The sequence below is a fragment of the Homarus americanus genome, unplaced genomic scaffold (genome assembly GCF_018991925.1).
Source record: "Homarus americanus isolate GMGI-L3 unplaced genomic scaffold, GMGI_Hamer_2.0 scaffold47967, whole genome shotgun sequence".
NCBI classification, from domain to species: domain Eukaryota; kingdom Metazoa; phylum Arthropoda; class Malacostraca; order Decapoda; family Nephropidae; genus Homarus; species Homarus americanus.
In genome coordinates, this window is record NW_024731965.1 from 1,779,338 (window position 1) to 1,905,712 (window position 126,375).

Here is a 126,375-nt window from a genome sequence, read left to right on the forward strand (position 1 = left end):
TTCATTCCTGAGCAGTTGCTTCAGGAATGTAAGGGATTCATTCGTACTAACTTGGAGTACCGGTACTTCTCTCATATCTGGGGTGGCTCTTCTTCTGTCCAACTGTTGGAGGGTGGAATCAATGGCATTTCGTCTTATTAACTTTCCTCCTCCAGTTGATAATCTTTCTTCCCTTTCTCTTTGCTGTAATGTTGCTTCACTCTCTCTCTCTCTCTTGCAGGTACTGTAACGGGCAATGTTCAGTGGATTTGGCATCCTGTGTTCTGCCGACAAGACCGTGGGCTCATAACACTCGTCTTGCCTGCAGTGCCCACCATTTCTCAGTGGATGTTGGTCACACTAGAATAACCCGTTATAGTATAGTACATATTTCTTTCCTCACACAGCCATCTGTAGGATGCTCTGCCTTCTTCCGTGTTTCCATACTCATAAAATCTGTCTCACTTCAAAAAGTTGATTTTCTGGCATCTTTGTGGTGTAGATTAATATAATCTTTTTCTGTTCTCTTTTTTGTTTTGTAATATCTTTTTACTCTTATTTTTTCGACCCCTAGGCCCCGTTGTGGGTCAGTGACCTGTGCCCGCGTGGGCTATTCCCTTTTAAAAAAAAGTTAGAGGATGATAGTGGAACACAAACGTACTGTACAGTATATGTGCACACTCAAGGAAACAGCATCATTTATCTTATTAAGAATATGTACAAAAGATTCATTATTGTTTATTACTGAATTATGTAATAGATTGAATTAATGTTTATATATGTGAAATGAACATTTTTTTTTTTATTGGGCACCCCCATACATCCTGTGTAAGGTGAAGCGCAGAAGCATTTACAGTGCCCAACAGGGAAGCATGCTAAGTTCAGGCTTGCCTTTATGTCTCATGAGTTAAGGGCGTAGAAGCCTGAAGAGTCAATCGTTTTTGTCATCAAGTTATTGGAAGCTCCAACAACTTTCCCTGAATACGAATTCACAACTTTGGATTTACTTCAGGTACCTACTTTACTGCTAGGTGAACAGGGACCAATTGGGGCTAGGAAGTATGTCCAAACAACTTTTCCACCGGCCCGGGAATCGAACCCGTGACATCTCGCTTGCGAGGCAAGAATGGTACCGCTTCTACCACCGGCGCCTCTGAAATGAACAATATAATTCATTAATAATATGTAGAATGTTAAAACACACAAGAGGAGACGAGAGGGGCATTGCTTTCATTAGTGTTTACATCCGTAATGATGGTTTTACATAAGGTACCCCGTATAGTATGGGTTATTCGCGTCAAAATTTGAAAGCCGAGAAAACCGCGTTTACAAGTTTTCCAACTTTAAACATGCATAACTTTGCTGTAATGTGTCATGAAGTAATGTACAGGTGCTCCTCTATTTAAAAACTTTCAACTTACAAACTTTCAGAGATACAAACATCATCACTGAGGGGGGTTTACCTGCCAGAACAGGTGTTTAAGGCTGTATTAAAGGGTATAGCTGTACTAAATAATCTTTTCATTTTTTACAATATGTTTGATATCTACTGGAGTAAAGTTGGACTTTCAAACAAGCCTCAGGAACGTAACTCATTCGTAAGTAGAGGAGCACCTGTACAGAGTTGTTGCAATGTTCACTTGAAGCAACAAAACTCCCATCCGCTTATGGCCTTTTTTTACTTTAATCGATATCAGGGTGTAGATCCCGCCACAACAAAAGAGAACTGGGGGAGAGAGGGATTCCATGCTCATTGGCTGCAGGGGCCATGACTTAGATAGCAGACACTCACTGTCATTGGCCAAGACGGGGGAGGAGGCTGCTGGCCGTCCGTTCACATCACTCACTGTCATGACAGGACGAGAGCATCTCACGAGGCGAAAACCAAACCCATAATTTCCTGTCTGCCACAAATCAATGTTCTACCCTATTTTCAAAGAGCTTTAAACTTTTTTTTTTCTTTTTGGGGGAGGGGGAAATTAACCCACACGGGCACAGGTCACTGACCCACATCAGGGCCTAGGGGCTTAACATGCAATAATATTAATAATAATAATAATAACAATAATAATAATAATAATAATAATAATAATAATAATAATAGTATTAATAATTCAAATACAGTATTACCTTCGTTTTTTTACGCGTTTCCATGTTTACGCGGTACCCCGCCAGACCCGGGATGCTCACTTTACGTGGTGCGTGTACTCTTTTACGCGGAGAGCGGCTGGTGGTCATCCGCCCATCTCTCTTCGTTTTGAAGAGAGATGGTCTGACGGAGTGTTGTAGAGATTGTACTGTAGATTGTTGTTCAAGATCTTGCAGAGTTTGCATAGCTGTTTCAATGTGGAAAGCTATTGACCTCAAATGTATTGGCATGCGCATTAAGTCATGGAGCTCGTACTTGACAGTTGTAACATCTTGTACTACCAGTGCAGTACTTTGCCCAGTGGGGCAACTAAAGCTTCGGGTTTGACGTCTGCTGGGGATGCGGCTATTGTCACCGCGCTCTAGACCAATAGTAGTAGTAATATCCAAGCCATGTCTGAAAGAGGCGAGGATAATTAACGATTTTTGTTTAACGATATGTACTGTATTGTCAATCGTTATATTTTGTTGAGCAACTGTTGTAGTTGAAGTAGGATGTTCTTGACTGACATTTGGGATCCATACTAAGTCTCTGCTGACTTTTTTCATTCTATCTACAAGTACTACATATGTGACACTTGACGTTGGCTCAACTATTTGGAATTTGTTTCTATGCTATTTTGCTCTAGTCACATACGGACCTGTGAATTTCAGAGAGTTTTGATGTGCGTTCCGGCGCTTTTATTATTACTTTGTCTCCTATTTCTAGAGTTGTAGATTTAATTTTTTTGTTTCTTGCAGATCAAAATCAGCACGTGAGGCTGCTAAGTGTTTTTGTACTTTTCCATGGATGCTTGTGAAAACATTGATTTGCTTCTTGACATAGTCATCCATGTTGTACACAGGTTCTGGGGTTCCTGCTAGTAGATCATATGGCAAGCGTTTATCGGTACCGTAACTTATGTAGTATGACGATTTGCCTGTAAAGCTATTTATAGATCCATTGATGGATGCTGCAACCTGTGGAAGCCAGTCCTCCCATGAACTATGCATCGGATTCACCACATGCAGAATCTCAAGAATTTTTCTATTTGTATGCTCAACCAACCCATTTGAAGATGGATGGTAGGCGGTTGTGAAGGTTTGTGTAATGACATATTGTTGACATATTGCAATTAGGAGCCGAATCTTAAATTCTGCCTCGTTATCTGAGAGTATTGTAGTGGAGTCCTCCCCTACAAACGCCATGTGTCGCTGACTGGCCGACCCTCCGCGAATCTACCGGCGTATCCCTCGTGGTCAAGGTCAGGTAACCAGCGACGCCGAACAAAGCGGGGCCCTACCGCGGTTATATAAGACCTCGCCTGGCCTTCATCGCTCTTTCTACTTACCGCCACCAGCAAGCAACATCTCTCAACAGCTCCATACACTCTCCCTCAGAAAGCTCCTCGCCCTACAGGAACTCTGAGCAAGCTTCGCCCGACTTAGTATCTCTTTAACACTGTGCTGTGCAACAATATATATACGAGAAACATTGTGATTTTCTATTTCTACCTCAATCCTGAGTGTTGGATATATTTCGTGTACATACGTTGTGAGGCCAAATAAGAGACCCTGACAACCTGCCACAACAGTACGCTACAGTATCAGTCCAGGTGAGTGACTAATGCATGAGCCACTGATCCGGCCGACTTGTTCTGCAATGGTGCTAGTACCACAAATTTTGAGAAGTGGTCAAAGCAGACAAGCACGTAACTAGAGTCTTGGTGGCTTTTTGGAAGTTGCAATAAATTGATCGCAACTGTATCCCATGGAAGTTCGGCGCCGGGTATTCTAAGATTGGAGCGGGATCCATCGTTGCTCCCTTGTGTTTTACACAAGATAATCATTTGCTTTTTTTTGCTTTATCCTCTTCACCACTGATCGGCTCGTTAGACGCTGGGGCGATCCTTCACATCTCTGTTACGCACTGTTGGCAAGTACTGGGCATGCACCGGCTCCTGAATGTACCTGAACCTGCTCCAGTGTTCGTCAAGTCTTGTCTTGAAAGAGCTCACACTCGGTGCCGTCACAACACTTTCTGGTAGATTTTTCAAGAGTTTACAACCCTCACTCCAAAAAAGTTTGCCCTCACAGATTTCTGGACTTGCAGCTTCTTCAACCTTGAGCTGTGACCCGTTGTGGGGCGAGCGTCCGCCAGCTCCAAGTAAGGACACTCAACTGAGTAGTGCCCCTTGAGATTCTTATACACCTCAATTAGGTCACCCCTTGCCCGTCTGTAGTATAAGCTAGGCAAGTTGAGGCGCTCCAATCTCTCAGGGTAGTTGAGGTGCCGAAGTGCAGGTACCACTCTGGTGGCCCTCCTTCAAACATTTTCAACCAACTGACAGTCCCTCGCATATCTCGGGGACCAGACGGGGTAACAGTACTCCAGATGGGGAAGCACTTCACTCTTGAAGATCGTTACAAGGGACGGACCGTTTAGATATCTGAACGACCTTCTTATAAGATCCAATAATTTATTTGCCTGATTTATCTACTTCTCGCAATGGCACGAGAACTTCAGCTCATTGTCAACATACACACCTAGGTCCTTCTTACATTCACTCTCAAATAGTGCAGTTTCTTCATCCTGTTGGGACATATGATACGCCTCCTTACCGTTGGTGCATCCTCTTACACTTCGTGAAATTGAATCTCAGCTGCCATTTCTTTTACCATTCTTGGAGCCCACAGAGGCCCTTCTGCAGCTCTTCACAGTCCACTTGGTTCTTGATTTTCCGAAATAACTTGGCATCATCAGCAAACATTTGTATGGAGGAGTGTACAACATCAGGCATGTCATTTATGAAACAAACAAACAACAGTGGGCCCAATACACTGCCCTGTGGTACCCCTATCATGGTCACGTTGACTGATGATCTATTTAACTAATGATTCTTATTAAACTCCACGCCCGCAAAACATGAGTGAGTTAACGACCCCTGAGAAGACGTGTTTTTTCCCCATAGACGCTACCCTTGTGTCCCTCCCAGAGTCCCGCCTTTGTGAAGACAGTTATCAATGCGTTGTTATTCCACTTTCTCCTGGGAAGCTCAATCTTGAATTAGTCTGTGTAAATCCACTCAAGTAATTCGCCAGACCTTTGTCAACTGAGGGTCATCTTTGAATGAGTAACAGTTAGTTTGTTTGTAATTATTGTCATTGCGTGAGTAGCGATCACTGGCAACTCAGGGGTATATATACTAAAGACAAGCCAGGGAGACCGTTCTCTGACGCTGCTCCCATGTTTCTCCAGGTATGTTTTTGTGTAGCCATTCAGTTAATTCAGTCAATTGTAGTGAATATCAGTGTTCACCAGTGTTCATGATTTAACAGTTGAATTGTCATTTACCCAGTGTAGAAGTAATATAACGTAAATACGTCTGTCGGCTAGACAAGAGAGTTTGTTTGTGTTGTCATGTTCTCTGACGCTGCTCCCATTGTGATTCTTGAATCGCTCTACCATTCAACAACGGCCCCGGATGTAGTAAATAACCAGCAGGGATCATTTACGAAACGATGGCACCGATGCTGCCTGATTAATGTGCCCCACGGCTTCGTTGGGCCAGACCCCAGACCCGCCATGTGTCTGGCTACCCCACAATAACAACAGTCGTGTGAGCCCCAGTGCTCTACCCTGGGTTACTCCTTGGAAGTGTATGTCCACAGAGAGGGTTGTGACATGTGTGTTAGGGATAATTAGATGGAAAAAGTATCCCATGTTGGGTAGTGGACCCCTGCATATACTAGTGTCATTATTAACGTATATGTGGAGTAAAATAATCTACCATGAGTGCCATGTAATGTAACACCAGTAATGTTGTGAGTAAGAGTAAAGAAGAAGGGACTGAGTTTGCACTAAGCCCAGGAGTTGAGCCTGGTAATTATATGATTAATATAATATCTTTCCCCATTGATTGCACATTAATAAACTTGTTTTTAGAGTACTTTAGGTGTATTCCTTTCTCCCACAGTATTTTACCTTTATTTCCATCCAAGTGACTTGATACCAGAATTACCCTACCCATGCACCTAGACCCTCGACCATGCTACCAAAAGAATGTCCATGCTACCAAAAGAATAGGTGACGGAACTGAGTAAGAGTAAGAACTAAGAGAAGTAAGTAAGATGAGGGTGGTGTAGAGATAAAGAGGAGACCCGCACTCTTACATTGGTGATAGCGGTGCCAAACCCGCCCCCTCACACCCCGCTTGTGACAGATAAAGATGATGATTACGTGCCATTAATCACCACACACCACAGTTTGATTTTCAGCCTTTCGTGGGGGTACACTGTCGAAAGCCTTGGCAAAATCTAGGTAAATATTGTCGATATTACCACCTCGTTCCAGAATATGGGTCCAAATATTCAATACCTTGAGCAATTGTGTTAAGCAGGAGCGCCCCGGCATAAAACCGTGTTGGCAATCCTTTACAAGGTTGTTTCGTAGTACAGTAGATGTTCCATTGCGGCATCTCTGATAATACTCTCAAGTACTTTACATATTATGCTGGTCAGGCTCACCGGTCTATAGTTGGTCGTGGAGTGACGATCGCACTTCTTGAAGATAGGACTCACATAAGCCACTTTCCATTCACTGGGGACCTTTTGTTCATTTACGCATTTACATAACAAGATCTTCAGGAGCTCAGCAAGTTCGTTGCACAACTCTCTTAGCACTCTAGGATGCACCATGTCAGGGCCGGGACTCTTATGGACCATTAACTTTGACAGTTTATTTCTAATACCCTCTTCTGAGAACACATTGTGGGTCAGTGCTCTTTGAACCGTCTGTCCTTAAACGCAGGAAGGTTACTCGCATCCTCTCTAATGAACACCGAGGAAAAGAAGCTTTTCAATGCCTCAGCTTTATCCTGGGCAGAATCTGCGTAACTCCCATCTTCAAGACTCAGGTCTGATACTCCTACTCACGTTTTTAATTTTGATTTTGCATTGCGGTAAAACGCCTTAGGGTTTAACTTGACCTTGCTTGCAATCAGCCTCTGGAACTCCTTTTCAGCCCTTCTACACTCTATCTTTACTTGGTTTCTGGTTCTTGCATACATCCCCCTGTCCTGCTCATCGTTTGACCCAACTCACATCTTGAATTTTTGGGTTTTCTACTTAACTTTGTCTACCGCCACATGGTTCATGTGTAGGGATCCCCTCGTATTCCTAGAGGCACTGGGTTTGGTCTTGGGTATATATTTATCAATCAAATGAGTCACTTTACTAGTTATGATATTTAGCGTAGTGTCTGCGTTCTTGTGCCTTAATGAGTCAGGTCAGTAGATACCCCTCATCTCTTCCCTCGTCCTGTTGTAATTTCCCCAGTAATAATTGCACCTTGGCCTGGCCTTATCTTGAATTAGGTAACAGTTAAATCTGATTGACAACACTGGATGGTGACTGTTGCCAACTGGGGCAAGGTGTTCCAGTTTGGCCACCATACTCTCCTCGTTGGTTATGATGAGGTCTAGTGGCTTGGGTGTTTGCTCCCCTCTGTAATGTGTCGGGTCTCTAACATGTTGGAACAGAAAATTATCTCTCAGGGTTTCTACAAAAAGAGTAGCAGGGTTATTCAAGTCATTTGCGGTGGACTCGTTTCTCCGGTCACTGTCGCCATAGTTAAAGTCCTCCCATGATATGGAGGTGGCTAGGGTTCAGCATCGCAGCGTTGTCTACTAAGGCTCTTAAGTTCCTTTGATTTAGTGGGCCACAGTTTGGGGATCTGTATATACACCAGACAATAAGTAAGTCCCTTCCCTTTAGATTAATTTTACACCACTTGGACTCTTCAAAAACATCCTCTCCCTCTCGCCTGGCTGGCTTCAAGGTCTTGCCTAGTGTAGTGGCTCCTCTCCCCTACAACTTCCACTGAGCTCCGGCCGCACGCCGACCAGCCAATCAGCGTACAGCGAATCGAATCGAAAAATGCTAGTGACGGGGGAAGGAGGTTCAGGGGAAGAATAAAGGGAGGATTGAAGTGAATTTTAGGAGGAGAGAACAGATGCAGTGGCTAAACACCGCTTGCGTGAGGGATTATAAGATGGAGGCAGCAGCAGCAACTCGCCTGGACGCGGCCGGGAGGTGACAAGACACAGCCAGGCTAGCGTCAGGTCAAGCGTCAGGTGCGTGTTGGGTTCGGCAATGGATGTTCAGTGCTTGGGCGGCTTGATTGAGTGTGTTGGTTTCTTGTGTGGAGGAGATGTCTTGGTCTTCTTAGCTTGATGTCGATTTTCTTCTCACTCTCCTCCTCTTCTTGCTCTCTTGAAGTGTCCATTCGTTTGTGTTTGGGTCTTGTTGTTCGTCTTCCTCGTGTATTAAGTCCTCATAGGTGTGGAAGAATTCAGAGACGGTGAGGTTGACCACGTGGGCTTCAGCTCCACGGGCCACGTGGTGTTCTTGGTTCTGTGTGGTGGGCGTCTTCTCTTGAGTTTTCTTTTCTTGGTTTTTCTTTTCTGCTGGTTTTTTCTTTTCTTGGGAGCGTACAGCAAGGAGGGCCTCTTTGTAGCTCAGTTTCTTCTCAATACGAGCCTTGGCTACCCTGCATTCCTCCTTCCATTTGGGGCAGGTCCGGTCGGCGGAGGAGTGTGGGCCACCACAAGCAGCGCATTTTTTTACTTTGTTGGGGCAGACCGTGTAGCGGTGTCCAGGGCTGCCACACATGGAGCAGGTGTCCTCCTGCGCCTCACACTTGTTTACAGTGTGTCCATAGTGCTGGCATTTGTAACACCGTTTCGGTCTGCAGTAGGGCTTGACTGGCACAGTTACCCATGCCAGTTGAGCCTCCTTGGGTAAGGTGGAGTGGTGTCCGATGAGGGCAGTGGTGTCGGACAGCTTCTTCACAACTTGAAGTTGCCCCTTGAGGAGCTCACTCAGCTCTGCTTGGTCCATGTGGGCAATTTCGGCGTGGGAGATTACTCCCAGCTTCAAGTTGTCCCACATGTAGGCAATCATTTTAAATGGAATGCCGTTGATGTCTGGGATCTCCGCGAGTTGTACGGGCATGCCCTTCTCGACGAAGGTGATCTTGATGTCACCATGGAGCTTTAGACGTTCCACCTTGGTGACCCCCATGTCCCCTTTAGTTTCAAAGAACTTCTGGAGAACTAGGAGGTTTAGTTTCTTAGGGCAGGTCGGCGTATCCGGACGTATCCGCGCCGCGTTATCAAACTCGTAACTGTTCATGGTGAGAGAGGGTTAGAGAGTGTGTGTGATGATGATGGCGTACAGCCAGCTACGCCGAGAGACTAGGTCTATGCAGAGGACGTAGGGGTACGATCGCCGACCTAGTCTCGACCATCAACCTCCAGTTCAGGATCAGAGCGTTTCACACCTTAAGCTTGAGCCGCTGTGATTGGTCCTCTCGCTACGCGCACCCCAAATCCTGATCCTGGTAAATTGTATAAATACGGCCACGCCTGCCCAGTTTCCTGGCCTCACTACGGCCACACCTCAGCCACCCAAGCAGCAGACAACGACAACCACGAGAAAGACAAAAGAAGCACACACCAAGGCACCAGAAGGAATGATACACGTATCAGACCTAGCCAAGGTACTGACAACCTTCGCGGAGGGCCTAGCCGGACTACTGGGCCACAAGATCCAACCCACACAGCTCCAAATACTCATGGGGAGCGTCCTCGGGCAAGTCGCCACAGCTCCAGCCACCTCAGTGGAGGAAGCCACGCCGGTCCTCACACGAGTGACAGCCGAGGTACACTCTACACCGAAGAAGGCCACCAGAGAACCCAAGATACCGACAGCTCCCAGAAAGAAACTGGACGTTTCAACTCCCCTGAACCGAACCACGGCCCAGAAGGCAAAAACCACAGAACACGAAGATATGAACCTGATCCAGTTGGAATCGAACTTGGACATCTCCATCGAGGACCACCAGAAGTCCCCGATGAAACAGTGGTGGAAAACATCAGCACCCTGAACATCCTAACATGGAATGCTCAGGGCATCAAAAACAAGAAACACCTCCTACAAGAAGCAGCAGCCAAGGACAAGCTTGACATCATACTGCTACAAGAAACACTTCTACAAGAACACCACTGTTTCAAATTCAGTGGTTACAAGACATACAGGAGGCATTTCACGCAGGCGTCAACAAGAGGATGTATGATCTTGGTCAAGTCAAGCATACCCTCCGGCGATGTCACGCAGCAATTTCCATGTGGGGAAAACATCGAGACACAGGCTGTCAAAGTAACCCTCCAAGAACGGGAATTAACTGTTCACAACATCTACAAGAACCCAAGGGGCTCACTGGAGGTTACTCAATTATTTGCTTCGGCCGCTGACCACGCCACACTCATAGGAGGGGATTTCAACGCACATCATCCCTTCCTAAGCTCGGCAAGCCCCACAAATGAAGACGGCCTACACCTATACACCACCTTTCAAGATACACCCGAGATCTGCCTCCTGAACACCGGAGAGCCCACCCACACTAGGGGAGGAAGGCTAGATCTAACCTTCGTCTCCAGTGCACTACAGCCTTCGGCCTCCTGGCAGATACACCCCACGCTGACCAGCGACCACTTCGCCACCCTAACAACGCTGAAGGTGAACAAACTCCCCACTCCACCCCCCCCGAGATGGAGATACAATACCCAAAAGGCAGACTGGGGACTCTTTAAGAAACACCTGGCTAAGTGGCGCGAAAAATCACAGCCGGCCGGCGCAGCACCCGTGGATGAGAAAACCCTCCACCACCAATTGGTCGAGGCGTTTCACCAAGCGGCAGAAGAGGCTATCCCAAAAACAAAACCCACATCAAGACAGTACAATGATTACTGGTACTACTGTCCCAGGGTGAAAGAACTCAACCACAGAGTGAACATGGCCCGAAGAAACTACAGGAGACATCCCACGGAAACAAACAGACATCTCCTGCAAGTCATAGTTAAGGATACCAGGGAAGAGAAGGAAGAAATAAAAAACGTAAGCTGGCTCAAGTGGTGCTCCGAACTGAACGAGCACACCTCCCTTGGCAAGATGTGGGCCCAGATCCGAAGGGCATCTGGGAAGGCAACACCACCACCACCAACCCATCCCAACCCAGAAGAGGAAGCCGAGAGACTTGCAAAACTGTTCTCTGACCGAGCAGCAACGAAAAACCTCCCGAGACAGGCGGAGGAGACACAACGGCGTCTGCGACAGGTCAGACTCCAGATGATCGAAGAGGCCTGCAACAGTGAAGATGACACTGACAGACCTTTCAACCAGCAAGAACTCCAGAAGTCCCTAAAACGAAGCAAGGACACAGCTCCAGGGGCCGACAGGATAACCTACTCCATGCTTTCCCATGCCGGTACAGCCGGACACGAGGCTCTGCTACAAGCCATCAATGCTTCGTGGACAGCACAAAGACTCCCACCGGAATGGAAGAAGGCAGATATACAGCCCATTCCGAAGCCCAGAGAACCAGACAAACCGAGGCCCATCTCCCTTCTCAGCTGCATAGCGAAGACGGGAGAAAGAATGGCTCTCAACCGACTCAAGTGGAAAGTAGGCAGCCCACACCCTCACATCTTTGCTTACACCGAGAACACCGGCACAGGCAACAACATCGCCGAGATACTCAGCACAGTGGACTACAAACCAGCTCTGGTGGTCTTCCTCGACCTGGAGAAGGCCTTCGAACTAGCAAATCCACTGGCCATTACAACGACGCTCGCTGAAAAAGGCGTCAAAGGAAGGTTGCTGGGGTGGATCCAGAACTACCTCACACAGAGAGAAGCAAGAGTACGCTTCCAGGGAGCAACCTCAAGCTACAGGGTCCATGAAAACGGAACCCCACAAGGAGGCATCCTCAGTCCAATGCTGTTCAATAGGGGGCAGGGAAAAAACACTTTTATTTGAGTTGCAGGCTGCACTTTTCAGGCATCGTTTGTATGGCTGAAACAAACACCTGTGCAAAATTTCATGCCATTTCATGCATACTTACCCTGCCGCATCGCGAACGACTTTTTGTCAACTTTTAGTGTATACCAAAAATTATGTATGTTCATACGTTGCGGTACACACTCAGAACATCGAACGAAGACGGAGTACACAGAACATCAACCAACTGTGGAGCTCACACGGGTAGGTCAGGTTAGCTAACACTAGGTTTGGTTAGGTTAGGTAAAGTTCAAAACTGTTTTCCAGTAGGTTTTGATGTGTTTTGATAATTTTTAGCTTGGTTATTGTAGCGAATCTTTAGATTCTGAGATGGGGGCTTATCGCAGAATCTATTGATTTGTGTTAGAAATGAAGGTCAAATTCGTCAATAACGTCCCAAAAAATCACCTGAAAAACATAGTTTCAACTTCGATTTCGTATAGAACCAACAAGTGAAAATTTACCAAATCAGTTTGGTTATTGTTCGCGAGGGTTACATCCTACTGGATAGGAGAGATAGGGCTGTAAATAACATCAGAGTGAAGATTCTTCATCTAGCATGTATGTTAACGTTAACAGAGACTGGCTAAAAAATAAGCCGGACAGAACAACGATTCACTAGTGGAGTATTAAGTGCCACTCAGGAGAGACGTGTAGGTTGTATACACTTTATAACACAACCTCAATAATCTCCTTTCACACTGAATTTGTTTCGAAAACATTATGTTTTATCTGGATAAAATCAAATAATTATTAATTCAACAAAACAATTAGATAAAGTTATAAAATGAACTTTAAGTTTGTAGTAGTGTCCCTGGCCCTTATGTGTGTGGTAGTGGCGGTGTTGGGGCAGAAGCCCTCTGACAGGTGCACACTCACAACGCCCGGCATGGAGGGGGAGATCAGGATGGCGGAGGTCGTCATAGAGCAGATGATCTCCGGGAAGATGATGAAGAGGGTTGAGGACAAGCTGCCCGGATCCACGAAGGTCACCTGCCCCGACGAGACCTTCTGGGTGGTGACGACCAACCCCAAGTGAGCCCCACCACCGTCCTTCTGAGTTATTTCCTCAATATTTTATTTTACTTCACTACTGTATCTAACTTTATTTTGCGTGTTTACAGTGCTTCTGGTATATTTTTTTGCTTAGTGTCTGGCTTCACTATTAACACCTTTCTGTAAATTATGACACATTGTCCTATTACGATGCCGATGACTGACATCGTTTTTTCTTACTGTAGGTTTAATTGCCGAATAGTTCGACAATCAGATGATGTCATATCTTAAGGGTGAGAGAAACCCACAACGTTGACGCAGTCAATCCTTATTGGTTGATATGGTCAAACCTGTAAAGAACGAGACACTCGTTAACTACTGATTACAGTCCATTATATGTATACATTATACGTCAGTTAATTGATACATTATTCTGTATACTATGTCTTAGTTCAAACATTTCACCACAACACAAACACTCACTGTTTTTTCACTCATGTGTGCGGGCTTATCGCTACACTTAACTCCTAGTATCGTTCCAAATAACTGATTTGATGTTGATTTTGCCGCTTACAGCGGTTACTTTATTGTGCACCCTACACTCATCTTGTTAGCGGTAGCACAAAAGGATTACAGAGTAGAGTTTACAACGGGTCATAATAATTAACCCCCGTTGTCAGGATATTATGGCACTAAATGTTACACAGTATTTCAATTACATTATTTGTTTAGTTCTATACATAAAGGGTAACTTAGTCACAAATGCTTGAGTACAGGCGTGTGAGGCAGTATGTCTGGCCTCACACTTTGTTATTCACAGTTACGTGAGAAGTATTCAAGCACATTGCGTATTTGGTTCTGTACATGAGAACTGATATAGTTACTAAGTGCAAAAAAGTGGATACAATCTTAATATGTCGGCTATCTTGCCATTAGAGATGAAGTGTTGTGCCATTTCACACACAGTGTGCTTGGACCTGTCCCTAAAAGGTTCTATCTTCACACAGTCGAGGACGTAGTGTTCAAGTGTGTGCCCAGTGTTCAATGTCCTGATGGAAAATCTAGTCAAACTTCCTTTCAGACAAACAGCCAAGCTCCTATGCTATGCAGACGACTTACAGCTTATAGTAAGAGGATCAAACAGACTAGCCAACACCCAACACGCACTCCAACTTATAGAAGAGGAGTGCAACAGACTTGGACTCAAGATAAATCCAGCCAAGTCGAAAGCGATGGCCATCTGCACGGACACACCAGACAAGATGCTCTCCATACAAAACACGCCGGTAGTCTGGACCAACACCCACCAGTGTCTTGGAATCTGGTTTGACCAGAAACTCACCTTCAAGCCGCAACTCGAGTATCTCAGGCACAGGACGAAGAGCAGACACAATATAATGAGGTCGCTCACCAGCAAATCCGCAGGAGCAAACCTTCATGTGCTCAAAGCCTACTACACGGCCGCCATCAGATCGCTGGTAGATTACAGTGCTCCAGCACTCATTGGACTGAGAGAAGACCAAATAGCTAAGCTAGAAGTCATCCAAAATAATGCTCTCAGGACCATGCTCGGAGCACCCATGTGGACCAGAATTTGCAATTTGCAAATGGAAACCGAACTACCACCCCTGGCAGTACGAGTCAAGCAGGTGACAGCCGGTCTCCTCGCCAAAATCTGTAGATCAGATAAGCCCACAGTTGCCAAAATTCGAATCAGTGCCTCCCTCCACCTCGACCACAGAGTGCGAGGGGCCACCTGGTCGCACGAGGCAAGCGAGGTCATCCGACACCTGCAAGTAGAAACACTCGTCAAGAACAACCAAGACACACGAGACAATGGTTACGTTGTTCCTCCACCATGGAGCCCTCCACCAGCCACATTCAAAATCACCGACCTAGGCGATAGTAAAGCCAACCTCCAGAAGGAGGACCTGAAAAAAATAACTCTCCAAGCCATAGCCACCGAGACACCGGCTGATGCAGCATCATACTTCACAGACGGCTCGGTGGACCCAAAACATCATAGATCCGGAGCGGCCTTCTACACCCAAGGTCAGACCCTCCGATGGAGACTTTCCAATGACTGCTCCACCCTACAAACAGAGCTGGTAGCAATCTCAAAGGCCCTACAACACGCTGCAACACAACACAACAAGTCCATCATAATTCACACGGACTCGAGATCGGCCATGCAGGCACTGCAACACAGTCAACCAAGAGACAACGTCCACATCATTACCTCGATCCTCGCACAGCTACAGGAACTCCAAAGCCAAAACCGCCCAGTCGTCTTACACTGGATTCCCAGTCATGTAGGGATCGGAGGAAACGACGTGGCAGACGAAGCAGCCAAGGCAGCTACACGTTCTAGTAGCGTACACATCCAAGTTCCAGCAAGCGTGCAACAGATCAAGAATCACCTCAGAAAGACTAGCAAGCTCCACATCAAAAAGAGCTTCCTTCATGCATTCAACGCTGGTTCCCAATCAGCCAAATGGTACCTGGCGGCCACAAAAGGGGAACCACCTTTCGCTGACAAGAAAACTCCAAGACAAACCCAAGTCAGCCTTCATCGACTACGACTAGGGTACAAGTGCTCCTGGCAGATGATCGGAAATGACGTCATGGAATGCACCTACTGTCAGGAGCCAGCAGCCAACCCACTTGAACACTATCTCCTCGATTGCGAGGTCACACAAAGCCTCCGAAACAGAACTCAAATCTCCCAAGAAACACACACAACACCAGCGGCCACTCTAACCCGAAAGGCCCACACAGACCACATTCACCACCTACTCCGGGTCATCACACGATACCCACCACCCAGATAGCTTAGAAAGCATCCTCTCCCAGCAAGTGCGGACCCCAGTTCGGGGGGCGCGCCACTCCGAAACTGACCACGTCCAAGAGTGGGGGTTGGTGGTAAGCGTCCACTGATCGGGGGTCCGCTCACACTTGCAACCTGCAGTATCCCTCCAATCTGCAGGTGGGACCACCTCCAATCCCAATCCGGTCTGGCTGCTCCTGGAGCTCCAGCCGGAACCACCAAACGGGCCGCCTATAGGCAAAGGCCCGTGTCGGACTATGGTCCGACAATCTCAACAACAACAACAACAACCCAGGGAGGACATTCTACACTCAGCTACTGGACCAGCAACATCTCTCACAGCTCCTCACCTAGTCACTCCTAAGCACTGCGCCGTACAACAATATATATACAGAAAGCGCATTGTGAGTTTCTGTCCTACCTCATTCCTGAGTGGATACATCTACATGTACGTACGTTTGTGTGCCCATACAACTAAAGAGAATTGACAACTGGCCACATACAGTACGCTACACTAGCATAGATAACCACACCCCTCTTGCAAGTTTCTTGAGAAAGGTTCGTAAAGGAGTCATATCCAGCAATACTGAACTCACATTCCTCTGGGTCGATTCTCCTGTTCTTGTACAACAGTTCTACAACACCTACAATATCTGGTTGGTGTACTCTTAGTAGTGTTTCAAACTCCTCTCTCTTATCAAGGAACGTGTCAGTATTAGTGTACATGACATTCAAGCCAGAATTTGTTCTCGGTAACGTCTCTGCTCTTAGTAATAAACCCGCTCCACCCACATTCTCAGAAGCTGCAGCATTTGCTAAGTACACTGTATTTTGCAGGGTGTGGTTAGAAATGTCATTGTTTACACGGCGCTCGTTCCCTCCTGTCCGGAAGGCTGAGCTGGTGCCGCCTCCCGGGTGGGGGGTTGAGTGGGTGGAGGGTGCACTGCTGCCCCCTGGCCCTGTGTCGGCACACTTGTTTCCACTACCCTCCCCCTGAGTATAACCCATGTACACCCGTCCCCGTTCCTCCTCGACTCCTCCCTCTTCTGCTTCAAGTCCTGCAGGAGCTTCTTGTGCTGTTCCCTCTGCATTACCGTGCGGTCTGGGTGAATGAGTACATCCCGAAATGCCTCGCTCCTTGCTAAGTTTTTTGCCTGCCGAATAACCTGCCATTTCTCCTCCTCACTCACTAGTGTGATCCTGAGGGGGCGAGGCTTAGCCCCCTGCTTTTGTCCCAGCCTCCTCACATCCTGAGGGGTTGATGGAATCTTCAGAACCTCTGTGCAAATATTTTGAAACAGCACCTTATCGTGTGTTTCCTTACTCACAGTTCCCTCCGCCTGGCTCTCTGGGACTCCAAAAACTATTACATTGTTCCTGCGCTGGAGCCGTTCCTGGTGTTCCTCCTCTCCCCTAACAGTAGGTCCGTTAATTTTCATTTCTTCGACACACTTCTTCAGAGTCCCAAGCTGTTGTAGAACCTGTTCTGATCCTGCATTACTCTCCGCCCCCTCCCGTGGCCCTCCTAATACGTCAGCATAACTCCTCTTAGCAACCACCTCCATTCTATCAGCTACTTCCTCAGTCTTGGCAAGGATCTCTTTCCCAACTTGCTCCAGTTTGTCAACCAGCAGGGCTCCAGCTTCATCTATTTTCGTCCCTAGAGAACTCGTTCCCTTATGGCTTGCAATCGCTTCATTCACCTTGACTATGCAGCCAGAGCAATACCAGCAACAGCCATCATGCTTTACGGCAGTTAGTAACTTCCTAAACGTTGCATTAGTCGGGCCTGTATCCTCCATATCCGTTATCGCCCACCAATGGTCACAGTCTTTTTTGTATCATTATATCCCTCTGTAGTTTATTTGTTGTTGTTGTTGTGGGGGTGCAGACTGTGTATAGATCTATACCTATTAAAAAAAAAACAGTACTTAGCTGCCCTCTCCTGGATTTAACCTCCCCTGTTGCCTTTAGAGTTGTAGTCTTCTGTTTTTCTTCTCGTCTTTTTATTTTTTCAGTTCTCTTCGGCGGTTTGTCAGTATTTATGCCCTATCCCTATGTACACTGAATTTTGCTGTGAATAACATTTTTTATACACCCACTCAGTCCTTCAGAAACACAGAAAAATAAAATAAAATTTTCTTTGGGGCGATAATAGAATGCCTTTAAGGATAGCCAAGCTTGTTAATTTTATTATTTTTTTTTATTTTAACTTGTATTTCCTTATACGTACAGCTCTTTCTTCTCCTGTTCTCATCAACGACTATATCTCTTTGTGCTATCACTGTGTACACTCCGTCACATATAGGAATAACTGCCTGTGACACTGTTGATCGGCTTGCCAAAGAAGCTACACAAGAAGAAGATACTGAAGCCACTCTCGCCCTCTCCCTGAATCATCTCAAATCTCGCATACACGCCACACAACGAGAGGCATTCAACGAAAATTGGACACACCTGAAACAACGAGGTAGCGTCACACTATGCCACTATGACGCTGTAACCGGTGACGACAACCGCCACTACAAAGAATATCAATCCCTGACTCGATCTCAACAGCTTATATACATGAGACTGCGCCTAGGGTACAGGTACCTATGGGAGTACATTGGCAACCCTGAGCCTCACCGCACTGTTTGTAAACTTTGTGGCCAACCCGACTCTCACACCCTCTCTCACTACATCCTCACTTGCCCTATGACCTCCTCCTACAGGTCCCCAGCCGTTACCAACACCTCTTCCCTCCCAGACCAGATATCCCTCCTCCTAGTCACAGGCCTGGCATTTGACATTATTAGGGACCTGCCACTCTTTGCCATAAACAGATAAAATGTACCGGGAACTTTCCCCCCCACACACTCATCATTCTCTCACTTTATGTAACTTGACAGAACCTATGACCCTTCAGGCTTTTACGCCCTTAATGTACGAGTCATAAAGGCAAGTATGAACTTTTCATACTTCCCTGTTGGGCGCTGTAAACGCTTCTGCTTCACCTTGCACAGGATGTAAGGGGGTTGTAGGGGTATCGAGATATTAATGTTGTCTAGCACTCAGGATGGAAGGAAACTCTAATGTGGTTTTCTTGTATAATATATAAGTTATATGATAGACAGTCTGGTGCTGGAGGTGCCGTGTGGTGGGGAGCTGCTCAGTAGAAGACGTTTGGTGAGTAGCGTGTTGAAGGAGGTAGATGTGCAGGAGCTTCGTTAGAGAAGATGTTGCCTGTTGCTGGCCTCCTGGTTGAATGAAATGTTAACAGCGTGGAGCTTGCTGGAGGAGATGTTGCTTGTTCAGGAAAATGGGCAGAATGAGAGTTGGTTGGTGAGGAAGCTCAGAGGACAGCTGGTGGGTCGCCATGCTCGCTGGCGGGAGCGAGGACCGCCAGGCAGGCGAGGAGGAGCTAAGGCAGCCAGGCAGCGGCGGAGGAGGAGGTGTTGCTTGTTCAAGAAGAATGGTCAGAATCAATCTCAATGGAGAGACAGAGCTTATATACCCAGCAGCCGCTATGAGTCATGTTGGGAAAACCCGAGAAGTCGCCGGTGAATAGTTTCGTTGCTAGGCAACGGCACGTTGGAATGTGATAGCAGGTGGTGACTGCTACGCAGTTTGTAGGGGAGACGTCCACTACAACTGTCATGGGCTCGTGGGCCGTGGGTTCAAATCCTGGCGGGGTGAGGTGTTGATTTTATATATATATATATATATATATATATATATATATATATATATATATATATATATATATATATATATATATATATATATATATATATATATATATATATACAGTGGCGTAGCTAGAGTGTGTGCCGCCCGGGGCGGCCCTTGAGTTTGCCGCCCCACCCCCCATCCGTGCCCCCACAAAAAATACATATTGCACAGTGACTCACTCTTATATATATATATACAGTATATATATTAAATAGTTTGTGTACCATTATAATATTACTGTACTTTCACATACTCAAATATAGTATGCTTTAAATACACCCCAAACATACTTAAACTTTATAAGTAACAGTTAAACAAAAAGCAAAAACGACATATAGGATAGGGAAAAAAGTAAAAAAGTGTAAAAAATTAGGACCATCTTTATTTCTGAAATGAAAACTACAACTTTCTACAAAGTAACTTTTCTTGTTTTTTTGTTGGCAAATTCTTCAATGACATTGTCAAAAACTATTTCATCTGTCAATTGTCGCTCTATAGACAGTATGGCAAGATTTCTCAACCGCAAGGTGCTCATAGTAGATCTTAAGTAATTCTTGATCAGTTTTAGTTTCGAAAACTCCTCTCACAGGTAGCAACACTAACAGCAATTGTGAGGAAAATCCTCAGCATTATTACTATATTTGGAACCGAGTTCCCAAGGTTATACTTTTGAATAAACTGCAAAAGTTCAAGGGGGGCCTTCTTTCCACGTCTGTATTCTGTCTTTAATAGTTATAGCAGCAACAGCAACAAAATGCTGAAGTCTTTTTCTCTCAACGAGGAACTCCTCTTTATCAATGTCGTCGTGATCGTGATCTATTTGACACTCATATTTATCATCCAAAAGATTCAATGGGGTAAGGAAGGCATATTTCTCAGCAAGTTCATGAAGCTGTTGAAATCTCAAAGTTATTTCTTGGATCACTCTGTCCAGCGAAGAAAACATTTCTCTCCTCAATTCAATGTCGTATGGCAATTCAGCATCTCGTGATCCTTCACCAAACATATGTTTCTTCTTTTTGGGTCGACGCCGATACAAAGGGATGGATTAACATCTCCAGTAGCTGCAGATATGGGTGATGAGCAGACCCAAAAGTGCCGCCCCCCAAAAGTGCCGCCCGGGGCGGACCGCCCCCCCCGCCCCCCCCCCCCTAGCTACGCTAGTGCAGTAGTGCCTTTCCAGCTTACTTGCCAGTTTGTCTTCACTTTAAGTAATTTACAACCCCTCCCGCGGTCACTGATGACACTATGAACTGATTTAACTAAAGGCACAGTACTACACTCCCTGGTTGGCCTTTATCACAGCCGTGACCACAATTCTGTAAAAAAATTAAATAAAAGCTTTGTCATATGGCAATGATTTTGTGGTTGTAGGCCTCTTGACCCCGGAAATGAAGCTGAATTACCCTAGAATAGGGTAATTCCCTACGGCTGGCAACATCCTCCTGATACTGTGTATAAAATATTATTTTTTTCATTTAAGATATGATGCTTACCAATATTTTGTAAGATTAAAATAATAAAGTAAATATAATTTGATAAATTTAGAAAGATGGAATTACTGATTACGTATTTTACACAATGGAACATGTGTAAAATGAGTAATATTAATGCACACGACTTCAAAAGATTTATTATAAAATATATTTTCAAACATTAGGAGCTTGAAAAAGATAAGTATTCTGGTGTAATGAGTAAAACCCTTTTTACCTAAGATAAATATTAGTTTGATAAAGTTTTATACAGTACACGCTCCTTACTGGGTGTGAAGGAAACACCATAACAAACTCAAAATTCCGTGGGAAGGATAACAAGATCTCCCAAGTGAATTAAAATGTGTCTTTTTGAGCAAATAAAGCTCCTGCATGACAATGGACTGCATTCTAATCTTATTGCCTTGGTAAGAAGATATCTGAAAGAGGAAAGTTAGTGTATCTTGACGTAGCATGTGAAGACAGGAGCAGGACTGACATTCAATCTTCACCAGTTGTCAACAGTACTTATTGTAATGTGCTTGAGCTTGAGATTTATACAAGGGCTAATTATATTAAATTCACCCACTAATTGGACTGTCACAGCACTCGGCACTAGTATTTAATTTATCTTACCTTGTTTACACCTACCAAAGTGGCCATGCCAAGGGAGGTGGCTAGTGGCCTGTGTATGATCCCTCCGTCTCCATTGGTCTTTGGATAATGTAGTCAAGGGCTATGTTTAATCCCACTACTCTTCTTGATTGCACAGCTTGGACTGGTAGACCATTAAATTATTTCCTTACATTTATAGTGCATGTTAACTTAGCAGGCTTGTAGTTGTCCTCTCATGTTGGTGGTGCATGACATCACAAAGAAATATTCTTGGTTCATATTTTTCTATCAACTTCAGGATTTAAATAGCTTTGTTTGGTTAGGTTGGTTAGGTCTGTTTTCATACCCACAAATGTTAAGTTGCGTTAATTTAAAAAATATGCATTTTTTAACACATTTGCACAAACTACAACAGTGTCCAATATAAAAAAAAATATTGAAAATCCGGTTTTTTGTATAATTGTTTTCGATCAATTTCGGCTGCGGGTTAGTCCTGAATAATTACTGAAGCTGATTATTGACAACTTGCCCATCGCCGATTTTTCATAAAAAATTAATTTAAAAATGCTGCAATTTCGCTGTTTTGCAATGAACACTGTTGTAGTTTGGGCAGATGTGTTAAAATTAGGTTATTTTGCCAGGACTGGCTTAAGTTACTTCTAATGCTATTTTACTGTGAGTGGGCTCTGATTGGCTAATCATTCATTACTGAAGAATAACGTGACAACTATATTTGACCGTGACTCTGGTAACATTTGGCATTTATTTTACTGTGAGTTGATCGTTGTGTGGCTAAAAACATGCCTAACAGGAGTCATGCCTAATAGGAGTCATGCCTAATAGGAGTCATGCCTAACAGGAGTCATGCCTAACAGGAGTCATGCCTAACAGGAGTCATGCCTAACCAGGAGTCATGCCTAACCAGGAGTCATGTTAACCAGGAGTCATGCCTAACCAGGAGGAGTCATGCCTAACTGAGCCATGTTTAACATGCCTAAACAGGAGTCATGTTTAACTGGATGCCTAACAGTCATGTCCAACATAGAGTCAGCAGAGCCATGCCTGAGTCATGCCTAACAGGAGCCATGCTAACAGGAGTCATGCCCAACAGGAGTCATGCCTAACAGGAGTCATGCCTAACAGGAGTCATGCCTAACAGGAGTCATGCCTAACATGCCTAACAGGAGTCATGCCTAACGGGAGTCATGCCTAACAGGAGTCATGCCTAACCAAGTGATTCGATTTTGTTCATTTTTCCACAAGTTTTTATCATCATAAAAAAGATGACATTTATTGGAGCCTAATAGAACCTGACCTAACCAACCAAAGAAACCAGCCCAACATTACCTGAACTTCTTAGGCTGGGGGGTTGGACCTCTGTCATATTAAACAGAAAGTCCTTAGCCAATCAGAGGGCACTAACGGTAAAATAGTGTTAGCAGGAAATTGGCCGGTAACGGCAAAATATCCACTACTTATTTCTAATTCAAACCTAACCTAACCTTAGTTCATGACAAACACAAGTGGCGGAAGTGTTGATAGAAAACCGCATCAACTTAACCAATGAAAACTACTTGTCCTTACGAGGATATGGTGCAATTTTACATTCCTCATGGACGTGAGAGATACCTCTCGGACCGAGTTCTTCGTAAACAAAACACCGAGTGGAGGACAAATTTAAGCCGTTCTATCTCCACGAAAGATGAAATTTTGCCACTAGTATGAGACTCGGTGCCTAATTATGTACCAAATGAGGCATTTGCTCAAAAAATTAATATCATCCGAATTCAGCGATGAAAATATACAATAGTAAGAAAAGATCCATCAAAATAAATTAGGCTGTGATAGAAAAGTCATCAATGCTAACCATAAAGTATAATGCAACAACTTTTATTTTTTGTATTTCTTTACCTTTGATTATAAATCGGCTGCAGTGGGCAGGGCATGAAAGATTAGGGAAATTACAGGGTAAAAATTCAGTGAAAAAAAGATCACATGGCAATAATTTAACATTTGTGTTATGTATGTGAAGAAATAATTTGTTTACCGTAATTATTCCCTCGTTCATTCTCCGGTGGTGTTCATTGTTCTCATCCATTCTAAGCTTTAAATCAGTGAATCAGGATTTATCAACAAGTAAATGGAAAGCTGGAAGTGCTGGAGGATCTCATTGGGGTTTTAATATACAGTTAACCCTCACTTTACGCGGTTAATGTAACCCGGAGGGTACCGCGGAAAGTGAGAAACGCGTAAAGTGAATAACATAACATATGGGATTAATTGAAATGGAGTCCGCGCCGATCCCCAAACTCCACTTTTTGACGACACAACTATGTTGTAGTAAAAATTTTATCTTAACTTTATGATGGTATGAAAAAACAAGTAATATAGAAGAGGTTAGGTTAGGAAAAATAAAGGTTAACATAGGAAAAATAAAGGTTAGATAAGAAAACTAAAACTTAGGTGGAACACTTACGGTAGTAGAAGAGATGGGTCGGCATACGGGGATGGAGGCTGGTTCCGAGGCAGAGGGCAGATTACTGGCCCTCAGGTGAATCACCATTACTAGGTGAATCACCATCACTGTCACTTACAGTTGTCAGGGCTTCCCTGACAAATCCCTCAAAGTCATCTTCACTGCCACTATCACTGGCTTGGGCTGGCTGTGGTGGGTTGCGGGCGAAGAAATCTGTTATGCTTTGCTGACGGCTGGCGTTGATGTTGTAGTGATACACCTTGATGTATGGCTCCATAGCCTGCACCAGCCGGGTATGGAAGACTTCATAGCGGTCATCGTCATTGTCGCGGGAAAGGAAGGACTTCATTTTCTCTGCACACTCCATGGCACCCTTAATATCACTATGACTTAAACTGTGTTCTTCGGAGAATGACTCGCCTTCTTCCTCCTCTTCACTGACGTGTTCTTCTTCCAACATCTCGTCGGCAGTCACTTCAGGATCTCTGATCACCTCCAGGATGTCGTCGTTGGTGGTCTCGGAGAAGCCTGGAACTGTAACAGTCTGCGCAGCTTCTCTGGCAAGGTCCACTGCTACTGCAACATTCTGAACCTCACCAGTCACAGATTGACTCCTCCTCTCACCTGGTATTCCATGCAACACATGTCTCCATGCGTGACGAATTGTAGCAATAGACAGCTGATCCCATGACTCCACCAAGATGTCCACAGCTTTCTTGATGTTAAATACTCTCCAGAATTGTTTGAACAGTATTTTTTGCTGTTCCAACTGTTGATCCTCATCTTCTTCGCTCTTGCTATCGGTGGTGATGTCACTCAGGTTACGCAACTCTTCCCTGGTGTTGGTGTAGTCGTTCAGGAGCTGGAATTTTTTTGTTGAGAATGCAGCTTTTACATTACAGATTAACATCGGGAACAAAACAGTCATCAAACCAGGAGAGGGACAGTGTAGAGAACATCCACGCCTTACGTGCGGTCAGCCAGTGGACATTTAGCTTGGTCATGTCCATGGTTTTGTAGGCGTGCGGCTTGCGTGCTGTGTGGATCACCGATAACTTGAGCTTACAGGTACCGGAGGCATTGGTGGTAAACAGGACGGTGATGCGTTCCTTCTGCATCTTCCGGCCCCGAATCCTGCTGGCATTCTTTACAACGAAGGACTTGGAAGGTAGCTTTTTCCAGAAAAGACCAGATTCGTCCATGTCAAACACCTGGTCGTCACCGTACTGTCCTTCCTCCATAATCTCACGTAAAAACGGAGGAAATTCCCGAGCCGCAGCACGATCAGCACTCGCTTCTTCACCACCAATGTTTATATTGGTGATCTTGTTCCAGATCTTAAACCTCTGTAACCACCCAGAGGAAGCATTAAAGGGTTTGGGCTCTGTAATTCCCATCTTTCGTGCCACTGCGATGTACAGTTCACGTGCGTAGTCCTTAACAGAGCGCGTGTCGACCGCCATGTTCCGTCGCGCCTGACGCACCAAGTACCTCACAAGTAATTTTTCTGTCTTGAGAAGCACCTGGTTGTGAAAATACTTGATCATAGAAGCACCTGTAGACTTTGTGATCTTCATATGCTCCTTTATCTTGGCTGCATCCTTCTTTATTGTTCGAATCGCAGATTCATTCACACCATGCTGGCGCGCCAAATCAACCTGCCTTGTTCCTTTCTCCAACTCTTGGATGATGGTATACTTCACCTCGTAGCTGGGTCCAGGTAAGGAAAGGTTTCTCTCTGGGGGTGGTGGTCCGGCGGAAGCCATTTTACGGAACAATGGATGCACGTTTACACGGTGTGGCCTTGAGGGATGAAACTGCCGCGGCTAGGTCAGGCGTCGTCTTTCCTCCCTCCCTCCCTCCCTCCCTCCCTCCCTCCCCCGGGTGGACACGTCATAATACTTTAAGCCAATTACAGCTAGGAGCAGAGGGGGGTAGGGATGCATGGCCAATCACAGGTCTGATACGTCATATGACGTCAGTGATAACGCAACAAAGACACACACTGCACAACCTTACCGCGCCGCTTGCCCAAGCGGAGGGAGGAGGAGGGAGAGGCGAGGGGCACAGGCGGGCGGGTGGCGGGTGGGGCGAATCTAAAAATAGCGTTGCGCCGGACACTCTCCGCGTAATGGGGTTCACGTACCGCGTAATTTGAGCACGTGAGGTTCTGGCAAGGCACCGCGTTAACGTGGAAACGCGGAATGCGGGACCGCGTAAAGTGAGGGTTAACTGTACACTGTAAATACCTGTAGTGTATTGGCTTGATTATCTTTTGTTTTCAATTTAATCAGCTTCACTTTCCTGTTTGCTAATCTTATTGTTCTTTCTGAAGGGGACACTTAGCATCTTATGGAATTATGGCATCATTTTTCCATTAGTTATCATTTGTTATTTGTGCTTGTTAAGGACTTAATGTATGATCATGGACTTATTGGAAGGATGCACAAGTGTCAAATTGCAGCAGGGAACTGACATTAATGGAAAAATAATTGTTTAAGTGTAACAGTTGGATACCATAATTGCACTCTACCCACCTTAATGTTAAGGTATTTTCTTTTGCTGTTCCAGGGGTCTACCAAGATAATAAGGTGGTTAAACAATTTTATATGACGGGGGGTCGAAACCCTGGTAAGGAAGTTAGATAGGGTTAGGTTTCATGAGGTAGGTTAGGTCAGGGTTCTTTTAGGTTCTATGCATTGTTTCCATTTTCATATTTAGTATCTTACAGATAACATCTCCAGAGATTGTGGTGCAATTCCATGCGTTCATTCTGGTGATAACAGTCTCCTCCACCTTTACCGTGCTTTGTCTGTAGGGTTGTTAGTCCAAAGGCCTTCAGTTGGTGATTCATTTTATGTCACAACTGGAAAATTATTACTAAAATATGTTTTTCTTCAGTGTTTTTTCCTCTTATAAATGAATATGGCCATTATTTCTGTGTGAGATGGATATTTATGTAGATATGACAATTTACATTAACAACGACTGTGTTTTTTTCCAAAGTGGGCAGGGCTTTTAAGATGAGGGAAAATGTGGGGTTAAAACATATACTGTACAGTAATATAAACACTAAACAAACCTTTGAAAACCTGACCTAACCTTTAAAGGTCCATTATTATAATACAAAGATTACTTTTTGTAGCTGATGGTGGAGGAGAAAGTGTTTCTATTTCTGTTTTTGGTGTTAAATCAGTACAGTGGTCCCTCGGTTAACGAGCACAATTCGTTCTAGAAGGTTGCTCGTTAACCGAAACCATTGTTTCAATGGGTTGTTGGGTAATTGGTTCCAGCTCACTGAAAATTGCTTAAAGTCAACAAAAAAGGTAGAAAAGTACACTTACTTTGAGGAGTGTATGTAGAAGGCTCCTGGATGATGGTGATGATGATGGGAATTAGAATGGGGGTGGAGGAGAAGGGAAAAGAGAAGGCATTGGGGTGGAAGAGAAGTCACCCCATGGCTCCATTTCACCCATAAAATTTTAGTTCACTTGGTATAATTAAAGATTATTTTCTTTAAATCAACACTGCACTACATTATATATTGTCAATATGTAAAATTAATTTCAAAATGACCAATAATTTGCTTGGATACAGAAAAAAAGTATTTATGTTGAAGAGAGTCTGAAGCAAGATGTTACCTCCACTGAAAAGACACAGAGACTGACGCTTGTATGGTGTGTTGACAGGCTGTTTGGCGCGCTAAAAACTAGTTTCCCTGTACTTAAATTATGTTAAATAATTGTTCAAATGACCAAAAAATTTAATATAAGACTTTTAAAATTATTGAATAGTACAAACTTCTTGATATTTACTAAAATAGTAAGGAATTTAAGCCCTAGAACCGATTACTGTATTGGTGGGCTAATATGACAGCGAAAACATGTGGAGGGGCGCTCGTAAGGAATTCGTTAATCGAGGGAATGCTCGTTAACCAAAGTTAAGAATCTTATGGAAGGTAATTCGTTAACCGAGGGATCACTGTACAGTACTCCTGGATGATTCACGGGTTTTGATTTTGTGTTCCTTTATTAATCGTGGATGACACCCTGGATGTACCCAAGAATGCCTGTGGGTAGTTTTAAAGTTGCCGGCATATTCACGGCCGGGACAGGGAGCCATTCGTTCTAGAGACAGTAATTTCCTTTACCTGTATTTTTTTTTGTGTGTGTGTGTGTGCGTGCGTGCGTGCGTGCGTGCGTGTGTGCATAAATAACAATGGGAAAATACTCTCACAAATAATCAGAAGCAATTGTATACGGGTATTAAAAATGTTGAGTCTACCCTCAAGTCTACTCCGTACTTTATTAATTACAAAGCACAGAGTGGACTTGAAGGTAGATTCAACATTATTAACATATATTTGTTTTATATTATTTGTGAGAGGATATTCCCATTATTATTTACTTGTATGTGTCGTGTGTGTGTGTGTGTCTATACACACACACACACATTATATACAAGTAAAAGAAATAATTGTCCTAAGGGCAAACTCATAAAAGGAATACAGTGAAACCTCGCTTTACGTGTTCAATTGAACCCACGGAGGCACGTGTAAAGTGAACAACAGAACATTGGGATTAATTGAAATAGAGACTGGGCCGACACCCAAACTCCACTTTTTCAGACACAATACCTATGTTGTAGTAAAAATAACTTCTTAATTTTATGATGGTATGCACACACAATTAATAATTAAGAGAAATATCAATAATATTAGGTTTTTTAACACTTACATTAGTAGAAAAGTTGGCTGGGCACATGGGGATAGGGGGTTGGTTCCGAGGCAGAGGGCAGATTATTGGCCCTCATCTGTATCACTTGTATCACTATCCACCAGAGGCTTGCAGGGCCTCTTTGTCAAACCCCTCAAAGTCCATATAAGTCCATATCCTCCCCATCACTATCACTGACTTGGGCCGGCTGTGGTGGGTGGCGGGTGAAGAACTCGGTAATGTTTTGATGACTGGGCGACCTTGTGCGCACCCTGCCCGTGCCGCTCTCCGCGTAAAACAGTGCATGCACCGCGTAAAGTGAGCATTCCGGGTCTGGCAGGGTACCGCGTAAACGTGGAAACGCGTAAAAAAAAAACGCGTAAAGCGGGGTAATACTGTACTGTATACATTTTTTGCACACAAGTAAAAATGTATCCCTCCCCCACCCTGGTAAGCAAATGTTATTCACAAATTTGTCGATTCACAGTCATTTTGAGAACTTAACCCCCGCGAATTTGAAGGGTATGTTGTACAGTCATGCGCCGGTTAACGGGTTAACGTCCGATCGCATATACGTCCGTGCCCCGAAAAAAAGTGATGCCTGCTGGACCACCACTCCACAACCCTCTGACGGAGACACGATGATCCTCCCCATACTGGTCAGATATTTTGTGTTAAAGGAATATGCTTCCTTACTTAGGCTTTTCTAAGCATTTGCCTACAGGTGAAATGTTAACCTACATCTATTGAGGATAAAATCTTTCTCCTACAAATTGACAATAACACATTTGCTGTAATCAGACATATCTAGTTGCCTCAACAATTGCAAGTTGCAATTGGGGTTGCAATTTCAAATTCTGTGGCATTACTAAAAATAGTAAAGTTTCTGGTGCACTCTAAGGTTAAGAGAGAAAATGGAGGACTTAGGCGTCCTGATGTGAGAGAAAACGGACTCGTATGACGGGGGACCAAATAGAAAAAGCATACCGGGTAGCTACATGTTTTGTGGACTACAGTATTATGGTACAGGGGTACCAAGTGACAGCACTAGGATCCCGCTTCCTCTATCAAGGAATAAACAATTAAAATTTAAATTGAAAAAAAAAAAACATTCAAATAAATTACTATCTTACAAGAATCCCTCCAATGTAAGTTATATTCACCCAGGTCGTTTGGGTGGAAAATTATGAGAAGAGCTTAGTCACTCTTAAGTAATGATAAATAAACACGCAGGCAGGCCTTCAGCCCCAACTGTCAAATCTTATCTCAAATAAATAAACAAACAAATGCCAGACATTCTGTCACCTCACCTCCCGCCCCCTTCCCACCACCCTCGTGTTCAAGATAAAAGATTGATGATTTCTTTATGTTTATTTTATATAATATCTCAGACTAAAGTTAGGATAATATAATTTGCATTGCTGAAATCCTTGCAAGACAGAGATTAATTTGAATATAAACATCATATATTTTGCTCAAGATATAAAAAATGTAGTACATTAGTGTACAATACTGTAGTACATTTTATAAAAAGTTTTTCAACTGTATTTTTGGGTAGATTTACATAGATTTCTTAGTGCAAAGCTGGAGTGCACATGTACTAATTTGATTACGGTACTAAAATTGTTTTGTCTAGTGCAAATTATAGCATGTTTATATTCAAATTAATCAGCATGTTACAAGAATCCCAGCTATGTTAATTCTATTCACCCAGGTCATATCACTGGCTTTTTATAAGAGAGAAGCTTAGTCACCTAAGAACTGATAAATATAGACGCGTTAGACCTGGGCCTGTGCCAACTGTCAAACGTACTACCTCCCCTCCCCCCACGCCCCCTCGCTCGCTCCCACCCTCTCTCTTCCCCATCTGCTGGCGTTGCTGGAATCCTTGTAAAACAGTGAATAATTTTAATATAAACGTCATGTATTTTGCACAAGAGATAAAAATTAATCACCTGTATCACATTACAGTAATGATTTAAGAGTAAAAGTGTATATGTACGTATATAGTATTCCACATACACGTAAGTATAAATAAAAAGTTTATGTGATGATCGGACAACGTCCATTTCGGTTAACGTCACGTTTCCAAGAACGTACCTAGGACGTTAACCGGCGCATGACTGTACTTGGGATATACAGTGGTCCCTCGGTTAACGAGCTCCTCGGTTAACGAGTTACCTTCCATAAGATTCTTAAATTTGGTAAACGAGCAATCCCTTGATTAATGAGTTTCTTACGAGCCGACCTCAACATGTTTTCGCTTGCACTTCTCTTCCACCCCAATGCTTTCTCTTCTCCCTTCTCCTCCACCCCCATTCTCATTCCCATCATCATCATCATCCAAGAGCCTTCTACATACACACCTCAAAGTAAGTGTACTTTTCTACCTTTTTTGTTGAATTTAGGCAATTTTCGGTGAGCTGGAACCAATTACCCAAAACCCATTGAAACAATGGTTTCGGTTAATGAGCAACCTTCTAGAACGGAATGTGCTCGTTAACCGAGGGACCACTCTACTGTAATATTGATAAGACAACAGAAAAGGACTTCACTTCATAGAAAAAGGTTATATAAATTTATAAAGAATAATAGCTCATACATGTTTTCAGGGCTGCTTGGTGTTAACTGTTGCAGAAAACCAACCAGAAAATTCATTACTACCAACATCTCGTTATCAGACTCTGGTATATGTTGGTCAGTCACTTCAGAACCAGGGTGAATACAGGCGGGCAGAAGCAACATTCAAAGAGGCACTACAGTATGCTAAAGCTGCTGCCAAGACCAAGGTTGCCAAGACTGCAGACATGTTCAAAGAGGGACTTACAGAGATAGGTAAGAATTATTGAATATTTATGGTTAATAATTTGACATTTGTACAAGGAATGTTTAAGTAAATGAGATGAGACTTCTGTTCAGCTAACTATGTATTGTCTATCTATCTGTTACCTCTTCTATTTTCTCACTTTGGTATGGGGTGAATAAAGGGATAAAAGTTCCTTGCATGGAATGTAATATGTTTTACTTAGGCCAGACAGGTAAAGATCTTGTAACTAGACTTAAACAACATAAATATAGTGTTAGGACAGGCCAGGAATCCAATGCTCTGTTTGTTCATTTGAGGGATAATAAGCATTGCATTGACTGGGATAATGCCTCCTCAATATTACCTTGTAATTCAATTGACAGTAGGAACATTATAGAATCTAGTCTCATTAAACATACCGAAGCAGTCAACATGAATTTGAGTAATGGCATGTACAAACTGGACAATTTTGTAATTAAGATTAGTAGGGTCATTACCTAATACCTGACCATTGTGGACCTGATCTCACCCTCCTCTGTATATATACACCTTGTTTTGTACTTCTCCTTAGTCTGTACTCACCCCTGAAGATGTGAATTACACGAAAGCGCTTGGGAACTTCGTGTTTTCTTTTTCCTTGTGGTTATCAGCATATATATATATATATATATATATATATATATATATATATATATATATATATATATATATATATATATATATATATATATATATATATATATATATATATATATATATATATATATATATATATATACTCGTCTATAACCCCCCATCGTTTATAGGTCGACCCTGATTTTTTGACCAAGAAATAGTTAATTTATGATATTCCTCGTTTATAGTTCGACCCACGTTTTTGAGGGTAATGGAACAACAAAACCTTCACTAAAAACGCTCTACGTCCTATAAACTGAGGCTCGCCGTGCCTGAAACACGAGTGCCGAAGGCAAATTGTTTACCATTTATTATTACGACACTTTACACTGAAACGCGGGTAGTTTCAACAAAAATATTGTATATTTCCATTCAAGTATTTATTCAAGTCAATTAGGAGGGAATATTATTGTAATACAACAGTTTTTTAACTAAACCATTCGAAAAGCGATTACGGTAACATCTTTTGAACGAAAGAAAGCGAAAGTCATTGCTTTCGTCATGATTTTATCCCACTTTCCATTGTAATACGCACGTAATTTCAGCAAAAATATTACATTTCCGTGAATGTATTATATCAAGCACAGTATGAATAGAATATCATTGCAATATAACAGAATTTTAACCGAAAACTATTAAAAAAACGAGTAACATCTCAAGAACAGAAGCTTAGGTAAAGTCTTTTGTTTTCGTCATGTATTTTATCCTATTTTACATTGAAATACATCACGTTTCAGCAAACCTACTATTTATTTCCGAGAATATATTCATTCAGGCGCAGTTTAGGTAAAATATACGTGTGATGTAATAGTTTTTTAACTGAAAACGATTCGAAAAACACGTACCCTGTAGCCCTGTTCAAGGAGAGGACTGGGAGAAGCTGTTTGGTGCTGCAGACGATGACAAGGAAAATGATTTTGATGGATTTTAATGAAGATATTCAGAAATATGGTATCGTAGTAGTATTTATTCAAGTCAATTAGGATAGAATATTATCGTAATACAACAGTTTTTTAACTGAAAACTATTCGAAAAGCGATTACGGTAACATCTTTTGAACGAAAGAAAGTGAAAGTCATTGCTTTCGTCACGATTTTATCCCACTTTCCACTGTAATACGTACGTCATTTCAGCAAAAATATTACATTTCCGTGAATGCATTATATCAAGCACAGTATGAATAGAATACCATTGTAATATAACAATATTTTAACCAAAAACTATTAAAAAAATGAGTAACTTCTCTTGAACATCGGAAGGTTAGATAAAATCTTTTGTTTTCGTCATGTATTTTATCCTATTTTACATTAAAATACATCACGTTTCAGCAAAACCACTATTTATTTCTGAGAATATATTCATTCAGGCGCAGTTTAGGTAAAATATACGTGTGATGTAACAGTTTTTTAACTGAAAACGATTCGAAAAACACGTGTACCGTCTAGCTGATACAGCTGGTGGTGCGTGATGCGTCATGCGATGTTGTAAACAATAGGAGGTTGAAGTAGATTACCGGGTATTATATTAAGTGTGAAATATCGAAAAGGTTTTTAATACCGGTATTTTTTGTAGATCAGTGAGAACTGTGATACCGTATATGATATGATAAGTTAGCCTGTGCTAAGAACTTCAACATAGACTACTGAAAGCACGTTGTAAGGTAATTTAGCCTATTGTAAGTTGGTGAGCTTCATTTACTGAAGGAACTGCACAACTTTTCATTACTAATTGGTACATATTTTACGTTTCCATTGTTTACTGGCAGTAAATGGTAAATATTTTTCATGTCTGAAGCTAAAAGTTGCTCCTCGCCCTTCCCATCATGCACGGGTTCAACCTAACAAAACTATTACGCATGTATAGGACGACCCCCAATTTTTTGCCTAAAAATTTGGTCTTAAAAACTCGAACTATACACGAGTGTGTGTGTGTGTGTATATATATATATATATATATATATATATATATATATATATATATAGATAGATAGATAGATAGATATATATATATATATATATATATATATATATATATATATATATATATATATATATATATATATATATATATATAGATAGATAGATAGATAGATAGATAGATATTTATATTGTACTTCTTTTGTTAAGGGATGTGGTTTCTCTGTTGGGATATTTTTAGAAACTTAGCTTGACATAATTATAATCTTCTCCCATTATCAAGAAGATGTAGGTTCTGCTGGCTCCTATTGTAGACCTCTAGTTATGAACCAAGATTGAAGCAAACATTATGTATTAAGGCTCTCAGTCATAATACCTAGATTTCCTCCTCCTTAAAAACAAGGCCCAAAATTGACAGAGAACTGAGAATATTTTGAGTCATGATGTACCTTATGATTGAGCTGGGCTTTTGATATGGAAGTGAACCCTTAAAACTGTTGACTCCAACCTGAGTCCATAGTGAAATCTAGGACACCTTATGAATTTGAAATCCAGATTCAATTACAGGGTAGATGAAAATTCTGTATAGTGTCTACCTTGCAGCAAAAAATTATCCAAATGGATAATGGTATCCTACCACTAAACATAATTTACAACCTAAGCATTGAGAGGGTGTGCCCAAATTGGTGGTGATCTATCTATCAGAGTTTCATGCATCAATCCTGCATTTTAATGATAATATGACCTGGGCTGATAAATCTTGGTTCCAAGAGGAATGTTTTAGCCTCTTCCCTTATTGATACAGTAAGGGTCTTGCCTGCTTTAATGTTGTTGGTTGAACTACTTTTGGGCATGTGTATTTTGTTTATTGTATTTGCTTAAGAAAAGAGTGGTTAAATTGGTTAAATATTTTATTACAAGCCAGTTCCCAGTATTATTATTTACCTTTATTTAATTACAGATGTTAAGTATGCAATGGCTGAGTGTAACATTGCTGTTCGACAATTCAGTCAAGCTCTCACACTTTTAGAGTCCATTCCACAGCGACACCGCACGTCAAAGGTTAACATGGGATTGGGACGTCTTTACCAACAGGCAGGAATGGAAAGACCTGCCATAACAGCTTATAAAGAAGTACTAAAGGTGAGCTCAAACCAGTTTCATGCATCCTGTACTGTAGCCAAATTTTGGTACACTGTACAGGGTATTTTCTTAGAAAATGGGTTGAAAGTGTCAGTTTACAGTGTTTAGTTCATCTGTTTAAAGTACAGAAGAGCTTATGCTGTAGCCTTCTCATCTTGTATGGCTCTTCAGTGGGGTCGGGATATATAGCCACTTTATATGTGTACGAGTACATCGATTTTTTTTATATTGCGGTTACCAAATTATTGTCATTTTCCTATATATTGAGATAATTTTTTTTATTTCGTGAGGGAAATCGGGCAGGAAATATTTAAAATTTATCATGACTCCCAAAATTATCGACATTTTCCAATATACTGTATGAGGTATAGCGATAAATTTATTTACAGTAGACTCACTACTTACGTGGGGTTATGTTCCTGGGACCTCACATAAAGCCAAAAACTGTATAAAGTCAGAAACTCCTAAAAATCCCCTAAATTGACCCAAAAATACGATTTGAAAAACTGTACAGTACTCAAATGTACTACAGTAAAGCCACGGATAATGACGGTAATGTGTCCTCCAATATTGCAGTGTAAGGTGAATCATTAATTACCATTAAAATAAAGCAATAATAATGAGATGCGTTGCAAGTGTGACCTTTTCATGTCGTTTGTGTGGCTTTTTACCCTCTTTTCCCCCAAAACAATAAAATTAATGAAAAATGCAAACTATATTCTTTAAATAATTGTTTTGAATGCACCTTATATAATATAAATGAATAATAAAATGGTCTCACAAGAGGAGATGGGACGCCATTGTTTTCGTTAATGTTTACAGCCGGGAGTCTGGGAGGATGGTTCTACATAAGAAAATGAAGAAAATAAGACCCTGGTTGGAGCTGTAGTAAGATTAATGTAAAAAAAATAATATATGTGTTTTAAGTACAGTAGAACATCGATTTAAAGCGATTCAATTTAAGAGTATTGATTTAAAGCGACACCCACAATCAAGGACAATGTTTTAATTTAAAGCGAATCTTTCCTATTTTGCGCGAGTCAATCTGGTGCTTCATATTTTAAAATTCGCACCTAATGTTTCTCTGGGCACGCTACACTGTCCTAAGGGCAAAGCTGTAATGTATATGTACTCAAAATAATGTAATAAATGATTACTAAAATTTTTGTCTAGTGCAAACTATAGCTTGATTTTATGAAATTTAATCATTATCTTATAAGAATTCCAGCAATGTAAATTATATTCCCTCTGGTCTTTTCTATGACATTTTATAAACAAAAACAAAAACTCAATCTAAAGGGTTGGGTGGTTATAGGCTATAAGTTTTTATCTTATATAATATCACAGACTAAAGTTAGGAGAATATAATTTACATTGCTAAAATCCTTGCAAGACAGTGAATAATATGAAAATAAATGTCATATATTTTGCATAGAAGATAAGTTTTTTTAACCCTTTGTAATAAAATTAATTTGAATATGTCAGTTCAGTGACTTTTTATAAAAGAAAAACTTAAGTCACTCTTAAGGTCAGAAAAATAAATAAGCACTACTGTCAAACATATAACCTCAACCCCCCCCTCCCCTCCCTAATCTTCACATCAGCTGATCGCTAGTAAACAGACCATTTCACACCCCTTAATTTTAGCTGTGTTGATTTATGAGTGTTTGTTTTAACATAATACTACAAAAAACAATGTTTTGTTTATTCTAGGATATGGGCTGAGGTGCATCTTGGGTAGACTCAGTTTTTAAGTATTTTGTGTTTCTCTCAAGTACCAAACTAAATTATTCCATTGAAACAACACTTTGATTTAGTGCGAATCTGGTTTAAAGCGACCTCTCTTGGAACATATCTCGTGTTGTATTGACATTCTACTGTAACGATATTTAATGTAAATAAATGGAACAGTAGAAGTAGCTGACCATTAATGGCAAAGAAAAAAAAGTTAGATGGATTGGGAACGCCAACATATACGTGCACATTTAAGGAAACAGCGTCAGTTATCTGAAGAATGTGTACAAATGATTCATTATTGTTTATTACTGAATACAGTAGTACCCGATTTACGCGATTTACGCGGTCAATTGAACCCACAGGGTACCGCGGAAAGTGAAAACCCCGTAAAGTGAACAACAGAACATATGGGATTAATACCAATAGAGACTGGCCCGACCCCCAAACTCCACTTTTTCCGACACAATACCTATGTTGTAGTAAAAATAACATCTAAATTTATTATGGTATGCTCACACAATTAATATTTAAGAGAAATACAGTCGCCAGGTTAATGTCCATTCAAATAATGGACTCAAATCCCCCCCCCCCCTCTTCCCAGCTCACTGGCCCCTACCTCTCTGAGAAATGTTTGGGTGAAACCACTAGATTTTTAACGTTTAGTAATAAATAATACCTCAGACTAAAGTTAGGATAATATAATTGGCATTTCTGGATTCCTTGCAGGTCAGGGAACATTTTGAATGTAAAATTAATATATTTTGCACAAAAGATAAAATATTTGCTTTGTGTAAACCAAATTATTACATAAGATCTAAAATTTGTATGTCTAATGCAAAATCCATGATGTTTATATTCAAAATGATCATCATATTGTAAGAATTCCAGCAATGCAAATTATATTCTGGCCGAGTAATTTATATGAATTTTATGAGCTAAAACAAATATCTTCAGGTAATAAAAAAAAAAATATTCTTCACGACACTATCTGTCAATCAAAATACCTCACCTTGCCTCCCCCCCCTCCTCACACTCACGCCAGCTGGGTCGGTCGGTCCCAACCCTCCCCCCCCACCTCCCACCTTCCCTCCCTACCAGAGAAATGCTTGGGTGAAAAAACTAGATTTTTAACTTTTAGTAATAAATAATACCTCAGACTAAAGTTAGGATAATATAATTGACATTTCTGGATTCCTTGCAGGTCAGGGAATATTTTGAATGTAAACTTCATATCTTTTGCACAAAAGATAAAATATTTGCTTTGTGTAAACCAAATTATTACATTAGATCTAAAATTTGTATGTCTAATGCAAAATCCATGATGTTTATATTCAAAATGATCATCATATTGTAAGAATTCCAGCAATGTAAATTATATTCTGGCCGGGTAATTTGTATGAATTTTATGAGCTAAATAAAAAAAAATATATACTTCACCGCGTATATGAGTAGAAAGTGAAAGTCCGGTTCTGGCAAGGTGTGAGAAATCAAAATCGCGGAAAGTAAAGTGAAACTGTGTAACTGTGTAAAGCGGGTAATACTGTATGTATTGATTGAATTAATCTTTATACGTATATGCGAAATGAACAATACAGTACAACTCATTAATAATGCTTAGAATATTAAAACACAAGAGGATAAGAGACGGCATTGTTGTCAGTGTTTACACCCATAATGTCAGTTATCCACCTGAAACTGAAGAAAATAAGTCCCTGGTTGTTGTTGTAGTATAATTAATGTAAAAAATATGTACCGTATGTTATTTATTTTATTTTATGTACAGTAGAAGTAACCAGTGATATGAAAGAAAATGTGATACTGATAGTGGAACACAGTCATTTATCTTACGAATATGTACAAAGGATTCATTATTGTTTATTAATGAATATGTATTTGATTGAATTAATGTTTATATATCTGAAATGAACAATGCAATTCATTAATAACATGTAGAATATTAAAACACACACGAGGAGACAAGATGGCATTGTTTTCGTGAGTGACGATGGCTCTACGTAAGAAACTGAAGAAAATAAAACCCTGGTTGTAGCTGTAGTGAACTTAATTAAAAAAAATGAATACCTGTATGTATGTTTTTAGTAATCTTAAGAAATGGAACACTACAAGTAGCTAACCACTAATGGTAAAGAAATAAAGCAAAACGATTGGGAACGCCAACGTATGTACAGTAAGTGCGTACATGTGAAAACATATCGTCATTCTCTGCATGTGAATATGAAAGCAACACTTATTTACTGTTCATATCTGTTTTAGATAATATTTACGAAAGTAAAACAAAATTATACTCACCAATGGTGTTAAAGTCTAAAACATAAGAACAGCCACTGAATATTGTGCGAGTTTTTACTCAGATGATAAAGTCATTAGGTTCAACTCTGGCTGAAGCTGTAGCTTTCCATAAAGCTGTTGCTGAAACTGTTGCTGTACCTGAAGTTGTTGATGAAGCTGCTTATGATGCTGAATTTGATGGTGTAGCTGAAGTTGATGGTTTAGGCCTTTGAATAATAAAGCTGTCAAAAGAACCTTGCACAGCTGCTTTCTTTTCTCATTATACATCTTTATGTAGAGGTCATTTGCATTTATTTAAATTTTAATGCTTTGTTCTGTTAATGGATCTACTTCAGAAAATATGTATCATTGCTTGCTCCATATAATATCCACAGACCTGTCACCTTTTTCATATCGTTTTAACACATCTAGTTTCTCGGCTAAGCTTATACACTTTCTATTAGCTTTTGAAACAACACTACCATCACTTGCTCTCTTGCTCATGTTGAATAGGGATGCAAAAATGCTGTATGAAACCTGAGAAAGTTTTTCTCCAGTTCCTGTTCCAGATGTGTGAAAACAAAAGGCCCGCCAAGCTCCGACTGTTGTTTACCACTCATTAGCCGGGCAGCTTCTTTGTGCAAGGCTCTCTTCATTTTTTATAGAGTAATTTTTTTTATATATAATATATATTGGGATTTAGTTATTATTTATATGAAAATTTAATTTTATTTAATTTTTTATTATATTTTGATCGTAAATACGAATGAAATAAGGACGTAAGTTGAGTTGGGTCTTAAATATGAAAGTTGTCAGTCGAACCGTTGTTATCGGAGGCTTTACTGTATTATCACAAGGGTATCATTAGGGCAAAATATAAAGGTAATGATCATTTCTTTGTGCGAGCTGTGTTCCATGTATAATGAGGGAGAGCTCACATGAAGAGGATTACATATAGACAGAATATTTATAGTAAGAGGAATGTAAAGAGAGAAGCATGAATGAATACACTTCCCACAGTAGGTAACTCATCCTAGGAATCGTTCTGACAAAGACTCATGTGTACCCTGACGTAGGCCCAGTGGGTGCTGGCTGGGCTGTCTCATATGCGAGACTCTGCTTAGCTGGTGAGGCGGGGATCTGGTCGGGAGCCTCCCTCCCGACCTGGGGGGAGGACGAGCGTGACTCTGCTTAAGTGAACAGACTGCCTACCCGAACGGGAGAGAATAAGGAATGACCAGAATGACCTCTCAATGACCAATGACCCTGAATGGCCAGAATCAGAATAACCTCGTGGGCAAGACTCCAGGGGCTTTATATGGGAGCTACAGCCAGCGTTTTGACCTCTGCCATTTAACACTCAACTGGTTAGATCTGGACAGCTGTGTTCAGATGTGGTTGTAGGTCAAGTCACCTGCTAACTCAGGTAATTAGCGGGCGAGGTCAGGTCCCTTGGGTCTTGACCTGGGGAGTGTCAACCTGATATGTTTGGGTACCACGAGGTCTGTAGTGTACTTGCTGTTATATGTGTTGTAATTCTCTGGGCTGTAAGCTATGGTCTGATATTCAATCATTACACATGTTATGGTTATTTCAACTCATAATTTCTGGTAGATATGCAGTACATAATTTATTTTTTTTACTCAATTACATGCTTACACATTCCTTTATACAGACTCTGCAAAGAATAATAATATTCATAAGGTCAAAAACATGAAGGGAATATACATTTCTTTGTGCGCTGGAGTTTGCTCGCAGAGTGGGGGATGGGGGAGCAGTGTTAGATCTCAGCTGCTGGCTGTCTCCAGGGTCCAGGGTGTAGTTAAATGATTGCCAAATGGCAATGCAGTTTTTCTTTTATTTTATTTATTAGTACTGTATTATCTTTATATATTACATTAATTTACTGGTACAGTATACAGTACAGTGGTCCCTCGATTAACGAAATTTCGGTTAACGAATTACCTCCCATAAGTATCTTCAATTCGGTTTACGAACAAAACTTAGATTAACAAAATCCTTTCGACAAACACGTTTTGTTGTGAGCATCAGCTGATCAGCTGACGGGCTAGTCTGCCAATTCAGTAATCTATTCTATGTTTACATTTGCTTCCATTGGAGTAACTATCAAGAAAATTGTGTTCTTAAATATTTGTGCATTTTGTTATATTAAAATTATTGGTCATTGTAAAATTTAGCCATCCAAGCTCTGTCTACAAAAAGTTTTTCAACTATTATTTTTGGCTCGATATATGTAACTTTATTCGTTTATACATGATAAAACGTTGTACTCCTTCCAAAACTCTCTGAGCGTTTTCCTACCTTCAGTAGCAGCAACAGCCTGAGCGAAGGTCGTGCATAAATAATACGCTTTAAAGGCAGCAGTAGCACCTTGATCCATGGATTGGATGATAGAGGTAGTGTTAGGTGGAATGTAAACTACCTTAACATCAGGGTGCATGTCGTCCAGGTGTGGTGGGTGTCCCGGAGCATTATCCAAAATCAGCAAAATCTTGAATGGAATACGTTGTTGCAGACAATACTCCTTGGCTCGTGGAATGAAACAAGTCATGAACCAATCCTCAAACAGTGCTAAGGTCATCCAGGCTTTCTTATCACTGTGATAAAACACTGGCATTGTGTGCTTGCTGACATGTTTAAAAGCCCTGGGGTTCTTTGAATGATAGATCATGAAGGGCTTTAGCTTGAAACCAGCAACATTTCCCCCCAACAGAAGTGTAATTCTGTCCTTTAATGCCTTGAATCCTGGCATTGTATGTCCGCTCAGGCATGCGCTTCCACAATAATCCAGTCTCATCCACATTGAATATTTGCTCAGGCAAATAATTCCCTTCCACAATCACTTCCTCTAACTCCTCCTTAAAAGCTTTGGCAGCACCAACATTGGCACTAGCTGCCTCTCCACTCACCTTAACATTGTGTAGACTGTAGCGTTTTTTAAATCTATCAAACCACCCATGACTTCCTGTAAAGGTTTGATCACATTCATCTCCTGCCTGCTCCTTCAGGCTTTGGAACAGGCTTCTTGCTTTAGCCTGTATGGTTAGAAGGCTTAAGGGTACAAACTTCTGTATCTGGTCTTCTATCCATATCACCAATAATTTTTCCATATCGTGAATAGGACCTTGTCTTTTCTTTGAAATTATAGTTCCCTTTATAGGTGTTGTTCCTTTCACTACATCACGAATACGTTCCTTGTCCTTCAGAATAGTGGATATGGTTGAGTATGAGAAACCTAGGTCACGTGAGATTGTTGCTACAGTCTTTCCATTCACATGCTGAGTTATTATCTTCATTTTCATCTCAAAAGTAATTGCCTGTCTCCTTTTCTTTGGAGCACCTCCAGCACTCTCACTTTTACCCTTTTCAGTCATTATAAAGTCAATTATATACGATAATAACGAAAGTTCACAGCGCGATCAGTATAGGATACGATAGCCAAACACCAACTAAGTGCTCCACTGAGTGCACCCACGCGGCAACCCAAGCCCGCCCGCCACGCTCTCGCCCGGGACAGAAGCGTTTCGGTATAGAAAATGCGCGCGTCATTTGAAAATATTTTTGGTCACGACTGCCGCGGTCGTATGTCCCGACGGTCGTAAGGTCAGAGTAGGTCGTAAGTACCGATGGACGTAAGTCCAAGCAGTCGTAAGTAGGGGAGCACCTGTATAATGTAAAGTTTTTCAACTGTATTTTTGGGTAGATTTACAGAAATTTCTTCATATATTTTCATTCATTTACATGCACACACCATGCTAAAAGAAATGTAAAAGAAATAAATGACCTAATGGCAAACCTGGTCTATACATGTACTAAATGATTGCGGTACTAAAATTGTTATGTCTAGTGCAAATTATAGCTTGTTTATATTCAAATTAATCACTATCTTACAAGAATCCCAGCAATGTAAATTATATTCTCTCAGGTCATTTCACTAGCATTTTAGAATGAGAGAAGCTTAGTCACTTAAGGACTGTGAAATAAACACACATGAGACCTTGGCGCCAACTGTCAAACATATCACCTCACCTCCTGCTCGCTCCCCTCCCTCCTTCCCTCCTAGCTAGGGTTTTAGGCTTACAGTTTTTATCTTATATAATATCTCAGACTAAAGTTAGGAGAATATAATTTTCATTGCTGGAATCCTTGCAAGACAGCGAATAATTTGAATATAAATGTCATATATTTTGCACAAGAGATAAAAATTAATCACCTGTATCACATTACAGTAGTGATTTAAGAATAAGAGTGTATATGTATCGCATAGGGTATGCTATAACGAACGTAATTGGTTCCAGAACCTCGTTCGTTATAGCATTCGTTCGTTATAGGATTAATCCGTTCCAGGCCCCCAAATACAACCACTTAACACTGAAAAAATTCTGTGGAAAATGTAAAAAATACGGTACTTTATCTTACCTTAGTGTTATTCAGCATGCAGGTACCCCTAAACACTGGCACAGCACTATCACTTCCACTGGGAGTCTTGGCTTTAAGGTCCTCAAACAATTGTTTAGCCTTCTCACAAATTATAGCTTCACTAATGTTACCACCTGCCATTTCTTTCTCCTTTATCCACACTAAGAGTAAATTTTCCATCTCTTCAATCACATTACACCTTGCTTTGCTAAGTCTAAAGATTCCCTTAGCCACTTGCACTGTTTTTAACTCCCCTTTATTCTTCAAAATCGTACATATAGTCGATTTAGCCATCCCATATTCATCACTAAGTTTCGCAATGCTTCTTCCATTCTCACGTTTCTTTATAATTTCTTTCTTAGTTTCAAGGGTTATTAGCTTTCTCACTCGCTTTGGACGATTCATTGTTACAATTGTATACTTGTACAACAAAATAGTTATACAAATAACGCGAATTTCCACATTAAAAGACGAAATTTCAACAATAACAGTGGTGCACTGGCTACACAATGAGACAAAGATGGCGCCTGACGCTCTTGTTGTGGGTCGCGGTACAACAATATTCATGCGCCAGGCGAAATAGTCCCGTATTCATCCGCGTTCGTTGTAGGAGTTGCGTTCGTTATAGCATTCTCAATTTTATAGGTAAAACCGTTCGTTATAGGAATATTCGTAGTAGGATCCGTTCGTTATAGCATACCCCACTGTATATAGTATTCCACATACACGTAAGTATAAATACAAAGTTCACAATGTGATGTTCGGACAACGTCCAAGTCGGTTAACGTCATGTTTCCAAGAACGTATCTAGGACGTTAAGCTACGCATGACTGTAATTACATATCGCAATTTAGTATATAGCAAACATCCTTGGACCCTATCTTGTCATATATCACGACCCTACCGTACAATTGGGTTTTAAGAGTATGTATGAGTATCCATAGTATGCAACCTTGATTAACTATACAAGTCTGACCCCCTGAACTGCCCTTATGCTTGGGTCTCGCTCTTGCGTGAGTCAACCAACCCAGCATCTGTCGCTAGCTCAGCTTTTTTATGATTTATCCAAGCTCATTTGAGGAAAAAATAATTTTAACACTAATGTGGCTTAGAAATAAAGAAAATATGAAACCATAAAATAAGAAAAGTGAAGAGTACGGGTGTGTTTTGTGTGGGAAGTGGAGGCAGTGGGCTGTAACGTGATGCCGACTCACCATTCCCTCCACGCTCCCTCCCCGAGTGATTGCCCGGCTGAGCGGCTGAACTGTCACATAGCTTGGAGGATAGTTTGAGTGTGGAAGGAGCAAGTCTTTGTACATAAAATAATATACACCCAACCTCTCATTTTACGAGGGGGTTACATTCTTGAAAGCCACCGCTTAATTAAAAAATGCGTAAATTAAACATAATTTTCCCATACGAATACATGTAAATGGCAGGTTAGGGGAACCATCATATACCGCACAGGGTACGAACAGTGCTCTCACTTAAACCAAACAAGCGGCCAACCTCCGACACGCTCTCCTCTCTGATGGCGAGTGATCACATTTAATTTCACGTCCAATGTGATTGTTTTTTGTGTCGTTTTAGCTTTAGGCTTCCCAGAGGAGGCAGATGGACATTTTCCAGACATGCTCAATGGGGGAAACAGTGTTTAACACTATAAAGGTACGTGATAAACACACAATGCAAATGAGAGCACAGAAAAAAGTAGCGCTGGTGTGAACTGAGAAAGCGATACATGGGAAGCTTGCTGGACGTCGTCACAGTTGTTGTACAGAATACTTCATTATCATCATTATCTTCATCATTAGTAGTAATAATCTTTATTATTACATTATTATAATAATTAATATTATTATTATTAATAATATTAAATTCGTTGATGTTGATATGACCGCAAATTTATAGTAATAACTTACAGGCACCTCACCAGGCATCACACGTGACTCCAGTGCCAGGCGACCAGGCGAATATCCTCAATTGCGACCACGTGTATGCTTATCACTGATTGATCAGGGTTATCTCGGAATTATTCTGGGACAGCGGGGGGTGTGCTAGAGCCAGCCATAGCAGAAACTGCCAAGAGATGGCAGCACGGCTCATGGCTCCAGCTTCCAGCAATAACATTTGTTTCCTCATGCTGTTTGGTTGATGTGTGAAGTCAGTTTCCTGCTCCGTGCTTGTTTTCGGTGCACTTATTGTAAATTTTAATAACCCTCCACCATGGCACCTGTGAAAAAGATGAAGACGTGTGTGTTCTCTGTTTGATTGTTCCGATGTTCCTGACAAGGATAAGCATGCACTTGGCAACAGACCCATTGTATGTTACCACTTCCTTCCACTCCACCTCTCTAATAACCCCCACCCTTCTGCTTTGTCTCTCCATAATTTAAATTTATATAACGTAATGTGAAAGGAATAAGACGTTGTTCATTTATACTTACACTCAGTTTTGTGGGTAGACATCAGCTGGTCAGTTGTGTCTAGCAATGCTGCAGCCATTGTTACCAAACAACCAATTGATGCATCATCTCACCACTTACCACAGTCTCACCCTCCACCACCAGCTCCATGATTACCACCACTACCTCTATTATCACTGCCAAAATCATAATTTCAGTGATGGCTTTGCCTTAGCCAGAGCAGATTAGCACAATATCCACTGCCTCCCACCTGCTTCCCACCTTCCTTCCTCCTTCCCACCCACTGCATCTCACTGACACTCTGCCTCTCTCATTCATTGCACTATGAGTCATTCATGATACAATATTGTACAGTACAGTAAGTCCTCGATTAACGTCGCTCCCGACAACGTTGTTTCGTTAAAACTTCGCTACTCTTTAGATACCCATGTTTCGGACAACGTCCCGCCGATCCGGTATAACATTGTCACGGGCTACTTTGTACGGCGCATCACCCTCTCTCATCTTGGCGCACTATGTTCCCTCACGGAGCGTCATAGCGTCCCCAGTTTTTATTAGGCTTCCACAGCGTTCATGCGTGTTTAAGTGTTTTTGCTCTAAATACTGTACAGTACTGTAACCATTCGAAATGGCTTCCAAGCGCCCATCTAGTGTTAGTGATGCTAGTGTTGTGAAGAAGCAACGTAAGACCATAAGCTTCCTCCTCTCCCGCCCTCCTCCGTTCCACTACCCACCATACACTCGCTCCACCTCCGCCCATCAGTGAGTACAATACAAAATGATTTAGTTTGTTTATATCTTTGGATGTATAATACAGTATATACTATTTTCAATAAAAATTCCATTGAATTTATGTACAGTTTATGTAATGTATTTTGTGGGGCAAAGGGAGGCTGGGGAACATAACTCCCGTATTTTATCTATTTCTTATGGGGAAAATTGATTCCGTTAACGTTGTTTCTGTTAACGTCGCGGTTTTCAGGAACCGAAACACGACGTTAAGCGAGGACTTACTGTACTGTACATTGTTTACTTTTTATTAATTAATCAGGAAAGATATGTTACTAGTATTATATCTTAGTGTACCTACACATTTTGGGGGGTATATTTTGGTTATTTAGGTGATGTATCTTTGGAATCGTGGGATGAAACTAATTTTTCCCAAATGTTATGTGTTTCAATATGTACGGTTTTGCTTATCACGGTAGTTTTCTGGAACCTAACCCCCGCGACTATTAAGAATACATGTACTATGGCTGATTGACTATTAGTGAGAGTCTGTGGAACTTGTCTCCCACTGTATACAGTGAACCCTCACTTTACGCGGTTAATTCAACCCACGGCGGCCCGCGTAAAGTGAACAACATAACATATGGGATTAATTGAAGTAGAGACCGGGCCGACCCCCAAACTCCACTTTTTCAGACACAATACCTACATTTTAGTAAAAATAACTTCTTAATTTTATGATGGTATGCACACACAATTAATAATTAAGAGAAATATGAGTAATATTAGGTTTTTTAACACTTACATTAGTAGAAAAGATGGCTGGGCACACGGGGATGGGGGGTTGGTTCCGAGGCAGAGGGCAGATTATTGGCCCTCACCTGTATCACTTGTATCAATTGTATCACTATCCACCACAGAGGCTTGCAGGGCCTCTTTGTCAAACCCCTCAAAGTCTATATCCTCACTATCATTATCACTATCACTGACTTGGGCCGGCTGTGGTGGGTGGCGGGTGAAGAACTCGGTAATGTTTTGATGACTGGGCGACCTTGTGCGCACCCTGCTCGCGCCGCTCTCCGCGTAAAAGGGTACACACACCGCGGAAAGTGAGCATTCCGGTTTCGGCAGGGTACCGCGTAAACGTGGAAACGTGTAAAGTGGGACCACGTAAAGCGAGGGTTGACTGTAATGTATAGTTTTACATCAGGAAATGCTTGTGGTGTTTGATTTATTGAGAGTTATATTGTTTAAATATTAATGATGCAGTATTCATTTGATTTGTGTCATTCTCCTAAAGGAATGTCCATTGGCTCTTGAAGCTGTCCAGGAGCTTCTCAGCCTTGGAGTTCGAGGAGCTGAAGTAGCATCACTTATGATCAACATCCATGGTAACTCAGCTGGGACAGAGTGGTCAGTACAGGCTAATATTATTTCTTTGTTTTTTCTTTCATAAGTATGTTTTATTTTAAGAATGATAACCTATCTCTTTTACTATAATAGACTTTGTATATAATAACAGCTAACCTTTACCCCAGTACAGGGGGTCCTCACTATACATTGCACCAGTATATGTCATTTCACATATACTGTATGTCACTAACAAATAAAGGAAGAAATTTTCATTATGCTGTACGTGAATTGTTTCACAAATATCTTATTTGCATCATCCACTGTTTTATACTAAGTCTGTTTGTACCCAAATATGGTGCATAAATAATGTTAAAATTACCTACAGTAAGATCCCTCTTGTTCTGGCATAGGGGGGTTATGTGGGGCAGTAGTTGAGAGTCGTCAGTTCCTGCATGTATGTTGTTTTGACCAATCCCCAGTGTATTATTGTAGCCTCTAAAGCAAGTACTGTACAGTAAAAGCAATACAGCGCCACTGAGGACCATGGGGAGAAAAAGAATAGTGCTCAGAACTCTACCAGTTGAAGGTAGAATGAAGGTATGAGACAGAATTGATGCTGGGGTCACCATGAATGTTATCTGTGAGGATTTAGGGCTGAAGTGGAGTACTTATTATGGTATCAGCTTGATTCAAGTGTACAGTATACTAAATATAAGTGTAAACTAAATTTAAGTGTACAGTAAAGCCTCTGCTAGTGTGTGTGTGTGTGTGTGTGTGTATATATATATATATATATATATATATATATATATATATATATATATATATATATATATATATATATATATATATATATATATATATACACACACGACACTTACGACGGGGTTAGGGACCCAAATCCAGGTCGTAAGTCCGACATAGATAAAAAAAAAAAAAATTAATAAAAAAAAATCTACAATGAAATACAGTACAGTAAAAGTAATGAATAATGATGAATGGATACAGTACAGTGAAAGTAATAAATAATAAGGAATGGATACAGTGTGACTGAGCACTTAACCTTTAATGTAGTCAGCTGAATGCACATGGGGCCCCCATAATTTTCTAATTATACATGGAGACTACATTAACTGGAAACGTTTCGGTATAGAAAATGCGTGTGTCATTTAAAAAAATTTTTATCTATATCTGAGGCGGTCGTAAGTCCCGACGGTCGTAAGTCCACGTAGTCGTAAGTCGGGGTCTAGATATATATATATATATATATATATATATATATATATATATATATCTTGATAAAATCACACGGGAAAAGGGAAACAACGGAGCACCTTAGCTTTCGTCTTTATTCAAGACATCTTCAGAGGCAACTGGATTACATGGACAGAGAGAGGCTTAAATATACAGGGTGACCTTAAAAACATGAGGTCAGGTCATAATGATGTCATCCACTAATCCCCACACCAACACACACGTAGAGGAGCTTAAGAGAAGGGGGGTGACGTGACTAGTCAGGTCAGGTCAAAAATAAGGGACCCACTAAATAACTATCATACATCTAGATCAAAGGTTTTCAAAGCATTTTTAACCTTGGGCCACTGGCAAATAAATTTATGTAACATATTACCAGTTTTGAACTGACCATCACTAAGGTTTATTGATTTTAATTCCTTAATCAAACTAGCTTCAACCAGAAGTCTTTCTGTGACACAAGATGATTTAAATACTTCTAAGCTTTTTTTCCCAAGCAATGGGGTGATTATTATTCCTAACATGAATGAACAGGGCACTGCTTTCAGATGCTGTTCTGATATTATACTTATGTTGTTTGATTCTGAGCTGCAGTGTTTTTCCTGTCTGTCCTACATAATTACAATTACATTTGCTACATGGAATACAATAAACACTTCCATTTACATTCAAACTTGGGCTATTTCTTATTAACATATTGGTAATGGTTGAGTCATACTTGAAAACAACATTAATATTTAGAAGCTTGAGGGACCGAACTAACGGGACAAATTCATTACGATAAGGTAGAGTCAAAATATTCTTAAGTGTAGGAATTTGCCTGGTTTGAGAGGAATGAAAGGATTTCTTAGCCCTTTTAAAACAATGATCAACAAACACAGAAGGGTACCCGAGTTTCTGTGCAATGGAACGAATGTGTTTCAATTCATCGTCAATAAATTCAGAGTCACAAATACGCAGACATCTTAAGAGCATAGCAGAAAAAACTGACATTTTGGTAGACTCCAGGTGATTTGATAAAAAGTGTATGAAACTGTCTACCTGTGTGGGCTTTCTGTATACCTTGAATTTGTAGTTTTGGCCATTTCTCATGATAAGCATATCAAGGAATGGAAGGGATCCATTTATTTCTCTTTCAATTTTGAATGTGATACTTGGGACAATATCATTAAGCTTGTCTAAAAATTCCAATGGGTCACTGTTTCTAGGCCAAAGACAAAGAACATCATCTACATATCTATACCATGGAGGTATAAAGTCCACTATATTGGGTAGTAATCTAGACTCAAAAAACTCCATATAAATACAGGTTAGAGGAGCAGAAAGACAATTACCCATGCTCATGCCAAATATTTGCTTGTAGAACTTCCCATTTGCTCTAAACACATTGTCAGTTACGCATAACTCTATCAATTTGAGGAAAGTATCATGTTCAATAGTTAAATCTAACAGTTGTAATTTATCTTTAAGAAATGAAAGTAGGTCTTTCACAGGTACTCTAGTGAACAGTGAATTTACATCAAAACTTATTAATTCGCAAGGTTCATTGTGTTTCTTGAGTTTATCAGTTAAATCACTGCTATTGTGTATATGTGAATTAGATATTTGGCCTGTAAGAGGGGATAGCATCTTTACCAGTCACTTGGATAATTTGTAAGTAACAGAACCCACAGAACTCACGATAGGACGTAATGGATTGTTAAGCTTGTGTGTTTTGATCAATCCATACATATAAGGTAAAGTGGGATTGATTTGAGAGAGCTGTTTGATGAGATCGGGGTTCTTTTTCAATAACTTCTTCATTTTGAAATTAGATAACTTATTAATATTTTCCAGGGGATCTTTCGTAAGCTCACAATACGTGCTTTCATCACTAAGTAATGAATTCATCTTATCATTGTAGTCACTTTTATCCAAAATAACAATAGCATTTAAAACTTTTAAAATTATTGAATAGTACAACCTTCTTATATTTACAAAACTGGTAAGGAATTTAAGCTGTAAAACCGATTACTGTATTGGCGGACTAATACTAAAGCTGGTGGGCAACCAAATGCAGGCGAAAACATGTTGGGAAAAATTCGTAAGGAATTCGTTAACTGAGGGTTTGCTCGTTAACTGAAGTTAAGAATCTTATGGAAGGTAATTCGTAAACCGAAATCTCGTTAACCGAGGCGCTCGTTAGCCGAGGGACCACTGTATATATGTTTTTTGTGTCGCATTACAGTATTTGTTTTTATCTTTCTAAACTTTTAGTATTATTTGGTGGCATATGACCAGCTGTTGTATTGTCAGGGATGCAGTTATCACAATCAATGATTTAATCTTAATGTGTGAAAGTGGAATGTGGATAATAAATAGGTTTAACTAATAAATAATACAGAATACTTTCAACATAAAAGGTAAAAATGTTGTGCAGTATAAATTTGTTTTTCTCTTCCCTCTGCAGGTTGTCTTTATGGGTTAAAGGTCATGCATACTTACATAGCCGAGATTATACGAATGCCATCAACTCCTTTAGACAACTTGAGGAAAATTCTGCCCTCAGTCGAAATGTTGATATTCTAGCAACCTTGGGTGAAACATATTATCTTGCTGGAGACCCCAAGAATTCTCTCACTGTACTTCAGAGGGTAAGTTAACCTGTCAAATTATGTATATTCTATTTTTTATAGCTTATGTACTTAAAATTTCAGATGCAAACTGTGAGAATACTGTTAAACCAGCTGACCGTGAAAGTGTTAACAACGGAATCAGCTTTACCAATATTTGATTGAACCTCTGGTATGAACTAGCAAACACTCAGGCACTAAATACAAGCACAGCAATGAAAGATGCTAACTGGTTTCGGTAGACTTGATGGCTAACCAGTCAAAAAATTTGATGGTTGGGAATACTGGTCAAGTGTAGAGTATATCTAACTTCTTATAAAAGCTCAGCGTTCTCAAACTAAAGCAGCTAACTTGTGGCCTTCTGCAGGTAAAGTGGTATTAATCTCCAATGAAGGTCACACAGTAAAGTGAGAATTAGGATGAGTTACCGAACTTTTCCTCAGAAATGATGGTAATTGTAAGGTCGAACCATTAAGAACCCAGACTGGCCTGATGACTCACCCCATAGTCAAATTATATCTGTTTTAATCCAGTACAGAAGAGTCCAAAGTTAGTCCCAATCTGATCACTCAATCAAGTGAAACGGATAATTGTCTGACGCCTTTGACCACTCAGGCTATATGAGAAAATTGGCTCAATTGACTTGTTAGCTGGCGACTCTTAAGGTGAATATTTATTTATACAGTGAACTTCTGATATAATGGACTAATTGGAGGAAAAGTCGGTCCGTTAAAGCCAAAAGTCCGTTATATCTGGATCCAGAATAATAACATGAACACTCACCACCACTAACACTCACGATCACCACCACCACCGCCAAGACTCGCCACCACAAACAACAATCACCCCTACACCCTACCATTTACAACCAACCAATACCACACATGTTACTAATGTGTAGAGCCGGTTGAGCTACTCTGTTTTCTCTGTAAGTGTGCAGGCCGCCACTCCGTCATCCCAGTTTGAATGCGTTCTCATCCTGTCAACACCAGTTGGTGATGTGAATGTTAGTAGTAGTGGTGAGTGTTGGTGGTGATTATGGTGATTGTTGGTGGTGTTAAGTGTTGGTGATGATTGTGAGTGGTGGCAGTGTAAGTGCCATCTCTCTTCAATTATAAGTGGTAGCTTCCTGGTCGAGTGGTTCCCAGGGTCCCCCCTCTCTCTCTCTGGTTCACGTAAGGTGACACGGTGGTCTGTGCACTTCCCACTTTCACTCTTTAATTCTAATCAAGTCAGTGACTTATAGAAGGAATTACTTATACTTCCAGATGTAAAACTTACACTATATTCTCTGATTAAGTACAGAAACTTCTGGGCTGACCCTCCAGGAGAGCTCTTAACTCTGCCATGGCCATTGACTGACTGACTAACTCAGAGCTATGCCTCAGTCTAACTTAACATTATGTGAAGTCCCAGGTGTTTCAAGTTTACTTACAGAAGTGTAAGTGGTGGCTCTTGCTCATATGTTTTTTTTTTGTTTTTTTGTTTTTTACGGGAATTAGCCCACCAGGGCACAGGTCAAACGACCCACAACGGAGCCTGGGGAGTAGGATTCTAGATGGCAAGTCCACCCATGTTTAAAAACCCTGGGTTATTAGTGGAGCACTCGGTGACATGGAGTCGGCAAACATCCAACGAAATATTGGCAATCCTATAAAAATGGGAGTAATATCTCTGTTAGCCGGAACATTTGGTGCAGAGGACTTCTTGGAATGAGAGATTTCCGGGTATGAGACGACTCTCAAAGCTGGAAAAAATCCCTCTTACCTGGAATTTCCCGGGTAACAGAAATATGTTCTTGGAAGTTCCAGAAATTTCCCATTACCGTATTTTTCGGCTTAAAAGAAGCACTTTTTATGACAAAAATATACCTCGAAAATTACCATGCGTCTTCCAGGATGCTAGTCGATGAGTTAAGCAGAGGTTTTTGAAATCAGCCCCTTACAAAGACTGTTACCTCATTCCAGTACTTAACAATTACAAGTATTCTCTATACAGTACTATAAAACTATTGATTTAACTAATATTGTTGATATATTGCGAAAAAAACAAATAATAAACCCTTGACCCTCGCTGCTGTGTGGTTTGTTTACTAATGGCAGTGGTGCGGCAGGGCCATCTATTGAGGAATTGCTAAAGGTTGTCTGCTGGTCTCAAATGCAGGAATGTTTGTTTCTTTATATGTAGGCTCTCATATTTGGACACCTATTTACAGTAGGCTCTCATATTTGGATACCCATTTAGACTATAAAAACCCCACAAAATTAAAATCTTCCAAATTTAAATACACATTCGTCATCCAAGTAAAAACACACACACACACACACAACAACATTGGCTGCCCTTATGTTTTCAACTTTATTACCACTGGTGAGTAGATATTTTTTTTAATTCAGAAACATTTATTAAAATATATATGAACAGTAAATAAGTTTTGCTTTCATATTCTTATGTAGAGTAATGATGATATGTTTACACATGTGCTCACTTACATACGTGATCTCACTTTTTTTTTACCCTTAATTGTTAGCTACTTCCATTGTTCCATTTATTAACATTAAATAACATTACTTAAAACAACCATATTAATTTTTCTACATTAATTTCAATATAGCTACAATGGAGGACTTATTTTCTTCAGTTTTATAATTATGTAGAACCAATCAGTCACTGGTTTTGCAAAAAACGAGTTGTTTTTTTACTTTTATTTTGTTTTTAAATAATGATTTTTTTTTTATATAAACGTTGATATACATGTTTACATTTGCTTACCTTCTACTGTTGGAAAATATTTCCCGTCATTGTCATACCGACAAAAACAAAAGAAAGAATGTAAACACTACAGCCCCTAAGGTGTGGAGGTGACCAGGTGTATAAAATGAGTGCTGTATTAAAGATTTCACCTTATACAGATTTTTTTTTAAATTGATGAAAATGACGACTGTTAAGCAGTTCTAAGTGATGATATTCAAAGAGGTGTGTGTCTAATGGTAGACCCTGCTGCTATGTGACCAAGTCCCAGGTTGATGATCTGACTTTCTGCAGGGTCTCAATTGTTTCTCTTACTTTGACAACACAACATACATACAGGTATATTGTTTCTCACTCTTGATATTTTTTTTTTATTTTTGTATTTCTTTTTTATTATTATTATTATTATTATTATTATTATTATTATTATTATTATTATTATTATTATGATTATTATTATTATTATTACATTTTTGCCCCCTAGGCCCCAACGTGGGTCAGTGACCTGTGCCCAGGTGGGCTAAAACCCGTAATTTTTTTTTTTTTTTTAGAATTTCATTTCCAAAATCAGGGTGCGTCTTCCACGATGCAGCGTCTTCCAAGCTGAAAAATACGGTACATCATCTCTCAAACCCGGAAAATATACCCCATCCTCGGAATTTTTCTGGAATTTCCGGAATGCCCCTGATTTTCATCTCTCCAACCCGAAAAAACTCCCTCATCCTCAGAATATTCCAGGTGTCGGGAAAATTTTCTTGGAATTTTCCGGAAAATGTGCCCCTCGGAAAATTGTTCCCAAAGTCGGAATTTTCCGGAAAATTCTGGAGAGTTCCAGGTTTGAGGGATTCTGGCTAACAGATATTTCTGTTAAGAAACTAGTAATGACCTGTTCATAGATATACAGTCGACCCTCGTTAAAACGGACTAATAGGGGGGGAAGGGTGTCCGTTTTAGCCGATTGTCCGAATTAACCGATTTAGGGGTTAATAATGCATAATATTGCATTATACAGCTATGTGTATGTTTATTTGAGTGCCCCGTCATAGGAGTCCGTTTTCTCTCACTTCAGGACGCCTGAGTAGTCCGTTTTCTCTTAATCTTAGAGTGCACCAGAGACTTTGTTATTTCTTAGTAGTGACACAGAATTTGAAATTGCAACCCCAATTACAACTGGGACAATCCCAGAACCAGAAATTTGATATGGACAGTTCAGATTTCGTCCGATTTATCCGAAATCCGGATTAAAAGGGTCCGAATTCGTGAGGGTCGACTGTACAGTACAGTACAGTATGGTCAGGATATATAGTGACTTTATATATAAAAAAAAATTATATCGCGGCTTCCAACATTATCGACATTTTCCTCTATATAGCGATAATTTTTTTTTATTTTGTGAGGGAAATCGGGTAGGAAATATTTCAAATTTATCACAACTACCAAAATAAATTTTTTTTTCCAATATACAGCCACTCCTCGACTTACGACGGGGTTAGGGACCCAAATCCAGGTCGTAAGTCGAAAATGCGAAGATAATATAGAAAATCTAAAATGGGTGTCTCTTTTTCTTCTCAGCACCACAAAACTCTCACTTTTAAGCATGCCAGCCATTTTAAAGTGAATTACAAACGAAAATTTTGTCAGTACACAGCACAATCACTAACATCGGGACTCGAAAATACGTAATTTGAACAATTTTTGGTACGACTGGGGCGGTCGTATGTCAGGTAGGTTGTAAGTCGAGGAGTGGCTGTACAGCGATAAATTTATTTACAGTAGACTCACAACTTACGTGGGGCTATGTTCCTGGGACCTCACATAAAGCCAAAAACTGTATAAAGTCAGAAACTCCTAAAAATCCCCTAAATTGACCCCAAAATACGAGTTGAAAAACTGTACAGAACTTAAATGTACTCTAAAAGACTAGAAAATTTATCTCTTGTGCAAAATATATGATGTCTATATTCAAGTTATTTGCCATCTTCCAAGGATTCCAGCAATGCAAATTATATTCTGCTAACTTTAGACGGTGACATTTTATAAGATAGAAACTTTAAACCTAAAACCACTTTCAATCTTGCCTGAAGTAGAGGGGAGGTGATGTATTATGACAGCTGGCCTAGCCCCCAGGTAAGGTTACCTAGTGGTATTTATTTATCTGTCATATAGCGGGAGTTTATGTTTTTCTCTTATAAAATGTCAATGAATTGACTTAAGAAAATATAATTAACATTGCTGGAATTCTTGTAAGATAGTGAATAATTTGAATATAAACATGCTATAGTTCTCAATAGACATAAAATCTTTAGTAATAATTTGGAACATTTTAGTACAAAGGACTAAAAATTTTATCTCGTGCAAAATATATAATGACTATATAGTATTCAAATTATTCACTGTCTTGCAAGGATTCCAGCAATGCAATTTATATTCTGCTAACTTTAGACTGTGCCATTTTATGTCAAGTTTAGTCACTTTTATTGGCCTCCAGACCCTAACCCTATTTTCCTCTTTTAGTGTACGTGTAGCGAATATCCTTGGACCCAATCTCGTGATATATCCCGACCCTACTGTAATATCTCAGTTAACCGGAATCCCTCAAACCCGGAAATCTCCGATAATCAGAATTGAAATTTGGTAGGAAAATCATTCCCAAAGCTGGAATTTTCCAAAAAATTCCTGCTTTAGGAACACATTTTCCAAGGTTGAAAATTGAGAGAATTTTCTGAAAATGTCTTGAATAAAGATGAAAATTAGACTATTTTTGGGGAGACCTGACCTGACTCAATGTCAGGTCGAGGTAGGGTGAGGGATTAGTGGTCTCATATTACTGACCTTGTGATGGAATGTCAGGTCACCCTTTCTTGGGTGGGGGATTAGTGGGTCTCATGACCTGAAGATGCCTTGAATAAACATGAAACCTAAAGTGTTTTTAGGGAGATTGTGATAAGTATAAGTATAAATGAGCAAAGTTGTATCCCTTCAACATTACATTACATAACATTTTAAAATATGGAGTGAGAAAGCAGAAAGGTGTAGGTAATTAGAGAGATGGAGTGGAAAGGAGTGTAACATGCACCAGTGTTGCCAAGCGATAAGCTCCTCAACAGCTGATCTTTTAATTCACGTCCATGCAGTCACACAACAAGACCCTCATGGGATGCTTGTTGTCTTAATTTCCAGTGTGTGTGTGTGTGTGTGTGCATGTGCGTGTGCATGTGCGTGTGTGCGTGCGTGTGCAAAATAAGGGATGTTTATTACACAAATTAATTGCTATCTTACAAGAAATCCAGCAATGCAAATTATATTCTCGTAAGTGAAGTCAATGACATTTTATACTGTTAATCTCTCTTTGTGAACTAGTAAGAGGTTGAAGGATCCATTGTGGGGTTAAAAGTGACTGTGTCCCCCCCCCCCTCCTCGTCTCGCTGTTTGTCTAAAGTATAGACTCATTCCTGATACGTACGATAGTATTTATTTGTTTTTCATTAATTAGTACAGGTACGTTACTGCAATCATCTGTGCTGATTAATACATGTACCCTTCATATACAATACAGAATAGTACTGTGTATATACATCATAAGTGAGTTATCACCGTACATTAAACTCTGTATTTGGGTCACTGATGCACAGTTGCTTGATATTGGTTAGAAGTCGTCTCTGGACGCGTAACCAGACCACCTAGTGTGCTCACTGCATCTCACACTCTGCCCTCCTATGCCTCGTCTGTTCACTGTCCTCACACACTGTCATCCTATAGCTAAAAAACCCACATCTGGCGATCACATCTCATTCTCTTATCGAGTAGCTAATGGACTTGTCACTGACTCTTCAAAATACAACCCTCATCTCTCTCTCTCTCTCTCCCTCTCCTTCTCTTCCTATTGCATCTCATGTCCCATAAGATGCAGTATAACTCCCCCTGTTGGTCGGTTATGACCAAGTTCATTCACATTCCGTCAGGTGAAATTCATGCCAGAGCACAGGGATGTGCTACCATTTCTGTGGTGGCCAGAAGGGAACATGCTATGCGCCCCTCTCTCCTACAGGATGACAGTACACCTCTTCGGCGGTGTTTGGAGTCCCTCTCGTGCCGCATGTGTTCTACAAAGGACCTTCCATGATCATAAAGACATATTCCATGCCGACGTAATGGACGCCCAACGGAACTTCTATGCGTACGATTTGCTCCTTTCATTGCAGTCCACTAATGGTGGGATAGGACCAGCTGAGCAGTTGCGATGTGTTCTGGCAGTGGGGTCTTCCGACACACTAAACAGGCTGAGTAACTGCAAGGATGTACTTGACTCCATACCTGTGGAGGAAAGTCACATGGGAGTGAAAGAGGTTGATCTGAAATACAAATACTCCCGTTGGAACGGGCACTCAGCGTAAAATGGGACTTAGAGCAAGATCAATTTGCTGTGGTCACCAGGTATATGGACACTCGTCGTCAAATCTAACTTGTCCCTTAACATGTTCATACATAGGTTTACATGTTTGCAGTTGAAGAACATATGAATGTGTGTGTATAGATATATTATATGTGAGTATGCTGCAGGTAGGTGGTTGTTGTTTTGTTTTTGTTTTACTCGTTGCTCCCTCCAAGTAGACATATCTTGTTCACAGGCCATGTCAGACTCTTGCGTGCAGACATCTTCACCGTCACGTGTCTCACTACACCATCCTCCTTGGGTTTGCCTCCAATTATTCCGTCGACAAACAAAAGCACTGCTTCGGCACCCTGTCAATCACTCTACGCCCTTTGGGAACTCAAACTTCTATCATAATCCTGCTAGATTAAGTTCTCTTCCTGAGTGTCCCGCTTCATTCTCATGGCCCTCGTGTACTATACTGTAAGTGCTGTAGTATGGATCAGTTCGACATAGTTCTTGTCTAGTAATAGATGCATCTCTTCTGTATAACGTCGGTGAAGATGAGGATATTGGTAGTTGGTAACGTCCGGCCACCTGTATCACTTCGTTAGACCACAGCTCCAATACACTCTTGTCTTCCACTGATACAGCATCACCCTTCCTCAAGCCACTCGTATCCAACTCCCAAAACTGTCTCACTTGTACTTCCAATCGCGTCAATCGTGTTTCTCTTGGGTCACGGTTGGCCATTGCAAAGCAATATGCCCTGTACCATACGGGTCCATTGATGGTTCAACCAAATGGTGTCCTTACTGTAAAGGGCTGGAACTTACATTATCTGTTAAAAAGGCAGCAAGTGGACCAAGCAGGTGAAGACTTACCATGGATGTACAACTGCATGTGATAAGGCATGTAGAGATAGGTGAACGTGATGATAGTGGTCAGAGTTTGAAGCTGGCCACATTGACAGTTAGAACCATTCTGAAGATAAAGACTTTAGCACAATTGACCTCTTCATTAACTGCCACCCATTCGAGGAACATTTTACTGGAGAAGACGGAGAAATGCTCGAGTATGTGGATTGAAAATCTGTTGCGTACTGCATGTTGTCACTGTTTACTAATTTTATAGTTAGTACAGTATTATTATGAATAGATGCATTGTAAATTTATTTATTGACTGAAAGAAAAGAAGCAGTTGATGATGATAAATTGAGGTGGTAGACATTCACTAGCACCTGCAGCAACTAGTACATCATCTTCCTCAACTCTTTATCACAATCTCACTCATTGCCTCCATCTTCTTCATCATTGTATGTTGCCCCTTCTACTCCTTTCAATAATGGAGATGTAGTAAGATAACCTTTCTCTGCTTCCTACCGAGTCCCCGAGAGGCCTTCCCTCCACCACCACCTGGCTGGGACTGTGTCACTTCATCAGCTGATGGCTGGATGGATGGGTTATGTTAAAAGTTGTATTTAACTGTGTTACAACTTTCACACCCTCTTCTAGGACTCACGAGAGGATGTATAGTCAGCCCATAGGCCCAATATATCAGAGGAGACTCTGAAATAACAGCTTCTGTTAACAGACAAATTAAACACAGGCCCTTACCTTATTTCTGGCTAACAACCTCCTGACAGGTATTTATTTCATTACCTCTGTTCCCATTAAAACTGGTTTAATCAAAACACAGCTTTAAAATTACAACAAAATTTAATAAATGTCTGCTCTCCGTCCATGTGCATACAAAAGGCCACAAATCAATTCACTCAGAATAATGTTATCTCCACCAAATGCGGTGCTCTCTCACTTCTACAATACTCTTTAGACTATAATGAACATATTACACTTTAGTTAACACCATGATTGTCCAGATAATAATAGATAAATGTGCACCACACAAGCTTGGCCCTCCTATCCTCCTCAACTTAGCTCCCGAGTGCCGCCAAAACCAAAACAATGTTCCAATACTTTCTTGTTTCATCAACATATAATTTCTAATTCTTTTTATATTTCACACCTGCTTCTTACAGTCTTCCATAACTGTATAAAAAATAAGAATACATTTTACAAAGTTTACATAATGAAACAAATACTAGTTACATACTTATATAAAATAATCAAGACATTTTTTAAAGTCTTTACCATAAGCTTGGAATTTTGATTGTAAAGAAAAATGGGAAACAACAGAAACTACAAACAATAGGTAACTGAAACAACTATTGAGGGAAAGGGGAGATGACCTTAACAACTGATTGAATGAATAGTATAATAATGTGTTTACTTTTACCCAAATCAACACTAAATACATGTATTACTACTGTATGCTGTTCCTAGTTAGGTGTAACAAGTGTACTGATTCAGTATGTTAATTTTGTTATCCTCGACCATTTCTGGTCCCTGTCACTGGTGAATAACAAGGACCTGGGGTATTAATATTCTGTATTGTTTACTTATGCACTGTACTTTTTTTCAGGACCTTAGCTTATACAGTAGTTTGTAACATTTTTGTGGATACTCTATATCTTTATGGGTCTTGATAATCCAAAGAACTTGATATCCTAAACAAATTTGGTCCCAAGCAGTTCAAATTATACTGTAGAGTCCCTACTGTTGTAGTTTGACAGTCCATTATGAGTTGACAGCTATTGTGGCAAAAATTATGATATTCTTATCTATTACTTATAATATTTTTTTTTTTATAGGCACATTCAGTCAATCATCTAAATCTTCGGGGTTCAGACTTGTTAGCATGTTTGTTGGCAGCAGATAAGAGAAATCGAGAACTAGAAGAGCTAGCCATGGCAACAACAGCTGTAACCGATGCAGCACCTCAACCGTGGATCACGATGGGGTATTATTGTCAACTCAGTAAACGGACCACCAAAGCCATCTATTTTGCACACAAGGTAAAAGAGAGCTTGCCATACTATATTGTTTACAATATTATTAAGTACTGTACAGTATATGTAGTAAATTCAGAAGTTAAGGGAACTGTTGTCTTTTTTGATGGGAAGAGGACTTTCTTTTTGTATGAAAGGAAAAATGAATGCAATCGGCATGAGAAGTGGCGGTGAATTAACCAATTAACTATGGCATTTGGGAAATCATGGATATCCCACAAACGAAAAACAACCTGACATTAATCTTTTTTATTTTTCTTATGAAATTAAAGATAAAAAATTTTGAAGCCATAAAAATGGTCATAAAGTCCTGTGATATTCATTCCAGGAATACACTCGTAGGTTTCTCCAAATTAAATTTTAAATGCCCTTTCAATTTCAGAATCACAATAAACAATGTGTAAATATATGAAATATAATATTGAATATAGTATTACCCCGCTTTACATGGTTTCACTTTCCGTGATTTCTCATTTATGCGGTACCTTGCCAGAACCGGACTTTCACTTTCCGCGGTGCATCTACTCATATACGCGTGAAGTATAATTTTTTTTTTTATTTAGCTCATAAAATTCATACAAATTACCCGGCCAGAATATAATTTACATTGCTGGAATTCTTACAATATGATGATCATTCTGAATATAAACATCATGGATTTTGCATTAGACATACAAATTTTAGATCTAATGTAATAACTTGGTTTACACAAAGCAAATATTTTATCTTTTGTGCAAAATATATGAAGTTTACATTCAAAATATTCCCTGACCTGCAAGGAATCCAGAAATGCCAATTATATTATCCTAACTTTAGTCCGAGGTATTATTTATTACTAAAAGTTAAAATCTAGTATTTTCACCCAACATTTCTCTGATAGGGAGGGAAGGTGGGGGGTGGGGGGAGGGTTGGGACCGACAGACTGACCCAGCTGGCGAGAGTGTGAGGAGGGGGGGAGGCAAGGTGGGGTAGTTTGATTGACAGATAGTGTTGTGAAGAATATTTTTTTTTTTTTATTAACTGAAGATATTTGTTTTAGCTCATAAAATTCATACAAATTACTGGACCAGAATATAATTTACATTGCTGGAATTCTTACAATATGATGATCATTTTGAATATAAACATCATGGATTTTGCATTAGACATACAAATTTTAGATCTAATGTAATAATTTGGTTTACACAAAGCAAATATTTTATCTTTTGTGCAAAATTTATGGTTTACATTCAAATATTCCCTGACCTGCAAGGAATCCAGAAATGTCAATTATATTATCCTAACTATAGTCTGAGGTATTATTTATTACTAAACGTTAAAATCTAGTGTTTTCACCCAACATTTCTCAGAGAGGTAGGAGCTAGTGAGCTGGGAAGAGGGGGGGGGGGGATTTGAGTCCATTATTTGAATGGACATTAACCTGGTGACTGTATTTCTCTTAAATATTAATTGTGTGAGCATACCATCATAAATTTAGATGTTATTTTTACTACAACATAGGTATTGTGTCGGAAAAAGTGGAGTTTGGGGGTCGGGCCAGTCTCTATTGGAATTAATCCCATATGTTCTGTTGTTCACTTTACGCGGTTTTCACTTTCCGCGGTACCCTGTGGGTTCAATTGACCGCGTAAATCGGGGTACTACTGTATTTTATTGTTTGGGGGGAAAAGAGGGTAAATAGCCACACAAAAGCTATTTAAAGGTCACACTTGGGCACGCATCTCATTATTATTGCTTTATTTTAATGGTAATTAATGGTTCATGATACAATGATTCACCTTACACTGCAATATTGGAGGACAGTACTGTCGTTATTCGAGACTTTACTGTATTTACATTCAGGAAGCTTCCCTGTGGCCGAGTGTGTGGCATGACAGGCAAATAGTCACACTGGAACGTGATAATCCACACTGGGCATTTAAACAGTGGCAAGAAAAGGCGTGCGTTCCTGGAAAGTCACCCGGGGCTCGCTGGTCGGACGTTCTGGAATGTCACTCGGGGTGTAAGAGTTTCTTAAACTACGTACAGTCCCCAAAAAGCGAATTCCGATACAGTATATTGAAGTCCGATTTATCAAGGTTTTACAGTAATGTATTTACAATGCTAATGCAACAAACCCCACCGTTTTAACTCAGATAACAAGCTTGCTATGACTCATTATGTACAATATGGTGTAATCAAGTGCAGTGAGTTTAGTGACCGGCCAGACCCCGAGCGTCTCGTTGGAGAGCACCTCCTTAAACCAAGAGTGTTAAAGGAAAATGTAGGTAGATGGATAACTATGGAAAACTCACACAGTTTCCTGGCTAGCTTAAACATTCACATTTATAACTTTTGAGGTAAGACCCTGACAGCATATAAATATTTGTAGCACAATATCTTACATGTGATGGCTTCAGTGGAAGGGTTGATTATTAGATGTTTGCTGAGACTACTGTATACAGGCAATTTTGGGGTTACAGACAAATTTCATTCCTAAGAGTGTTCTTAAGTAAAAAATGTACTAAAGGCGAAGCATATACCCTATGTGCGTACTGTACTTAAAGAACAAATTTAAAAATCTCACTACACCAAAGCCTAAGTCCTTATAAAGATCTAGAATCACTTAACTGAAGAGAAAAGAAGAAATAGAATGACAAAATTCAGTAAATGAAAGTGAAAAATAAGTTACAGTGGGGTATGCTATAACGAATCTAATTGGTTCTAGAACCTCGTTTGTTATACCATTCGTTCGTTATAGGATTAATCCGTCCCAGGCCCCCAAATACAACCACTTAACACTGAAAATTTTCTGTGGAAAATGTAAAAAATACGGTACTTTATCTTACCTTAGTGTTGTTCAGCATGCAGGACAGGAGGCAGAGGGGGAGAGGGGAGGAGAGAATTATGGAGAAGAGGTGGAAGGAGAGGAATCATCCTTCCTAGCCCTCTTTGGTGACTGTCTTACAGGCACTTTGTCTGTAGGGTCTTTTGCTACTTTTTTAAAGAAGGAATCCAGGGTTGGCTGCTTCAACCTTGATTTCTGGTCTGTCCAAACACACTGATGGCCTTTTGCACAGAACCAACATCAGGATGATAATCCTCAGCAAGCTTAGAAAGTTTGCTCCAGCAAATGAATGCATCCTTGAGATCTTTGGCTGGAATGATGCGGCTTTCCTCCTTGTCCTCATCCTCCCCTGACTCCTCAGAAGTTAAGCTCCGCTTCAGTGTCTCATTTTCTTCTTTGTGAAGCTCAAGCAGCTCCTCAGTGGACAGCTCCTTACTGTGCTCTTCCACCAACTCCTCAACATCATCATCATCCACTTCCAGGCCCATGGAATTGCCCAGAGACACAATGTAATGTACAACAGCCTCTTTCTCTAACTCTTCGAAGCCTTCAAAGTCTCTTTGAAGCACACATTCAGGCCACAATGGCCTCCAAGCAGCACAAAGACACCTCATAGTAACCTCTTTCCAGGCTGACGCAATTAAAAACATAGCGTCTGCTATATTGAAGTGATTCTTCCAAAATTCCTTCAAACTAACATCACTGGAAGAAGTGGACGCAAAACATTTTCTAAACAGTGCCTTTGTGTACAGCTTCTTAAAGTTAGAAATTACCTGTTGATCCATGGGCTGGATGAGAGGTGTTGTGTTGGGCGGCAAGAAGTGCACAGTGATGAAATTGAACTCCTCTGGCAATTCAACCATCAAATTAGGAGGGTGGGCTGGTGCATTGTCCATCACCAACAAAGCTTTCAGTGGAAGATTATTGTCCCTGAGGTATTCCCGAACACTGGGTCCAAACACCTCAATCACCCACTCAGAGAATAAACTCCTGGTCATCCAAGCCTTTGGGTTTGACCGCCACATAACACCAAGGCGGTTCTTCCTAATGTTTTTGGAAGCTCTGGGGTTTTCTGCATGGTACGCAAGGAGTGGCTTTATTTTGCAGTCACCAGAAGCATTAGCACAAAGAAGGAGGGTAAGCCTGTCTTTTATTGGCTTATGGCCAGGGACAGAAGTTTCCTCCCTGGTAATGTATGTACGGCGAGGCATTTTTTTCCAAAAAAGTCCAGTTTCATTACAGTTGAATACCTGCTGAGAAACAAAGCCTCCCTCTTTAATCACATTCAAAAATGTCTCATGGTGTTCCTTAGCTGCTTCCTTATCTGCACTAGCAGCATCACCATGTCTCACAACACTATGTAATTTATTTCTCCTTCTGAAACCAATAAACCACCCCTTGGTACCCTTAAACACTGGCACATCACTATCACTTGCACTGGGAGTCTTGGCTTTAAGGTCCTCAAACAATTGTGTGGCCTTCTCACAAATTTTAGCTTCACTAATGCTATCGCCTGCCATTTCTTTCTCCTTTATCCACACTAAGAGTAAATTTTCCGTCTCCTCAATCATATTACACCTTGCTTTGCTAAGTCTAGAGATTCCCTTAGCCACTTGCACAGTTTTCAACTCCTCTTTATTCTTCAAAATCGTACATATAGTCGATTTAGCCATCCCATACTCATCACTAAGTTTCGCAATGCTTGTTCCATTCTCACGTTTCTTTATGATTTCTTTCTTAGTTTCAAGAGTTATGAGCTTTCTCACTCGCTTTGGACGATTCATTGTTACAATTGTACACTTGTATAACAAAATATTTATACAAATAACTCTATTTCCACATCAAAAGATGAAATTTCAACAATAACAGTGGTGCACTGGCTACACAGTGAGACAAAGATGGCGCCTGACGCTCTTGTTGTGGGTCGCAGTACAACAATATTCATGCGCCAGACGAAATAGTCTCGTATTCATCCGTGTTTGTTGTAGGAGTTGCGTTCGTTATAGCATTATCAATTTTATTGGTAAAACCGTTCGTTATAGGAATATTCGTAGTAGGATCCATTTGTTATAGCATACCCCACTGTATCAGGTAAAGTCACTCGGTAGTTATCAAATAGAGAGGTAATAATTCCTGGGAAGATATTGGAAGCATAATGTCATAATGTGTTGTCTGATGTGTCTGGGTGGGCTGATCCCCATAAAAAAAAATATAAATAAATAAAATTTAACTTTATGGGACCTTGTTCATATTGGCAAATGTTCTTAAGTCGGACTTAGCGTAACCTGGGACCCCCATATTGTTAATTTTGCACAAACATCTGTGTTGACGGTGATTTGTGGCACATTTTATTTCAGGCTTGTTCTATCAACCCACGTAGTGTTGAAGGTCTTCTCCTGAAAGGCACACTGCTCCTAGAACTGAAGAAATTACAAGAAGCTGTTATGCATTTCAGAGAAGCTATGCAGATTGCACCTCATCGTTTTGAACCACACAAAGTAAGTATTTTATATGAGGTTTGATAATTTTACATATTTTTAGAGACTAGGAATGATGAAATGAGTGTCCTGTGAGATCCCTGCTACTGAAACAGCCCATGGTTGAACCTGCTAGTAAATATAGGGCTCTGACATGTTTAATAGCATGGCACATTGTCCAAGTGGACAGTGCTTTATGTTGTAAAGCAGTCCTTGACCCCCCTGAAGCCAGGTTAAGTCATTGCTGTGAACACTTAAGCGAGTGGTTGCTTGGAAAGCCACTGGGGTTCTAGGAACAGGTAGACTTGGATAATTCTCTGAATGTGTCTTGTTGGCAGTTAGGACAATTTTGAACAATGCAGACATGATAAAAGTTTGTGTTCAGACTACCACTCCATTAAATAAATACTTTTATACTGTAACAATGTATCTACAAGTAGTTAAGTGTAATGACTTTAGGAACATATTCTCATATCTACAGTGATATAGCAACCCCTTTTAAAGCTGATTCAGCTAGCACTCTCCTCCAGAAACACATCCTGAGCACAAAGTGGGGTATTACTGTATATATATTTATTAATTCATTATAACACATTACACACACACTTTATCTTATAACATCCATAGTTGCCTTAATAAAAGTGAAAAGAAAGTAAAAAGAACAAAGACAAATGCATCACAGGGTGTGTAGTAGCAGTCAGCTGAGTGAGTCATTGTTAATGTGTTACTTGCTAGTGTGCTGATAACACCCTCTGGGACTCTGATGCCATATCATGGTTGTGAAGGAAAGTTGTGTATAATGACTTTAGTCTTAATATGCAGTCAAAGGGTTAAGGTCATTCCTGGATATGTTCTGGTCATTCTTTGTTAAACCTCTTCCCCTTCTCATTCGTCCCTTAAGCTGGTTCATGTGTTCTTGATCTTGTAGTGGAGGTAACTCATTGTGGGATGTCTCTATTTTCATAGTCTATTGAAGATTTTAGAATTACTTGCAATTCACAAACTAATTTAATCAACACTATTAGCCTATAAACCATTGGTCTAAGTATGAAGTTTCTAGGACCTGTATCTTGAGAACAGTACTCACATAGCCTGGTCCTTAACATTTCTTCATGTATGTTACTGAAGTCAGTCCCTTGAAAGGGTGCTTGGACATTGGTAAAGTTGTTCATTTTCCTCTACCTAGATGAGACAATTGCACATTTCGATTGCTTGGTTTTTGGAGCTTTTAAGGTTAGTATAAGAGCCTGAGTCATGCTGTTTCTTAAGAGTCTCATTGCCCCCATTTTCCTTACTGTACTAACTGGAAAGTGTATGACTCACCCAATTCATGTTTTAGTTATAGTTGAGATATTGGTTTTGAAATCCATTTTGTTACCTTGGACAGGAATTTGTAATTCTGTGTTGTCAGCAAGTGTGGTGATTAGCTCCAGATCACAGGACCCAAACTTGTAATTGGCATCTAAAAACTGAGTAAATTGATAATGATTTTATACTCCATTATACTTGCATCTTAATGATCATTTATTAACATGGATACAAAGCAGTCAGGTTTGAGCACCATTTATCCAGTGCCAACAATTAACCTTTAGTACTCTCGGATGGGTGGTCATAAGATCAGTCTCCAGCTCTCAGCTAGGGATGTGGTCTGATGGTCTCAGAATTGGCTTGCACAGTAATGAAAGCTGCCTGGCTGCAGACTTTGCTAGACAATAGGGATTCAGGGTTTCAGGAATGCTTTCAACCTAGTGTTTCTAAATCATTACTGATTCTCAAATCAGGTACTATAATTGAAACAGTGATTTCAACCTGGTTTTTGCTTCACAGTACTGTACAATACATTGCTCACTTAGGTAATGTATTTACCATTAAACAAAGCAGCGCCCTATGGGTAATGTTAGGTTCTGTCTGGGAGTATGTGTTAATATAGATCTAAATGGACTTGCACATTATTCCCCTCAGTTATAAACTTAGATTTCACTATTTGATATACCATATAATCATTTGTTGTAATGTGTATTTTTTTGTTAATGAGATATTATTTACTATCCAAATTTATTTTAATAGGGATTAGTAGATTGCTATCTTGCAATGCATCGATCCAGGGAAGCTGTAACAATAGCCAGCAATGCATGCAAGTTACTTGGCCAGACTCCAAGAGCTCTCACTGTAAGTCCATCTTCTTATTGTAATTTTTTAGTTCAGGAATAATGAAACTCAGTCATTTTTAGTTACTGATGATTACTTTCAATCTACAACATACTTCAAAGTAAGTAAGATTAGTTTTTACACAACATCCTAGCAGGCATAGAGTATCATGAGAGGCCCTTAGCAGTGTTAGTCCTTACATTCTTTACAATAAATTTGCATACTTACTCCCTCAATCCCACAAAATATCCATCTGTTTGATGTACTGTATATATAGATGCCTTGTGTTACTCTCACATGGTCAAAAATAGCACTAAAATACATTGGTTTGTGTACCTAAAAGGACCATGTTCAATGCTCATTCGTCCTACAAGGCCGCAAGTCTCGCCCCACCGCACTGCATCCCTTTAACTCACATAGCAGCCAATGAGAGGCACACGTCACCCACCACACCTCCCATCTGAGCCAATGATGCAGCGAGTAGACCCGCTTCAGCCAATGGGCGCGCATCTGGGGCACATGGGCTGCGTTGCATGACACTCATACACAAAACTTGTACAGTAGCACGTTAATTTAAAGCAATTCAATTTAAGATTATTGATTTAAAGCAACAACCACAATTAAGGACAATGTTTTAATTTAAAGTGAATCTTTCCTATTTTGCACGAGTCAGTCTGGCGCTCATATTTAAAATTCGTGCGTAATGTTTCTCTGGGCACGCTACACTGTCCTAAGGGCAAAGCTGTACTGTACATGTACTCAAAATAATGTACTAAATGATTACTAAATTTTTGTCTAGTGCAAACTATAGCATGATTATATTCAAATTATCACTATCTTATAAGAATTCCACCAATGTACAGTAAATTATATTCTCCCCGGTCACTTCTGTGACATTTTATAAGAAAAAAACAAAACCTCAATCTAAAGGACATAAATAAACAAATAAATACTTCACTAGACCTTTGGCGCCAACTGTCAAACATGTCACCTCCACTTCCTCCCTCCCTCCCTACCTCCCTCTCCCCCATCTTCCCAGCCAGAGTTTGGTGGTTATTGGTTAAGTATTTATCTTAGATAATATCATAGACTAAAGTTAGGAGAATATAATTTGCATTTCTGGAATCCTTTCAAGACAGCGAATAATTTGATTATAAATGTCATATATTTTGCACACGAGATAAAATTTTTAGCCTTTTGTAATAAAATTAATTAGAACTAAAATTTGTATGTCTAATGCAAACTATAGCATGTATATATTGAAACTAATCACTATCTTATAAGAATTCCAGCAATGTTAATTATATTCTCCCAGGTCAGTTGAGTGACATTTTATAAGAGAAAAATTTAAAGTCACTCTGGACAGATAAATAAATAAACACTAGACCTTGGCATCAACTGTCAAACATATAACCCCCATCTTCCCATCAGCTCATCGCTAGTAAACAGACCATTTCACGTCCCATAATTTTAGCTGTGTTGATTTATGAGTTTGTTTTAACATATTACTACAAAAAACAATGTTTTGTTTATTCTAGGAGATGGGCTGAGGTGCATCTTGGGTAGACTCAAAGTGTTTTTAGTATTTTGTGTTTCTCTCAAGTACCAAACTAAATTATTCCATTGAAAAAACACTTGGATATAGTGCGAATTCGGGTTAAAGCGACCTCTCTTGGAATGTATGTCGTGTTATATTGACGTTCTACTGTACAGTGAACCCTCACTTTATGCGGTCAATTGAACCCACGGCGGCCCGCGTAAAGTGAGAAACGCGTAAAGTGAACAACATAATATGGGATTAATTGAAATAGAGACCGGGCCGACCCCCAAACTCCACTTTTTCAGACACAATATCTACGTTGTAGTAGAAATAACTTCTTAAGTTTATGATGGTATGCACACACAATTAATAATTAAGAGAAATATCAATAATATTCGGTTTTTTAACACTTACATTAGTAGAAAAGATGGCTGGGCACACTGGGATGGGGGCTTGGTTCCGAGGCAGAGGGCAGATTATTGGCCCTCTCCTGTATCACTTGTACCAATTGTATCACTATCCACCACAGAGGCTTGCAGGGCCTCTTTGTCAAACCCCTCAAAGTCCATATAAGTCCATATCCTCACTATAATTATCACTATCACTGACTTGGGCCGGCTGTGGTGGGTGGCGGGTGAAGAACTTGTTAATGTTTTGATGACTGGGCGACCTTGTGCGCACCCTGCTCGCGCCGCTTACACAACATGGCGGGAGAGATGGCGGGAGGTTTGGATCCAAAAATGACACGGCTCGCCAGCCGCTCTCCGCGTAAAGGGGTACACGCACTGCGGAATGTGAGCATTCCGGTTTCGGCTGGGTACCGCGTAAACGTGAATACAGTGGTCCCTCGGTTAACGAGCACAATCCGTTCCAGCAGGTTGCTCGTTAACCGAAAAACTCGTTAACCTAAACCATTGTTTCAATGCGTTTTTGGGTCATTGGTTCCAGCTCACCGAAAATTGCCTAAATTCAGCAAAAAAGGTAGAAAAATACACTTACACTTACTTTGTGTGTATGTAGAAGGCTCCTGGATGATGATGATGATGATGGGAATTAGAATGGGGGTGGAGGAGAAGGGAGAAGAGAAGGCATTGGGGTGGAAGAGAAATCACCCCATGGCACCATTTCACCCATAAAATTTTAGTTCTCTTGGTGTAATTCAAGATTATTTTCTTTAAATCAACACTGCACTGCATTATATATTGTCAATATGTAAAATAAATTTCAAAATGACAAATAATTTGCTTGGAAACACAGAAAAAAAGCGTTTAGTTGAAGAGCGTCTCAAGCAAGATGTTACCTCCACTGAAAACAGAGAGAAACTAACGCCTGTCTGGTGTGTTAACCGGCTGGATGGCATGCCAGAAACTAGTTTCTTTACCTTCAATTATGTTCAATAATTGTTAAAATGACTAAAAAAGTTAATATTAAACTTTTAAAATTATTGAATAGTATAAACTTCTTGATATTTACTAAAATAGTAAGGAATTTAAGCCCTAAAACCGATTACTGTATTGGCGGACTAATACTACAGCTGGTGGACCGCCAAATGCACGCGAAAACACGTTGAAGTCGGCTCGTAAAAAACTCGTTAATCGAGGGATTGCTCCTTAACCGAAATTAAGAATCTTATGGAAGGTAAATCGTTAACCGAGGCGCTCGTTAACCTAGGGATCACTGTAAACATTTCCTGCTTCTGCGGGAGTTAGCCCTCGGTGGTGGGAGGAGGACAGGGGAGCATGCTCATGTCTCCCGTGTATTTAATGTAATGATTGTAAACATTGCCACCCACTGCATTGAGTCTAGCAAGTTTTAACAAGCACCAACTGACCATGTGGTTAATAGTGTACAGTTATCCAATGCTGGATCTCACTGAGTGAGTCTGCTAATTACTGTATACCAAACAAAATGATGTCTGTTATTGGGAATCTGGTACTGCAGTATTGAGAAATGTTTACTGTATACTGTATTTTTGGTTGTTCATGAAAAATTTACTTTTTTCTCATTTGTTCTTCACACTGATAGTACAGTACAGTACAGTTTGTATATGCCTTTCCCAAGATGTGTTGTTCAATTGCCCTTGTCGTAACATAAGTTTACTGTATATTTAGTGTAAATAAAATGTCATATTAAACATAGTGCATAAGTGTGCCCTTTGCTTGTATGCGAGTAACAAGTTAGGCTTATAATTTTATCCTTGATAGGTGACACTATTGAATCATTTTCAATACAGATACATGTATTTTTTTCTGTCAAGGAGGTACAGTCGGAAACCAGAGACTCCCCACCTGGGCACGTGGAGGCCCACGGTAACTCTCACGGGGCAACATATGCACGAACACAAGATACAGAGCACGATGAACATAACATGATAATGATAGTGAAGCCTGGAAGGGTTCATATCATAACTTGTGTGTTCGTGCATATGTTGCCCCGTGAGAGTTACCGTGGGCCTCCACGTGCCCAGGTGGGATGGTCAAAGTATTACACTATAAGTGTGTCAAATGAGGAGTGACTGATCCACATGTAATTTAAGGTATTTGAAATATGTAGTTAAATTAAACAGGATTTTTCATATAGTTAAGCGAATGATGGGGTGTGGTGGAAGCTTCGTGGTCTGGCACACACACACAAGTGCCGTAAATGTTGTGTGGACTCACTGGGTGGTTTGGAAGTGTTTATTTCCATTCAGACTTTCGTACTACAACCTATGGTAATTTTTCTTTGTGTTCATATATAATGAAGATAATGCAGAGTATAAAATGCCATATACAATATTTATACATAATATCATCTATACAGCCGTACTATGACTGTGTGTGTTCGTGTGTGTGTTGCCTCGTGATTATTAGAGTGGGCCCCCGTCCAGAAAGGACACTGTAATAACCTCCAGCACTGACCCAGGTGGGCTAGAGAATATGGTTTCCGAGTGTACATTAAACACTGTATTCGGTATAAGAAGTTACTATAAAAGCCTTTTTTTTTTTTTTTTACATATTCCCAAAGCATTTTATTTGTTTTCTCAGTAAATGAATGTTCCTATTTTTCAGTTATATGCTTCTGTTCTACTGAAAGATACCTTAACAGTTAGTAAAGGTAAAAGTTTACTGGAAAAGGCTTTGAAGGAAGACCCATACCACCTTCCCGCTGTCTACCTGCTGTGTGAACTTTATGAACAGGTCAGTAAAGTTTTTATAGTTTTAATAATGCACAAGTGTAGATCTTTGGTTTCTTGCTGCCTTCAAATATCCTACTGTTCATTGAGTAGATTTTGCAAGCAACAGATATTGTGTATGTACAGTGGGGTATGCTATAACAAACGGATCGTACTACGAATATTCGTATAACGAACGGTTTTGCCTATAAAATTGAGAATGCTATAACGAACGCAACTCCTACAATGAACGCGGATGAATACGGGACTATTTCGCCTGGCGCATAAATATTGTTGTACCGCGACCCACAACAAGAGCGTCAGGTGCCATCTTTGTCTCATTGTGTAGCCAGTGCACCACTGTTATTGTTGAAATTTTGTCTTTTGATGTGGAAATAGAGTTATTTGTATAAATATTTTGTTATACAAGTGTACAATTGTAACAATGAATCGTCCAAAGCGAGTGAGAAAGCTCATAACTCTTGAAACTAAGAAAGAAATCATAAAGAAACGTGAGGATGGAACAAGCATTGCGAAACTTAGTGATGAGTATGGGATGGCTAAATCGACTATATGTATGATTTTAAAGAATAAAGAGGAGTTGAAAACTGTGCAAGTGGCTAAGGGAATCTCTAGACTTAGCAAAGCAAGGTGTAATGTGATTGAGGAGACGGAAAATTTACTCTTAGTGTGGATAAAGGAGAAAGAAATGGCAGGTGATCGCATTAGTGAAGCTATAATTTGTGAGAAGGCCAGACAATTGTTTGAGGACCTTAAAGCCAAGACTCCCAGTGCAAGTGATAGTGATGTGCCAGTGTTTAGGGGTACCAAGGGGTGGTTTACTGGTTTCAGAAGGAGAAATAAATTACATAGTGTTGTGAGACATGGTGATGCTGCTAGTGCAGATAAGGAAGCAGCTAAGGAACACCATGACATTTTTTTGAATGTGATTAAAGAGGGAAGCTTTGTTTCTCAGCTGGTATTCAACTGTGATGAAACTGGACTTTTTTTGAAAAAAATGCCTCGCCGTACATACTGTACATTACCAACGAGGAAACTTCTGTCCCTGGCCATAAGCCAATGAAAGACAGGCTTACCCTCCTTCTTTGTGCTAATGCTTCTGGTGACTGCAAAATAAAGCCACTCCTTGTGTACCATGCAGAAAACCCCAGAGCTTCCAAAAACATTAGGAAGAACCACCTTGGTGTTATGTGGCGGTCAAACCCAAAGGCTTGGGTGACCAGGAGTTTATTCTCTGAGTGGGTGATTGAGGTGTTTGGACCCAGTGTTTGGGAATACCTCAGGGAGAATAATCTTCCACTGAAAGCTTTGTTGGTGATGGACAATGCACCAGCCCACCCTCCTAATTTGATGGTTGAATTACCAGAGGAGTTCAACTTCATCACTGTGCACTTCTTGCCACCCAACACAACGCCTCTCATCCAGCCCATGGATCAACAGGTAATTTCTAACTTTAAGAAGCTGTACACAAAGGCACTGTTTAGAAAATGTTTTGCGTCCACTTCTTCCAGTGATGTTAGTTTGAAGGAATTTTGGAAGAATCACTTCAATATAGCAGACGCTGTGTTTTTAATTGCGTCAGCCTGGAAAGAGGTTACTATGAGGTGTCTTTGTGCTGCTTGGAGGCCATTGTGGCCTGAATGTGTGCTTCAAAGAGACTTTGAAGGCTTCGAAGAGTTAGAGGAAGAGGCTGTTGTACATGAAATTGTGTCTCTGGGCAATTCCATGGGCCTGGAAGTGGATGATGATGATGTTGAGGAGTTGGTGGAAGAGCACAGTAAGGAGCTGTCCACTGAGGAGCTGCTTGAGCTTCACAAAGAAGAAAATGAGACACTGAAGCGGAGCTTAACTTCTGAGGAGTCAGGGGAGGATGAGGACAAGGAGGAAAGCCGCATCATTCTTGCCAAAGATCTCAAGGATGCGATCATTTGCTGGAGCAAACTGTCTAAGCTTGTTGAGGATTATCATCCTGATGTTGGTTCTGTGCAAAAGGCCATCAGTGTGTTTAATGACAATGTTATGAACTACTTTTGGAAGGTTCAGAAATCAAGGTTGAAGCAGCCAACCCTGGATTCCTTCTTTAAAAAAGTAACAAAAGACCCTACAGACAAAGTGCCTGTGAGACAGTCACCAAAGAGGGCTAGGAAGGATGACTCCTCGCCTTCCACCTCTTCTCCATAATTCTCTCCTCCCCCCTCTTCCCCCCTCCTCCCCCCTCCCCCTCTGCCTCCTGTCCTGCATGCTGAACAACACTAAGGTAAGATAAAGTACCGTGTTTTTTACATTTTCCACAGAATTTTTTCAGTGTTAAGTGGTTGTATTTGGGGGCCTGGAACGGATTAATCCTATAACGAACGAATGCTATAACGAACGAGGTTCTAGAACCAATTAGATTCGTTATAGCATACCCCACTGTATAGAATCTTTTGTATTGTTAGTTTATAGTGTACAGGCATGTTTTAAGATTTAAATTAGAAATAGTTGATGATAAACTTTGTATGGGTTGTTTTAACTATGTATTAGTTCTTTAATGGAGTTCATTTTTCTGAAGGATATGCGTTATGAAGCTGCGATAGAGTTATTAAGAAAACAAGTTGCAGTTCAATCTACTAGCCGTCTTCATCAAATGCTTGCAGACTTTTTCTCACATGTTCATGATGAAGAAAAGGCTGCTCATCATTTTGGGATTGCACTTAAGTAAGTACAGTTTAGTCTTAAACTAGGTGAAAAAGTTTTATGCAAGGTGTGGATAATAAGAAAGTACAGTATTTGATTACTAGAACTAACATACATATTAGCATTACATTAACGGCTGCTATTTTAATAGATTGAAAGTGATTTTGCATCTAAAATGCATTTAATGAAACCAAATCTTCATTGTTCTTCAAATTGAACTGTTTAGAGTACAAACTCATAAGCTATTGCTTAAGCTAATGACTCATGAAAAAAAAATTAAATACTGTACAGAGTGCGTGCATGTGTGTGTGTTTGTGTGTCATTACCACACCTAATTTAATTCATTTGTGTATATTTACACTTCTTACGTGGTTGTTATTATATTATAAAATTGGTCAAAAAGAGTGTAGATGGACATGTTGGCTAGCTAATGTAGAGTGGTAGATGGTCAGTTGTCTAATGGCCATGAGATTTTATTACAATTGTATTTTATAAATTAATTGTATGTGTTTTGTGTTATTAAAAAATATTGCTTGAAGAATACTGCATAAAAAGAACTATTGAATAAACCCAAATTAGTAAGGGTTCACTCTATAGCTTTACCACAGTCTCAATATTTATGAGCCTTGACTTATGTTTTGCCATCAGCCATGAACCTAGTAATACTCGAGCACTGGAAGGGATGCAGAAGATGGAGGCTGCACCTGACACAGTTGAAGCTCCTCCATATGATATGGAGGTGGAAGATATTGCTGATTCAGAGGTAAAGTGTTGATTGTATTGGGCATTCATAGTTTTACCTCTTTGAGTTGATTAATTCAATGATGGTAAAACATTGAGGATCACATACCAGCTTACTACTGTACTGTACAGTATGAGGGTGAAATACTGTATACATGGAGTCCCTGGCTTGTGAACGCCCGCCGATACAAACAGGGTTAAACTTTAAATTTACAGTATTTTATTTACCTGATGACCCATTTTATTACTATCATTTCCTGTATTTTGTCATTATATATTTTTATCTCTTAAATAAAGCAATTTTAGATGTTTATAAGGACTCAGGCTATGATATAGAGGGAATTTAAACACTACAGTATGCCCCCCAGGTTCGTGGATTTATACTTTGCGGTTCTCTTTTATTCACGGATGACACCCTGGATGTACCCAAGAATGTCTGCAGGTAGTTTTAAAGTTGCCGGCATTTTCGCGGCCAGGACGGGGAGCGCAAGGTGTCTCTCTTGTCCCGGGAAGCTGGCCCACGTGCGCCACGCTCCATCGCGCCTCAGTCCGGCCTAAACATTTGTTTGTCTCGCGTGTGTGCTAGTCTCCTCTTATAACACTTGTGCTGCTCGTGTTTATTATGGTTCCCAAACGCCCTCAACCACCTTTATCCAGCTGCGGGAAGGCACCTAATCAAGTGAAGAGAGAAGAGAAGGTCATGATCCTAGAGGAGAAAGTACAATTGCTAGACAAACTTAGGAGTGGCCAAAGCTTTGCCGCATGTGGCCAGCAGTATGGCATTAACGAATCAACTGTCCATTAAATTAAGAAGAAAGAGAAGGAAATTCGTAATGCAGCTGCCCAAAGTGCCCCATCCTCTGCCAAGGTCACTTCTAATGTGAGAGATACAGCTCTGGTAAAAATGGAGAAAGCCCTTAACATCTGGATTGAGGACCTTAACTGCCACTACATCCTTCTCAGCCAGAAGTTTATCTGTGAGAAAGCCAAGGTCCTGTATGACCGATTCCATGCTGAGGAAAGTGGTGAACATGAAGTGAGTGGTGACGGTGAAGTGAGTGGGGAAGGTGGTGCTAGTGCTGGTGGTTTTGGTGATACCCTAAAGAAAGGATTTAGTGCCTGTAAGGGCTGGTTTGAGCATTTCAAAAAGTGCTACAACCTGCACAACTTTAGGATCACTGGTGAGCCAGCCTCAGCAGATGATGTAGCAGCTAGGGAGTATCCTGTGATCTTTGCTGAGATTATCTGGGAGAAGGGCTGCAAGCCGGAGCAGGTTTTTAATGCTGATGAAACTGGCGTGTGGTGGAAGAAGGTGTCAGCCAGGACATTAATTTCCAAGGAGGAACGAAGTGCACCGGATTTCAAGGTGGCCAAAGATCGTGTGTCTCTCCTGCTATGTGGCAACGCTGCAGGGCACATGATCAAGCCCATGCTGCTGTACCATACCAAGCATCTGTGTGCACTCAAGAACAAAGACATGCATCTCCTCCCAGTTTTCTACCACCACAACAAGAAAGCCTGGATGGCGGCAGTGTTGTTTACCGACTGGTTCCACAATTGTTTTGTGAGGGAGGTCAAGAATTACCTGCAGGAGAAAGGCATGCAGTTTAAGGTCCTCCTCGTGATCGACAACTGCCATGGCCACCCCAAGGCCCTCAAGTTTGCAAACAAAAAGTCAAGGTGATCTTTCTGCCAAAAAACAAAACATCATTGCTCCAACTATATTTTTTAAATAATGTTTATGAATGCACCTTATACAATATAAATCAATAAAGAAAAAGGAGAGTGATAGTGGAACGGCAGTGTATACTTGCGCCCTCAAGGAAACCTCGTCATTTATCTTAAGAATATGTACTATCGTGCACAAAAGTCGTGTCTACTACCCATCCACAGTGAGGGTTCGAATAGCTTTGAGTCTGAGGTTTCGAAACAGTTGAGGGAAATGTTATGGTCGGCCAACAGATGTCGCCCACTGTAGTGTGTGTGGGGGGGGGGAAATAGAGGAGGTGGGGGCTGGATGAGAGGCAGGTTTATTTATTATTTATACCACCATAATGTCAAGCTGCCTTTTTAACTATGTTTTGTCTTACAGTTGTTTCATTATGGTTACGAATTCATGGAACAGGTGCACTGCCCTGGGTGCTTATATCCGCTCAGGTCACAATGATACTTTAAAGAATGGGATATAGTAAGGATAAAAATGAAATATGCAAGGATCAGGGTAAGCGTCTTGGTCAGCTAGTTTTACTCAGCGACCACGTCACAGTTTTGTTGTTATTCCGACAGAGAGATTATGGTAATACAGGTTGACAATCCCTTATCCGAAATCCTTGGGACCAGAGGTATTCGGATTTCGGAATTTTTCGGTTTTCAGAATGTTTTTTTTTTTTTTTATTATTATTAGCCCATCCGGGCACAAGTCACTGACCCACATTGGGGCCTGGGGGGCGAAAATATAATAATAATTATAATAATAATAATAATAATAATACAGGTAATAATAATAATTCATAGGTCTAGGTCATGTTACTCACTTTTTATCTTTTTTTCATTCTTGTATTTCATTATTATTATTATTATTATTATTATTATTATTATTATTATTATTATTATTATTATTATTATTTTATTAATACAGTATTATTGTTATCATTATTATTTTATTTTGGTGTATTTTTTAATTAAAATTTTTATTTACTATGAATAATTACAGGTATTATTATAATTATTATTATTATTATAATTAGTATTACTATTACATTTTTGCCCCCCAGGCCCCGATGTGGGTCAGTGATCTATGCCTGGGTGGGCTAATCCCTGTAAAAAAAAAAAAAAAAAAATGCTCCACAAAAAACTTTCGGTTTTAAGAGCTTTTCGGATAAATGGTTGTCAACCTGTATTTATTTATATTCCACCCATCTTTTGCTTAATAAATATTTGTGATAATATGCAATATTATATAATTATATACTTATGTTAAAAAGAGTGGAGTGAAAAAGTTATCAGTATTGTAAAATAGTATTCAGACTTAATCTAGTTCCAATTCTTCCAAGTTCCAGTGTTTAAACAACCCACCACAATATGCAAGCTTCATATAGTTTGGAGTGTGCTCAGTTACCGTTAATATTGTGTGATGAACATCATGAGCATTTCAATGATGGTAGCAATTGTAACTATATAATTATATTGTGTTATAAGACAACACATTCCACGACGTGTCATACAGATCATTGTATACAACACAATACATAATTTGTGGCTGTTAAGTTACTTTGTTATGCGATATAGTTTAAGACATCATTAAGGACATGGATTTAAGATAACACTGTAGGTGAGTTAATATATATTAATTGTATTTACAAACAATACTAAAATCCAAACAATACACCAATACACACATCTTAGTATTTGGTCCAGCCACCCATTGCATTCAGGACTTCATCAAGGCGATTAGGGATGGAGTCGACCAGCTTCAGGCACACCACTGGTCGTCGACGTATACTCTCCCACACGTCGTAAGCTTTGGCCTCTATTGCTGCTCCCCAATATCCCAATCACGTTTCATCATGGCCCAAATATGTTCAATCAGATTAATATCACATCCTAGTGTTGGCCAGTCGATGACCTCAATTTCAGGGTGATCCTGGAGGTAGTCCTTCACTATGTTGCTGGTATGAATGGGACTGTTGTCATGAACCAACCTGATAGTGTGGGGGGCTGGAACTGCCATAGCCCGGACTGTAGGAATTAGTACTTGCTCCAGGATGTCTACATACTGCTCACCAGTGAAACAGCCATTGATCTTGACCAGTTCACCTGGCCCATGTGCCCACATCCACCCCCAGAATGACACTGACACCCTACCACTCACTGTGCTATGTTGAATGTGTTTCTCATAGTAGCGTGTGTTGGGGGCCGCCAGTACTGCCTTGCTTCACCTCCCACTGACCTGAACACCGTTTCACCGGTAAATATACAGTGACCCCTCGTTTAACGAACGCCTCGGTTAACGAAATTTCGGTTAACGAACTGCCTTCCATAAGGATCTTCAATTCGGTTAACGAACAAAAATTCGGTTAACGAACAAAAATTCGGTTAACGAATTTCTTATGAACCGACCTCAACATGTTATCGCTTGCACTGACCGGGCAACCAGCTTTAGTATCAGTCCGCCAATACATTAATCGGTTCTAGGGCTTAAATTCCCTACTATTTTAGTAAATATCAAGAAGTTTATACTATTCAATAATTTTAAAAGTTTAATATTCAATTTTTTTGTCATTTTAACAATTATTGAACATAATTGAAGGTAAAGTGACTAGTTTAATGCACGGCATCCAGCCTCTTAACACAGCAAACAGGCGTTAGTCTCTCTCTGTTTTCACTGGAGGTAACATCTAGCTTGAGACTCTCTTCAACTAAACACTTTTTTTCTGTGTTTCCAAGCAAATTATTGGTCATTTTGAAATATATTTTACATATTGACAATATATAATGCAGTGCAGTGTTGATTTAAAGAAAATAATCTTGAATTACACCAAGAGAGCTAAAATTTTATGGGTGAAATGGCGCCATGGGGTGACTTCTCTTCCACCCTAATGCCTTCTCTTCTTCCTTCTCCTCCACCCCCATTCTAAATCCCATCATCATCATCATCATCATCCAGGAGCCTTCTACATACACACCTCAAAGTAAGTAAACTTTTCTACCATTTTTGTTGAATTTAGGAAATTTTCGGTGAGCTGGAACCAATTACCCAAAAACCCATTGAAACAATGGTTTCGGTTAATGAACTTTTCGGTTAACGAACTACCTTCTGGAACGGATTGAGTTCGTTAACCGAGGGGTCACTTTAATGGTTCTCCAGTATTCTTCCCCATATGGGAGGTGTTCCAATGCAAAGCCGAGTCGACACTCCTTGTGAGTAGGTGTTCGCCACCCTTTGTGAGCTGGAATATGGCAGTCGATCCCGGCTTCATGAAGTCGGCGTCTCGTCGTCATGTGATGGCAGTTGGGGCCCAGATTTCTTGTATGCTCCACTGATGTTCGCATTGGATATGCCGTTGCAGCTACCACGATCATGGTGTCCATCCTTGCCGACGTTACTCGTGGCCTCCCTTTTCGAGGTTTCGTCTCCACTGAGCCCTCCTCCTCCCACCGGCGGATCCACCTCCTAATCGTCTTGGTGCTCCTCCCCACTTTGAGAGCAATGTTCGGCACAGTTGCCCCGGCTCTCCACATCGCGATGATTTGGCCTCGCTCAGCAATCACTGCCGACGAATTTGCTCGTCCTGCAGGCATATCTGAAATGGCAGGGTAATATTATGTTGTGGTAACTGATGCAGGCTTTTATATACTAGAGTAAATTAATGGTATTAGTAACACCTAGGTTAAGTATTATTACTCTGACATAACGTTTTGGTAAATCTTTTTGGATCAATTGCCCAAGAAACCCTTCCTATTTCATGTATTCATAGTGAACTGCAAGTGGATCCTACCCCCCCCCCGCCCCCAAACCTCCACCACCACCCCTGGGACTGTAGAGTGAACATTCGCCGATAATCATCATCATCATCATCATCATCAAGATTTAGTTTAACCAGACCACTGACACCCATTTGAGTCTCTCCTAGGGCTGGCCAGGGGGATTAGTTAACATATATTTGTGTTTCTATAATTTAGTGTTGCATTGTTTGGAGGAGATTACAGTATATTTCAGAAAGGTCAAAACTGAACTTAGGGAAAATTTTGGGGTCTGCTAAAATAGGGAAAATTTTGGGGTCTGCTAAAATATCTTACATTGTAGGGTTAGTGAAGCACATTGTTCGATACCGATTATAAATAGGGCCTTTAATGAGAATATGTTGGACTGTTATTTGTGTTCGGCAGTTGGAGCATATAGGTGGGGCTCCATTAGGGGAAGACATGAGATGTCCATGCGTCAATCACGTATGCCCAATTCTTAGACGATTCAGAATAGTTTCGTGATGTCGAGAGGATTGTTTTGATGATGACCAAGGATAAACTGATGATTTGATCATTTTTAGCTTATGACTTGTTCATTTTCCCAGGACTTTTGCCAATCGTCAAATATTAATTGTTTATAGGTAGTTAGCCTCGCCGATTATCAAAATACAGTAGAAGTCCAAAAATCCGAACTGCTTGGGGATTGGGTCGGTCCGGATTTTCGGATTTTCCGGATTCTCAGGCAGTACTTTTAAAATTAAAATTTAAGGAGGAATAAAGAAGAGATGAACAGGTACATTTTGATAGTTTATTCATTAGCAAATATAGCATGCTTCATTTATCAAAACGAGCAGTTTTAAAGAAAAATAAAGTCAACACTAGACAAAAATGTAAACAAACTGTCTAATACCATGACGAGTCTTGAAATTCCAAAGCCATCCATCACTAAATGCGCACTCTGATTTAATGTTCATTTGCTCCTTAAAAGACTTTGCTTTGGCAATAAGCATCGGCCCAGAAATTGCCATACCTTCTGATCGTTTTAACAAAAACCATTCGTGCAAAACTTTATCAAGATTTTCTAATTTGGGCCAATGTAAACTTTTTCTTTCAGCAATTTTAATGTAAACCTCAGAAGAAGCTGTGAATTCTAGAATTTTATTCTTTGCCTTTTTTATATCATAAATTGTAGACTTTCCAATGTTGTATGTTTCCATTAGAACAGCATTGCTCACATTACATTCTAGTTTCTTAATTATTTCAAGTTTGTCACTCAATTTCAATGTGTTCTTCTTTCTCTTCACACAACGAAGTTTATCTACTTTAGGGGCCATTATTATGGGCTTGTACTCTGTACATGGAAAGAGTAGGACTCAAAATTACATACGTTGTCGCAGTTTGATTGCTTGTTTTAAAGTGGCGATCGTGTGGTCGTTTGTTGTCGCTGTGCAGCTGTGGCATTCACGCATGCACACATACACACACAAAATTTATAATGCCTCAAATTTTACATTTCAGTTCAAGCTAATTACAAAACTAACAAAATTAGCTACCTATAATTTACAATTACTTTTATTATTAGAATTATGTAAATTAATTTTTTAAAGTAATTCCATTCATTCACATAACCCACAAAAGCCCGCTAAATTTAAAAAGTTTGAGTTTTCGAAAAGTCCGGATTCTCGGGTGGTCCGGATTCCTGGCATCCGGATTTTTGGACTTTTACTGTATATTGTTTTCCACTGCTTTACATATTTATTTGACAATTTTCAGCTATGACATACTTATCTCCTATAAATAATTCATTTAAAATGTATTTTTTTTACAAAGAATATTCACTGGTTCCAGAATGTATCTAAACTTACGCCAGTGATGGTCAAGTCTGGTCTTAAATAAGTTCATACTCGGTGCTATCACAACACTACCGGTAACTCTAAATACAAGGGGGAGGAGCCATGTCGTTGGTTCTGTGAGTGTTCATTACAGTAGTCCAATTCGTCGCCATGGGCAGAATAGGGGGAGGGGGGTTGGGGAATGCAGGGATGTGATGGATGGAATGTTCGATTGACGTTAGTCTTGGGGGAGGGATGAAGGGAAGAGGTGGGGGAGGGAGGAGTGGAGTGGGGGGATGGTGGAGGGGGAGTGTGGGGAGAGAATAAGTAGTCGATTAGTGTTTAGGTGTGGTAACCCACGATGCTCAAATTATGAGGTTTAATAGTTGGGTGGGTAGAGGGGAGGGGGAGGGGAGGCTAGGCGCGGAGTTGGAACTCGTGAACGTATGATGTTGTTTAATGTAAGTTATGGAACATTACAATATCTTCAAACGGGTTTTCACGCTATTAATAGGCCTTATGTAATTCACCAATAAGGATTACAACAGCACACAGTATGGCTGCAATTGGTAAGAAAAATATTATATAACATGACCAAATTATTGCCCTGCGTAATTTTTACAACCCACCTCACGCCTAAAGTAAACCGAAAAGTGCTTATGTGAATAGAAGATTTTCAACTCAATATCACATATTCTTTCACCTCTACAAATATCTGCTGTCACTCATGGGACACCCTGCAATAGTATAAGGACGACATGGGCTATGATGACAAATTAATGTGACTTACCTGTTGGTGACGACGATGGTAGGAATGAGGCCTCGGCATGTTTCAGTGTTCGACATCATCTCCTTCCCCTAGTGTGGGTGGAGCCAACCTTGGTAACAACTTGTGTATTCTCCGTGACTACCAGAAATGGTAGTCACGGAGAATTAATTACTGGTGTGCCCATCAGTCTCACCGTCGTAGCCATGAACGGCAGAGATATGGTCGTTGTAGTGCTTTTATTTACCCGTTACACATCTCTCACCATGCTTAATAATATTAACTATCTTCATGACATTCTTATTGTTATCAGTGATTGCGGAATTCACGATGTTATGCTCCACCTACACACAGCCTGTTACTAGACTAACCCCCACCTCCTCTACTCCCACCCCCACCACACACACTACAGTGGGCGACATCTGTTGGCCGACCATAGCATTTCCCCCAGCTGTTTCAAAACTACAGACTCAAGGCTATTCGAACCCTCACTGTGGATGGGTAGTATACACGACTTTTGTGCACGATAGTACAAAAGATTCATTATTATTTATTAATGAATATGTATTTGATTGAATTAATATTAATATATACAATGCAATTCATTAATAATATGTAGAATATTAAAACAGACAAGACGGCATTGTTTTCGATCATGTTTACAACACCCGTGGCGAATGACAGTGGTTTAACATAAGAAACTGAAGGAATAAGACCCTGGTTGTTGCTGTTGTAAAATTAATGTAAAAAAATTAATATGTATGTATTAAATAATGTTATTTAATGTTAATAAATGGAACAATAGCAGTAGCTAACCATTAATGGTAAAGAAAAGACGAAATAGATTTGGAACGCCATCGTATGTAAATGTGTATATGTGAAAACATCGTCATTTCTCTACATAAGAATATGAAAGCAACACTAATTATTGTTCATATATGTTTGAAGTAATACTTACTAATGTAAAACAAAATTCTACTCACAAATGGTGGTAAAGTCTAAAACATAAGGACAGTCAATGAATATTGGCTGAAGCTGAAGCTTTCCATAACAATATCATAGCTGTTGCTGAAACTGTTACTGAACCTGAGGTTGCTGCTGAAGCTGCTTATGATGCTGAATTTGATGGGGTAGCTGAAGTTGGTGGTTTAGGCCTTTGAATAATAAAGCTGTCGAAAGAACCTTTCACAGCTGCTTTCTTTTCTCAATATACATCTTTATGTAGAGGTCATTTGTGTGTTTCATGTCCCTGTTAATTTTAATGGATCCACTTCAGAAAATATGCTCATTGTTTGCCCCATATAATATCCACAGACCTCTCACTTTTTATATATCATTTTAACACATCTAGTTTCTCGGCTAAGGTTATACACTTTCTTTTAGCTTTTGAACCAGCACTACCATAAAAAATGCTGTAAGAAACCTGAGAAAGTTTTTCTCCTTTTCTTGTTCAGATGTGTGAATACAAATGGCCCGCCAAGCTCCGACTCTTGTTTACTAGCGATGCTCATTACCAGTACCACTCATTAGCACAGCAGTTCCATTGCCCGGCATCTTTTTTGCGCAAAGCGCTCTTCTTCTTTTTTCAGTATTTTTTTTTAATACAGATCAGATTTTTTTATTATTTATATGAAAATGTAATTTTATTTTATATTTATTATATTTTCGTCATAAATACAAATAAAATAATGACGTAAATTGAATTGGGTCCTAAATTAACTAGTGTCTTAAATATGAAATGTTGTTGGTCGAATCGTCATTATCGGAGGCTTTACTGTACTCCAAGTTAGGACGAATGAATCTCTTATATACTTGAAGCAACTGCTCAGCAGTGAATTAGCTACTGCATCTGTACAGCATTCCCAACTTTTGGGAGACAGCTTTAGCAATGTTGAGCATGTGTGGCTTCCATGACATATTAGAGGAAATGGTGAGGCCTAGCATATCTATTTTAGAATTTGGCAGAATGATAGCTTCCTGAAATGTGATTGGTGGGAAGTCATCTAATTTGGAAAGTGTAATTGATAAATACTGAGTTTTATTACTGTACTATTGAATTTAACCAAGTTTCTAACTCCCCATTCAGAGATGCTGCACATATCCGCATTGATAGATGTAATGATAACAGCTCTAGAAACAGATCTAGTTTAAGAGTTTGGGGGAAGGGGAAAATGTGAAGAAGACTGAAGAGTAGAATCATCAGTGTAAGAATGGATAGAATTAGCTATAGTGTGAAGTAAATAATTTACAAAAAAAGGAAGAGAGTAGGTGAAAGAACAGAACCCTGTGGGACACCACTATTGGTAGACAAGGAGCGAGAGATCGATTCCTCGACAACAATTGCCATGGATCGGTTCTCAAGGAAGCTAGAGATTAGAGAACAAAGTCAGGGAGAGAAACCATAAGAGGAGTGTGTAAAAAGCAAAGATTTGTGCCATACCCTGTCAAATGCTTTGGAGATGTCGAAGGCCACGACGAAAGCTTCCCCATAATCCCTAAGAGAGGATAACCAAAAATTGGTGCAGTAGGAAAGCAGATCACCAGTAGATCTCGCCTGGCAAAAGCCATACTGGTGATCCAACAAACAAGAATGGCGTTCAAGATGACGGAGAAAATGGGAGTTCAAGATAGTTTCGAAAATTTTATAGAGGGATGAAGTTAGGGCAATGGGGCGATAGTTAGAGGGATTAGAATGGTCACCCATTTTTGGGATGGGCTGAACCAAGGCATGCTTCCAAGAAGAAGGAAAAGTTTGGGTTTGAGGCAAAGGCAAAAGAGGCGAGCAAGCACAGGGGCCAGGGCTTCAGCACACTCCCTCAGAACACGAGGGGGTATTCCGTCCGGTCCATGCGCCTTACTCACTTCCAACCTGGATAACACACCAGCAACCCTACGAGTGGAGATTATAGGAAAGTGCATAGGTTCAATAGGAGGAACAGGGGTAGGAGGGATAGAGTTGGAATTGTCAAAGGTAGAGTTAGAGGAGAATAAGGTGCCAAAGAGATTGGCTTTGTCAGGGGGAGAGTTGGCTATAGAGTTATCAGGTCGGAAGAGAGGAGTAAAAGGGAGTACAGAAGTTATTACAGATGTTTTTGGTTAAGGACCAGAAGGATTTACTGGAAAAAGAATTAGTCAGGATATCGGTCTTTCTTTTTATAAAGTTCCGCTTGGCCCTACGAAGAATAGCCTTTCAACGATTCCTAGAAGTAATGAAAGAGGTGTGGGTAATAGGAGAAGGAGATAGTTTCTTAGCTTGATACGCCTTATCTCTCACCCTGCAAGCAAGAGAGCAGGAGCAATCAAACCATGATTTTAAAGTGAAAGTTTGGGTAGAAGATGGGATAAAAGCAGTCATACCACCCTGTATAACCCCAGCAATGCTGTCAGCACATACAGAGGCATCCCAAGTGGAAAAGCAACATTTATCCAAAGGAAAGTCGGTGAAGAATTCTCGCAAAGATTGCCAGTTTGCCCTCTGATAGTGCCATAGTTGAGGTTTAGAGGCGGATGGGGGAGGTGGTCATGCCAGTTTGATTTAATATAAATAAGATTGTGATTAGAAGACCCTAAGGGGGCAGAAATTGAGTATGAATAGTGTGAGTGGTTAGAGGTAAAACAAAGATCAAGAATGTTAGCAAGTTGACCGTGTCGATCAGGAATGCATGTAAGGTGTTTGATTATTTGTTCCTAATCATTAAGTAAGGAAAAAGAGAGTGCTTCAGCTTCACCTGGGTCATCCCTTTCAGAGCCAAGCCACTCTCTGTGATGTATATTGAAATCCCCCTAGGTAGAGGATCTCGGTGTTGGGGTGTGTGGATAGCAACGACTCCTGGCAAGAGGTGAGATAGTCAAAGAGTTCCAAATAGTTGGTAGAGTTGGGAGCACAGTACACTGCAGGAAAAAAGAAAAATATTCATAGTTGGTAGAGATATTTTGAGCCAGATGACATCATAAAGGGAAGATTCAAGATCCTTGAGTCGAGCTATAGGTGTACGTGTGTTGCATTAGGCGCATACACCTCCCTTAGAACGGGAAGAGGTATAAAGGTTGTACAGGTGCTCCTCTACTTACGAATGAGTTACGTTCCTGAGGCTTGTTTTTAAGTCCAACTTTACTCCTGTAGATACCAAACATATTGTAAAAAAGGAAAAGATTATGGATATTTAGTACAGCTATGCCCTTTAAAACCTGGCTCACTCTTCTCTTCTTAGGTAATATTTGTTCTATCTGGAATTTTCTTCAAAATAATCCAGTCTCTTCCACATTGAACACCTGTTCTGGCAGGTAACCCTCTTCAGTGATGATGTTTGTATCTCTGAAAGTTTGTAAGTTGAATGTTCTTAAGTAGAGGAGCACCTGTAGTTGGAGACTTGAAAAGGTTTGGGTGAAGCTGCTTTGGTCTGTTGAAGTTCGGAAAATAGTAAGAGGTTAATAGATGGTGCTCCACAAGAGGAAAATTGGAACTCAGGCCTCAAATGTTGGAAAAATGAAGTGTGAAAAAAGTCAATCCTCCGGCAACTGCGGTGGCGTCACTTGAAGCCCCAGTAGTTTGATGATGATCAGGTCGGCCCTGGGGTCCACAACCTTCCCGACCAGTGGGACCCATCCGAGAAGGCCCCGCTTCAATATTAATATCAACTGACATTGGAGAATAAAATAGAATGAATACGGTAGGACAGATCAAGAATGAGTACGTTTATATTTGTTGTGTTGACAATAGTAAGAGAGACAATTGAGACCCAGCAATTGTGTATGAATGAGGCAGAAAGACAGATCAACAACCTGAGACTTGCTCACAGTTTTTGTGATGCCTTATGGTAGCAGGGTCTACCATTAGACAACACATTGTGCTTCCAATATCTTCCCAGGTGGTAGTACCTCCCTGTTTGGTAGCAGCCTACTACCTACTACCTAAGATATACCTAATCTTCTTCATTTATTTGTATGTACTCATTTACATGCATATTGTGAAAAAGTATACAGTATTATACCACAATTATCGACATCCTTCATGTTGGGTTGGCTAGATGGCTACGAAAGAAATTCTGTGAGTTTGATCTATGTATCAATCCAGCTGGTGCTGGCGCCGTATGGCAACTTGACCAACCCAACTTTAATAACAAAGCACGGAGTTGACTCGAGGGTAGACTCGTATTTTTTCTACATTACATTTTGTTGTTGTGATCTTATTACCGTATTTGTGAGAGGATTTCCCCAATATTATTTATTTGTATGTATTTTAATAATAATAATAATAATACAGTAGTAATAATAATAATTAGTGGTTTTTTGAGAGCATGGCAGCTGGAAGGCTGAAAATATACAGTTACATAATTGGGGAATAAGTCACTTGATTGACAAATAACATAGGTGATACAAATATGATATATAATAACTAAGTGGGGAGAAGGTTATACTATAGCACATTTCAACAAAGTGACAGTGCAAAATGTTAAGATTGGCTGGGAGTGAATATACCTGTATACACTGGTTGATAACAAGTTGTTGATAATTTTTATGATAGTTGGGACTGGGCTGCTCTTATAGTGTGTGTGTGTGTGTGTGTGTGGGTGGGTGGGTTAATAATTAATGGTCTATTGAAAAAGTCGGCAGGCCGAAGGCTGAAAATATACATTGGACAAAAATGACTTATAACATACAAAGACATGGGGTGGGTGGGTCGTTTAACAAAAGCTTTCATTACTGAAAGGAGAAGGAACAATGATTGAACATACAAATTATTATAGTTTACAGTTGATGGCTCGGGCCTGGGCTGGTCATGGAGACACCAGGTGGTGTGGTGTTCACGTGGTGTAGTAACTTGTCCTCGAGTGTTGATATGAAGGACCTAATGTGGTCATGGGGACACCGGGTGGTGTGGGGTGGTGTCATAGTACCTTGCCCTGCTGGGTGGTGTTGTGTTATCTCGTAGTCAGGTACATATCCGGCCGGCCCTCTGTTGTTCCCATGGTGGACTGATTAGCACCTGGTCAGAAGACGGTGGTCAGTTCCCAGGGGTGCTTATCTCACTGGTGGGTCGCGGCTTTCACTGGTACTGTCTAGTGTTGAATTCACTGGCTTAAACACTGTTCATCCATGTTCAACACTGGTCCCACTTCTTTCCAAAACGAAATTGTCACTTTTGATTATGTTGATATCCCGGTGGTGAGGTTGGGTCGGGACTTGGGGAATGGGCCGAACATTGGCCGCTGAGCAGCGGCTGAATAGGTCTCGACCCTACGGTGGTCAAAGAGAGAGAGAGCGATTTTTATTTGTCCTAAGGTCAAACACATAGTATATATTTGTTTGTACAGAAGTAAAAATGTACCCACCAACCAGTCAGCAAGTGTTATTCGCGGTCTTGGTGATTCGTGGCCATTTTGAGAACCTAACTAACAGAATTTGGGGAACCTCTGTATTCTGTAAGTATAATATGCATATGTCATGTGTTCTGACTTAAGAACGTCCTCAGGAATGGAACCTGTTCGTAACTCCGTATATGTGAAATTTCTTGTACTGTCTGACTTACCATTGGAAGTGAAGTGTAAACATTATGGGAAGGCTTCTACAGTACCACCAAAAGGCTTGTAGTTAGTTATATTTGTTTTTGGGACAAGTCCCTTGTTATTTATTTGTTGTTGAACACCATCTTGTGTATGTTGTACAGTCTACACAGCATCACCATGTATGGTGGAATCTTGATAATTCGCATTTTTCAATTCACAGGTACCTCTACAGTATACAGTCTGCATGGTAACTTGGCAAGCCTATACTTATGTCTTCTCGTGTTGGTGTGTGTGACATCACAAAGAAATGTCCCAGGTCCACATTTTTCATCCTTTTCAGGAATTTTTATGTTTCAATGAGATCTACCCTATTGTGCATTGTCTGAAGGGTTGTAGTTCTTGATACATCTTGATCGCTCTATGTTGCCCCTTTCCTAAAGATGTTAGATCTTTTTGGGGGTTAGGGTTTCCATGCCTGTTGTATACAGTAATCCAGACTGGGACATTTGTGCAGTTGAAGGAGCATTTTTCTCTACAGATAGAGAAAAAGGTATGCTTTATAATTTCCATATCCTGGTTTGCTTTATGCATTATGTACTATCGTGAACAAAAGTTCGCTCCTTCCCAAACTGAAGCAGTATCGACGCACACAGCACACCTGCACCAGATAACGATCAGGGTAAGTCAGTTCGGAGACTCGTTCCCGTGTCTCAGTTTCACTACAGGGAGCGAACTTTTGTCCACGATAGTACATTGTTTCTTGTTTATTAAAGCAGTTTTGGAACAGTTTATGGGTATTTCTTGGCCTCTGGAACCAAACTCATTATTTTAATTTAAATCAATTAAACTATAATTCATGATTTGATAATTCACTATGTCTTCTGGTACCTAACCCACTAATTATTGTGACTCAACTGTATCTCTTTAATCGTCTTTAGACAAGCTTTTTAAATTTGGATTGATTTTGGTGAAGTTATCATCAAAACTCTCTGTTTAGTGGCCATCTTTGATTTGTTATCAGATTACACCTTATGCACACTGTATCACATGATTTATTTGAATCATTTTATGGCAAAATATTCATATTAGTGATGCTGGGATTAAACTGGATATGACATGATTCTTCATGTTTCCTTCATAAAATATCCATAAATAGCATCAATGTGATATATACTGTATCATTTGTTTATGATATATAGCGCAGTGTACTTTAATGTTTTACCACATGATAAATGAGACTAATGTATCCTGGCATCATACAGCATAAACTTATGTCTGCTTGGTAAATTTATGTTAGCAATACAGTACAGTATTGAGGTAAGGGGGAACACCTTCTCAACCTAACAACTCTCTCACTCTTATTATCTAAATAAGTAAGTGTGAGCCTTTGGTTAAATTGCACTGTATAGGAAAATATTTTGTTATCCTCTTAGCCACTTGTCAGCGTACTAGTCTGTCAGTTCTCTGTTACACACTGTTTGCAAGTTCTGGGCATGTATGGGTTCTTGAATGTACCTGTACATTTTCCAGTGATAGTTTTCTGTACTGATAGATTCTTTACCTTGAGGCTGGGACAGTCATCTGTAAGCTTATTACATATACCATTCAAATAATTTATGGTCACATAAACTTCATTTTAGTTTTTATGGAAACCACAGCAAGAGGCTGAAAATTACTTTGGTAATATCCAAGTTTTTCATTTGTTTTTCTCATCTTAAGTACTTGGAATTAAAATAATTTATTCACTCATTTATATGTTTCAAGGAAAATCAAAACTGGTGTAGTGATAAGGTGTCACCATTTTTGTGGCTCTTCTTTGTGGCCCAACAGGATTTTGTTTCACCAGCTGATTCAATACTATCCAGGCCATTTTCTATTTCTGGCACTGTTTAATTTGATATGGGAGAGAATAAGGTCTTCTTCCCTTGTCCTGAGTTCTTTAAGTCCAAAAATCCGGACTACTTGGGGATTGGGTCGGTCCGGAAATTCGGATTTTCCGGATTCTCAGGCAGTACTTTTAAAATTCAAATTTCAGGAGGAATAAAGAAGAGATGAACAGGTACATTTTGATAGTTTATTCATTAGCAAATATAGCATGCTTCATTTGTCTAAACGAGCAGTTTTAAAGATAAAGCTGTGAATTCTAAAATTTTGTTCTTTGCCTTTTTTATATCATAAATTGTAGACTTTCCAATGTCATATGTTTCCATTAGAACAGTATTGCTCACACCACGTTCTAGTTTCTTAATTATTTCAAGTTTGTCACTCAATTTCAACGTGTTCTTCTTTTTCTTCACACAACGAAGTTTATCTACTTTAGGAGCTGTATGTATATTATGTATGCTGGATTATGTATTATGTATGTATATTATGTATGTGCTCCATTTATATTTATTCAGCCTAGCTAGCAGCGTGTGGCAATGTTATTACCACATCCCACACGCTTAATTAATGTGCCTGGCGACGTATGGAAGCTGCTAATGTATCACTTGCCATACGTCGTCTATGGTAGTTGACCAGGACCTTAGCTAGGGAGCAGTGCTATCCACCTCTGTGTACATACTCTTATCCAGTAAACCGAACCTACAAAACTATACAGGTGTTTGTGTTCTCTCCTGTATATAGAACTTATTACCCAGAACATCTAACATGGCGCAGTGCGTAGTTTTACTGGATTATTACGAGTGATTAGTGCAAGTTTGTGGAAAGCCGGCTGATGGATCCCCGCCTTGGGTCAACCCCGCGTCATCCCTCGAAGAATTTCGCAACTTTGAGCAGTGTCAGTGACAGTGATTTTCTGTGAAGTGTTTAGTGCATTGTGTGTTTCGTGCCATTCATGTGTGACCTTGTTCGAACGGATTTCCAAGGTATACGGCATGTTCTGGGCATTTGTGGGGTGTAGAGCTCAGCGCACCCTCCTCTGACCGTTTACAGAGAGCGACTGAGCTACTCCTATCTCCACCCCCCTCCCTCACAGCGCCGCCTCCACCCCCCCTCACAGCTGGGGCGAGACGCTCTGCCTGCCTGGGACACACACACATACATGTACTAACACTTGCTGACCGCGCGGTTTCTTATATATATTTTATATATATAACCTACTTATCTGTGTATTTAATTAAATTTTTTTTGTCTGAAATCTTGTTGATACGACGGGCTGACCGGTCAACACTGATTTAAGACACAGTACACAGATAAAGTAGTTATGTCTCATGCCTTACGTAGCCGTGGACCCAGCGCCTGGATGAGTCAAGCGGATGATAGTCCCCCAGAGATGGATGACCAGGCTGACCATGACGCCCCAGCTCCCACAACATCGCGCAGCCCTTCACCTCAACATTCAGCGTTATCTCCAGAGATAATTGCCTTAATGAAGTTTATGAGAGATGAGAGACGCGAGGATGAAGCTCACAGACGTTTGGCGGATGAGCACAGAAGGCAAGCAGAGGCAGAACGAGACCACCAACGGAGAATGGAAGACAGTGCACGGTTTGAAGCCTTGATATCTCGCCTCACTGTTAACCAAGCCCCTGGCTCTAACACTGCCTCGGTACTGAATGGTTCAGATACCTCATCCATGCTTCCTTCACGCCCCCCAGCCCCACCTAAAGCAGCAGCTCAAACACCGCCCATCTTGGAGCCTGATGTAAATTTCCAGACTTTTCGCGAATGGCGGCGGCGGTGGGCTGATTATGCTACAATGGTGGATCTCCAGAGTTTGTCACAGCCTAAACAACTCATCCAGCTGCGTATGTGCCTGTCCTTGGAAGTTCAGCGTGTCTTAGAACATACGTTGCAGGTACCCCCAACCTCTTCGCTGTCTGTAGAGGAGGTACTGGACGTTCTACAACGGCACATCAAAGGACAGCAGAATGAAGCTCTGCGCAGGAGGGAATTGTTTAGCTGCAGACAGATGGAGGGTGAGTCTTTTGACGCTTTTTATGTACGTCTTAAGAGAGCCTCGAAGAGGTAGATATATGTTTAGGCCACCACCAGCAGTGCGAGGAGACCCAGTTGAAGCAGGTGATCCTGATGGGTGTTAAGGACGAGGAACTTGTCCAACGCCTCACCTCCCTCGACTCTTCCTCTTCTCTTCAGGATGTGTTGACGATATGTCGCTCCTATGAGGCTGCCAGGTGTGCCACCTCTGCCATCCGAGCTCCCCCTACAGCTGTACGCGCTGTTTCCCGGTACAAGAAGGACAAGAAGTCTGCTCCTACGCCTTCGCCCACCACGTCCACGCCCGGTTCATTTTGCAACAACTGTGGTAAGCAGCACGGAACACAGGTATGTCCAGCTGCTCAGTCTACCTGCAACAGTTGTGACCGTAAGGGCCACTGGTCACTCACAGTACGGTGCCCAGCCAAACGCGTCCAGTGCAATGTGTGCGGCCGTCTGGGCCACTATGACAAGTGTTGCCCTCCCAACAAACCCAAGGAACAGCGTCAACGGAAGCTTCAGCGCCCTTCTACCAGAGAGGGCCGCCCACAGTCGCCAAATCAGAGGCACGACGACCCTGGACAAAGCCCGACCCATTTTAGGAGGGTGTACTCCTCGCATCCCAGGACCAAAGTCCCCCAGTACATCAGCGTCATCGTGACCTACGGCGGTGTGTCATCCCGTCTTCAGATGTTGCCCGACACCGGCGCTGATGCTACAGTCATCGGTCCCCAGCATTTGCGATGCTTGGGGCTCTCTCCAAGCGATCTAGGACCGCCTCCCGAGGACCTCCGCTTTATGGCAGATGGTTCACAGATGGCCCCAGCCCTGGGTTCACTCTATGCACATGTCACCTTTGGCAACAGGTCGTGTCAGGCCTGGATTGACGTGCATAATGGTGTCCCGACTCCCTTGCTGTCCTACAGACATTGTCAAGAGTTGGCCATCATCTCCCAGGACTTCCCAACACCGATTCTCGAGGTAAATTACGCCAACAGGGTGCATGAAGGGAGCAGCAACTACCCTGCTGCCGCCCTACCCCTACCTCTGGCCAGTGACACCTCTCCTTCGGTAGTTGTCCCTGCTGCATCACGTCCCCACGCCCTGGCTCGCCTTCACGACAGTCACCGTGGAGCTGAGGCCACCAAACGACGTGCACGACAGACTGTGTTCCGGCCTGGCATCGACCCCGACATCTCCAATGCTGTCCAGGTGTGTAAGCCCCGCCACGTATTACAACCCAGCCAGCAGCAGGTACCCTTCATGAGTGACGACAACCCCACCCGCCCCTTTGAGTCTGTGTCGGCCGACTTTTTCTGTGTGTCAGGAAAGTCCTTCCTGGTTATCGTCGACCGTCTCTCTGGTTGGCCGGTTGTCATCAAGGGCGGTAATGACACGACGTCTGCCGCCACCATCAGCAAGTTCCGCCACTACTTCCGTGACGTGGGCGTTCCTGTACGCCTGCGAACCGACGGAGGGCCTCAGTTCACAAGCCGGGACTTTGCTGCGTTCCTCGACCGATGGGGAGTCCGGCATGTGTTGTCATCGCCCCATTACCCGCAGTCCAACGGCCACGCTGAGGCTGCTGTCAAATCTAAACACCTCATCCTTAGGTGGCCTTCTGGAACATTGACTGCTTGAGCCGCCGACCGACCGGTTCTTGAACTCCTAACACACACCACACCGGACGCTCCCCTGCCCAGGTTTTGTATGGACGCCCCTTCGTTCTTGTGTCCCTGCTCACCCTCAATCCTTCTCCAAGGAGTGGCAGGCCAAGACAGAGGATTGTGATCGCCGAGCCGCCGAACGTGTTCAGGACGTCGTCGCCCGCTACAACGACCACGCCAGTTCTCTCCCCAGGTTGAGTGTCGGCACCCAAGTCCGTGTTCAGGACCCGACCTCCCTACGTTGGGACAAAGTAGGCGTAGTCATGGGTCTCGGCAGGTCACGGGACTACCAGGTGCGGTTACCCAGTGGTCGTGTGTGGTGGAGGAACCGCCGTTTTCTCCGCCCCGTAACACTGCCTTCTGCTGGCCCCGCCACCAGTGTTGAGTCCCATACCCTTCCCAGTGATGAAGTCCCTCGACGCTCAGAACGGATCCAGAAGAAAAGGTCCGCTCAAGACTTTGCTATGAGCGTATAGGGGGGAGGGAGGTGTATGTATATTATGTATGCTGGATTATGTATTATGTATGTATATTATGTATGTGCTCCATTTATATTTATTCAGCCTAGCTAGCAGCGTGTGGCAATGTTATTACCATCCCACACGCTTAATTAATGTGCCTGGCGACGTATGGAAGCTGCTAATGTATCACTTGCCATACGTCGTCTATGGTAGTTGACCAGGACCTTAGCTAGGGAGCAGTGCTATCCACCTCTGTGTACATACTCTTATCCAGTAAACCGAACCTACAAAACTATACAGGTGTTTGTGTTCTCTCCTGTATATAGAACTTATTACCCAGAACATCTAACAGGAGCCATTATTATGGGCTTGTACAGTACAGTACAGTATTACCCCGCCTAACGCGGTTTCACTTAACGCGTTTTTTCATATACGCGGTGCCTCGCCAGAGCTGAACTTTCACTTAACACGGATTTTTTCCACATATACGCGATGAGTGTCCGGCTCGAGACGCTATTTTTAGATTTGCCCCACCCGCCACCCTGCCTGACTGCCTGTTTTAGCTCATAAAATTCATACAAATACCCGGCCAGAATATAATTTACATTGCTGGAATTCTTATAATTTGGTGATCATTTTGAATATAAACATCATATATTTTGCATTAGACATACAAATTTTAGATAAAATGTTTTCTCTGAGTAAATATGTTATCTTTTGTGCAAAATATATGACATGTATATTCAAAATATTCCTGGTCTTACAAGGAATCCAGCAATGTCAATTATATTATCCTAACTTTAGTTTGAGGTATTATTTATTACTAAAAAGTTAAATATTCTGGTTATCCCACACATCTCCTTGGGACGGTTGGTGGGGGGTGGGGGGGGAGGGAGGGACCGACCGACCATCTGTTACCCTGTGAAGAATATATTTTTTTTTTATTAACTGAAGATATTTGTTTTAGCTCATAAAATTCATACAAATTACCCGGTCAGAATATAATTTACATTGCTGGAATTCTTATAATTTGATGATCATTTTGAATATAAACATATATTTTGCATTAGACATACAAATTTTAGATAAAATGTTTTCTCTGAGTAGATATGTTCTCTTTTGTGCAAAATATGACATTTATATTCAAAATATTCCTGGTCTTACAAGGAATCCAGCAATGTCAATTATATTATCCTAACTTTAATCTGAGGTATTATTTAATACAAAATGTTAAAATTTATTTTTTTCACCCAACCTTTCTCTTGAAGGGAGGATTGGTGGGGGGAGGGTTGGGACTGACCGCGTGGTTGGAAGAGGGGGGGAGGCAAGGTGGGGTACTTTGATTGACAGATAGTGTCCTGAAGAATATTTTTTTTTTATTAACTGAAGATATTTGTTTTAGCTCATAAAATTCATACAAATTACCCGGCCAGAATATAATTTACATTGCTGGAATTCTTATAATTTGATGATCATTTTGAATATAAACATCATATATTTTGCATTAGACATACAAATTTTAGATAAAATGTTTTCTCTGAGTAAATATGTTATCTTTTGTGCAAAATATATGACATTTATATTCAAAATATTCCTGGTCTTACAAGGAATCCAGCAATGTCAATTATATTATCCTAACTTTAATCTGAGGTATTATTTAATACAAAATGTTAAAATTTATTTTTTTCACCCACTCTTTCTCTTGGTGGGGGGTGGGGGGGAGGGTTGGGACTGACCGCGCGGTTGGAAGAGGGGGGAGGCAAGGTGGGGTACTTTGATTGACAGATAGTGTCCTGAAGAATATTTTTTTTTTATTAACTGAAGATATTTGTTTTAGCTCATAAAATTCATACAAATTACCCGGCCAGAATATAATTTACATTGCTGGAATTCTTATAATTTGGTGATCATTTTGAATATAAACATCATATATTTTGCATTAGACATACAAATTTTAGATAAAATGTTTTCTCTGAGTAACTATGTTATCTTTTGTGCAAAATATATGACATTTATATTCAAAATATTCCTGGTCTTACAAGGAATCCAGCAATGTCAATTGTATTATCCTAACTTTAGTTTGAGGTATTATTTATTAAAATTTAGTAGTTTTCCCCCAAAAATTTCTCACGAGAGGGAAGAGCCAGCAGTGTAGTGTGAGAAGAGGGGGAGGGAGTTGAGTCCATTTTTTGAATGGACATTAACTTGGCGACTGTATTTCTCTATTTCTCTTAAGTATTAATTGTGTGCATGTACCATCGTAAAATTAAGATGTTATTTTTACTACAACATAGTTATGTGTCTTCAAAAAGTGGAGTTTGGGGGTCGGGCCGCTTTCTATTGGAATTAATCCCATATGTTCTGTTGTTCACTTAACGCGGGACCCTCTGGGTTCTATTGACCGCGTTAAGTGGGGTACAACTGTACAGTACTCTGTAAATGGAAAGAGTAGGACTCAAAATTACATACGTTGTCATAGTTTGATTGCTCGCTTTAAAGTGGCGACCGTGTGGTCGCTGTGCAGCTGTGGCGCTCACGCATGTACACATACACACAAAAGCCATTTAAATTAAAAAAAAAAATAAATAAATAAGTTTGAGTTTTCGAAAAGTCTGGATTCTCGGGTGGTCCGGATTTCTGGCATCCGGATTTTTGGACTTTTACTGTAGTGCGTTTAACGTTTGTGAGAGATTTGGTGATTCCAATTCGTAGGATATTTTGGATTTGGGTTGAAATGAAGAAATGCTTTGGACTATGATTTATTCTTTGATTAATGACAATACGATATTTGTATGTGTCATGGTATATAGGGGGTCCTTCGTTGAAAAAAGTTTGAGAACCCCTGCTTTAAGTCACAGGTCATGGTTCATATCAACAGGGAAGTGGAGTGGTTATTGTGTTGTCACTCCATTTTAATGGTCAGTGTTTGGTCAACGGCCATAGTGAATGATTACCTCAACAGCCTGATTGATGGGACTAGTGGTTTTGGGACTTAGAGCCTCCACATTTCCATGTTTAGGGTGTTTCAGCTTAGTAAACACTGTTTCATTCAACAGATTCAAGACCTTTTGGAAGTCCATCTTTCATAAAGTTGTTGCTGTTTTAGTTGGAACTTACCAAGATGACACCTTAATACTGTGTGGCATGGGGAACTTTGGTTTGTTCCTTTCTCTTTTACTTTGGAACTGACTTTGGCTTTAGATCAGTTTATTATGATTCATCTTATTTGTGGTGCAAGCAGAGCACAGTACAGATACTTCTTACCTCCCTTTTCTAGCTAGCTGGCTTTATTGTACAAAGTTGTTTGATCCTGAAATATTGTTATAAATGATGAATTGACCCTCAGATCCCATTGTATGAGCAAGTTGGGATTGTGCAACTCTGCATCTTTCTTCCCTCCCTTTTGTTGCTGATAGAATGTGATCTCAAGTAATGATTCTTGTGATGTCATCTTATATATATCCCAGTCATCTGGGGATTCAACCCTCAAGATAATCTGGTTGACTGGAGTTGTTTCCTGATTTCAACTCACTTATAAAATGGGACCTCAGGATCAGTCCACCATATTTTCATGCTAAGAGAAAGGGTAAGATATTACAGATTAACATTATTACAATACTTGTACATAATTACAAAGGCAAAGCTGTGTGCAGACCTGAGATTTTTCCACCAATCAATTGACTTCTGGCCTTTTAATTGTCAAGTAGTTCACTGAAGATCCAGTGTAAAAAATGGCAGAAGGGTCTGACCTGATGGTTGAAGATGGAACTCTTAGAGGATAGAATTAATCAAAGTAATGAGGAAAAGGGGTTTATGGTTTATATGCCCCAGATAATCCACCCATAAATCAGTTTTGTAACAAAATGCTCAATAATGTATAAGATAACCATTTGGTCAAACGGGACTAAATCTTTAACCCTGGTTAGGTAACAAAAATATTGTCTGTCTGGATAATGTATGCTGACTTTAAACATACCCAGGCAGGTTGTTCCAAAGGGTGATTTTCAGGACACTTGGTTCTTTCTCATGGTGATAAAGTGCCATTTTTTCTTCATTTATACAATGAAAATGAGAACTGAGAAAATAATATTAAGTTTTATAATAATGTCCTACATATATATGTTCTGTATTCCAGGGTGAAGTGGAAGAAAGTGATCTTGAGGCTGTTTGGTCTGATGTGGATTTTTCATTTAGTGGCCAGTAACATCACAACCTGCAGTGTTGAGAACGAGAGCAGCAGCCACAAAACCAACCAGTAATGTGTTGCTGCTTGTACTGTAAGCATGAGCAATTGCGGTGGCTAGAAGAAGATGAATCAAAATTTACCCTATAAGGGTTGCTGTACTCTTTCTTCCCTTGATAGACAAGATGAACGGAACTATTGTATTTATGAAAACTGATAGGATTTACAAGTTGATTGTGCTACATTCTCTTGTACATTGCATTTATACATTGTGCTTATATGTGTATGATTATAACTGGGTATATTGGGAGTACAGTATTATAATAATTAAGTGAACTATGTTGTGCTTATGACTTTAGAGAACACTCAGCATCCTGTGGCAAATACAGTATCATTATATTTATTTATGTATACATTCCTTCTATTTAAAATTCATGTTATCATCTGTTAATCATTATTCTCCTGTAATAAATATTTTGCTATACAGTGGTCCCTCGGTTAACGAGCGCCTCGGTTAATGAGATTTCGGTTAACGAGTTACCTTCCATAAGATTCTTAACTTCGGTAAACGAGCAATCCCTCGATTTACGAGTTTCTTACGAGCCTGCCTCAACATGTTTTCGCTTGCATTTGGCGGTCCACCAGCTGTAATATTAGTCCGCCAATACAGTAATCGGTTCTAGGGTTATATTCCTTACCATTTTAGTAAATATCAAGAAGTTTATACTATTCAATAATTTTAAAAGTTTAATATTAAATTTTGTAGTCATTTTAACAATTATTGAACATAATCGAAGGTAAGGAAACTAGTTTTATGCGCGCCATCCAGCCTGTCAACACACCAAATAGGCGCCAGTCTCTCTGTCTTTTCAGTGGAGGTAACATCTTGCTTGAGACTCTCTTCAACTAAATGCTTTTTTTCTGTGTTTGCAAGCAAATTATTGGTCATTTTGAAATTTATTTTACATATTGACAATATATAATGCAGTGCAGTGTTGATTTAAAGAAAATAATCTTGAATTACACCAAGAGAACTAAAATTTTATGAGTGAAATGGCACCATGGGGTGACTTCTCTTCCACCCCAATGCCTTCTCTTCTCCATTCTCCTCCACCCCCATTCTAATTCCCATCATCATCATGCAGGAGCCTTCTACATACACACCTCAAAGTAAGTGTACTTTTCTACCTTTTTTGTTGAATTTAGGCAATTTTTGGTGAGCTGGAACCAATTACCCAAAAACCCATTGAAACAATGGTTTCGGTTAACTAGTTTTTCGGTTAACGAGCAACCTTCTAGAACGGATTGTGCTCGTTAACCGAGGGACCACTGTATAACAGGGGTGGCCAAACTTTGAGGACATAAGAGCTGCACATTACAATTTTTAGATATTTGACAGTAGCTAAACATGAATAACTTTTCCATATACTGTACAAACAGTATATGTTACTGCTGCACACATCTAATTGTTTTCTTTGAAGTAATACAGTAGAAGTCCAAAAATCCGGATGCCAGAAATCCGGTCCACCTGAGAATCCGGACTTTTTGAAAACTCAAACTTTTTAAATTTAGCGGGCTTTTGTGTGTGTGCATGGGCATGCGTGAGCTGCACAGCGACAACAAGCGACCACGCGGTTGCCATTTTAAAACGAGCAATCAAACTGTGACAATGTATGTAATATTGTGTCCTACTCTTTCCATTTACCATATATAGCATACGTATTTACAAGCCCATAATAATGGCTCCTAAAGTAGATAAACTTCGTTGTGTGAAGAGAAAGAAGAACACTTTGAAATTGAGTGACAAATTGAAATAATTAAGAAACTAGAACGTGGTGTGAGCAATACTAATCTAATGGAAACATACGACATCGGAAAGTCTACAATTTTCGATATAAAAAAGGCAAAGAATAAAATTCCAGAATTCACAGCCTCGTCTCAGTATTTGCTAATGAATAGACTATCAAAATTTACCTGTTCATCTCTTCTTTATTCCTCCTTAAATTTAAATTTTAAAAGTACTGCCCGTGAATCCGGAAAATCCGAAAATCTGTACCTACCCAATCCCCGAGCAGTCCGTATTTTCGGAACTTCTACTGTAATAGAGAAAATGTTGCATGCCTAATTTTAAATCTGAACTGATTATTTTATTGCCTAAAATCATTTGTAACTTAGAATTTATAATATTTAAATAATATTTATTGTACGAGATGATACTTACGGTGATCTAACTAATCTCTGCTAGAAGTAGAAGGTTTGACATGGGCCCCCTTCTGGTAGATATGTTGTCAAGGTGGTATGAAGAACCTCTGTCAGGTGTTGATTAATGAGGTCTGCACACTGTTTCCATTTTACCAACCTCATCATCGAGTCCAGCTATTCATAATTATAAGTTGTGCCAAAACTTGAGATATGTTGTACACTGACCTCTTGAGTTGAGGATAGTTTGCTTTTGGCAGTTGCTTGTAAAACACAATTGTAAATAGGGACTTATGTATAATCTTTAAACCCAGTATAATCTTTAAACCCACATCCTCCTGTAACTTTCAAAGTTTTTTCGAGTGATGCAGCTTCCATAATCAAGGGTGTGGGAATAGGAAAACCATCACTAATCACATCAATCATGAGTGGATATACAAGAAATTCAAAGGAGTCTTAATTTTTTCACATCATCTAACTTGAACTGAAAATCATCTACAAGTCCTTCACATCATCTAACCTGAACTGAAAATCATCTATAAGTCCTTGTACTTTACCTTTGTATTCCTTCAGTATGTTGCCTACTACTTCAGTATCAGAAAATAAGTTTACTCTTTTCTTGAGATGGGGAACATGGCAAAAGTTTCTTGATGCAGTTGTAGTAAGTCTATTTACAGTAGCTTTACCTTGTTCTTGAAGCTAAAAATTGTCTGTTTAAGGTCAGAAATGATCTTAAAACTTTCCCTGGAATTTGAAGGTGCTTCATTAAAACAGCAAAAAACATCTGATCTTACACCCAACCATTTATTATCTTCTACTTGTGGATATGACCTTCCCTTCTCTTACATGAAATCAGTGTTCACTACAGCAGTTCAACAAAATATCTAAACTGTCACTGTTTTTTTCCAGTTGAACAGATGAAATTGACAACTGCAAGGAGAATTTTCTTCAACATTGTCAAACTTAAGTACTTGCTTGTCAAATGATCATGGTGAATGGTGCTTTGAACAAAGAGATATCCAGGAAACTTTTAATAATTTTCAAAAGCCCAACAAAGCCTTTATATCTTCCTACTATTAGTAACAACACTGACATCTGTCAATAATTTGTTAATTTATCTAAGCGCCATGTTTCTCTTGGGGGTACTAAGTCCAACATTTTGTCTTTCACGGTTACATCGGCAGAACATAACCAGCAAATATTGCCAGTTGTGGACTATCTTGTACTGTATGTCTGTGGATTCATCGAGGGCCAAACTGAATGTAACAGAATTCTTCAGGTCATTTTGTATCTTGATTACACCACCATCACTGATCTGGTAAATATGTGTCTCCATACTGCAGAAGGAAATAGGAATCCTTGCCATTTGGCTTTAACTTTTGTGCTATTTAGATCCAAAATTGTAAGTTGATTGGTAATATTCTTCTTTACAAATTCTCCCTCAGAGAACGGACACTTAGCATGAGCAGTATTCTCTGCCATAACAAAACTAATTTCAATCATTCAGTTAGCTGTGTTATGAAAAGATGAAAATGGTGTCTTGCTGATCATTTAGACCAGTTTTCAGCATGGTTAGCGAGGTTTTATGCAATACTAACTTGGGAGGTTATTCAGAAGAAAAGTTTTTATGGTTAGTCTCATGATGACACTGTAATTTACTGGCTTTAAAGTGAGTGAATAAAAAATGGCTGGTAAGACACACAGGTTTCTCACATTTAACAGTAAATGCAAAATTCTTTTCTACTTAAAACATTGGTTGTCTGCCTCATATTTCTGTTCTTTTCACTTTAACAGTTCCATTTTCACCCATCCGAGAATTAAAACATTCAGTATTTTAACCCTCAGATGCTGGAGTCATGGTCGTCTTACCATATTAAAAGTGTTGCCACACATGAAACAAGTAAAATTTTCCCGATTATAAAAATCACTAATTTTAGGTTTTTTCTGATATGCATAAAGCACGAAAATTTTATGTTTAGTAAGGTTATAACAAATTTCAGTACAGTATTTCTATGAACAATATGAGTTGGTAGACCTTTATTGTCTTGTATCTGTATGAGCTGTGGCATGGGAACAGAAACTAAACCAATGCTTAGTATTGTGTTGTGAGCTGCACATAATGTGCAAGGGCTTAGCCACCCCTGCAGTAATAAACATTTTCTAGATACTTTCAATATATGATTTCTGATTTGCCTCTTTAAAAATTTGCTTAGTATGTAATATACTGTACTGAACTGTTTATACCCTTGAATATGTCTGTCTCATTTCTAGATTGATGCTGACTTTTTAACCAAATCTCCTTAATTTTACATGTACAGTGGTCCCTCGGTTAATGAACGGTTCGATTAACAAAATTTTCGGTTAACAAATTACCTCCCATAAGGATCTTCAGTTCGGTTAACGAATGAAACTTCGATTAACGAAATCCTTACGAAGAACACGTTTTGTTGTGAGCATCAACTGATCAGCTCATGGGCTAGTCTGCCAATTCAGTAATCTATTCTATGTTTACATTTGTTTCCAATGGACTAAATATCAAGAAAGTTGTGCTCTTTAATATTTTTGCATTTTTGTTATTAAAATTATTAGTCACTTTAAAATTCTGTTAACATATTGATAATATATGCAGTACAAGGAACTAGTTCTTTGTGCACCCGTCAGCCGCTTGACTCGGCCACCAGGCGTCAGTCTGGCTTTGTTGACAGTGGAGTGAACATCTATTTTGTTGGTGTCTTTAATATTTTTGCATTTTTACATTGAAATTATTGGTCATTCTGAAATTTTGTTAACATTGATAATATATAGCGCAGTTCAGTGTTGATTTAAATAAAATAATCTTGAATTACACCTAGTGAACTTAAGATTTTATTGGTGAAATGACGGCATCAAGCATGGGTCCCCTGAAAGGTGATTTCTCCTCCATCCCCACTTCCTTCTTTTCTCCCTTCTCCTCCACCCCCACTCCTAATTCCCATCATCTTCAGCCAGGAACCTTCTACATACACACCTTAAAATAAGTGTACTTTACTGCATTTTTTTTTTTTGTATGTACTTTTCTGTGAGCTGGAACCAATTACCCAATATCCCATTGAAACAATGGATTCGGTTAACGAACGACTCTGTGGAACGAATTGTGTTCATTAACCGAGGGACCACTGTACAGGTACAGTACTGTAGTACTGAATGTCGATTATCCTACAAGCTTGGGATTGAAGACAAAGTTCATTTGGGAATTTTCCAAGTTTTGGATATGCAGTAAAAGGCTTGGAATTTGAATAAAATATTAAATAAGGCATTGTAAAATATGTTGAAGCTTAGGGGAGCTGCCCACAGATGACTTCATGATGAAATATATGCAAGTTCTTGGTACTAAAACTATGACCATACATTGTTAATTAAAAAACAAATATTAATTAATTGTTTGAGGATGGAGAGAAACACTAAATACTTAAAAGACTGAGAGTCTACCCAGATGCACCTCAGCCCATCTCCTAGAATAAACAAAACATTGTTTTTTGTAGTATTATGTTAAAACAAACACTCATAAATCAACACAGCTAAAATTAAGGGATGTGAAATGGTCTGTTTACTGGTTGGGAAGTTGGGGGGGGGGGTGATATGTTTGACAGTTGATGCCAAGGTCTAGTGCTTATTTATTTAACTGTCCTTAAGAGTGACTTAAGTTTATCTCTTATAAAATGTCACAACTGACATGGGAGAATATAATTATAATTGCTGGAATTCTTATAAGATAGTGATTAATTTGAATATAAACATGCTATAGCTCACATTAGACATACACATTTTAGTTTTAATTTAAGAATTTTATTACCAAGTGCAAAATTTTTTATATCGTGCAAAATATATGACGTTTATATTCAAATTATTCGCTTTCATGCAAGGATTCCAGCAATACAAATTATATTCTCCTAACTTTAGTCTGTGACATTAGGCTTCAAGTTTTTATCGTATATAATATCACAGACTAAAGTTAGGAGAATATAATTTGCATTGCTAGAATCCTTGCAAGACAGCCAATACCTGTAATTTGAATATAGTAAACGTCATATATTTTGCACAAAAGATAAAATTTTTATCCATTTGTAATTAGAACTAAAATTTGTGTCGAATGCAAACTATGGCATGTATATATTGAAACTGATCACTATTTTATAAGAATTCCAGCAATGTTAATTATATTCTCCCAGGTCAGTTCAGTGACATTTTATAAGAGAAAAACTTAAGTCACTCTTAAGAACAGATAAATAAATAAGCACTAGACCTTGGCATCAACTGTCAAACATATCACCCCCCCATCTATCCAGCCAGTAAACAGACCATTTCATGTCCCATAATTTTAGCTGTGTTGATTAAGGAGTGTTTGTTTTAACATAATACTATAAATAACAATGTTTTGTTTATTCTAGGAAATGGGCTGAGGTGCATCTGGGTAGACTCAGTCTTTTTAGTATTTTGTGTTTCTCTCAAGTACCAAACTCTATTATTCCATTGAAACAACACTTCGTTTTAGTGCGAATTCAGTTTAAAGCGACCTCTCTTGGAAATCGTATAGTATCTGCATCTCAATGCTATATCAACGCTCTTTCTGTAGTATTAAATGTGTAAAATGTGGAATACAGGTTGTACCTCTCTAGTCCGGCATTCTGTGGTCCGGAAACTCCCGTGGTCCGGAACGATTTTAGTTTGTCCAATAGGTAGATAGGCAGCTTTTTTTTTTTCTTTTTTTTATCTGAATTATTATTATTATTACAGGAGTATTAAATTTTTGCCCCTCAGGCCCAATGTGGGTCAGTGACCTATGCCCGGGTGGGCTAATCCCCTTAAAAAAAAAAGCCGCGGGAAATTAAGGTTTGTTTACATCCGGCAGTTCGGCTGCTCTCTCTCTCTCTCTCTGCTTGTCTATACAGAGTACAACATTTAACCCTTCAATATATATGAGCAGTAAATAAGTGTTGCTTTCATATTCTTATGTAGAGTAATGACGATATATTTTCACATGTGCGCACTTACATACGAGCAGTCTCACTTTTTTTTTTACCATTAATGGTTAGCTACTTATATTGTTCCATTTATTAACATTAAATAACATTACAGGTACTTCAAGCAACCATATTCATTTTTTACATTAATTTTACTACAGCTAAACTCAGGGTCTTATTTTCTTCAGTTTTATATGTAGAACCAATCAGCACTGGTTTCGTAAGCTTTAACATAAACAATGCCGGCAGCCGTCTCGTCTCCTCTAATATTCCACGTATTATTAATAAATTGTATTGTTAATTTTGCACACACGTACATTAATTCAATAAAAACAAATTCAGAAACATTAATTAAAATATATATGAACAGTAAATAAGTGTTGCTTTCATATTCTTATGTAAAGTAATGATGATATGTTTTCACGTGTGCGCATGCGCACTTACATATGCGATCTCTCTTTTTTCTTTACCATTATCGTTAGCTACTTCTATTGTTCCATTTATTAACATTAAATAACATTACTTAAAACAACCATATTAATTTTACTACAGCTACAACCAAGGTCTTATTTTCTTCAGTTTTATATGTAGAACCAGTCAGTCACTGGTTTTGTAATCAACGAATACAATGCTGTGTCATTTCCTCGTGTGTTTTAATATTCTACGTATTATTAATGAATTGTATTGCTCATTTTGCACACAAACATTAATTCAATAAAAAGACATTTAGTAATAAACAATAATGAATCTTTTGTATATAAGAGAAATGACGCTGTTTACACGATTATGCATTTAGTCTGCACGTTGGCGGGCCGTTCAAACCCGTCGAAATTCAAGTTTCCGCCGTCAAAATTTTTATTTATTTATTTTTTTGTGTGTTCCAATAAAATACGTTAAGAATTAAAAACTCGCGAAATTTGAGAAGCTACTATACGACATTTAACCCTTCAATATGTCTTCAAAGAGACCATGATGCAGAGAAAGTGGTGCTAGTGCTTCCAGGCTTAAGCACAAGTCACTATCTATCCAGGAAAAGGGTGAATTTCCATGGTCCGGCAATTTCCATGGTCCGGCACCGGTCAGGTCCCGAGGTTGCCGGACTAGAGAGGTACAACCTGTATAATGTTATTAAAAAATATATAACATTGCTTCAGGAAGGTTCATAACTGGGGATCAAGGCGTATCTGTACTGCTGATGCCAACGAGTATTTTTCATGCTTAATGATATTTTCATTATTAAGTTGGAACACATGTTTCTCAATAACATTATTTTCTTACATTTTACGTATTGAATATATTTAAGATATACATAAGAAATGTATTCCTTTTCAATCTCCAATCATAAATAACAAGCCAAGTAAAGCATACAATATCTGTCAACACTTCTCCTTACAGTGTTACCAGATCACCTGCCTCATATCATGCAGCTGGGTTGGGATGAACTTCTGCTGTTGACTGTACATTATAGTTCAGCAAGAGAATTCATACAGTATTCATTATTTAAGTAAATAATGCATTTGCTTCCAGTCACACCAAGAACCTGTTAACCCCTAGATGCAAACCCGGGTACAAGACTTCCCCGAATGATTTTTTGTTTTCTTTGTGTGAGAGGTTTGAACAATAGACCACGTTCTTTGTAGACTTTATTCTTACAGCGTCAGCTGGTGACTGGCAACCGGGCGCTGCCACAGACAAGCTCCCACCTCAACACATGGGAAAACATATCGTACGATGGTACTCCATTTCACAATCTTACATCTCCCCCCCCCAAGTTAAAAGGAAATGACAATGCACTTTTAAACTAACGAAAGGAAAACAATGCATTCATAAAAAACCAATAATGCAAGAAAAACTAGTCAAACAAAGAAAAAGAAAAAAAAATAACCTCTAAACTAATTTTACACCACAGACACTACACCATGTAGTCCACCAACCAGCCCGGGGGCTTGCGGCCTCTCCTCGGCCTGGCCACGCCCGACTGGGGAGGGGCCAGTGGTGTGAGCGAGGGCGCGGGTATAGAGGGCACCGCAGATGGGGGGCCAGGAGGCATAGCTTGGTGCGCCACCGGAGTAATAACCACAGGTGTGGCGCGTCTGTTGCGGATGGACACCCTGCCACTGCCAATCAACCTGACGGCATACTGCCTGTGAGGGCGGGCTTCCACCACTATGCCTGTCCTGTCTCAGAGCTTGGTAGGTGTGTCCTGCACACACACCTGCGTGCCCACGGCTGGGGGAGCCAGCTGGCGGGACACCTCCCCCCGCGACAGAAGGATCCCGTCCTGGGTTTTGGCCAAGCGCACCTCCCTCATACGAAGTGCCCGCCGCCAGTGCTGGTCCACCTTATAGTGCTGTCTGGCCACGGGAACGCCGTCACGGAACCGGTGGCAAGTTGGGCGAGCGACTTGTTCACCCCCCCGCAGAGGCGTGTTCAGGTACTGGAGGAGGGCCTGGGATATCCTATCGCAGTCCAGGCTACCCCCGGGCCCAGCGTTATCCCTGAGGAGCCTCTTGGCGGCCTTGACCCCAGCCTCTGCCCTGCCATTGGACTGGGGGAAGTGGGCCGATGAAAGGTGCACCTCAACCCCCCATGACTTGAAGAAATCTGTCATCTCAAGGCTGGCAAGGTTGGCACCTTCATCCGTGGAGATCTGTTCAGGTGCCCCCCCACCTCGTGAAGTAGGCCCGCAGACAGGCGATGATTTTTCCAGAGGTGGCCTCGTTGGGGAAGTGGGCTATCTCCAGCTAACCTGTGAGTCGGTCAGCATATGCTAGGTACGTGTGGCCCTGCAGGTGGCTGGGGTCAAAACCAACGACTCCGGAGGCTGGGAAGGGGCGTGGGTCTCGCAAGCAGCACACCGGGACCGATGATACTGCAGGTCACCCTCCATGCCAGGCCAATAGACAGACTGCCGGGCCCACCTGAGCATTGAGTCGAGGCCTTGGTGCCCCACGTGCAGGTTAACGGCGACCCGGTGGCGGAGGGAGTCAGGGATGACAAGGCGCACGCAACCCTGGTCAAAGGTGTAGGTGACCAAACCCCTGACCACAGCCAACCTGTCCCTCACCGAGAAGTACGGTGTGACTCGTGGGGCGCAAGCACCCTCGACTCTAGAATCTGGTACACTGGGTCGTCCGCAGCCGCTTTGCACACTGTGTCTTCGTCTATAGTGATGCACCCATCCTGATCCAGTGCTGCGATTGTGACTGCAGTGCACAGGTCCTCTTGGTCCATGTCCTCCGCGTCGGGCGCCGCCCTGAGGGAGGGGAAGCGGGATAGGGCATCAGCTGCACATTTCCGCTTCCCTGGCAAGTACTTGACCGTGAACCGGTACTGCAGGGTCTTCTCCTTGAGCCTGAACAGGCGCGGATTCGCCACATCCGTGAGGGCTCTGTCCTCTAGCAAGCCAACTAAGGGGTGGTGGTCCGTCACCAGAATGAGGTTCGGGCAGCCAAGGAGGAACTGCCTGGCCTTGTGCAGGCACCATACCACAGCTCAGATGTCGGCTACCGCACAGAGTCAACTACCACCCTCCCCTGCAGCAGAAGGACGTCTCTGGAGAGGCACAGGCACAGTATTGTTGCAGGACAACGAAGCCGATGCCCTCCCTGCTCCAATCCGTGACAGCTGCCGTAGGCCTGGATTTGTCGTAGTACATCAAGCCGTCCCTGGCCAACTGACAGATGGTGTCCTGGGCCTGGCGAAACTTGAGCCGCAGCTGGTCGTCCCAATACACCCGCTTGCCCACTGGCTTCTTGAGGAGCTCACGGAAGGGCTCCATCACAGTTGCAGTGGCAAGGAAGGGAGCCAACTGGTTAACCAAGCCATGCCAGGACCTGATGTCAGTGATTGATGGCTGATCAGGCATGGGGAAGTCCTTGATGGCTGACAGACGTTGGGCAGTGGGCTGGTAGAGGTCCCACCCCAGGAGGAAACCCACAAACTCGGTTTCTCTCCTGCAGAACAAGAACTTTTCTGGTTTCAGTGTGATACCTGTGCGAGCGCAGGTCTCCAGAAAATCGTAGGTGTGCCAGAACGCCCCTTTCACACTGGAGTCATAGAGGAGAGTGTCATCCATGCACTTGTACTTGCGGGGCACATCCTGAATAGTGTCGTCAAACCTCTTGGTGTAGGCATCTGACATTGAACAATGTCCCATGGGCGTCCTGCAGTATCAAAACGGCCCCTCGGCGTGATGAATGTGGTCGGGTGTCTACTCTCCTCCTCCAACTCCCCCTGATGAAATCCCCAAAAGGCGTCGGCGACGGTTTTGAACGAGTGCGCTGGCACCCCAGACACCATGTTGAATGGTGTGTCTCCCTCAGACAGCTTGCTTTGAGGCGTTGGAAGTCTACAGTGCGCCTGGGCTGACCGTTTTTCTTGGCCACCATGACCATCCTGGCGCACCACTCTGTAGCCTCACCAGCAGGCACTGGCTGGATGACGCCTCTCCTGACGTCCTCCTCCAACTGGGCCTTCACCTCCGCTTCCCAGTGTTTCGGAACGGGAGCAGGTGTGTGGCAGGCGTAGGGGGTCGTGCCCGGCGTCAGATGGATACGGTGAGGGAGACCAGTCATGACTGGCAGTGGGGACCTACTGGTGTTGAATGCAGTCGATGAAAAGTGTTTGAGCAGCCATGCCTCCAACCTGGCCACATTCTCCTCCAAAGGAGGCAAGGGTATCTCAACTGGCCTCGGCGGGAAACGACTGCTCTCGGGTAAAGGGTTCGGAGGTAGGTCGTTGTCAGTGTGCCGCTCCCCTCCATCGCCCACGGCAGCCACAGCACGTCTATGGAGCGGGAAGTCGACAGGCACCAAGTCGAGGCACTTGCAGGCCTCCAATGACAGGTAGAGGGCCTTGGCTGTCTGCACGAAGTTGACCTGGATGGTGGACCCCTCGCCCACACTGAGGCGGCAGGGGGCGGACCCCAGACACTTGAGCTGTTTGTTCGCCACGTCCCTCAGGCCATTACGGGCCCGAAGTTGCCCCAGACACAAACTGATGTCCCAGAGCAGGGATGGCCCAGCCACACACACCATAGCACCTGTGTCAGCCACAGCCAGCACATGTGTGGCGGGGGAGTTGCCCCCAGCCTGGGTCACGAACACTTGTAACCTGGGGTGGCGGGATAGCTGGGCTGTTGCCACTGTGACAGCACCTGACACATCCACAGAAGCACTTAGGACTGACTTACTCCTACAACACCTTTTGAAGTGACCAACCTTAGAGCAATTGCAACATGTGGCCCTACTTGCAGGGCAGTTGCTTTTACCAGAGGCATGTGACATGCCGCAGTTTCCAGTGCGCACGACTGGGGTGTCCAGGTCGGGCGGCAGCTACCTCAGATTCACCGGTGACGTCATCACCAACCGCTGCTGTCTCCGTGGCTGTTCCCATCACTGCCTGGCCAGACGTACGACACAATACACCAGTATCTCTCACTGCTGCCTCAAATAACATACATTTGTTTCTAAGCACTTCAACACTATTATAACTCGAGTACCCCTGAAAAATTTCCCCTTTCAACACTGGGTTACTCAGGCCCACCATAACTTTACTTAATAGCACGTACTCAGAGAGATCGTTATCACAGGTGGGACATTTAAATTCACACTCCACTGCCTCTGCAAAGCAGCTTTGAAAATACCTTTTCATGGGCTACCCTTCACCTTGTTTGCTGTTGAAAAACTCGTTCCATTTCACAGCTTGGTTTGACGATTGAAGAACCATTCCACTGATGGCGTCCAGGGCTTCCTTGGGCGAGAGCTGCTCCCACTGACTGCTGGGATATCTCGAATCAATCACCCTTTGGAGTGCAGGGACCCAGTTCAGGCGAATGTGGAGTGTGGCCACCAGTTGTGACCACCTGTTCAACAGCACCCACGACTCCATGGGCCGCCTCCATGTCCTAAACGCCGCTGCTGGCATTTCTGCCTCACACTTCTCTGGAGCGACAGCTGCTGAGGGCTTCATGACCGGCATAGAAGCATGACCACCGCCAGTAGCTAGAGACACCATCTGAGCCATCAATGCACTCATGGTCTGCTGCTGGGCGCAAGTGGTGTTCCCCGCCGGTGTAGAGATGCCCTGGCGTCCCCTTGAGGGCGTCGAGAATCGTGGACGTGTAGGGGCCATGTTGGCGTTCTCGTCAGGGCTGTAATAGCGTGTCGGGCCCTGGCATCCTACTCACTGCTCCATGTAAGGTTTGAACAATAGACCACGTTCTTTGCAGACTTTATTCTTACAGCATCCGCTGGTGACTGGCAACCAGGCGCTGCCACAGACAAGCTCCCACCTCAGCACATGGGAAAGCATATTGTACGATGGTACTCCATTTCACAATCTTACAATTTGGTTTTATTGTTGACACACATCTGGCTATTACCTTTTCTTTAATCTTCTACAAATTAATTATCTTATGTTTAATGGGTTTTATTGGGAAAAAATATATGTTGGTAAAGATAAATATGACATTGATTACTACACAAATTTTCCTTTTCATGGGTGCAGCTGGTCCTAGCCTCTTTTATTAGTCTTTAATACCAAAGTAACATACTGTATATAGGCCTATATTTGTTTGTTTGTAATTTTGTTACTGTTAGCCCAGATCTAACCTAAATGGTATAAATGTCAGTGTAAACAATTATTGCATGCAAGTTTGTAGCATTCTAAATAATTTGAAGTCAGCCCCACCGGAGGCTCTCAAAAGCCTATTGAATTCCCACCACACCTCATACTGGAATTTACGTGTTGCTGTGTTTTTGTGTGTCCAAGAAAGGAAAGACTGTTATTATGCTGAGTATTATACAACATAATGAAGCAGTAGATGAACAGAGCCAGAAAAGGAAACCAGACATCATCAAGTACTAAAATGAGACAAAAAGTGGTGTTGATGTAATGGATCAGATGGTTCATACATGTTTATGACACTCAAGGAGGTGGTACATTGTTCTACATGTGGCAAGCCTGAATGCTTACATTCTGTACACATCACAGCGCCCTGAATTTGAACAAAGCCAATCACACAAGCACTGTTTGTTTCTAAAATATCTGGTTAACTAGTCACTGCACATGAGAAACTGGTTGGAAAGCATTGCCAATCTTCCTAGTACTGTTATTGTCTCACTGGAGAAGTGTGGTAGTGGAAGAACACGTGACATGGGGTACATTATTACATTATTATTGTCATCAGTGTTAGATGTTCTGGGTAATAAGTTCTATATACAGGAGAGAACACAAACACCTGTATAGTTTTGTAGGTTCGGTTTACTGGATAAGAGTATGTACACAGAGGTGGATAGCACTGCTCCCTAGCTAAGGTCCTGGTCAACTACCGCCAGGCGGCGCATGGCAAGTGACCATTAGCAGCTTCCATACGTGCGCCCAGGCGCGTGGTAAGCGTGTGGGATATGGTCATAACATTGCCACACGCTGCTAGCTAGAGCTGAATATAAATGGAGCACATACACATAATATACATACATAATACATAATCCAGCATACATAATATACATACACCTCCCTCCCCCCTATACGCTCATAGCAAAGTCTTGGCCGGACCTTTCTTCTGGATCGATTCTGGCGTCGAGGACTTCACCATCACTAGGGAAAGGGTATAGGACTCAACACTAATTGGCGGGGCCAGCAGAGAAGAGCATTGTTGCAGGCGGAAAAGCGGCGGTTCCTCCACCACACACGACCCTGGGTAACGCACCTGTGGTCGTGACCTGCGAGACCCATGACTCACGCCTACTTTGTCCCCAGCGTAGGGAGGTCGGGTCTGAACACGGACACCAGGTACCGACGCAACCTGGGAAGAAGCAGGCGTGGTCGTTGTGGCGGGCAGCAGCGTCCTACCGAACCACGTTCGACTGCTCGGCGATCTGTCCTCTGTCTTAGCCTGCCTCCTTGGAGAAGGATTGAGGGGTGACGGGGACGCCTGGGAACGAAGGCGCCCGCCTACAAAACCTGGGCAGGGGAGCGTCGGTGTAGTTGGGTGTGTGCGGAGTTCAGAAGACCCCGGTCGAGAAGGCCTGCGCAGTCAATGTTCCCAGAAGGGGCCACCTTAAGGATGAGGAATGGCACCAGGGATTTGACGCTTAACCTCAGCGTGGCGTTGGACTGCGAATCCAATAGGCGATAACCATGCCGGACTCCCCAGCCGGTCCAAGGAAGCGCCAGCAAGTCGGCGAACTGAAAGACCCTCCATCGGTTCGCAGGCGTACAGGAACGCCCGCGTCACGGAAGTAGTGGCGGGAACTTGCTGATGGTGGCGGCAGGCGTGGTGTCATTACCGCCCTTATTGACAACGACCAACCAGAGGGCGATTCGGCGATAGCCAGGAAGGACTTTCTGACACACAGAAAGAATCGGCCGACACAGACTCAAAAGGCGGAGTGGGGTTGGCAAATCACTCATGAAGAAGTACCTGCTGCTGGCTGGGTTATGTCGTGGCAGGGCTTACACACCTGGGCAGCGTGGAGATGTCGGGGAGTCGATGCCAGGCGAACACAGTCTGTCGTGCGTCGTTTTGGTGGCCTCAGCTCCACGGTGATGACTGTATGGGCAGAAGAAAGGCCGGAAGCCAGGGGGCGTGAGGGCGTGATGCAGCAGGGACGTTAAACTACGAAGGAGAGGTGTCACTGGCCCAGGAAAACCAGGGGTGGGGCGGCAACAGGGTAGTTGCTGCTCCCTTCATCACCCTGTTGGCGTAATTTACCTCCGAGAATCCGGTGTTGGGAAGTCCTGGGAGATGATGGCCCAACTCTTGGTGACAATGTCTGTAGGGACAGCAAAGAGTCGGGGACACCATTATGCACGACCAATCCAGGCCTGACGACCTGTTGCCAAGGTGACATGTGCATAGAGAGTGAACCCAGGGCTGGGGCCATCTGTGAACCATCTGCCATGACGCAGAGGTCACCGAGGAGGCGGTCCTAGATGGCTTGGAGAGCTAAGCATCGCAAATGCTGGGACCGATGACTGTAGCATCAGCACCGGTGTCGGGCAACATCTGAAGAGCGGGATGACACACGCCGTGGGTCCGCGATGACGCTGATGATGTGTACTGGGGGGCTTTGGTCGCAGGATGCAGGGAGTACACCCTCTAAAATGGGTCGGGAACTTTGTCCCGGGTCGTCGTGCCTCTGATTTAGCGACTGTGGGCAGCCCTCACTGATGAAAGCGCCCGAAGCTTCACGCCCGGCAGCTGTCCCTTGGGTTACGTGGGTAGGAGCAACACTTGTCATAATTGGCCCCGAACGACCGCTTTACATTACTGTGGTACTTAGCTGGGCACCGCACTGTGGCGACCCAGTGACCCCATACGGTCACAACTGTTGCAAGGTAGACTGAGCAGCTGGACACACCTGTGATTTCGTGCTGCTTACCACAGTGTTCACCAAATGAACCCGGGCGTGGACGTGGTGGGCGAAAGCGTGGGAGCAGAATTCTTGTCCTTCTTGTGCCGGGAAACAGCGCGTGCAGCTGTACAGGGGAGCTCGGATGGCAGAGGTGGCACCTGCTGGCAGCCCTCATAGGAGCGACATATAGTCAACACATCCTGAAGAGAAGAGGAAGAGTCGAGGGAGGTGAGGCGTTGGACAAGGGTCCTCGTCCTTAACACCATCAGGATCCGCCTGGCTCAACTGGGTCTCCTCTCGCTTGCACTGCTGGTGGTGGCGGCCTAAGCATATATCTACCTCTTCGGCGAGGCTCTCTTAAGGCGACACATAAGCGTCAAGGCTGGCTCAAAAATAATCTTGCAGCTAAACAATTCCCTCCTGCGCCAGAGCTTCATTCTGCATCGCTTTGATGTGCCCGTTAGCCGAACGTCGATGCCTCCTCTACAGACAGCGAAGAGGTTGAAATTACCTGCAACGTATGTTCCTAAGACACGCTTCAGACACCAGGACAGAGCACACTCGCCCAGTTGGATGAGTTGTTTCCAGGCTGTGACAAACTCTGGAGATCCTACATTGGCATAATCAGCCCACCGCCGCCGCCATTCGTAAAAAATCTGAAATTTATCAGGCTCAAGATGGAGCGGTGTTTGACTCTGCTTTAGGTGGGGCTGGGGGGCGTGAAGGAAGCATGGATGAGGTATCTGAACCATTCAGTACCGAGCAGTGTTGAAACCAGGGCTTGGTTAACAGTGAGCGAGATCAAGGCTTCAAACCGTGCACTGTCTTCCATTCTCCGTTGGTAGTCTCGTTCTGCCTCTCCTTGCCTTCTGTGCTCATCCGCCAAACGTCTGTGAGCTTCATCCTCGCATCTCTCATCTCTCTTAAACTTCATTAAGGCAATTATCTCTGGAGATACGCTGAATGTTGAGGTGAAGAGCTCTTGGCGATGTTTGTGGGGCACAGGGGGTGTCATGGTCAGCCTGATGCATCCATCTCTGGGGACTATCATCAACTGACTCATCCAGGTGCTGGGTCCCGCTACGTAAGGCATGAGACGCAGCAACATAAAACTTGGCGGTCAGCAAGTGTTGAAATACATGTATGTTGTGTGTATCCCAGGCAGGCAAGCGTCTCGCCCCAGCTGTGGAGGCGCTGGGAGGTGGAGATGAGTAGCTCAGTAAGCTCTCTGTAAACTTGGGTCCAGAGGAGGTGCGCTGAGCTCTACACCCACAAATGCCCAGAACATGCAAGCGTATACCTTGGAAATCCGTTTGAACAAGAGTCACAGATAGCCTGAAAACACAATGCACTAAACACTTCTGAAAATCACTGTCACTGACACTGCTTTCAAAGTTCGCGAGAATTCTTAGAGGATGGCGGGGTTGACCCAAAGCGAGGGGATCCATCAATAAACTCCACAAACTTGCACTAATCACTCGTAATAATCAGTAAAACACACTTTTCGCCATGTTAGATATTTATAATTAATAAGTTCTATACAGGAAGAACACAAACACCTGTATAGTTTTGTAGGTTCAGTTTACTGGATAAGAGTATGTACACAAGTGGATGGCACTGCCTAGCTAAGGTCCTGGTCAGCTACCATAGGCGGCGGCATGGCAAGTGATACATTAGCAGCTTCCATGCGTCGCCAGGCGCCATTAATTGGCGTGTGGGATATGGTCATAACATTGCCACGCTGCTAGCTAAACTGAATAAATAAATAGACACATACATAATATACATACATAATACATAATCCAGCGCCCATAATATACATACAATCAGCAGCAAAGATGAAAAGATGCCATTATTAACCTACCAAGAAGGATTGCAAAAATTCCATAATCTGTAAGAAATGGCAATGTCATGTGTGTAAAGGTTATAGCTATGTTTGTTCCAAGTGTCTGTAGTGAACTCCTCTTTGTCTCATAACTTGTTCTCAGATAACACCAGATGATAATCTAGTTTAAACCGGTAGCAAGGTACAGGGGATATAAGTTCCAAATTATTTTGTTAATTTTCTTTTTCTCTCATTTCAGTGTCTTTCTTCATCTTTAAATATGATTTTATGGTCTCACACAAGATACATGTTAATAAAGGTATCAATAATTGATCAAAAGCCTTTCATTGTCACATATAATTAACATCAACCATTAGGGTCTACCAGATCTGAACCATAGTGCTGTAAAATGTTTTATGGTACTATCTAAGTCAGTGGTTCTCAACCTTGTTTGCCCCATGCACCCCTTTCACCATATGTCAGAATGTCATTCCCCCCTCCTTTCCAAGATTGTCTGCCTCAAAAAGTGCATTCCAAATAATATGCATATAATACTGAAAATCCTTTATTTTTTCCATATTAGTATCAGTTTTCCCCTGAAAACCTAGGAAATTCCAGGTTAGTACCCTAATTCTAAGTGATGGAATATATATATATATATATATATATATATATATATATATATATATATATATATATATATATATATATATATATATATATATATATATATATATATATATATATATATATATATATATATATATATATATACATATATATATATATATCTTATAAAAATCATACAAAAAATAGAAACAATTACCTTAGCTTTACATTTTATTCAAGACATCTCATTCCTCTAAGATGTCTATAAAAACAACATTTCATATAACATTTTTCATTATAATATACATATATATATATATATATATATATATATATATATATATATATATATATATATATATATATATATATATATATATACACACAGCTGAACCCGACTTCGACTGCTTGGACTTACGACCGTCAGGACTTCGACTACCCGCAGTTATGACCATTTTTTTAATTTATTATTTTTTCTCAAATAAGCACATTTCTATACCAAAACGTTTCCAGTTAATGTAGTCTCCATGTATAATTAGAAATTTATGGGGGCCCCATATTGCATTCAGCTGACTACATTAAAGGTAAGTGCTCAGTCACACTGTATCCATTCCTCATTATTTATTACTTTCACTGTACTGTATCCATTCCTCATTATTTATTACTTTTACTGTACTTTATTTCATTGTAGATTTTTATTTAAAAAAAAAATATTGAATTTTTTTTTATCGATGTCGGACGTCGACCATTGGTTTACGACCTGGATTTAGTCCCTAACTCCGCCGTGAAGTCGAGGTCTAGCTATATATATATCTTGATAAAATCACAGGAAAAGGAGAACTGTAGCTTTTTATTCAAGACATCTTCAGGAACAACTAGATTACATGGACAGAGAGGCTTAAATATACAGGGTGTATTAAACAGAGGTCAGGTCATAATGATGTCATCCACTAATCACACCAACACACCACGTAGAGGGCTTAAGAGAAGAGGCGACATGACTGATAATATGTTACATAAATTTATTTGTCAGTGGCCCAAGGTTAATGCTTTGAAAACCTTTGATCTAGATGTAGGATAGTTATTTAGTGGGTCCTTATTTTTACCTGACCTGACTATTCGTCCCCCTTCTCACTGTGTATATATATACAGTTGTACCCAGCTTTACGCGGTTTCACTTAACGCGATTTCTCATATACGCGGTGCCTCGCCAGAACCTAACTTTCACTTAACGCGGTTCATCTACCCATATACGCGCAGAGTGTCCGGCTCGAGACGCTATTTTTAGATTCGCCCCACCCGCCACCCGCTCCCGCCTCCCTCCCTCCCCTCCCGCCTCCCTCCGCCTGGGCAAGCTGCGCTGTAAGGTTGCGCAGTGTGTGTCTTTGTTGCGTTATCACTGACGTCATATGACATATCGGACTGTGATTGGCCATGCATCCCTACCCCCCTCTGCTGCTAGCTGTAATTGGTTTAAAGTAATATGACGTGTCCACCCGCGGAGGGAGAGAGGGAGGAAAGAGGACGCTGCTGCGCTAGTTTCATCCCTCCAGGTCACCCCATGTATACGTGCATCCATTGTTCTGTGAAATGGCTTCCGCCGGACCACCACCGCCACCAGAGAGAAACCTTTCCTTACCTGGACCCGGCCGTCCTAAGCCCAAGAAGACACACCGTGGCCTAAGCTACGAAGTGAAATACTAGATCATTCAAGATTTGGAGAAAGGAACAAGTCAAGCTGATCTTGCGCGCCAGCATGGCGTCAACGAATCTACGATTCGTACTATTAAGAAGGATGCAGCCAAGATTAAAGAACACATGAAAATCACAAAGTCTGCAGGTGCTTCAATGATCAAGTATTGCCAGAACAGGGTGCTGGTAAAGGTGGAAAATTTGCTGGGGAGTTACTTGATTCGTCAGGCAAGACGGAACATGGCGGTCGACACGCGCTCAGTGCAGGAGTACGCACGTGAACTTTACGCAGCAGTGTCACGTAGGCTGGGAATTGCAGAGCCCAAACCCTTCAATGCTTCCTCTGGTTGGCTGCATAAGTTTAAGAAGAGGAACAAGATCACCAACATCAACATTGGTGGTGAGGAAGCGAGTGCTGACCGTGTGGCGGCTAGAGATTTTCCTCCGTTCTTACGTGAGGTTATGGAGGAAGGACAGTACACTGACGACCAGGTGTTTAACATGGACGAATCTGGTCTTTTCTGGAAAAAGCTACCTTCCAAGACCTTCGTTGTCCAGTCTGCCAGCAAGGTAAGGGGTCGGAAGTTGCAGAAGGAACGCATCACCGTCCTCTTTACAGCCAATGCCTCTGGTACCTGTAAACCAAAGTTAGCGGTGATTCACACAGCCCGCAAGCCGCACGCCTACAAGAATATGGACATGAACAAGCTTAATGTCCACTGGCTAACCGCACGTAAGGCGTGGATGTTCTCTTCTTTGTCCCTCTTCTGGTTTGACGACTGTTTTGTTCCCGACGTGAAGAAATTCTGCGAGCAACAGAATGTTCCATTCAAGATTTTGTTGCTCCTTGACAACGCACCTGGACACTCGCCCCTACTTATGGATCGTCACCCCAACGTAAAAGTGGTCTTCCTTCCTCCCAACACTACGTCATTAATCCAGCCCATGGACCAGGAGTTGATCTGCCAGGAGAGGAGGGAAGGCTACATCCGAGCTCAGGTGGTCAGCAGGGGTGATGAGTAGAAACAGAAGCAAGAAAGACATGTTCTCTATGGTGTGCAGCAACACGGTCGTAGTAGTAAAACCGGTTTTGTATTTGATGATTTTTGTTTTCTAAAGGAATATTAAATTTAATAAATGTGTCAAGATCATTCGTTTCACTATTCTGGATCATTTTCATCATAAATTAACCTGATACATTTACTTTACTTTAAATAAGCTATTTAGTGGTGTTGGTAAAAGGGTGGAATACTGAATTTTCATAAGATTTCAAGTTAAAATTTACCAAGCAAAAATGAAAACTTTTCAAATCTGAAGATATCACATGATTCTGCACATAGAACTACATCATTAATACCATGGGCCGATTTTTCAAACTCAAAAAAAAAAATTCGCCTCCGTGACAGACACACCTAGTGGGGTAATGTCATCGGCAGGAGCAAAAGCGACGGGACAAGGAACAAGAGGTGGCGACTCGAAGTTCTCGTCAACAGTTTTGGAAGAAGTTTAACGTCAAACAAGCTGTAGACTTCTTGGTGGAGGCATGGGATCAGCTGTCTATTGCTGATTCGTCACGCATGGAGACATGTGTTGCATGGCATACCAGGAGAGAGGAGAGTCAACCTGTGACTGGTAAGGTTCAGACTGTTGCAGTAGCAGTGGACCTTGCCAGAGAAGCTGCGCACAATATTACAGCTGAAGTCTTCTCGAGACCACCAAGAGGACATCCTGGAGGTGATCAGAGAGATCCTGAAGTGACTGCCGACGAGATGTTGGAAGATGATCCGGCGTCAGTGAAGAAGGTGCATCATTCTCCGAAGAACACCGTTAGCATAGTCATATTAAAGGTGCCATCGGTGTGCAGAAAAATTGAAGCTATGCATGTGTGTGTGAGTAGCGAGGCGGAGGCGGTGTCCAGTGTTGATAGCCTGGATTTGAATGTGACGATTTGAATGTACTGTATCAATTACTTCAATGTACAGAATATTTCCTCGGTGGGACAATCAGCGTATTCTTGAATCCATGTATGCTAAACCGCGTATGTGAAGGCCGACTGTGTGTGTGTGTATATATGTGTATATATATATATATATATATATATATATATATATATATATATATATATATATATATATATATATATATATATATATATATATATATATATATATATATATATATATATATATATATATATATATATATATATATATATATATATATATATATATGTATATATATATATATATATATATATATATATATATATATATATATATATATATATATATATATATATATATATATATATATATACACAGTATATATATTAGGGTGGTCCTTATTTTTCAACTTTGGAATTTCTTACCACAGGCCCTGCAAAAAGTGTCCATTTAGGACAAAATCATTGTGTGTAGAGTTATTTTTAAATATATTAATATTTAGAGGCTGCTCAAAGCTGTCAAAAATTAAGTAATCGATGTAGTCAATTACTTTGTAGCTGATTACGCCCAGCACTATTACGTCGCATTTGGCACGATTGTGGTGAGTTTTTGCTGTTCGTGAATGATGATTGGGGAAATTAGAAACAGTTCTGCAGCGTATTCTCATTATTAATTTATATTAATAGTTAATTTCTTTATTCCTCAGGTCAAAATGGCTAATGCAGGAGTAAAAACACGAGAAAATGTGTTTTTGATAAAGACATTATGTGATGACATTACAGGGGCTAAGTTACCTTCAAACAGGCAAGTGTTACAGTATTTTTTAAGCCTGCATCGCATACAGGAAAAACCATCAGAGTGGTAGCTGGGGAAGTCACAGACACCACAAACCAGATTGTGTGAATCAAGTGTACAAAATGTTTGACAAGTGGAGTAGTTTGAAAAAGAACTCTTCAAGAAAGACAGAAACTCAAAAGCAGAAAGAGAAATAGTTCACTGATACATTTGAAGATCTCTGACATTGCACATGTGAATGCTTTGAATATGATGACAGTTCAGGAGGATAAGGATTTCTTAATAGCCTGAACGATAAAAAGGGCGTCGTGGGG

General features: G+C 41.0%; 1 protein-coding gene across 1 annotated transcript; it reads left to right on the forward strand.

Annotated features, from left to right (window-relative positions):
• Window positions 1-21,299: 21,299 nt before the first annotated feature.
• Window positions 21,300-103,236, forward strand: LOC121868117 (anaphase-promoting complex subunit 7-like). The gene is made up of 12 exons (XM_042368399.1): window positions 21,300-21,443; window positions 31,434-31,656; window positions 35,180-35,361; window positions 48,283-48,395; window positions 52,039-52,222; window positions 62,035-62,238; window positions 67,417-67,557; window positions 69,604-69,705; window positions 74,275-74,403; window positions 76,951-77,096; window positions 77,724-77,838; window positions 102,589-103,236. Exons 1-12 carry the CDS (start codon window positions 21,378-21,380, stop codon window positions 102,655-102,657), a joined length of 1,674 nt encoding a protein of 557 aa, XP_042224333.1. The 5' UTR covers window positions 21,300-21,377; the 3' UTR covers window positions 102,658-103,236.
• Window positions 103,237-126,375: the final 23,139 nt, after the last annotated feature.

Bases quoted from the DNA above. Each gene is read 5' to 3' on its own strand.
- LOC121868117 (XM_042368399.1), top strand. From the start codon at position 21,378: ATGTGTCTTTTTGAGCAAATAAAGCTCCTGCATGACAATGGACTGCAT. The intron at 48,396-52,038 runs GTCAGTACAGGC...TTCCCTCTGCAG, and splicing joins AACTCAGCTGGGACAGAGTG to GTTGTCTTTATGGGTTAAAG. The intron at 69,706-74,274 runs GTAAGTCCATCT...CCTATTTTTCAG, and splicing joins AGACTCCAAGAGCTCTCACT to TTATATGCTTCTGTTCTACT.